The 136,354-nt window shown below is 42.3% G+C and overlaps 5 protein-coding genes across 6 annotated transcripts; 3 read left to right on the top strand and 2 right to left on the bottom strand.

The window, feature by feature from the left end:
* Positions 1-15,534: 15,534 nt before the first annotated feature.
* On the bottom strand, positions 15,535-24,838 carry dmap1 (DNA methyltransferase 1 associated protein 1). Of its 2 annotated transcripts, XM_070832295.1 has the most exons (11): positions 24,433-24,838; positions 24,137-24,228; positions 23,351-23,546; positions 23,022-23,180; positions 22,737-22,904; positions 22,373-22,558; positions 22,056-22,127; positions 20,821-20,856; positions 19,189-19,261; positions 17,802-18,142; positions 15,535-16,432 (listed from the first exon to the last, which is right to left on the bottom strand). In XM_070832295.1, the coding sequence occupies exons 1-11, from the start codon at positions 24,526-24,528 to the stop codon at positions 16,373-16,375; spliced, it is 1,479 nt and encodes a 492-aa protein (XP_070688396.1). In that variant the 5' UTR covers positions 24,529-24,838; the 3' UTR covers positions 15,535-16,372. The 2 variants fall into 2 exon arrangements, with proteins under 2 accessions (XP_070688396.1, XP_070688397.1); XM_070832296.1 differs by lacking the exon at positions 20,821-20,856.
* A 1,504-nt stretch (positions 24,839-26,342) lies between these two features.
* hnrnpm (heterogeneous nuclear ribonucleoprotein M) lies at positions 26,343-33,623 on the top strand. Its single transcript, XM_070831907.1, has 16 exons — positions 26,343-26,548; positions 27,407-27,588; positions 29,229-29,281; positions 30,004-30,011; positions 30,209-30,302; positions 30,393-30,638; positions 30,819-30,972; positions 31,089-31,138; positions 31,224-31,284; positions 31,381-31,497; positions 31,586-31,660; positions 31,946-32,014; positions 32,112-32,213; positions 32,354-32,940; positions 33,033-33,084; positions 33,174-33,623. The coding sequence occupies exons 1-16, from the start codon at positions 26,415-26,417 to the stop codon at positions 33,335-33,337; spliced, it is 2,148 nt and encodes a 715-aa protein (XP_070688008.1). The 5' UTR covers positions 26,343-26,414; the 3' UTR covers positions 33,338-33,623.
* A 318-nt stretch (positions 33,624-33,941) lies between these two features.
* timm44 (translocase of inner mitochondrial membrane 44 homolog (yeast)) lies at positions 33,942-42,441 on the top strand. The gene is made up of 13 exons (XM_070831999.1): positions 33,942-33,971; positions 34,321-34,425; positions 35,208-35,402; positions 35,504-35,584; positions 35,707-35,856; positions 36,329-36,465; positions 36,942-37,027; positions 38,371-38,463; positions 38,645-38,769; positions 39,057-39,107; positions 39,294-39,383; positions 39,764-39,874; positions 40,762-42,441. Exons 1-13 carry the CDS (start codon positions 33,942-33,944, stop codon positions 40,879-40,881), a joined length of 1,374 nt encoding a protein of 457 aa, XP_070688100.1. The 3' UTR covers positions 40,882-42,441.
* Positions 42,442-70,720: 28,279 nt separating this feature from the next.
* Positions 70,721-71,110, top strand: LOC139203186 (cortexin-1). The gene has a single exon (XM_070832863.1). The coding sequence runs from the start codon at positions 70,730-70,732 to the stop codon at positions 71,108-71,110; it is 381 nt and encodes a 126-aa protein (XP_070688964.1). The 5' UTR covers positions 70,721-70,729.
* A 1,297-nt stretch (positions 71,111-72,407) lies between these two features.
* On the bottom strand, positions 72,408-132,689 carry fbn2b (fibrillin 2b). The gene is made up of 64 exons (XM_070831988.1): positions 132,391-132,689; positions 123,295-123,377; positions 122,991-123,092; positions 117,034-117,129; positions 116,414-116,509; positions 108,358-108,555; positions 104,201-104,326; positions 100,134-100,259; positions 96,519-96,671; positions 95,172-95,420; positions 94,885-95,028; positions 94,538-94,657; positions 94,212-94,337; positions 94,000-94,122; positions 93,163-93,438; positions 93,004-93,057; positions 92,795-92,920; positions 92,312-92,437; positions 91,953-92,072; positions 90,741-90,878; positions 90,308-90,358; positions 89,993-90,118; positions 89,626-89,853; positions 89,217-89,342; positions 88,969-89,097; positions 88,630-88,755; positions 88,210-88,335; positions 87,966-88,088; positions 87,672-87,797; positions 87,308-87,433; positions 86,838-86,960; positions 86,549-86,671; positions 86,313-86,438; positions 86,094-86,216; positions 85,619-85,741; positions 84,867-85,028; positions 84,616-84,684; positions 84,369-84,494; positions 84,087-84,212; positions 83,777-83,926; positions 83,595-83,666; positions 83,364-83,489; positions 82,619-82,744; positions 81,769-81,894; positions 81,546-81,662; positions 81,039-81,167; positions 80,745-80,864; positions 80,469-80,594; positions 80,101-80,253; positions 79,923-79,988; positions 79,704-79,829; positions 79,224-79,343; positions 79,006-79,128; positions 78,704-78,835; positions 78,460-78,585; positions 78,057-78,263; positions 77,660-77,785; positions 77,430-77,552; positions 77,035-77,151; positions 76,804-76,932; positions 76,473-76,592; positions 75,928-76,159; positions 75,604-75,757; positions 72,408-75,424 (listed from the first exon to the last, which is right to left on the bottom strand). Exons 1-64 carry the CDS (start codon positions 132,567-132,569, stop codon positions 75,047-75,049), a joined length of 8,673 nt encoding a protein of 2,890 aa, XP_070688089.1. The 5' UTR covers positions 132,570-132,689; the 3' UTR covers positions 72,408-75,046.
* Positions 132,690-136,354: the final 3,665 nt, after the last annotated feature.

Here is a 136,354-nt window from a genome sequence, read left to right as displayed (position 1 = left end):
CACTGTGGCTTATTTGTGTTTTTGGACAGCGGTGGAGGTCTAAGGCACAGAGAAATAAGCTGTATCAGGCTTTGTATGCAAAGAGAACAAAAAATATTTTGGATTTTGGACTTTTGGGCTAACTTTAAGTATAGATTATCACACACGTTACACTTTTACACATTTCTGCATTCAAGGACATAAACGGGAGTGAAATACAGTACGAGAACTGTCCACCAATTCCTTTTCTTCTGCTCACTTACCACTTTAATCTTTGGCCTCATGTAGCCACGAGGCGAAGAGTAAAGTGCAGTGACAGCCTGCGTCCTCAACCCTCCATCACACACACATACACACGTAAACACAGCGTTGCCCGCCACCAAACATCACACCCTTTCCCCTCCCCTCCCTCTCTGCCTCACCCATCCAGCCAGCCAGGGCCCCCATCCGCTCTCCTCTCTCACCGCCAAGAGGCTGACACTAATGTGACACTCTGGAAAATAATTACCAACAAACGCACTGCTGACTGCAAACAGCTCGCTCCCCTCAGCGGACTGTCACTAGTCATTAGTCTGAACCCGGGGAGAGGACAGGACCACCGAGAGGGTTGTGGGGGGTTGTGGATGATGAGGAGGGATATACCACGTCTAGAAGGAGGAAATAAAGAGGAGGAAGAGAGACCTGACAGGTAAGATGGGAATAATCTGCTTTCCAGTTGTAAAACATGCAAAACAGTGTTTTGAGCTTACATGTCTCATTGAGTTGCAGCCAATTCTTCTGGCCCCGTCTTCATCATTGGCCCCCTCTGGTGGTTTACATTATATTAACTGTGGCACAGCAGCAGCACCTGGCCCACTTTGTTCAGGACTCTCAGTATATCACTCTGATTTCCATCTGAAGCAGCTTGGTTTGAGGGATTTGAAGGGGAAAAGGGCACCGGAGTGGGACCTGAAGAGGAAGTGAAATCCAACAGTTGGTGGTGAGAGACCCCAAAAAAAAAAAATCTATGGTCCAGGTAAGCAAAGTAAAATGAAGAAAGGGCGCTCAGCCAGAAAACTGTTCAAGGTGGCAGCAATTCCAACACAATTATCCAAATGCCACAGGGTACATCAATTCTTTGAACACCAACCCCCTTCCTGAATACCGTTATTTGAGTTGCCTTGGGGGGTAGCCATGCCAGTGAGAGATTAAAAATTTTTAGAGCTCCCACAATGGCCAATATTAAAATGTCTCAACACATCTGCCTGGCTATTTTGATTGGTAACTTAACCCCTGACTCCTGACAACCCCTGACAGAAAAAGGCCCGTTCTGTGAGCTATTGTCAGCGGGCTGGAGTCTAATTCTCATATGACTCAGGCTAATGAGCTGGTAATAGGTCCTGTGTGTGTGTGTGTGTATGTGTGTGTGTGTGTGGATGAGGAGGATATTACAGTGTCGCAGAGAGAGAAGGAGAAGGAGGGCAGGGGTGGAGGGTTCTCATTGTTCAATAATCAGAGGGTACAAGGTTTAATCTGTGAGCAAGAAACTGTTTCCTCTCTTCAAAATACAGCAGGGGTTTTCATTGATAGTCAGTTTCCACATAGACAGGCAGAATGGGTTGAAATAAGTGTTCACGCTTCTCATTCTCCGGTCAGGACAGTAACAGAGAGCAAGACAGGGAGTTAGAGAGAAAGTGAAAGTGTGTCTGTCTGTGTGTCATCCAGCCAATGGCTTTATCCAGCCTTATCCTGAACCATGAAACCATAGTGCATGACACCCTTCTATGCTCTGCACAGATATGGCTATTCACTGTTAGCACAGAGATTTGACAAGCCAGACTGCTCTCACTCAACAGCCTGGGTCAAATGGATGACTGTCACAATCTTTTTATCTTCCTCTCTCTTCCTCTCTATTCCACTCTGTGCACCCTCCTTTTACTCCCCACTTGCAGCCAATCTCCCAACTTTGCCTGTTCAAATTGACAAATTCAACCAACTACAAAAGAATAAATGAAAGAGAGGAAAGAGGCCTCTGAAGGGGATAATCTTTGCAGAGGGAAAGATCTGGTTGACTGGGAAATGGGCAGGTGAACACATTCATCTGCTATTCACATTGTAACCGTTTCATAAAACCATAAAAACTGTTTTAAAGTTAAAGCATCAAGAAATCATGAGGAAAAGATGCAAAGATCTTGTTATTAGAAAACGTTATTGTAAAGCTTGCAAAAGAACAGCTCAGTGTCCTCTCTATGTATGTTTTTTTGTTGAAGGCTTGTTTTTTGTTGAAGGCAAGTTTCAGGGTAGAAGAATTATTCAGACCCTCCTTTCTACAAGTCCTTTTGTGTTTGTGTAGTACACACACGAGCTTGAAGGCCTGGTGATAACAACCTGCTTTTGGTTTCACACTATGTTGCTGATTTACAGTTGTTGGCAGTAATGAAGAAAGAAGAGTAACATTCACCAACAGAGGCAGTGAAGACGAGGAGTGGGAGCTAGTTAACATGGATGTAAACTATATAGCATTTGAAACATTAAAAATATATATATATAATATATACAGTGGGTACGTAAAGTATTCAGACCCCTTCACTTTTTCCACATTTTGTTATGTTACAGCCTTATTCCAAAATAGATTAAATTATTTTTTTTCCTCATCAATCTACACACAATACCCCATAATGACAAAGTGAAAAAAGTTTTTTAGAAATGTTTGCAAATGTATTAAAAATAAGAAACTGAAATATCACATGTACATAAGTATTCACACCCTTTATTCAGTACTTTGTTGAGGCACCTTTGGCAGCGATTACAGCCTCAAGTCTTCTTGGGTATGATGCTACAAGCTTGGCACATCTGCATTTGGGGTGTTTTTCCCATTCTTCTCTGCAGATCCTCTCAAGCTCTGTCAGGTTAGATGGAGAGCGTCACTGCACAGCTATTTTCAGGTCTTTCCAGAGATGTTCAATGGGGTTCAAGTCTGGGCTCTGGCTGGGCCACTCAAGGACATTCACAGACTTGTCCCGAAGCCACTCCTTCATTATCTTGGCTGTGTGCTTCGGGTCGTTGTCCTGTTGGAAGGTGAACCGTCGCCCCAGTCTGAGATCCTGAGTGCTCTAGAGCAGGTTTTCATCCAGGATGTCTCTGTACTTTGCTGCATTCATCTTTCCCTCTATCCTGACTAGTCTCCCAGTTCCTGCCGCTGAAAAACATCCCCACAGCATGATGCTGCCACCACCATGCTTCACCGTAGGGATGGTATTTGCCAGGTGATGAGCGGTGTCTGGTTTCCTCCAGACGTGGCGCTTGGCATTCAGGCCAAATAGTTCTATCTTGGTTTCATCAGACCAGAGAATCTTGTTTCTCATGGTCTGAGAGTCGTTTAGGTGCCTTTTGGCAAACTCCAAGCGGGCTGTCATGTGCCTTTTACTGAGGAGAGGCTTCCGTCTGGCCACTCTACCATAAAGGCCTGATTGGTGGAGTGCTGCAGAGATGGTTGTCCTTCTGGAAGGTTCTCCCATTTCCTCAGAGTAACGCTGGAGCTCTGTCAGAGTGACCATCGGGTTCTTGGTCACCTCCCTGACCAAGGCCCTTCTCCCCCGATTGCTCAGTTTGGACAGGCGGCCAGCTCTAGGAAGAGTCCTGGTGGTTCTGAACTTCTTCCATTTACGAATGATGGAGGCCACTGTGCTCTTCAGGACCTTCAATGCTGCAGAAATCTTTCTGTACCCTTCCCCAGATCTGTGCCTCGATACAATCCTGTCTCAGAGGTGTACAGACAATTCCTTTGACTTCATGGCTTGGTTTCTGCTCTGACATGCACTGTCAGCTGTGGGACCTTATATAGACAGGTGTGTGCCTTTCCAAATCAAGTCCAATCAATTGAATTTACCACAGGTGGACTCCAGTCAAGTTGTAGAAACATCTGAAGGACGATCAGTGGAAACAGGATGCACCTGAGCTCAGTTTTGAGTGTCATAGCAAAGGGTGTGAATACTTATGTACATGTGATATTTCAGTTTTTTATTTTTAATACATTTGCAAAATTTCTAAAAAACTTTTTCACTTTGTCATTATGGGGTATTGTGTGTAGACTGATGAGGGAAAAAAAGAATTGAATCCATTTTGGAATAAGGCTGTAACATAACAAAATGTGGAAAAAGTGAAGGGGTCTGAATACTTTCTGTACCCACTGTATAAATGGTATTTTACAATTGAATCTGGTCACAGTGGAGCCAAATGTTTAATAATCTATCATGATTTATTATATTTCTATTTCTTTCTTTCTATTTATATATATTATAATTTTGTCATGTAAAATCTTAAACCTGAAAAGTAACTAGGCTCTCCAATCAATCTATGAAGTAGAGGTGTTATGTAGTATAAAATGTTAATACTTCAGTGCACATACCTTAGAACTTCAGTAAATGTATTTAGTTTCAACCACCTGAAAATGTATGTTTGTCTTTTTTGCTTTCCTCTGTGAATAGTGCACATAATGTCTTGTAAACCCATTGGGGTTTGTTGTCTGACTTAAAATAGGCATTCATTCACTCACTCTAAGTGGTATTTAACCACACCTTTATTCAAAAGCCCCACAAGCAAACCTTGTGCTATGTTTCCCTTGTCTCTGTTGTGTAGCGTGTCACCTTTGTGTATGTCTATCTACCTCTAAACCCCATGAGGCCCTTTCATGCAGCCTCTGGTTTTATGTGTGTCAAAATCCTAATCACCACACATTCCCCAGCGCGTTCACACACACACACACACACACACACACACACACACACACACACACACACACACACACACACACACACACACACACACACACACACACACACACACACACACACACACACACACACACACACACGGTCTATTGGTGTTCAGTCAGGTAAAGGTCTCTCAGTCGTGCTCTGTGAGTGGCCTCTGCTCAAACAGATCAATAGACACTGGCACGTCCCTCCACCAACCAAGAGAAAACAATTAAAAGCCATCGATCCTGTGCCAGGCTCCTCCATGAATATGCATGTGTCCTTGACCTTCCCTTGGAGAGGAGGAGAGAGAGACAGATAGACTGATAGACAGGTGTAACGGCACTCTCCTTTTTTTCCCCCTCAGTTATAATGTTAACTGGTTGGTGATTGTGTTCTGTGTGGGCCTGTGCTGCTCTTTTCTCTGTGAATCTGCTCACATCAAATCTGAAACATGCCTCCCGAGCTTACATGCGGCAAATCGTCGCATTAAAGCCTGTGAAACCAGTTGCTCTTTTATAAGCCTGTTTTAGGCGCAGATTGCTCTTTTCCGAGCCATGTCGGGAACAGAGATCAAGTGGTCCCACAACAACTGTCCCCTCCAGCTCTCCCACTGCTGGCCTTGTCTAATTACAGATGTGTGACATGCACATGGGGACATCTCCATGTTAGCACATCACTGTGCCTGTCCTGACACATCCTGTGGTCACAACAGCAGGGGCTGCAGGGGACAGCCGTGCCCTGTCCCCCGTCACTGGGGATTAGCATTAGCATGCTAACAGGACCCCCGGGGGAGCGCTGTGCTAAGGGTCACGCTGACAACTGTCAACAGCCTGCTTTAATTAGCTGAGCCTGGTCATCAAGGAGCTATGCTAAGACTGACTCTACATTCACAGTCTTGTTTACCAGGAACATATTCTGCACAGCGACAAAAGTATCACACTACCTTTTGATTGATGATAACTGGAGGGATTCAAGTTGGACAGGTGTTGGAGTTGTGTATGAAAATATGAGTGTTACCCCTGTATCTTCTCTAATCCATCATTCATCATCAATCCCCATTCCCCCAGACACAGCCTCCTTTTGCTTTAATATTGTACATCAGGAGTCAACTGTGTGAGCACTGACATGTCACACCGGCTGGCTCCCAACCTGACAGTATCAAGATGGCGTTGTCATAGGCCCAGAGACGAGGTGAGAAGCAGAGTGTCTGAGAGGTAGAGTGTAGCGTCAGTCAGACAGTGCATTATCCAGCTGTTCTGTGGCTGTCTACCTTTTTCTGTGGCGGGGTAATGGGAGTGTCACACACTAGCAGACAGTTGGAGTCTCACTATTCAGCTGAGAGGCCACATCCATATACACTGCCTGCTAACTGACTGCCGACGCTGCCTAGGCTGTCCTGTCTGCCCCACAATGACTGTCAGTGGCAACCTGGGGGCTGGCTGGCGTGACTGTCAGTGACTGGTCACAAAGCATTTACCTGCTGACAGAATTGCAATTAGTCCGGGGAATGTTGTTACTGGGAGAAAGAAAAAGAGAGACAGAGAGGAGCCAGAGAGGGGGAGGCAGGAGGGACAGGTATGGGAAGAGAGGCAGGGAAAGGGCGGATAGATGGAGAGTGAGAGGTGGGTAGATAAAGAGGAAAGAAGGTGTGTTTGGGGGTGGTGGGGGCGGGTGAGAAGAGATGCGGAGACAGCAGCAATAGAGAGTGAGAGGTGAATAGATAGAGGAAGGTAAAAGAGGATTGTGAGGAGTGGACAGGTATGATCTCCGAAGCATCCCTCATGTGTGTGTGTGTGTGTGTGTGTGTGCAGAATATTGGTTCGTATAAGGGGAGTGTGTCTGCCAGTGGCCCGGGTCAACACACATTTACGTAGTGACACAATAATGAATCTCACCAGTAACACACACACACAGACAGCGCCGATGACCTTCTGGAATAACTAACCTGTCTGGAATGAAGATGGAATGCTTGTCTTTTAATATTTAACATCTTTTCAGCACCATGGACAGCTCTGTATTTCTTGTCTGTCTGTCACTTGAATTTCAACACATCCTCATTTTCCCAGCCCACGGATTCACATCGAAGGAATCACTGGCGGCCAGTTCTCTGGAGTCCCATGGCTGCATAACACACTGCGACCTCGCACAAAGCCAGTGCCACTCTGCTTTCTCTCAAACTCTGTAACTCATCACCATCTACTAATGACCTCTCTCCCTTTCTCTGCAAGCCAGTAACGCTCCCCTCCCGCCTTTCATTCCCCATCTCTCCCCATCCCACACACTCTTTGTGTGTGTGCTCTCTGCCTGATAAGAGAGTGGCAGGGGCTCCTCCCTGGCCCCTAAGGGAGAGACGGAGCGTGACCGAAACTGTAGTCCCAAACCAAACACAAGTGGAAATTGGTCTATGGGGCAGGATCAATAGTGAATTAGCCAGTACGCTGGTTCTATGGAGGGCTGCTCAGCTCTGATCTGATGATCCATAGTAAAAGGCCGCAAGTGGAGACTTGAGATGAGCACAGAAGTAAAGAGGACTTCAGGGTTGTAACGGTGGCATCCAGTATCCATTGGTGACTTACTCAAATTGAAGCTTCTCCTCAAGAAACTTTGCATGTAGAAGAGAACAACTGCCCTCACAAGACCATTGACGGCAGCAGCTGTCCCAGCAAATCCCCGATGAAGACATATATTTAAATTCAAGTGACAAAGACCTCTAATGGCCATAGCAATTTGACTATTGTTGACTGGAAGCAAAGGAGGAAGTGGGGTGATGTCATTATAGATGATGTAATAATAGACACACAAAGTTCTTGTTGGGAGGGGCAAAACGCTGCTGTTTATGCCCCATTTTTTTACTCACTATTCCTTAAACCTAACCAAACCTTAAACACAGTGTTGGACACCATGATACGAATTTGGAAGGCACAGACAAAAAATGTTGTCTTGCTAATAGCAGCATTAGATCCAAAAATTTTGAAGTTTTATTTGGAGGACTTGTTGGAATCTGTTTGATGTAAGAAGTGTGTTTAAAAAGCAAGAACTTTTTGTATAGCATGTTATCATGGCTTAAGTCTCACATTACATGATAGTTACATTCCACAGCTTTAACCCTTAAAAATAGAACTGCCTTGATTTAGTTTGGCAGGCCTATAAAGTTTCCGGCATCAGGAGAATAATTTAAAAAGAACAATCAAAATCAATGCCGCAAATGGTGAGATTCTGACTCTAAGTCTCTGGCACAGGTCAAGCTCCAATAATGCTGGATCCTACCATTCTTTAGTTAAGCCATCCTTGCCCTAAATTTATGTTGATGTGTCAAATCAGTGGAGTTTTCTGTCAAAGAGACATGGAAATAGAAAAATAGAAGAAATAGAGGAAATGTCGATATTAAAAGGTTGCTGGAGGTTGTCTTGAAGAAGCCCTCTGAGGCCATGGTCATGTCTATGGATGTGTTGTGTCTCCTGGTGCCAACATGCTCTTTGTGGTGCAGGTGTGAGTGCTCCACTAAACTAACCCTACTGTTCATCACTGCCTGCCCTGATCCCAAATGTGTGTGTGCGCGTGTGTGTCTGTCTGGTGATTAATGAGCGGCAGGGCCTGATGGATTGTCCTGATCACAGAATGGACACCATGTTGAGGGGACACACACGCTCTAAGTAGGGATATAGGCTGCTGTCCAACACACACACATATGCAAATATATGCATACACACACACATACACACACACACACACACACACACACACACACGAACAAACATTCACAAAGACTGAAGCGCACACGCACATGCACGCGTACACGCTCACGCACACACACAGTTAACCTCTATCAGTCCATTACACTAGGAAGAGTTATCTCAAGCACATCTTTCCATCTGCTGCCTCATGAATGTGCGCGCACACACACACACACACACACACACACACACACACACAACCTCCTGCACCTGGTCCTGACAGAGTGGAGAAGTTTCCAGAGGTGAGTATGTGACCTGAGTGGGCAGACACCATCATCATCTCATCTCTGACTTCAAGTTTGTGATGTGATCATGAGATGAAAGGTATCTCAGCAGCTGCAGGTGAGACAAAAAAAATACACACACACACACACACACACACACACAATCAAGGTGGCCTCTTCCCTCAGGCCCCAACAGGGAACAGATGTAACAATGCGCCTCATGTTGCCACGCTGTCATGGGTGTTTCTTTGCCCAGTAAAGTGGGTTATTGTGATCTGAATCCACTTTGCGGCGCTTACCGTTTGGCTGAGTTCTTAAGGTGATTTACATCGATAGAGTGGGGCTTTCTTGGCTCCAATGAATTGCATTTGCAATATCCCATTTTGCAACACAAACATATGCAAAGGTGTGAACGCATACACACACATACACATTCTCCCCCAAGCAGCCTGATAAGGTTGTGTTATCAGAAAAGAAAGGGGTGGGAGGAGGAGGGGGGGTAGCTATGTGATAATGGCTTTCACCAAATCCCTCCTCTGTCACAGATTAAAATGCCTGCTTGGAGAGCATTAGCAATCTTTCTTTTCATCTGTCTCCTCTTTTTTTCCCCCCTGTCGGCGAGTGCCATCGGATTTCTGGGCCAATCTATTGTCACAGGCTTGCCACACATACAAGGAGAAGTCAACCTCAATCTGATAGGCCATTGTCTTATTCTCCCCATCGCTGATTCCTGCTCATGGTATTGATCGCAAAGCTGTCCCCCCTCACATCTCATCACATCGCTCTATGTGAGAGAGTGTGTTTGTGTGTGTGTGAGTATGTGTGTTTGCGCTTGTGTCAGTCAGTGTGATGGAAGATGCGGTCAGTGTCCCATTGGAGGAGTCTCCCCATTGGGGGAAAATGCCCAAATTAGAACTCTTTTCTGTAATTACACAGATCTATAGGTGGCTGGATTGCACACTGGAACTATGTAGAGTTGAACCCAGTGGACTTCCACCTAATCCGGTCACTCCAGGTATCAAGAGATCACAGGAGTGGAGAGGAGAAGCCACTCGAAACTAACTGTGACACTGCTCAGCCACCTTCCCAGTAACACCCCACTCCACCTTCGCCTCCCCCTTCCCCTCGCTCTCGCGCCTCCTCCACCATGCCTCACAGGCCCGTCTGTCACCCCTCTATAATTATGAGGAGTGAGAGTAATGTGTTGCAGTATGAATAGGATTGTCGGCCTGATTGTGATGTATAGGCTTTCATTACCATGTCCAGGCCTGTGCCCTTCGCCATGTAGGAAATCCTATTTAGGCCCTAATTTGGGAGCCTCCCCGACCGTCCCGCCTGATAGCAATCACACACAGTAATTGTGTGCTGGGGCAACTGACAAGAGTGGAGGCTCAGACATGGAGAGAGGGAAAGAAAGAAGGATAGGAGAAGGAGGAGGGAGGAGGTCCTGACAATGATATATCTGCATAGTTTGGTACATTATTCAAGTCATCCTCTGCAGAATATATATGTTTTTGTGTATATCTACTTATTCTTAGGTGGTTTGTTAGCATGAGAATAATACAGAGGCACTTATATTAAAACTGGAGATATTCATGTATAGGATTTGATGCGTTTTTATAATATACAATTTGAGGGCCCTTTCCCCTCTCTCATTCTACTTCAACAATGCTACATGGCTAATTGGGAGGGGAGATCATGCTAACTCGATAATTATGATTTATGAGACAATCTCCAGTAGATATCGCGCATTCTCCTCTGATTTGACAACAACATGTAACCAGCCCTCTAGCAATCAATATTTGTACATTTTCCATGTCGAAGTTGTTAACTTTTTTTAATATTTCATTAGTTCCTTTTTAGAGGGGGGTGATTCTCCGAACCAACATTTATGCAGATCTGACTCCACTTATAGGCTTGTAGATAATGAATGTCTAATTGACTCATTTAAATACTGTTTGCCTGCAGGAGGGCCTTTGCATTAAATGTTTGATTGCCCTCATATTAACTGTCATTAATCCCCTCTGCTCTTAATAAGGACTTTATGAGGCTTTCTTGAAACTTCTCATCTACCTCACTATCCCTTTGCATAATTAAGTAGAATATTCAAAAATATGGAAATGAAGGAGCTCTCTGAATTTGACTAATGGTCTTTGTGCCACAGAATTCTAATTATAGGCAAACCTTTGCATTTTCTCTTCCGCATTGGGTCATGGTTCATTAGCTCGGGTCAATGCGGGTCGATACAGTTAACTCTTCTGTTTAATGTCTAAACTTAAGCTTTTTACACCACACGCAGCGTTTGATTAAACTGATAGAAGTCCTTATACCTGTTGTGTTTGCTGACACAAGAGGTATGGCACATCCAGGCACTGCGGTTTCCTTTAAAGGAAGATGTACTGCACAGAGCGAACTTTTGACAGCCATTACAAACTGTCACTGCGCCAGAGTGGGTGAGAGACACAAACTTGTCTGTGTTTATAGCTTAACTGATCCTCTTATTCCTGCTACTCCTCCAGTCTCCCTGCTCTGCCCTAATCTCTCCGGGGGTCTTACTGGCCCAGGATGACAAATGGGAAGGAGAGGCCAGCCAAGCGTGGGCTCTGTGGAGAGGCTCAGGCCGAGGGTCTCACTAAGCCCCCTCAGCTCCGCCCTGGATCATCTCTGACATGGCCTGCACTAACCCCAAGATGGAGAGGCCACACACATCACACACAAAACCCAGGTATGTATACAGGACATGCAACGACACATACATGGTTCCACATGTGTAAGCATACACAGAGAAAAACAAGAAGAGATAAAGCTCTGATCAGTACGCTGCACTAGATTGATTTGTCACATAGACACTTCTGGCAGCTACATTGTATCTCCTGTGCACACACACATACACCTACAACCTCTCACACTTCTCAGTTGCTCCAACAATCCAGGGTATGTATGTGAATGTCAGCTCAGAGCTGGTGTCACCAGATAAAACCCAGCCAGCTCTATTTTAGAATACACAGTCCGGCTCAATAAGACCATCTACTAAATGACTGCAATGTAATGAGTGGCTGTGTGGCTGTACTCAGAGCTGTGACTCTGACAGCGCATGAGAATGTAATGCGCTGAAGCCTCCTTCTCTTCCCCCCTTCTCTCTTGCTCCATGCTCCTCTGCGCCCCACTGCCTCTCAGCCACGGGATCAGCTGCAGGCGCTAATGAAACGTCAGTCAGGTAATTGAGGCTCTGGTGGTGGCGGACCAGCCAGGCAAGCAGTCAGCCTGTGTGGGTGATGACACCAGGACGCTAGCAAGCTACAGGATATCAGCAACCCCCTATGAAGCATCACAGGAAACTGCTCCAGGACCCAGCGGGGTGGAAAGCATTGCATTTATGCTGACATTTCCCCATGTCTTCCTGTTTGTGTTAGGGTGAAATCTGAGTACTAAGGTGTGTACCGGTAAGTTGAGTCGTCAACTCAACCAGAGATTGTTAACCAGCTTGGTGAAAGCTGCTGTTGTTGAGGAGGATGTTCTGCCAGCAGCACTAGTGGAGGAGTCAGAGGTTAAAATCCTTTGTTATTGCACCCCAGAGTGATGTTACCATCCCTGCCATCCGCTGACCTGCTCAGCACCCCCAGTGAGTTATGGGTAATGTTTAATTCCCCTGCCTTGACAGCTGTGGATCCGCATGGTAAATTGGATTTTTTTTCTTTGTTAGAATTGTGCTTGTGCAGGTGAAAAGAGCGACATTCGCTGCAATGGTTTGCAGAAGTAACTCTGTCACATATTGTTGTGGGGCCTCTCTATCTCTCACTGACAAATCAAGTCAAACCGGTTTGTTTCTGAGGGCTGATGGGAGAACAGAGAAGAGCTGATCTGTCCAACCTGATCTTGTTTATAGTCAGCATGCAATCACAGCTCTGACCTGAACAGACCACACTCTACCTCTATGCGCCCTCCCCTTTCTTCATCATGTTAGTGAAGATAGACAATAAAATTAAGAAGGGACCAAACTGAGCACAGAAAACTCATACACACTCAGGCAGACATGTGGGAAAAGCAAGGAACTCTGCAGTTCCCCTAAGCTGTACAGAGCGTCTTAAAACCTTTTAGTGTGTCGTTTTGGTTGTATGTTGAGCAGCTTTACTGTTTTGGTTAATTCTCACCGCTCTCAAACTTTTTACCACCACGGCAGACAGCTGTCAGTGTAAAAGCTTTGATTAAGCCATTGTACGCTACCTGCTCAGCATCACACAGCAGACAGATGAAGTTGGTAACTCTGGAGTTCATGGAAACTATAACAGAGTTAAAAAGTAGTGAATTACATGTTAGTTATGGCCCAAAACCTAAACCGTACATACCTGTGTAAATACAGGTACATTTGAATCAAATCTTTCACATAAATTCAAATGATTAGTCTTTTGTATGGTCTCTCCTCCTAAAATGACTATTTCCATTTCATCCTTCCATCCTTCCCCTATTCCTTCTTTTGAAGGTAGGACACCTTGAAAGACAACACCACCAAACCGGAGATGTTCCCGGGAGCATCACAGTATCTGGGAATAGGAAGTCTAGATTTAGTCCCACTCTCTGCGCTCTACTCCACTCCACTCTCCTCTGCCTCCCCGGGGCTTTAATGTGGAGAGTGGACAGTGGGGTTAATGCTTAGCTGTAAGCACTGCTTAGCGCCAGTGATTGGGTTTGCATTGTAGCAGGCCTTCCCCCACCAGCAAAAAATCCAGTGGAAATGACTTCCACTGTGCAGCCCTGTGGGCGATAGTGATTTTCCGACCTGCGGTTTGGACTCCCCTCCCTTTTGTTGGAGCTCGGCGTCCCAGAGGGCACAGGTGAATTTGATGTGGAACAATGATTAAAAGTTTTCTCCCTGAAGGTGACCTAAATACTGGAGGTGAAAGTCAAAGTGAGAGACATGGAGATGAGAGAGGGGCACGGAGGTGAAGGTCTGTTTTGGACATTTGTTATGGCCCATATAATAAGTTCTAAATCCTGAGCTCAGAAGGGAAATTGTCTAGGCCCTGTCCTTATACTCCTATTGGAAAATGTCTGCCTCTTTCCCTTGTAGTAATCAGTGATTGTATGTGACATGATGGGTATAAAGCACTGTGCCACAGCAAGGAGGCATCGACAATCTAATCATTGTCACATCAGCGATTACCTCGAGGCGTAATGTATCTGAACAGTGTTCTATCACATCTGCTATTACCTGCCTCTTCCTGCCTTATGTCCCTCAGTACACATCTTTTCTCTTAACTGTGTGTTCAATCACCACCACCAGCATCGCCTGCCGGTGCGGCCAAGCGACCCCTCGACAGTGACGTATGCCAGCGATTAGCCTGGATACAGTTCAATTATGATAAACAGCCAGCGCACCTCTTAGGCCGTGATTAAAGCCTCAGTCTGGCCTTGATAAAGAGATCCCATCTCAATGCCATCACAACCACATTATAAGACACTCCACCGTGGTGTTCTGCCTCATGCTTTTCACATCAGCGTTGCAGAACGTACACTGTAGCCCGTATGGAGCTCATGGCAGATGGAGTAAGATAGGGGCTGCTGGGGGTCTTTATCATTCACACATGGCTGGTGATGCGTCCCTGCCCACCTATTTTCAATTTAGACTAGTATTTATTAATAACCTCCACTTTCTTGAAGCCTATCTTACAAGATACCTGCCATATAACTTAAGACAGGTTTAGATGTTGAGAGATAGAGAGGGAAAGAGAAAAGCTCAAGTTTTGATAAATGGATGAGCAGTGATGAAAAGAAGATATCAGAGGAGCATGAAAGGAGAGAGGGGAAGAGAGCAGAGCATTAATCCAACACCAGGCTGGTAGAGAGAGGGAGCTAGAATGAGAGACAGAGAAAAAAAAGGGGAGAGAGAGGGGAGGAGGAAGCAAAAGAAAGATAGCCTTTCGTCTGTGTTCTGTCAAGGGAGAAATTACACATTTACGGAGGTTTTTTCAAGCAGCGACGGGATCCATAGATCAAACCACTGGATTTATGAGCCAATTTTCAACATGAAATATAGACACTGAGAATCCATTTTACCCATGTTTACTTGCCTTCTCTCATTCTTTTTCTCTCTCTCTCTCTCAATCAAACAGCCTATACTGTGTGGATGAGTGTACTCCTGTATCTTTAGCAGCCGTTATTAAAGCCGTAAACAAAGATGTTTTGAAGGTGGTGATGATGCAGCATTGGGTGAATATTATAGTGTTTTCAACCACGACAGTTAACAAAAATGGCCTCTGAAGTTGGAGAGGATCCAAGCTGTAAATTATTTATTTTGCTGAAATAACAGTCAAATCAACAAAATATCTGTATTTTTAAACCTGACCATCGATCTATATTTAGTTTTAATTTAGTAATTATTATGTAGTTATATAGCACAACATGTGATTTTCGTATGCAGACTGCAGTACCTGAAATACGTGAATTTTAACAAACTATACATCTATGTGAATATATTAACACACACACACACACACACAGTAGGCCAGATCACAGTGCTCCCCTCTTCTGGGCAAGGGTATTCAAAATTTGCATAGAAATTAATGTCTAAGTAGGCTAAACGACATAATTGACACGCAATTAGCAATATTATAGAGAGGAGACCTAATGAAGTTTCAGTGGCTGTGCCAACCTAAGAATGATCACTGCTTAATTATCATATTAATGAAGTCATTAGTTGTCACTTAACTTAGATGACAGGTAAGGTAAGAAAGTCACGATCCTACAATTTCCCCAGCAAATATGTATTCAACACTAATTACCTCCAAGTTAAGATCTCATCTGAGAAAGAGCAACAGATGCTTGAAATGTGAAAGGGACCACGGTGGCATAAACACGCAGCAGGAAAAAAGAAAACAATGAGGTTTATTATATCATTGACTAAAGCATCTTCAAGGTCACCTGAGGACAAACAACACAAATCAGACCCACTAGTCCAACATAAAGCACAGGCAGCAGATGGAAACACCATCTATGAGAGAGTGATACGCACTCTGGGTGGAGAGGGAGCTACCAGGGGTACTAAAGGCTAACACAAAAACACATTTCCAGTAAACACTATGGCATGATTAGGCTACCAGAAAACCTCAGATGGGTCAAATGAGCATTGCAGCTCAGGTCCTCCCACTCACAGTCTCTTCTTTCATTTCAATTCATTTCAATTACTCAGTCATTCCCACCTTCTTCCCCATGTCCCGATTAGCTCAGCCTGGCAATTTACAGTTGATCTTGCCTCATCTAGGGCCGAGCAATGGTGGAAGCAGGGAGACGAGCAGTAATGGAATGAAATGTCACTCAGTTGTTGCCTTTGTCACAAAGATGCTGGGTAGGCCAGATGGGGAGGGGTTGGAGAGGTTGGTAGGTGAAAAGTTGTGTGTGTGTGTGTGTGTGTGTGTGTGTGTGTGTGTGTGTGTGTGTGTGTGTGTGTGTGTGTGTGTGTGTGTGTGTGTGTGTGTGTGTGTGTGTGTGTGTGTGTGTGTGTGTGTGTGTGTGTGTGTGTGTGTGTGTGTGTGTGTGTTTAGAGTCAGCAGTGTTTCAATAAGACATGGACAGTAACATGGTGTGCTGCTCCCCTGTGTCCCTCTTGTCCAACCATAAAACTTGCGGGCGTCTCCACTGTGACCAGAGTAACTAGCACGGTCCCTTGTCCTCCATTGTGTACCAGCCGGTGCTCTCGTCCTCATCAAGGCTTCTTTACCTTTTTCACGGAAGATGAGCTGGAGGCCGACTCTCTCCGTTTGCGCTGCAATGTGTGGCACAAAACATTGAGATCAGGGTCTGGTAGGGATTTCCTCCTCTTATAGCATATCTACTAGTCATGAAAGTATTTGACAATCAATGGCCATTTTTAGACCATGTTTACAAACTGCAGGCCACCAATATTGAATGCTGCATAATGAATGAGAGGATCACAGTGAACTTGTTTGAGAGCTATGTTGTTCCTTTATCTGCTCCTTTTTCTACCAATTTGAATTCACCAGTGCTCAATGCCGTGCTGTGCTCGACACTGGTGATCCCACTGCTGGCCTGGTGGGTGTGAAGACAGTCATGTCTGAGAGATCGGAGGACATATGCTACCATCTACTGTACAGGATGAAGTTGGCCAACAAGCTTTTTTTTTTTTTTCCATTTCCAAAATAAGTGATTTCAATGCTCCAGCCATGTTACAAATAATCCATCTAAAAAAACTTGCATTTGAAATGCATGTGTCATAAAGTGATTTAACATATGCACAAGGTGGATAGCAGAGCTGTAGACTTGAAACTTGGACTCATCTGCTGTGAGACTCAATTTGACTTGAGACTAGAGAGCAAAAAGCTGAGCAGACTTGACAACCTACAAATATTGAAAAGTCCAATACTATGAGTAGTTGTTTTTTCTTTTGACACTCACTTTGATTAACTTAGCAATGTCCACAACGCCTACATAATTTATTATCTATTATTGCACACTTTCAGTTGGAGCTGCTGGCCCAAAAATAAAAGAGAAAACTATAAACTCAGGTGAGAAAAATCAGCCTTTCATAATAAAACTCATTAGTTCGTACATGAGTAGCTCAGTTGCTTCCCTTCTTCATACCGTCTATTCTCTTCAGATGTGCAGCCGTAAAAAAAAGATTCTGACACACATATTACAAATTATTTGCTGGTTTCTTCTTTTAGCGATAAAAAGATCTCCCCTTATCAAATAGCCAAGATTATTATGAAATGTTTTCATTTGTCTATTGTATTAATCATTAGAAATAAACTATTTGTTATGCCATTCGTCTTGTTTTAAACAAGATATTGGAAGGGGCAGCCGCATACTGCATGAGGGATTTGTGATAAAAAATATCTAATAAAATGTTTTTGTATACATTTGTGCATTAGTTAAATAATTAATGTTACGAAAAACAATAAGTGGTAGTTAATCTGCACTTAGTTATTTTATTTATTTGTATATTTGTTTTTTGAGGAAAGCAGTTTAAAGTCTAATCGCTCATGCACTACTCTGCCTATTCATTATATCTATTTAGCTATAAGCTTAAACTCAATCAGCTCTGGTAGAAAGATATCTTCACCTGGTTTTTGGTGGTTTTGAGGAGAGTTTGGGTCTAAGCTGTGCGGACTTACAGAGTTGGGGGTAAGTGGTGCTCCTACAACATCAATGATCTGCTCCTTGGCCTCCACCTTGATGTCGTCTGCACTGGGCCAGGACTGAGCTTCACCTCCTGGGGTGGATGCTGTAGTGCTGTTTGTGGCATTGAGTTCTCCAACCTGCGTTGAGGCCATTGGTCCAGCCCCTGTAATACCACCACTGCCGGCCTTCAGAAGGGCCTCATAACGATGTCGCAGCATTTGTTGTTCATATTCACAATTGCTGTGGGCCTGCTTCAGCTCATACAGCAACACCAGGTCGCTTCGCAGCTCATTGAACATCTGAACAATCTCCTCTGTGGGCATGGGGTTCAGATCTGGATCCACAGAAAGACAAAGGCAAAGATAAATGAAAATGAGATTGCAGCTTTGATTAAAACACCTCAGAACTAACTTACAATTGTGAGGTTACATCAGTGAGTAAAAGATGATGGTGTAACTCATGAACATATTTTTCCAGCTGTTCGGTACAGGCCTTTTGTATCAGTGAGACACTTATGACGCGTTTCCACTAGTACCTACTTGGCTCTACTCGGCTCTACTCGGCTCGACTCGGTTTGGTTGCATTTCCATTACAGTAGTGTACCACCTCAAAGTGGACGGGGTCGTCATAGCAAGGCGGCCCGAAACTCCGGTGGCGTAATTTGTATACGGCACAAACAAAGACACAACTAAGGACATGGAGCATTTGGTTTGCGTGTATCCATTTACCTCGTTCACAGAAATAATAAAAACGCCCGGTCTCTGTTTCCAGGGTTTTAAAAACGGCAGGTTTGATTCTTGTGAACGAGTCGCTTTCGTGACTCATCAAGTGACGCCGCTCCCTGGCCAATCAGTGGTCTGCAGTCTGGTGACGTCGCATTTTCAGCTCGACTCAGCTCGCTTGGAACCCTGGCCGAGGAGGTACTAAAATGGTACCTGGTACTTGGTACTAGCGCTAGTGGAAACGCAACCAAACCGAGTCGAGCCGAGTAGGCACTAGTGGAAACGCCCCAATAGATAGTGTAGATAGCTGCATTATGCCTTGCTTATTAGTCTTGGCGCAAATGAAGAATGATATCTTCAAAACCTTCTCATGTCATGAGACAACTGACAACGTCAAAGTGACAACAGGTCCTTTGTGATGCTACCATTGCAGCCATTGCAACCTGGTGGTGTTTGCCAAGAAATAGCTCCCATGTGTAATCTCACTGCTGTTAAGCCGCCCTGTCCTCTTGTACACATTTCAAAAATGTTGGTTGTTACACCAAGCTAAGATCACTAAATACCCCATTTAGGACCTTAATATGGTAAATCTGTTGCAGAGGAGAGTTAAAAATGTGAAACTTTGAAATTTTGCAGATTGCTAATGTTTCACACTTACCCACTCCTTGGTCTATCAGGATTTGCTCAATGGCCTTGATCTTCTTCTGTCCTACAGAGCTTGGCAGCTTCATCTAAATCACACACACACACACAGACAATGATTAGGGGGACAAGATGGCCACTGAGGGCTGGTGTGGTTTGTTGGGCTCCATACTTTTCCTCATTTTTAACACTTTTCCCAGTTTCAGTCGTTGTTTTTCAACAAAAATGCTCCAACTCAAAGAAATGTCTGAATCCAAGTCAAGACTCAAACAACAGGTACAGAGAAAATTGATATGTTTGGACACTGTTACTCTGCATGTGGCCTCTGATTGCTCCACCTGTTCAAGGCCTTTGTTTAGCAAGTAATCAATCATCTCCTTTTGGACTCTCTACTCCACTGAATAACACACCAAGACTTAATTATTTTGGACATGGATATTTAGTTCCATCTTCTGGCAGAAAGAAAATTACAATGGAAAAGACAGCAAACAAATCACCAAGAGAAGCAAATGGAGGGCTTGCAGCACTACTGTTTTTGCTGCTACTTAGTGGGGATATACAACTGAACCCTGGTCCATTAAGACATTCAACCCCTGGTCAGATTGCGCAACTGGACACAGCAGAAACAACACTGGTTCGGCATGATTATACGGGAGGGACTGAACCAATGGACATGTTTCAAATGGAACCACCGTTTACTGAGTTGCAACAACCCATCTGTGATTCCTCTCTTCACCCAGATGAGTGTGGTCTACAGGATCAAAGAGGTGAACTGTCCAAGGGCCTTCTCCACCCCCCCCACCCCCCCACCCACCCCCCCAATGCTGATGCAGCATGTTTCCACCAGAGGGAGGCAACTTACAGACATGCTCCATCTGAAATTGCTGTCTGATCCTCAACAACTCACCTGTGATTCTACACTTTCCACAGGTGAATCTGGTCTACCAACAGAGTCAGAACTATCTCGCACGCATACACACACGCGCACACGCACACAGCGCGTGTTGGAAAATATGTCTCGTCAACCACCTGAAAAGCAGACAAAAATATCTCCTGCTCCGGGTCCAAGTACAGAAAAGATACTGAGCCCCTTATTTTTTAGTTTATATATTAATGATTTACCCGACAGCTGCAAAGGAGCTAAATGCCAAATGTATGCGGACGACACAATTGTATGTATGTATCTGCAAAAACTCCTCGGATAGCAGCGGAAATACTATCAAAAGAAATGTCTGGTGTTTCACAATGGCTTCAAAATAACCATTTGGCCTTGAATTATAAGAAGACAGTGTTTTTCGATTAAGAGGAAAGCCAATGAAAATTCTGGAGATTAATGAGATAGAGATAGATCAGGTAGATGGTTTTAGATTCTCAACTTAAGTTTGATTGACATGTGAAGAGGCTGTGCAAAACTGTCAAAACTCATTTAAACTGCTTCCGTCTGATTAGACAATATATACCCCTTAAGGCAGCACAACAGTTCATGCATGCCATGGTACTTTCCCATTTATCATATTGTATAAAATACTTGGGGCCAAGCTAACCAAACAACACTTGCAACCATTAGGTCATTATAGGTCCCAATTATCAAAAAAAATAATCTACTAAGTTTTGACAGTTTTGTAGGCTTCTTATTTCTAAAACTTACTTTCAAGTGTGTGAGCAACTTTGGCCCAGAAATAATCTGCCAATTGTTAAACAAACAAAACGGTAGAATTAGAACTATATAGGCATAATAGGCAATAATTGTAGAACAGCGAAATGCAGAACAACATTCGGACAGTCATCCTTCTCGGTAATAGGTACCAAACTCTGGAATACATTACCACCACCATCAAAACATTGACAGGGCTCAAGGTTTTAACACACAAGCAAAACAATGGTGAAACTGATACAAGCCTGTGAACATTAATTTTTTACATACTATTGTACTATGCTAGTTTCATGTCTTTATCTATCTAGTGTTTTTGCTTTATTTTGTCTTTGTTTTTTATATGTTCTGTGTTTTAACATTTTTGTACTGTTTCAACTATGCTCTTGAACTTTTGTTTTAACAGTAAAGGCCCAACCAGGGACAGGGGTTGCAAATAAGCCTTGGCTAGAAACTCGTATGCATGACATCTGTTTTGTATGAAATAATGTTTAATGCATTTGTCCCTGTTCAATAAAATAAAAGAAGAAGACGACAAACACACACAGCAACACACACAAGGGTGTGATTTAAAGGTGCCAAGCATATTAGGATAAACAGCTCCACCTCAGGGCTTTTAATTCGTATGAAATGCACTTCAACGGGCCAGATCAAAATGTCTTTATCCACTGAAGTCTGTCTGACTGATTAGCTAGAGGGGCACTCCACTCCTTTAGCTGTGCTAATGCATTTTCCATAGAGAGCGGCAGCTCCTCATCAGTCTTGAAGATGAATATGAGTCCCCTTGCTAGTTCTTACAGATATTAGCTAGTCACTAACAGAATTAATCATCTCAGTGCTAATGAGAGATAGCCAGCTCAAGTCAGACACTCTGGTTTCTCACATACATCAACTGCAGGGTAAAGCTTCACTAAAATCATTTTGACATTAAAAGTCGCTCACAGAAAACTTAGCTGATCTCCTAAAAAAAAAACTAAAAATCCCAACTATTTGACGTTTTTGCACAAACTCCAATTCTAAATGTATGCACAGGGAGGAGTTATAACTTCTATGCTATTATTTCTGACAAACCTGTAGTCTCATGTTTGTTTTTTGTTTCAGACTGATGTTTTAAGTTACTCACTTGTATTTGAGAGCCAAAGTGAAGTTTTAAGTTGAGGATATGTTTCAGAATTCTCTCTCTTTTTTTTTTTTTTTTGCTTTCATACCTTAATAGGCTTAGCTATACTCACCCTCTGACTGCGCAGTGTGACTCCTGCAGATTTGAAGTCAGGGAACTTGATGCCTGCTGTCTCCGGAACAGCCTTAGGAGGAAGAAATAACTAATGATAGACAGCATGTGACACCCCTTTGGATAGACCGAACAGTATTAAAATAATCATTGTTGGATAAATCAGGCCTTTACAGTGATTTGCAAGTTAAGACACAAAAGCCTTCTCAGTTTCTTCTCAATAATATAAAATGCTTAATAAAAAACACTCATCATCATCATCATCAATGATGTTTAAATTTGCTGGTAAACATTTCTTTTGTATGAGTGCTCACATACCGGTTTTTCTGTTTCTCTTTTTTGTGGGAGCTTCTTCTTGGAAACTCTCTTTTCAGCTCGCCTTAATTCTGTGGTTGTGTCAGCTGCTTTAATGAGTTTCTGCAGATCCTGGGTCTTCTTCTCACGCTCCTTCTTCCTGGTCTCAATCTTCCTTAGCTCCTGGATAAGATATTCTTCTTCTGCCACCTACAGGAAAAACAAGAGAAGTGCAATTTTATACCTGAAAGGCTGGAAACATCTTATAAGCACATTGCAATTGTTTTCAAATAAGGCATTACTGCATTGATTACTGCAGTTATAACTAGTTCATGTTCATGATGATGATGTTGATGATGAATCCAAGTCCAATTAGAAAGTTACTAACCTGTTCAGGTGTGCGATTGAAGAGCTTCTCGAGTTGCTCTTTGCGGCGCCTTTCATGGCCAGCATCAAAGATGTAGATCTTGGGCTCTGTCCCTGAAGCTGCGCGTACTTTGGTCAGCTTACCACAAATATTATAATACCGTTCTTTCAGGTCCTCCACAGAACGTTTCTGAACAGCATAAATAGAAGAATGTCACTAAAAATATGTGCTTTAAATAACAGCATTATGATTTTTGCAATAAATCCTCATTGAAAGGCAATGTGAGTGCTGTAGAGGAGTGATTACTCTGTATTGCTGGTGGTCGTAACGGTCGTGAACAACAACAAAGCGGAGGTCAAAGCGCTTGCACAAGTCAAACAGGTGGTCTGTCTCTGCTTTAGTCCAGCCATCGTCATGGAGATGCATCTGATACTCTTGCTCCGAGTACACTGGCACCTGCACTGTCTACAAGACAGGAGAATAGAAAGAATATATCAGGATGAAGAAGATAAAGAGTACATAAGTGTATATGAGTGAAAAGGAGGAAATAACAGAAGATGAACAGTTGTAAAAATCCTTCCTTTGTGTTTGTATTCCATAAGTGATTACGCTTAAGAGGAGGTAGTCATCCCTACCTTGTTGAAGCGGGCAAAAGGGTAGTCTTTGCCTTCCTCTGCCACACGTCTCCAGTGGTGGAATATAGCCCCATCCCTGCGAGCTGGATTAGTGAAGGGCATCCACTTCCAGGGACGCACCTTCTTACAGCCCAGCTTGGCTTTGACTGTCCTGTAGCCCTGAGTAGTATCACTAGGCAGCAAAGGGGGTGCATCTCTGGGGATTAAAAAGGAAAAACATGTCTTTGTTAAAGCATGGGTACAAAATATGTGGAAAATCTGCTTTTTCTATTTTGTATTCTAACCAGTGTAATTAGGATATAACCCTAACCCTAACCCAGCACATACAAATAAATGACACACAAAAAACATAAAAAAAGAGCAAACGGCTTTGCACTACGCAAGATCAGACAGCCTATTGGCTGGGAGATGCAGTGTGAGTTATGAGCCTTGATAACTCAACAGAGAGGCGTCATACAAAACATGCTGCAAAACAGACAAATAAGCTCTTTCTTTCTGTAAGGTTTTATTATTTAACCCTTCCACTGCTTGACTGGCTGAACATGCCACTCACAGGGCTGACATTGATCTCCATTTCTGATTTACACACTAGAAAGTAATAACAATTGTGGTCATCTTTTCTTCTTCAGTCATTACCAATGGAAGAGATAAAAAGCTTTCCATTTCTCATTGTTGCCCCAATCATGTCCACAGAAGTTAAAAACATTACGAAAGAATAGAGCATTATTATTACACACAAGTTTGAATCAAAGTCTTAGGGGGACAAACTCAAAACAGGTTACATACTTTTTATCCGAATAGAGCAGAGCATAAACCTCTCGGTGCATTCCCTCTGGTCTCTTGAAGGTCAGCGTTTCTGTTGCCTTCTTGGATTTTTTCTGAGATAGAAGATGGAGAAATTGGTTATCTATCTTCTAGTGATGCACTTAAGCACAGAATAGCGACATAATCTTCTGAATTTCTAGCAGTGTGAATGACATGAGTCCCACAGCCTGTGTAACTCTTTGACTAGAGTGTTAAATCAGGGGAAAATAACATGGTTTACTCATGAGTACAGGGACAGGTATCTTATCATCTCTCACCTTGTCGGAGTTGATGAGATCTTTCTTGCTGATGGGACCGTCATTTTCTCCCCCAGTCAACTCCAAAATATCCCTGACATCGGCACCAGTAGCCATGACTCAATATGTTGTTAATTAACACTTCTGTGAACCTGTCAAACGTAAATACTGCTCATTCATTCACAGGCGCCCATTCAGTAATATGGTGCTGTCCGACAAATACGCTCCTAGCTAAAGGCTAATGCTAACGTGGTCATTTCTACGCTACGTTAACTTCCCACAGAGACTCAAAGAGCAAAGTCACGGCTTAGTAACTTTTGTTATCGCAATAATAACGTGAAAGTTTCTACTATACGTGAAGGCTACAGAGACAGTTAATAAGAATATTCACAGGCTATTGTTAAGGCTAGCGACCATGGAGTCGACACTTCCGTCCCCGCTGATGTCGTTGTGTTTACTGATCTACTCAATAATTGAGTGGCGCCCCCCTCAGGTCTGGCGGTGCACTACAGACTCTTCTTTTTTATTTCAAATTATTAAAAAAGTCTCAACGATCTGCAGAGTTGATACATATGATATTAACATATGATATTATACTGAGTTATAACAAGAACTCAACTAACCTTTACAAGCTAAATCACACCTACAGTCACCTACAGCTCTCAGACCTTGTATTGTGTGCATGACAATAAAATGTGATTTCATTTGATTTGAAATCACTGGGTCAAAATTGATGACTAAGTCGCTATGTACTTTATATTACTCGTGGGTTATTTACCCAAACTAGAATATGGTTTAGATAAAGACAACCAGCTTAGTTTTTGTCTTTAAACACAGATGTATTGATAATTATACAAAAAATGTGCATATTGCTTTGAAAACAGTAAAAGTGATACAAATTTTATTAACAATCAGTAAATTGTGAATATGATAAAGGTCTATGTTTCAACGCTTTAGTGTTTTTTCTTTCTTTCTTTTAACCCTGCTTTAATTTAGTGAACTGCAAATAACAGAGAATATAAGAAAGATGAACAAACAAAATAAATGCAACATAGGGAATTTACGTAAAAATAGAAAAGGCAACAATTAAGAAAAAACACAATAAACCCACATGAGGAAGTGGAATCAAAACAACAGGAAAAGAGACACATCATCACAAAAACATATTGTAAATTTGGTCAAGTGCATTATTCTGAATAGGTAAAATAATTTAAAATCATTGATGAACCGAACAAAAGAGGGCTCACCATTTCTCCATTCTCTCTGCAATGAATATTGTATTTACCCATAAGAATGATTACATTAATCATGTTTGAAATTGATGAATTGAAATCATCCATAAAAGGTAAAATACGAGAAATGTTAAAATTTGGAATGTAATTTAATTTAAGTGACAGACAATTTTTAATACGTAACTAAAATCATTTGGACAGTGGGGATAAAGAAAATGTTGTATGGTTTCATCTGATACTCTGCAAAATCAACACGGGTCCACCTCAAATTTAAACCTCCTTTTAAGAAATTCTGCAGCCGGATCAACTTTGTTAATTGTTCTAAAATGAGTTTCCTTCATTTTTGGATGAATAGGTCACTTGATATATTTGGAATGCACCTTTTTCACGATATATAAGGTTTAAATTAGATATTTGTGTATATAATTTCCTATTGTAATCATGACAAATTTTGGGTTTCAGGCCAGCACTTTATTATTACATTTAATGCAATGTTTTAGTATGTTCATTCCGGGCACTTTTATTATGAAAATCCATTAATAACTTACTGTGAAAGTCTACACCGGATGTGAGAGCAGGCTTCCGTGGTTTTAAATTCCCAGCAGGCCTTGCTCACACTCACTCTGCTCTCTCCGCCATCTTTCGTAAGCTGTTGCAGCAGAGCTCGGCTACCCGCACGACCAGCGCCAACTACAGAACTCCTCAATATCAACCAAGATTATCTGCGTTGATACAGTTTTATTTTATTAAGACACTAAACTGCGCAAGAAGATGTCCAGTGAGCAGGCTGAAAATACTACCGAGAAAGCAGCCCAGCTGCAGCAGCAGCCGTCGCCGTCGCCGCCGCAGCAGCAGCAGCCGCAGCTTCAGCAGCAGCCGCCTCAACAGCCGCTGCAGCAGCAGGGGTGAGTCCATTCATCAAGGGTCCTTTGTTGGAGATTACTAGCTGGGTTAGCTAGCTAGCTAGCCGGGATGTTTCTGATCCACGGGGATGTCGCAACTCGACGAATCTTTAATGAAAAATGTTCCCAAAGTTGCAATCGTATTATGCAACTGTACAGTAATCCCACAATGGCTCTAATTTTCGTTTTAAGCGCTTTTATTCAGCGTCACGGTCGAGTGGTATGTGTTTGGGCCCCGTCTATTTACTGGAGAATCCATCCATTTTACGTAACAGTAACTAACGTTAGCAGTTCATGTAGCGTTAGCTGCTTGTTATTGGTAAATAGATTAGAGAGTTTCTTTTATAATTTTAGTTGTTTTCGATTTATTATGTAGACGCTGAGTTAATATCACTTGATTGTTGACTCCATTATGTACTACAGGCCTAAAGAGCGGCCTCGCCATGTGGCTCGAGTTTAATCGTCTGGATAGCAAACACTGGCAGACTATTGAACCACTGCAACTGCATGTAGCCTATTTGTCTGTTTATTAGTTGCAAAACAAACCGTACTGCTTTACACTTGAAATAAAATGCGGGGGTTTTTTTTTGGAGCACATTTAAGTAAAAACGTATGCGACCTGATCTGGGGGTGGGGATAATGGCCGGACACAAGTGAAGTCAAAATGGTGCAGCCCGCGCTTTATTTTAGAACTTGATTTAATGAATAACTTTACACTTTGCACAGTAATTGTATACTTATATCTCACATATTCCCCCTTTCTGCACATTTAGCTTTGAATTTCCCCTGTAAGAATCCAGCCATGTTTAACTTTGTATATTTCCAGACCCGTTTAACCCTCTGTTACCTGATCTCTTACAGAGAAATTAATGGGAAAGCTAAGCATGAGCCCAATTCAAGCAGGAAGGAGAGGCCCCAGAAGAGAGGTGGAGGTGGGCGCTACGAACCCTATGGAAACGTGAACAAAAGATACCGTGTCTTTGTCAGCAACATCCCCTATGATGTGAAATGGCAAGCCCTGAAAGACCTGATGAAAGAAAAAGGTAAGGTGTTTGGATATGGGATTGACTCAGTCACCCTTTGGACATGACAGAAAGCATCCAGGGGTCATTTTGTTTGACCACTGCAGCTTTGAAGGGCATTTGGGAATGGTTGCAGGGACTTAAGTTGTACAATGTTGCTTGAGTCTTTGTGGGAGTTACTTGGAACAAAGGCTTTGGATGAGGTCCCTCTTATTTGTCTGTCAACTGAGTTGCTGCAGACTTGAACAAGTGCTGTGAACTTGGATGTTAGACTGAACATTTTATTCTCCATTGAGATTACTAAAATCTTTTGTGGGTTTTGTGAAGTGGAAGTTGTACATGTGTAAACTGGTCCACTAATGTGAAAATCCAATGGCTTGGGATCATGAGTGGCATAATAAGATGCTTTTCTCTAAGAAACACATGAAAAAATTATCGTATGTAACTCTAATATAATGCTTCTTGCCCCGAACTTAGGAAGTGGTCGCTTTCAGTTGCAGCATGTATTTAATGGTAAAACCCTGAGCTCACATGATTTGTAAATAAGTCCAAATTTTGGAGATTTGATAAAAGAAATAATTTGATGCAGCAACTTTTCAGCAGCGTTCCACCCTAAGGTCTCTCTTAAATGTAATATGGATTTACATGTGACTTCACTCATGTGAAAGTACCTGTAGTTATGGGGTACTGGAAAGTGAGAGATGTATCACAAGTATTGCCCAGAACTGGCATTTACTTGAAGATAAAGAAAGCATGTGTTAAGAAGGGTACAATCCTTTCTCAAAAGGAGTGCCTGGTGTTCGTTATATGACAACTGACTGTGGAGTTAAATTGCATTTTCTTTTTTAGGTGTCTCCTTGACAAGCAAAAGTTTTCTCAGCAGATCTCCATGTTGTGCCAAACACAGCTGTGCGTTGGGGAGTTCTTTGGGGTACAGGTCTACAAAATGAAGCAACTTCTTATGCACTGTCCTTGCCTCTAGAGGTTTGGTCACTGATGTCCATTTGTTGAACAGACACGTGATCTGAAATGACGGCGTGGCTGTGGTCGACACTGAATCAAAATTCTGATATTGTGCGTTTCAGGAACAGGTCCATTTTGATAACATGTTTGCAGTTAGAGAAGTTTCTTTCCCCTGAGAGCTTGCCGTTAAGATTATGGTTAGTTTTCTAGCTGCAAGTTTCCTCTTAGGCTCAGCTGATGGGCGAATGTAGTGATGCATTAGCCTGAGGTGTACAATGGCAACATTTTACCAAGTATGCACAGGTTTGCAATGAAATGGGCTGAGGCATTGAATGGGTTTTGCCTACTTGAAATTATTTGGTCAATTATCTTAGAAGGTGGTGTTCACGGCATTATCTCCAAACAGGAAGGCTGATGGCCATTTCAACAGTTGTTGTCCTCAGTCTTTTGCTTTTGGTGCTTCGAGGGACTTCCAACAAGGACAGGCTAAGAAGCTTTTATTTTTTGAAAGACCCAAGCTTGCTTTTTGTAGACCTGTACCATATTGTGCTGCTGCTGAGGCGCTGGGGGATGGCTCAGGACTGGCAGTCTGAGCTCACTGTCATCGGCCGTCCTACTTGTGTTTCTGCTCTAAACCCCCATTGTTCTCTCGGCTTCTCTCCCCTTGGTGTGTGTCGTCTCTGGAATCTGATTTGTAGTGGGTGAGGTAACGTACGTGGAACACTTAATGGACGCAGAAGGCAAATCGAGGGTAAGTGCAAATACATACAAATAAAACATGAATAATTCTAGACAAACCTGTGTTTGTCAGCTTTGGTTTCTTTATTTTCATTGTTGGGAATTGTTCAGATTCAGAAACCTGGTGGAGTGTGTGAGATGGTGACACGCCGGAGGTGTGCTTCGTTTGGTGTCGTCTGTGGCACTGACTTGAGGTCATCCTGAGGGTTGATGCTCTTAAAATAGGACTTCAGGTTTCCTTGTAGCCAATCCTGTGGGATTGCAGTAGCTGACAATGTCCCTTTTGGTTGGTGGATTTGCTCCTCATGAACTAAAGGGGTTTAGTCTGCAAGAGGTTGTTACAAGGCTGTTAGATGGTGGTTAAATATAATCATTTCGTAGAACTGCTTCACTGGAAAGTTACCTCCAATATCTTAGTAGTGGGAAATACGATCTCACTGTGGATTTTCTGCCCTTTGGATGTTGGAAAAGTACTGTACTACCTACCAAATATTCACCTGCACTGTTTGAGTGACTGTGAAGAAAATGTGAGATCTTAACATTGTAATTGTATTCAGAAGCACAGAGTTGTGGCCAAGGCTGTAGAGTTGTGTGATGTTGAACTGTTTTATTGTGCATGAAATTCTCTTTTCTTAAATTGTCAACTTAAATGTCCCTTCAAATCCATTTCTCTTGCTAATTCAAATTATTCTTTACTCTTGGTGCGGCCTGTTCTGATGTCTTCAATCAACAAAGGGTTGTGCGTAAGTAGTCTCTGTCCATTTATTATAATTTCCAATTGTTTGTCAGTGCCTTTCAGATTGACAAAATGAAAATCTTAAGATCCTGTTGAAGTTAACCAAGTAGAAACATGTGGACCAGTGTCTATGTTCATTTAAAAAAAATATATGATTTTGTTTATCGATTGATCTCACTGCATCTACTGTATATTTCTCTTAAGTGTTGTTGAGTTTAGGACTGAAGAGCTAATGAAGAAAGCAGTGGAAAAGGTCAACAAGCACAACCTCAATGGACGACCCCTCAAAGTGAAAGAGGTAGACCAGAGAAACAAAGATCAGCATAGAGACCAAAGTGCCAGTTGTGGATTTTCCTGAGTCATATTTTTTCGCTCTTTGTTTTTTTAGGACCCTGATGGTGTGATTGCTCAGAGGGAAATCAACAAGGCTCAAGGTGGAGGCCCTCCCGGAGGCCATGGTGGGATGGGTGGAATGGGTGGAATGGATCGCATGAACATGGATCGCATGGGCCCTGGACCAAATGGCCCCATGGTCAACATCCCTCCTAGCCTGATGAACAACCCCAACATCCCCAATGAGATCATCCATGGTCTCCAGGCTGGCAGGATTGGCAGCACTGTCTTTGTGGCAAATGTGAGGCTTTTGACTGTTTTACCATCCAAAAAAATTTATGGAATTATTGTATTGTATTTTTACTTGATTAGATGACTTGTATTTAGCATTATTTATTAATGAAGAGCTGTTAATGGAACACTGTTAATGCTTGCATTAAAATGTTCCCACCATTTCTGAAATTGTCCGGTGTGCCCACAGCTTGACTACAAAGTGGGCTGGAAGAAGCTGAAAGAGGTATTCAGCATGGCGGGCATGGTGGTGAGGGCTGACATCCTGGAGGACAAGGATGGGAAAAGCAGAGGCATGGGCACAGTAACATTTGACATGCCCATTGAAGCTGTCCAAGCTGTCTGTATCCTTTTGAAATTGTCTGATTTTAATAACCTTTTTTACTGTCTGTAAAGAATGTTAATTCAGTAGACTCATGATTGCGAAATCTCCCTTATGTTTTCCTTAATGATTTCATAGCTATGTTCAATGGGCAGCTGTTATTCAACAGAGTCATGCACGTCAAACTGGTATGTTGCATAAACGTCACTGTACATTGGTTCACATTATGTTCGGAGAGCATACTCTGAAGGGTTTTATGTGGCTTCCTTTCAGGATGAGAAATCCCTGCCCAAAGATTTTGGACCACCCGACAGAGCTGCTGCTGCTCTTCCCCGTAAGTATACATGCACCTGTTTTATCCAGTTTATTTCTAGTCAGACATTTCCTGTAAAGATGACGCTGTAATGATGTGCCCATTTTCTCTGCCCAGGTGGCCTGAGTGGTATTGGTTTGGGCCTGGGACCTGGTGGCCAGCCGATTGATGCTACCCAACTCAACAGGGGAGGGGGAGGTGGAGGTGGTGGAATGGGCAACATGGGCCCTGGAGGTAACTAGCTCCTGTGTGTGCTTTATTGAACCCTTGTTGTAAGACACCAGTGGAATCAGTGGCTTATCATAACCTTTCTCACTCGTAGGAATGGATGGAATGGGCTTCGGCAACATGGGAGGTCGTATGGGAGGAGGAGGAGGAGGAGGAGGAGGGGGAGGAGGTACGTTTTAAAGATTCTCAAGTAGCTGGGCCAGCTACCTTATTTTCCCCAACTGCGGCATTTACCATTAAAGTAACACTCAGCACTTCATCAAACTTTATCACATTAAAAACTTTCCAACCGCTTCAAGTATAATCCCATTCATGTGCTGTAAATAACTATAAATTATTAGTTTCATATGCAAAGCTCCCAGACTCGAGTATAGCAGCATTAGATTTCCACACCGAGCCTGTCCATCTGTTTCTGGCTGTGCCCTTTGGCATCAAGACATCTTTTCTGTTCTAGGAATGGAGAACTTTGGAGGAATGAACAGCATGGAACGTTTTGGCTCTTCAGGGATGGGCAGAATGAACGGTAAGAAGTTGAGACGTGTTAAGCACTCCAAAGCAAGCGTGGAACACTTTCACGTTTTGCTCGATGTTTCTAATGGTTTCATCTCTTGCATTGTCAGAGATGGACCGTGGGATTGGTGGTGCTTTTGACAGGGAGTTTGGGCGAAATGAAATGGGAATGTCTCGCAATAATTTTGCAGACTCCTTTGAAAGAGGAATGGGTTAGTATATTCAGGATTTTGTTTGAAATTCCTCTGATAAGTACTCTCAGCCTCATCAGGTATAATGATCACTTCAGCTTAGGCAGTCAGTGTAACCTTTTCTTATTTTGCCTTTTCTTTTTGTTCGCTTGCTTTCATAGGAAACTCAATGGGTATGGACCGCATGAGCTCTGGAATGGACCGCTTGGGAGGCAGCATGGACCGCATGGGAGGAATGGAGCGCATGGGAGGAATGGAGCGGATGGACCGCGTGTCTGACCTGGACAGGATGGGTTCCGGGTTCGACCGGATGGGCTCGGGGATGGACCGGCTGGGGCCCAGTATGGACAGGCTCGGACCTGGCCTGGACCGTATGAGCTCCAGCATGGACCGCCTCGGCCCAGCTGGGTTTGACCGCTTGGGCCCATCTGGTCTGGATCGCATGGGTTCTGGCCTAGATTTTGGCTCCCCAATGGGTATGGATCGCATGGGCAACACCGGGCTTGACAGAATGGGCAGCAGCTTCGACCGCATTGGCTCCACTGGAGGACTCGATCGCTTCCCGTCTGGTGGCCTCGACCGCATGAGCTCTGGCATGGATCGGATGGGGTCTGGAGGTGTCGGTGGTCAGTTTGATCGCTCCACTGACTTGGATCGTGGATTTGGCGGCAATTCCTTTGGAGGCGCTGGAGGTCCTGGAACCGGGGGTGGCAATGTCAGAAAGGGATGCCAGATCTTTGTCAGAAATGTAAGCGTATATCTGCAGGGTAGTCACTTTATATTTAGCCAGCATCCTCTCACATGATCGTAATCATTTTTGAATGTTTTTTTGTGTTTCAGCTGCCATTTGACTTCACCTGGAAGATGCTGAAGGACACCTTTAATACATGCGGTAGGTAGTTGTTGTGTAAACACAAAATGAACAATGAATGTGTTATTCCATCAAGACCACCTCTTACATTGGTACCCTTCCCTCTGCAGGCATGGTTCAATACGCTGATATTAAAATGGAGAACGGCAAGTCCAAGGGCTGTGGCGTGGTTCGCTTCGACAACCCTGAAACTGCTGAGCGCGTCTGCCGGACGATGAACGGCTATCGGCTGAATGGAAGAGAGATTGATGTTAGGATTGATAGGAATGCATAAGTTATTCGTCTGTGTAACATCTGGCATTTATTTCATTTAGTCGCTAATGTCCAAACGCGCTGAATATGATCTCCAGCATATTCACATCATATTCATATTCACATGGTTTGTTAGATGTTTGTAACAGTGAAAACGTTATTTTAGTTAGGAATTTGTAACGGTGAATGTGTTTTAGTTCTTGCTTAAATTTTACTTTTTTAGAGACCAAACTTTTAATTTTTTTTTTCTGTCATGCTACACCTGTCATTGCCTTTGTTCTATAAGGTGTTTTGATAAATAAACCTCAATATTTGAAATTCTTTGTTGCTTTTTTTTTTGTCTTATAGCATTGCCTGTTAATATAGTCGACTCTGAGACTATAAACACGTGTACTTATGCTCAGTTAGTCTCTCCTAACATTTTCACATGTTAACGATACGGATGATGCTAGTGTAATAGAGAACGCTTTGGTGAATGCATTTATTTAAATGTCGATAGTCTTGAGTATTAATTGGAGGAGAAACACACGGGGGGGCTCTGAAACCATTGCACGAGCTCTCCCCACCCTCCCCTCGTGGATACGAAAGGTCACCACCGGAAGAAGGTCATACGTATTACATTCAAGATGGCGGCCCCCTTGTGCCAGTGTTACCAGGTGAGCGCGTTGGGACTTTTTCTGTTAAATATCAGCACATAAATAACAAAAACGAGAACTTAAAATGAACTTTTGAACTGCCATTTTTACCAGTGACTGCGAGTGTCACGACTATTGTTTCTGACCAGTGTGCTAATTTAGCATGAGCTAGCTAAGTTAGCGATTTGCTTACTGAGTCCAGCCGGTGTTAAATCTGAAGCGCATATCTTTTCTCACACTTTAGTCCGACGTTTCAGCTAATTGTTACGTGGTTTCTTGCAGTGGTGACTTATCAATGAACATGTCCAACTGCGTTTATCAGTCGCTACGTGGTCATATAAAGTTTGAGTGACTTCGTGTGTCTGTCCAGATATGTGTAAGAAGAGGCTTGGTGGCATTTCCTCCCTCTTACCTGCTGCTTCACAACAGACCCAATGTCTACAGGATACGTGGGCTCCTCGCGTGCTCCTCACAGGTACCTGGCAGGAGCTGTGCCACTGTTACATGTCACTATCTCTCAACTCCAACAAACCTCATTGCAAATGTGTGTGTAAAAACAGACTTGTAGCTGCTTCTTGTTTTCGGGCTACTTTTGTTGAAACCTCACACTCTCCATTTATTAGATATACTTAACTAAAACTAACGCAGGCTTGTAACAACAGTCGTGCAGTAAAGTCTATCACCAGGGAGCTAATAATGTTCAGTCTTTGAAACTGCTTTAGAGAGGTGTTGATTTAACTGGTCATTTTGGAAGATGTGTTTTCTTGTGCTGTTAAACTATTGCATCATGCAGAGAGGTCGTGTTGTCATTTAGCCGACCCTCACTCATCTAAACCTGTCGGTATAACGCAGTACATTTCAACAGCACCCCAAACTACTGCCTGAAATTAGACACTGAACATTATAGCCTTCGTGGACAGGTTGTATTGCAGGATTGTTGTGTCACATTCGTTTTAGCTAGGTGTTCCTAATAAACTAGCAAGTGAGCATACTTCAGGTAGAAACTTGCAAAGTTTGCAAAAAAGCAGGAACATTTTGAAATAGCAGATTCACTGTATAGGCATTAGTCTACCACACCTCACATCTGTCATTCTAAGGTGCTCTTGCTTTCTTTGCTTGTAGAGAAGCAGCTCATCCGCAGGTTCGAGTGCATTAGCAACACTATGACCATAGATTTAAGTTTAATTGAAGTGCCCCAAAGTTGGACTAATATAATTGTATATGCTGTTGCTTATTCATACCAACATGGTGCTTCAGTCACCCCCTCTGCAGGCAAGGTATTTGTCAGGGGAGAGAGGCGGTGGCAGAAAAGGCTTCCTGACGGAGTTTATGGACAACCTGAAGCAGGAGCTAAACAAGAACAAGGAAATGAAAGAAAACATAAAGAAGTTTCGGGAAGAGGCCAAAAAACTGGAGGAGTCGGACGCATTGAAACAAGCCCGAAGGAAATATGTTAGTATTTGGCCTCATGCATACAAACAGCATTTCTATCCATGCTAATATGAAAACTAATGTAAAGTTGTTTTTTAACAATGGCTCCGCCTCTTCCCCAGAAAACTATAGAGTCTGAAACAGCGAAGACCTCCGAGGTTCTCAAGAAGAAGTTGGGAAATTTGTCTGAGACAGTGAAAGAGGTACGTGTGATAGTTATTGCAATCAGATGCAGCCTCTATTTTGATGGTCGTATGATAGATATGTTATTCTAGTTGATCCATCCAGCTGTACAGGTTTTGTGTGTGCCTGTGTGTTTGGACAGGGGCTAGGAGAGGTCAGCCGTACAGAAATTGGAAAGAAAATCAAGGAGGGAATGGAGGAAGCAGCCAAAACAGCGAAGACCTCAGCAGAGACCGTTTCTAAGAGCGGAGAGAAGCTGGGGAAGACCGGTGCATTCAGGGCAATATCACAGGTATGGAGTCACTGTGCTCACTATGGTTCACATAAATTTCATTAGTCACAAAAGTTAAACTGCATTTGTTTGTTTCTGTTTCTCTCAAACAAAGTAAGGATACAGATATAGTGAAATACAAGCAAGTCAGGGCTCATTGAAATATTAGAGGTGAATCTTAAGATCTGCACTGGTGTTAATATTTTATGTACAGAGGTAAAACTGTCAACTGAAAATGAGCAGATCTTAATTTGTTATTTGTTATTCAACACACCATACTGGCACTCGTTATTGAATTACATTTCACTAAATTACCACTTTTGTGCACTGCTCACTCTTTTTGCACAAAAACAATTTGTTGTATTTGATTCATAGAAAGTGCTCAAGGTTGAATGTACCTTTTTAGAAATTAATTAGGAATAAAAACATTGAAATGATATGCCTGAATACTGGAACTTATTTTTAGTTTTTTTTGTCTACTACCTGTTCTCAGGGAATGGAGAGTGTGAAGAAGGAGATTGGTGACCTGGGTCACACTGGCCCTTATCGGCCTCCTGCCCGACTGAGGAAGAGGAGTGAGTTCTCCTCCAAAGGGGCAGGGGATGACGGGAAGGTCTTCGAAGCCGACGAGTACGTGAGTGCCCTCTGCTTTGCCCTGATACTGAGAGGATAATACCATACACATTCAGAGATAGCTAGTATCACTCATATGGTCTCACACAGTCTAATCATTCATTTAAAAAATGCAAAGAAAGAAACAGACTTAGTGGTGAAAAACTGTGAAAGCTGAGGATCACATCTGGTCAGGTGCCAAGAGACTACCCAGCTGTGTCTGAACTACTGTTAGGGAAACATAGAGGTTTACAGAGAATGTTCAATGTTTTTCAGAAACTGATGAGTGGTAATACTGTGTTTTGGAATAGGAATAACATTTCTCCCAATGCTTCCCTGACATTAAGTTTATTGTCCTTGCTGTAAATACTGCAGTGATTTCCTTTCTGGGTTATTAAGGCTAAATGTGATGGTCAGCAGGAGTGCAGCAAGTCAACAGGGACACTCATTTTTCTGTTCCAGCTGTTTAAAGTAGTACTATGTGTGTTCTTCAGGGAAGCTATGGGTGTTGTGCTCCACAAAGACTCAAAATGGTACCAGCAGTGGAAGGACTTCAAAGACAACAATGTGGTCTTCAACAGTAAGGACTAACTTACCTCTTTTTCTTTCTGGCTGTCTCTGCATCCTTTGGAGTTTACTTATAGTCTGCTTTTAATTCATGTACCAGCAATTTGATGTTTCATAGAAGTGATCTAGAGTCCAAGTCAGCTAGCATAAAATCAGAGTCTTGGTGGAACTGAGTAGAGATTAAGTTAATCAACAACGTGGGCTGAATGGAACATGATTCAGATTGCTATTGTTGGGGGTTTTACACAGCTCAGGTGAGATGAATTAATCTATAGAAAAATTGTCCAAGTGATTAAAGTCAGATAAGATGTATTTGTGTCTGGGTCTGGATGGGTTGGAACACTTTAGATCCAGGTAATAAAAGGTGTTGCTGTGGGATTACATGTAAAACGGGGCTTTAATACATTAATATCACTGTTCTGATTAAGTCGATAAGTATGCACATTAGTTAGGGAAACAATGTGAAGGGAACAATGTGAGGGAAATTATGATTAATAATGTTTGGACAGGTGAAAAAAATGCACAAAGGCGACAGATCTGCAGCTATGTAGATTAGCTGTTTCAGCATCAACACTTTTCACTTGACCCTAAACACTAGGGTTGGGCTGGGAGTACATCAGTTTGCAGTTGAGTTAAATCATAATAATTACCCTCTGTAGGTCCAGTGGAGCTTCATTCACTGATTACCTGTGCCTGCACAGCATAAAACAACCCACCTGCAGCACTCCACTGTGGGTTTTTATTGGCAGCACATGGTATATGTTCTGTTTAAAGGCTTTTTCTTGAATGCATTGGGAGAGAGAGGCACTTTCTAGATGTAAAATGCAGAGGGCTATGAAGCTCTGACACCCCACAGCATTTTGAACCCCAGTACATCGTACATTGCTTTTTGCAGGGGTAAAGGTGTCCAGTAGGAAGATTTTGCTCTATTGCCTAATTCTGCTAAATACATGTACATGTTGAGTTTGTCTGTGTGAGTGGAGCAAAGAGGTGTGAGTGTGTGTGTTTACATTTATTCATCAGGACATGTATTGGAATGAAAAAGTAATTCATCAATCACCCAGTAGAGATGCACGGCAGGCTTTTGCTGAGCCTCAGCTTTTATCCTTTTCATTCCTCACATTGTCTAACCAGCGAACCCCATGGGACTTTGCATCTTTGACAGGAAAAATGATGTCTATTCTCTGTATGAACTTACTATGCGTTTTCAAAGGATTTGCTGATCTGAGAGAATTATTTATTTATTTTTTTCCTCTTCACTTCATTTTGCATGCTTGCATGTGTGCGTACGTGTGTGTGAGAGTGAGTGTAGAGGACATAGACACTTAAAATCTGTCATTCTTACATTCACTGCAGGGTTCTTTGAGATGAAGATGAAGTATGATGAGAGCGACAATGCCCTCATCAGAGCGTCTCGTGCCGTCACAGACAAGATGACAGATCTCATAGGTGAGAAACGTCTGGTTGGATAGTCTCCATTAATCACACTGAGAGGTCTAATCGAGCTATAACAGAGAAGATAACAAAGGTTACGTGTACTTCAGAGTACGTAGACTTTCTGAAAAGTTTTTTTTGATGTATGCAGCTTAAAGATATTTCTTGGTCTGTCCGCGTGTTCCTGCGTGTTTAGGTGGGCTGTTTTCTAAGACGGAGATGTCTGAAGTCCTAACAGAGATTTTGAAGGTGGACCCATCCTTCGACAAAGATTCTTTCCTCAAGCAGTGTGAGCAAGACATCATCCCCAATGTACTGGAGGTATGTTGAACTGGAAACAACGCTGGTACCATGTTGTTTAAATACAAGTTAGGACAAACACCGCATGATGTTTCTGATTTTTATGCAACATTAAATTACAGTGGATGTAATCAGAAGTTTGTGACACTGATCAGAATCAGAAGTATTTTACTCTGAAAGTTATAATACATTTCTACAACTTGTGTACTAAAACATACGTTGACATGTGTGGTTAGGTGTTGATTTGCTCCCCTCAGATGTATACAGGAAGTTTTCTTTAAGCTGGTGTTTGCTCTGTCTCCATGCAGGCAATGATCAGAGGGGAGCTGGAGGTACTGAAGGACTGGTGTTATGAAGCGGTACGACCCCTCACTCACTGACTCTGACCTTAAAATGCTGTAACACAGACACCACTGGCTTCTTTTTTATCATTGACATGTAAAGACAGTAGTTACACTGGCCACAGTGCACATTGGAGACATTGGTCTCTTCATAAAATGCTTTGTCATCATGTTATCTTCTTTTTCTCCGTATTGGATGTGTAGACATACAGCCAGCTGGCACACCCTATTCAGCAAGCCAAGGCCATGGGACTACAGTTCCACTCTAAGATCCTTGACATCGACAATATTGATGTAAGTTACTCCAAACTACTAAGATTAACAATGATGCTGTGAGTACTGGCGCTCCACAGCACTCCAAGGTTGTTTTGCTTTGATTTGAAGAGCTTGTGGTAAGAGTGTATATGGCGGTCTGTAAGGAAGTACATTACCAAGTTGAGCAAATGTACATCTCATCAGACAAGAAACTACGAGGCAGCGTCGCTGATTTTTGAATTTTTTTGTCTGGCTGGTACTCAGACTGTGTTTCAGTCTTTATAGCAATGTTTTTCTCCATTATCCATAACTATTGTATTCTGAAATCTCTTGCCATGATAAACATTTTTAGCACTTGAATGCTTTCTAAAATCATGTTTGTTGGTTCAGTCAAAGTATACATGTATTCTCCTCTCCAGTTAGCAATGGGGAAGATGATGGACCAGGGTCCGGTCCTGATCATCACCTTCCAGGCTCAGTTAGTCATGGTGATCCGAAACACCAAAGGAGAGGTGGTCGAGGGAGACCCTGTAAGTTACACACACACAGACACACACATACACCACAAAGAAAACAATTTGCAAGAGTCTGTTAAAAGTAAAGAGCATCTTAAATCACAATGAATATAAATTATATAACATTTATGCAGCATAAAGTTATAGAAATAATACAGAGCTTCAGCTGGTATTTTGTCATAATTACACATGTAATAGAGCTTCTGATAAATGGGGCACCAACAGAATGTTATGAGAAAATGAAGCCACTTTTTATTATTTGGGAAGCATCTTTATTAATGTAGACCCATGACCTAGACTAAAGCTTTATTGATTGTAAATCGGGCGTTTTGTTCTCTCAAGGCCCATCACAGACACCAGAGATTGTTAGAGAGGTCAGGGTATCTCACTCAGTACCATGCAGCTGGCATCTGCCCAGTGCTCAGAATAAAAGACTCCTGTAAGAGGATTAATGTTGGATGTACTGTTCTTCCATGTTTTATCAGCTGAATCCAAATGTCTGGACATCAAATGACAGACTACAGCATTTACTTTCTCCTATGCCCAGCTTCTTACCATTACTCCTCATCTGGTCACAGACTTTAAATCGTTTTCCCCTTTCAAACGTTCTGGGTTTCAGAGACAAATGGGACATTTAGTTATTGACTGTGCACAGCTAACTCTAAAATAATGTGAACAATTACGCCGGGGAGCTATTGGAATAATTCTCGCTACTTCATCGTCTATAAATATTCTCAGACAAACAAATGTTTAAAACCCTACATGGCTTACATCAGGCTAACATAACCTCAGACTAGATGCTTATTTTTGGTCTAGAGTGTATCTGTCTTCCCTGTGGCACAGTGATTAAGAGGAATTGAACAGTTAAGTATAAGTGTACCCATCTGTTTTTGTCCCTCTAGGAAAAAGTACTCAGGATGATGTACGTGTGGGCTCTGTGTCGAGACCAGGAGGAGCTCAACCCAAATGCTGCCTGGAGACTACTTGACATCTCCGCCTCTAGCACCGAGCAGATCCTCTAAGACTCTTTGAGATGCACAAAACACTCTCACCGAGGGAGAGAACACACTGTACTTGAACAGGCCCTGGAGCTGGAAGAAAAGGGGTGGGGAGGAAGGCGCATGGAGATGAGAGACAGACAAGTGGGACGTGGGCTGAATCCACAACAGAAACATTATGTAGTAGGGTTGCTAAACACCAGGTGCTTCACTGTCTCTTTTTCACTACACCGACTTTCGGTTTAGTCACTGCAAGTTTTTTTTATAACCATTCCTCTGGTTCACACTAGGGGGCGGTAGAACACCAACAACTCTCATCCACTGAAATTTCTGCGGTGCCTCTGTGGCTGTCACAGTTGGTAACAGTTGTTGGCCTTTAAGACATAAATGAAGTTATTGAACACCAGGTTGGTGTCACAATATCAAAAATCTTAGATGTCTCTTCCACCTTCCTCTGTCCCATCAGTCCCTCATACTTCGTCTCTTCCTTTCTTAGATGTTGCTATCTTGGTGGTTGGTGGTGTTGTGGCCAATCAGTGCTCTCCTAGATCCTATTTTGTATGATAATTCACCAATGTAATTGTTTAACTGTGAGAATAATCTATATTTATTATGAAAAATAAAGATGACCCCTGTTTTTCACTCTAGCAGACATCTTTGAACATGCATTTCCATCAAATATTTTTTACCTTCTAACCTGCAAATGTTTAAGATTCTTTTCTGATCTGGAGGATATCATGTGGTTTCCTGTGGGGTAGTTGGTAATTATTTTTTTAAAATTAAATCCTCAAGTGGGATTTCAGTGTTTGCTGTAATATTTCCTCTGGGAAAATGCTACTTCTGAGTGAATTTCTACATTTGTATTTCCAGAGCAGAGCTAGAACACTCATTTGCTTTGAGTGAAATGTAGCTGCCTTTGTAAACCAGATTGTAGTGAATATAATCACTGCTCTTTTGGTCTTGGGGGGGGGGGGGACTAAAAGATCTTCTCTTACCCAGACCAAACTGAGTTAACAGCCAGGTGTATCTTTACCTCTGTCGTTCAGTTGTGACATTAACACTGTGTGCCATGGTACAGTTCCGTTCACTGTTTTGACCTTGAGTGTTGTCGAGGGCAATAAGTCACTGCTACATGTGTTCAATGTGCCATGTTGTCCTACACGCCAGAGCCATATGGCCTACAATCAACAACCCAAACCTCCTCACTTTGAAAAATAAAACAATGGAGGTTGGCATCTCAGATTTGTCAGATTTGTCATCACGTGTCCAGGATGATGGGAATAGTGGTCTCCTCTGCACCCTGTCTGCATGTCTTTGAAATCCCTCTGCTGGATGTATGGGCAAATATATTCCACTGCAACACCTTTAGTGTGAATAGCTCCACTGACAAGTCATTTATCATAACAAGGACAGCTGCACCTCATTACGAGTGTAACTTATATACTGATTTAATGGTGTTAATATTGTGTTGGTAACTTGTTTACTTCTGATTTGTTGCAGGCGAAGTTTATATAAGGTGAGAGAATGTAGATTGCAAACAAAGCTGCATCACATTAAGCCTTATTCTCTTGTCATCTATTGCTGCATTTTCCTTCACTGCATTTTGCCTGTTTCCCATCTGTACGATGTCACCACCTCAATTAAAATGTCTGGATTGCAATCACCCTGATAACTCTTTCTTTGTACACTTGTTTTGGTCTATTTTAAAATCTTATGACTTTCGTTCTAAAAAAAGCCAGTGAAATCTGTCACTCACAGGCCTGGATCCCACTGGGAAGTCTCTGCCTCATTCAGGACGTGTGCTTCACTTACAATGTGTCTGAGATGCTCTTGGTACAGGGTGCAGATAAGAGGGTGCGATCACACCACAGTAGCTGTTCATCGTCCGTGGCAGCTGTCGGACGGCTCAGTACAGATGGTGGGATGCAGAGCAGCATGCAGTGGTGCATTAATTTGGACTGGCCTGCTCTCCCACAGCAGGATTGATTGCAGCGGCCTTGGGTGAGAAGGTAGGGGGCGGCTTACAAACAAGCTTGCATGTTGTGTGCTGCTGCATGTGTGCTGTACTGTATGTCTGTCTGTACACATGGACCAGCAGCTCCACTGTTACAGGGCTGTCCGGGATGATGGATCCTCTCTGTCGCTGAGCTGTGCTGAGGTTGCGTCTCCTCATCCTAGTGCTCATCGCTCAGGATGCACTCCCGCAACTCACACACACACACACTTTTCAACACAGGTATTCAGAGGAGCCACCCTAGAGAATTCACTACTAGGGAATTTGGTCAGCTGTATCATTTCAGTCACCTACTGACCAAGAGAGGATCTTACTCATGCTGTTTGTGAGTTTGCACCACAAGCCTTTTTCATTGATTTGAGTTTAGATTTACATACCTCGCTAGCAGTGTGATAATCAGCTTGCAGGGTCTTAATGCAGTAATCCATCATAGTAAATATTCACCCTCCACTAGCTTTTGTTAAAGTTACAGTATATTGTTCCTGTTTGGTGCAGTAGCTGAGCTGAACAGTGTTTCTTACATACATTTATTTACATAATACATAAGATGCTGGATGCTTCAAGTCATTGCACATGGATATATTGTCAGAAAATGAAACATGTAACTACACCTGGATATTGTAAAAAGAATAATCATTTTGGTATTTTCTTGCCTCTAAGGCGGTGCTACTTAATGCTCAAGTAGATGTTGGTGCACCTAAGACACTTGACTGCCATACGAAAAAGTTAATCAAAATATTTCAAGCAAACAGGGCTACAACATAATGAAAGTGTCATGGATTGGTGTCATGAACTGCCACCATAAACTGAAAGTGGATGTCTGGAAGGCAGGGAATCACTGTAACTGTAAAGTCCTGGATTAGAGAATGGTTGGAGGAAATGTGAAGTGTATTTTGATGAGGTTAAATATAAAGAATAAACAAACAAGTATGGTCCTTTAAACTGCACCTTCCTAAAGAGAAGCTAGATTTAAACCAAACCGCAACCTTAAAACTAATTCTAATGGCCAGCCTCAGCTAAATGTATCTATAAACATACTCCTGTTCCAGCAATAAAACAACCCCAGAAACAACAACCACTTACATACTGTCCACTTACATATGTCCTCAGAGCAAAGAAGGTAATCATGTAGCCATGCAGCCCAAACCGGGGGGCTACTCTCACATCTCACATGAACTTGTCTTTCCCAGACACACACACACAAACACAGACACAGAAGTGGTGCTAGGTCAAGTCCCAAGGAAGTAGGGCAGAAGTGTCACATAGACTCTCTCACTTGACGGGTGAGTGCTGACACCCGACGTGGCCGGGGATCCAGGTTGGCAGCTGCAGCAAGACTAACAAGCTGAGTGACAACAGCTCAAGAAGAAAGAATTTGAAAAAGAAAAAAGATTTTTTTTTTAAATCACGTCATAATCATCACATGATCAATGCACTTGCAGCAACTTGCAAGAATTTAGCGAACATCTTTAAGTCTGCTAAACGACCTTAAAAGCATTCTCAGACTTCATTTTTTATAAACTAGAAAGCAAACAATGGTTGACAAAAAACGGTAAAAGAAACGAAATAGCACAATGACAAATGTCATAGACTGTAAAAGTTTCCAGGGTGACGCCATCAAAGTAATTGACTGTGGAGTTTAGTTCCCCACCACTTATGGTTAAGTCTGTTTTATTCCATTGTGGTTACATTTACAATTCATCTTCATATCACAAATGGAAACTTTCCAACACATGTCAAGCATGTCTCGCCTGTCAGCCGCCCTTTTATTCAACATCCGCTCCATTTCCTTTCTTCCCCGTCATCTGTCTGATGCCCCATTAACTATGCTGTCCTTGGGCTCCCCTGGAGTCTCCTTAAGGACAGTTAAACTAGCAGCGTCCATTTCTCTGGTCCTCCTTTCACCTAACCATCTATTTAAATAGATTTGCTGTTAAGGCAAAACTATACAGTGTAACCACATGCTTTTGTATATCTGGTTATATCAAGTGATAGAAGCAGTATGATGGCTGGCAACACCAACACCCATCTTCCCCTTTGAGCAGCAAAGAAACAATTGTATGCATCAGATGTTTTCAGATGGGCTTAATGCAACATGACATTGTTCTTACTTTATCTGAGGCAGAGCTGTGGCTGCTACAACAACTCTCTTACTTACGCACAGTAAGTCTTTTGGAAAGAACTATAATGAAGGTCAACGAAGTCTGTCAGTGTGTATGCATGTATGGGCACTCACTCTGACCCAGATTCGGCAGCGCAATGGGGCACTGTGCCAACAGAAGAAAGAGCATGCACGCTCACATTCATACAGACGGTCAGACAACAGAGCGGGGAAAGGTCAGGAGGGTGTCCCGGTGAGAGAGGGATTATGCAGGACAGTTGTGTGACAGGGAGCTCACTGGAGCACAGCTCGGACTGAAGACAGGTGGAATACTTACTCTTGTGTAGAGACTGGAAATGAGGGCTTTAGGGGCTTCATTATTAGAAAAAGAAAACATTCTGTTTTCTGCACGAGACACACATATTTCTCCTTTGTCTTTGTTTCTTGTTTCATTTTCTGTGTGCGTAACGAACGCAGGTACAAGCAGGTAGCCATTTGCTGCCCATTCTCGGCTGGCGGCTGAGGTGATCTACTGGACCAATTCCAAATGGCTCTGTACCTATAAGTCATTTCAAACCCAAAATATGTTAAAGTAGGGCCCAGGTTTAAAATACTAGACTTAAAACTTTCAGGGCCTTTAATGGGTGAAAGTACTTTAAGTAGGGAGAAAATGAGAAAAGAGTGTTTTTATTTAACAGATTTATCTGGTCTTATTAATCCTCTTGTGATGCCCTGTTTTGATTTTATTTCCCCCTGGTTTTGAGTATTTCTGACTCCACCACAGTTCAGTGGAGGTATTTTGAATTGTGTGGTTTTCTTAACCACTACTAAAAAAGTAGTCTCTATAAAAACTGTTGACTGCAAGGTCTGTGAAGTATCCTTACTAATAGGGATACTGATTCTGGAAAAAATCTGTTTGGTTGGAGGCCAAAATCTCAGATACACAAATAAAACCAAAGCCATCTGCATGGCCGGATACCACAACAGCTAAATCAGTGAAATGTTCTTTGTACTTTGGGTGAACCTACTGGACTTAGCCTTTCTGTGATGACTGAACACAATGTTTTTATGTTTTCACCAACACTGCAATTTCTTGTTTTTTATCAAACATAATATGACAAAGACGGCAGCATAGCTTATGCACCTTTGGCTGAGGACAGTTCAATAATAGATCTTTGAGGCTTTTGTTTGGGGATATTGCCTCACATTAAAATTACATTTTTCTTTTAAAGGTTATCCCCTTCATCTTTTCATAAAGCTGTCCTTGTTATTGCAACTCTAACCGTGTTCAGGATCTAATATTGAGGGGCTTTCTCTCTTCCTATGAAAGTCAGTGGTCAATATATCCTTATCTCATTTTCATATATTGCTCCAGTCCCATAAGATAAGGCAGCAATATCAAACGGAGAGGGAGCGACAACTTTGGACATGTGTTATGAGAAAATACCTTTAATAAAAAATGACAAGGAAGAGAGAGACAGACAGGGAGGTGAACTAGAAGGACTGACAGACAGATGGACAGTACTTATTTAGCATTGTAAATGAGTGGCAAAGCAGGCGGCAAATTTATGGAGGGTCAGGTGTGCCTGTTCAGCAGTATTAGCAGTGAGAGTGCTCTAACCAGTCCCCTGTCTCACCCAACCATGCACGTCCAGAGGCCAGCACGACGTGGCAGACGTGCTGGAACTCCAAGACCCAAAATTACAGCTGAAACGTGGGATGATGGCTCTTACAGCATGCCTGTGTCAGACACGGCTGTGTGCATCTGCATGCGTTGGTGCTGATAAATACTCAGGATCACAATCAGGCGGCATAGGTCACCCCAGGTCATAAACCAGACTCCTATTTCTCACATTTCCTCTTCAGTTCTCTGGATGAACAATGCTTCTTCCTTTCTGCCATTTTGTCTCTGTCACTTTAAATCAATTTTCAATTAAAGGGGGACTGTGCAGATTTATACAATTCAGTGTCTCTTTACAGTTCTTATGGAGTACTACTGCATATGTGAAAACGGTTGTATGAAGCCAACGTTGAGTCAGTGTCGACTGGAGCTGAAGGCTACAAGAAAATGTCAAAAATCTGGAGTTGTGGAGTATGAAGATAAGGATGATTAAGAGACCTCTGATGCCCGCTCATTATATCTTCCTGAGGCTGAAGGCTACATTAGCCACTAATAGCATAACACACCTGAATCTCCAACTAAATTTTCATCAGTCGAGTTGTATTGTGGTTAATGTAGATGCCAGGTTTTGACAAAGAAGGAGAATGTATGGAATAAAAAACAAGATATCTCTGGTTCTGCTGTATTTATTTATTTACTTTTTTTCCTTTTTAGGTAAAATTGTCCACCACAAGCCAATGTTGTAGGAGCACACATGCTAATTTCCTGTTCATTCGGATAATTACCAAATGAGCAGATTCTGCAAATGTCAATGATGCAAACGATGTAATACTAAGGCACATTAGCACAAACAAATTACACACGCTCTCTTTCTTTCTCTCTTACTCAGTTGAAATCAAAGTTCAAGTGTACTCCTCACATGAAACTGTAGAAACGAAATGCGTTTACCTAAACCTCCCCTGTCCTTCACAGCATGTTCTTTATTAACCAAGTTAACTGTGTATATGGTGCACTGAATGCTGCCTACAATTCAACTGAATTTGTTTAATTGACTGTCATCCCTGTGTGTAGGAGTGCACATGTGTGTTTAGAGAGAGGCACTATATACAGAACACATACATATAGTACAGCATATGTACTGTACATTGTGTATTGTGCATACTGTGTTATGTATTATGTTGTATTATGTACAGTAACAGAACATCAAAGAAATGCGCAAATATAAGCTTTGTCAATGTGTACATGTCCTCCATTTAAATGAATTTGCCTCTTTCTCTGTATATATTTCTTTACCACCCACTAATACCTGAATCTTTACTGTCTGATAATTTTTTATGCTCTCCCATTCTGTTGAATCTCCTGCATTAGCCGGTTTCTAACTATTTCAATTCCATTATCACCCCTCTCTCTCCCCCTCACCCTCTTTTTCTAAATCCAATCCCCTGTCCACCTTAGACACCATCAGCAGCACACCCTAATTGCAGGGAGCAGATTCTTTATGAGAATGGCGATTCTGCTGAGAGGAGGAAAAACAATGGAAGCAAATGCTGTTTCTATTGATCAGCCAGTGTCTGTGTCCTTTCTCCAGTCGGCTGTGTTTACTGTTTCTGTTCAGAGGTCTGATATGTCATAAGATTTAGTGGCCCTGGTGCCCATATTAGCCACTGCAGGCAGAATTTCCGTAGACTAGCAGAGGAAAGCATGGCTGTAAATACAGGCTGCTCTCTTAACCAGACACACACAGCTTCGTAAGTTGTCTGGAGGAGCGTCAAACATGGCAATTAACTTCTGGCCCATACAGTGCAGGCAACACAGTGGGCTGTATATCATAGTGTGTATCATCATGTGTGGTGGCAAAGGACATATCAACAAGTAGAGAGGAAATATGTTAGCAAGCGTTCACAAGAAATGTAAAATGACACATTTTCAGAGAGTATACCATGACTCACATGTGACTCCTTAATGAGGCAAACCTCCCTTTTCATGGGACCTGTAGGTAGACATGCTGACAGATCACCTCACCTCCAGCGACAGCTAATCCATAAGAGTAAATCCGAATGGGGCTGAGGCCAAAGGGCAGCTGGAGTGGGCTACAGGTACCATTCTGTCTGTCTGCTTGCCCTCACTACTCTCCACAGCCTATCAATAAGTCTAATGATGATGGAGGCCTGGTTAGATTAACTTTCCACACTGTTACCATGTCCTATCAGTCATGGAGGCCTGTGGACTGGGAAAACGGATGTTAGTTTGTCAAAGGTTTGCATTTGCATAGAGGACTGTCTTAAGAGAAATCAGAGGTCAATCCAGGACACAAAGCCCTAATCCACAGGAGTGACCGTAGAAGTTATAGATAGTGTCTGTGCGTGTGTCTTTTCCTTCACTCTCTGCCTCTCAATGTGTGTGTGTCCGCACACTATGACTGGTTTGCTCTTTTCTTTCCATCAGCGTGACAGCTAGATGAGGTTGTGAATAAAGAGTTCCGTCATCTCATCAATAGTTATCAAGGTCAGGGTCAGAGAGACAGACAGGTGAGGTGATTTATTACTGGAGGCAGAAGGTGGAGCGTGAAAGAGAGAAAGTGGGGAAAGGTGAGTGCATATAGCAAGGAAGAATAAAAAGCCTGAAGAGGAACATTAGAGATCAAACAATGCAACTGACCCAAGGACAAGCACGTAAAGACACCAAAAATGGGAAATGTTATAGTAGTTAAAATGATATGGTGTAGGCCAGATCTGTACATGCACTTTGATGTTAGATGTTCATACAGAGAGAGGTCACATGTTTTGATGGTTTTGACTCTGCTAATAAAGTATGTTCTACGTGTCCACAAATTATCAGCAATCTTTACAAAGCATAAATCTTCTCATTAAGGATTAGTGATGTTAGATTATGCGAGGATTTGGGATTTAGATGACCTGTGATAAGTTACAGGTCAGCACCGCTAATTAGACCAAAGGTCTGTTCTCTTTCGTACGGCTTTCTTAATTGCGTGACTGTTTGTGATTAACTTTAATCACTCAATTTATTGATTGAAGATCTATCATCAGCCAGCAGAGACTCACAGCAAAAGTCACATTAATACCATCAACTCGCATGTGTTTCCTGGCAATCCCCTGTCAAATTACACAAGTGTCAGGCTGACACAGTTAATCCACCACACTGTTCTCATGAGAATCCTCCACAGGCTAATCGTGCTTCCAAGAATAATTGCAGTCATTTAAAAGCAATGCGTGAATGGTATTTGATAATGTGAGTTCATTTTCCCCACAGACTCATATTTCCCTGTGATCCTCCACACCCTACTTTTTGCTAGTGGCAAGGACTTTGTGGGGTCTGCTGATGGCTTGTGAATGTTCATAATATATATATTTTTTTATCTTTGTAGGCACCAGAAAGTAATATTGAGAATGTGTTTTTTTAACTCGAACATCAAATTTTCACAATCTCGCTATCTTGAATTTTTATGTTGAGAAAGATATGAATGTCTATTCCAAATTTCATGGCAATCCATTCGATAGATCGGATAGGATGATATATTTATATTTCTGACCGATATTGCCATCCTTAGAGCCATGCTGCGAGCGTGGCTAAAGAATTGTTAGCTCACTCCTGAAAGTTTTTTCTTTTTTGCATCTATTTCCCTTTTCCTGACTTTTTCTTCTTCCACAGTTTTCCTATCTATCTTGCTATCATGCTCCTGTTTCTCCGACTCTCTCTCACAGCAATGCATCATTCATCTACCCATCCATCTCGCCTCACAAAGGCCAATCAGGTGACTACAGGGCTGTTTACTAAGGAGTAGCTAGTGGCTCCATAAAAGGCGTGACACAGAGTCAGGGTTGTTGGGCCCAGAGTGACGGATTGTACCAGACCTGCCTGGCGGAATAAATAGAGGCATTAGCAGCTCTACAGCTGGTCCATGCTACTGCTGAGGCTTACTGGCCTATGAAATGTGCAGCATGGCAGTGTCCTGGGCCTCACCACAGTGTGATGAATGACTTATATTCCTCTGTAAAACATATTAAAGTCAGATTGCATGATGGATAGCAAGCAAAGGACAGCAGGAGAGAAGGAGAGGAAAGTAGAAGGAGGAGAATTGAGGAAGTAGAGGAGAGAACTTTTGATAAAATATGTAAAGGGAGGAAATTAAATCCCAGACAAAAATATCAAAACTGTCCCCCCTCCTTTCTACCTTCCATTCCTGGTGACTGATGAAGAGAGCAGAGGCAATTTTGAATTTTTAATGAGTCCCCTTTAGGCCCCAGTACAATGTCTGGCCTTTGTATGCCCGTTAGCCTCCTTAGAAAGATTCTTGTGCACTTTCTTCACTTCATACAGCTTGGGTGGGCTCCCAATGGCCTTATTCAGATTTTACCAATGAGCCATAAGTCTCTCAATTACTGTCTCTCCTTCACAGTTTTTCTCAGATTACCACGCACTGTTTTCCCTTTGATTTAAGTGTCCTTTGAGAATTCAACTAAACTTGAACTAGCTGCCACTGAAATGATTCTATATGCATTCAAACTACAGTTATTGTCTTTCTGTCTAGGAAAAGAGTAGATTTTACAAAAAACAGCTAGATGAAAAAAAATAATAAATTCTATCATGTAAATACTATAATGTTCAATTGTTTGAAGGATTGTTTTGAAATGTTGGGAAACACCTTGGTTCACAGATCATCTTTATGTTTATGATCTCTATATTGGTAGAACATGTTCCTGAATGCACATTAGAACAGCACTTAAAAACTTTTGCCCATACTTTATCTTGAGTTAATGGAGAAGGTGGGATTAATGCTCTGATTTTGCCCTCGTCTCACTGTAAATCATTTAAAGATGTCACATTGGAACTAAATACCACTGGGTGCCAACCAGACCTTTTCAATGCTTAGCCGAGGCTTTCCTCATCTTGTGTGCGAAGCAGAGCTCCCTTGGTGACATGAATCACTGCAGGTACAGCTGAGTCAGGCTACACACACACAGAGGTAGAAACTAGAAAAGTTGGTTGGGAGGTTCTTTCAAACTCAAAGTACTATAAAACGGTCTGAAATAAAATTACATTTAGTTAAAAACTATTTGTAAAGATTATTAATTTATTAATATGAAAGAACCATGAATAAATGAATTTTGCAGTTCCATAATTAGGATAGGACAAAAAACTATTAATAAGTTATTTTGTCATTATTCTTGTTCTCAACTCTACCATTACTTCATTTATGAAAATGGTCATAATTACAAGGAAATTTTCATTTTCATTAGATTGCTGTCATCGCAAGCTCAGCCCAGTAATTGCTTTTTCAGTGTACTGATGTGATGTCAATGTGACGAGTGGCTAGGCTAGACGCAAAGCAGTACTGACAGCGATGCGATGCCGAAGCAGATTTCCTGGCTAGTCGCTCTCTGTATGGCTGGGGAATATACACTCCACTCAAGTGTCAGTGAGCATCCATTGACCGACTGGCAGAAGCGCTCAATGAGTCAATCAGTCAGATGATCAAAACCTGATATCTTCATTGGTGTAGGAGTAACCCCAAAAGGTGATTTACCTTCAATTTCTCAGTGTCTCATGGATCAGAGAAGACTGATTGCTGGCCTCATCTATTTAATCACATGTAGAGTAATGGTATTGATTTATTGGCCATGAAGTGGAGAAGTGAGGTGTTAAACAGCACAACACAATGACTCTGATGTTTTGAGCGTGTCTCCATGAGAAAATACAGTGCTAACAGTCATAAGTATACATGCTTGTGTTTGTGTCATACCTTGGACCAGCATATCTTGTAAAAAATGCAAATGACACATTTAAAAGTGATGCATCGCAGCAGTGTGGCTGGTTGCTTCTTTGGCAAGGCTTATCCCTCATTTGTTATTAATGTATTTATTATTTGTTTCATTAATTTATAGAAATGATCAATCACGTTAAATGTAGCCAGAATTAATCCTCTGGCGATGCTAATCGTGTGGAGAAAATTTGAAACGGTGCATCATCAGTCAACTGGCTCCATCAGACTCTGCTATCTGAACCAAGTGTCCTCTCATTTTAATTTAATTCAGCCCCCCCCCCACCCCCCCACCCCTCTCTCTCCCTCTCACTTGCTCTCTCTTGTTCTCAGTGAAGGAAAATTAGACTGTGAGTTCAAAATGATTTTGGCAGGCTCGTCTGACAAACTCCTCCAATCACTGTCTGTTTCTCCGGCTTGATCAAACCTTTACAGCTTTACACTTAATTTCCAAAGCTGATATCAAACAGTCATCAATCCTTTTGCTTTAAGTTTTGGAGTAATAAATGTTCCCAGGCTCAGAATCACATCAAGCTGTTAAAGAGCCTGTCACCAGGAACTTATTTTCTCACTCTACACAGGGATTGTTTACTACCGTTCAATATGCATGAATAATTAATGCTTTTATGAATTACTAAGACCATGCATTTAACCAGGCTCTCCCTGGGGATGGGATGAATTCTCAGAATGCTCTTACCAAGGTCAGGGGTTGAGCTAATTTTTCATAAAAAACTAATTTTACCATCATGGGTAAACTTGGATCAAGGTATTGATGGACGATTATTACTCTCCACCCATTTTACACACTGAAGTATGTTCACAGATGTTGGGGAGCTTGACTGCATCTGTGAAAAAAGTTGAATAAGCCTATTGTGGCCTCAAGTGATGTCACTAGGGGCAATTTTGTGGGTGACACAAGTTTGAAAAGAAGTGAGCTTACCAGACCTCTACAGCCCGGCCCTCATCTCTGCTTGAGGCAAGTGACTCGAAGCTACACTAGCTATTGCTAACATAAAACACCTGAATTCCCAACTGAACTGTCTGTGCTCAAGATGTATTATGGGTAATGTAGGTGCCAGGTTTTGACGAGGAGAAAGAATGCATAAATAAAAAAGATTATATCTCTGGCTGTGCTGCACTGATTTTGACCCCTTTTATTATAAAAAAAAAAAAAAACTGTTCATTGACAGTCTGACAGTGTTATAGGAGAGCAAAGCTAAATCAGTGGAGTACACTTTTAAAAACAATCGAGTAAATGGACATCGGTGGACCTCATGCGGTGCACAAAATTAAAGCACACACTCGCAGCAATAGTGTGTTTTTAGCCACACTTCCTTCAATGACTGCACAAAAAAACTGCCATGCTCACATCTTAGTTGCTTAGTTATTCTGAGCCACAAGGTTTGACCTGCTGTGGACTACACACACACACACACACACACACACACACAGCATGCTAAGACCTTGGACTTACCTGGCCAGACACTTTAGAGTAATTAAACAAAAATAGAATATCAAATGGACCGTGAAGCATGGATCAGCAAGGAGGAGCTGGCTGGGGACAGATAGGTGAATGTGTCTGACTGAGTTTGTGTGTGTGTATATGTGTGTGTCAGGGACTGGGTGTGTGAGTTGGCACATTGGTGGCACTGGGACAATCCAGGGTGAGGAAACTGTATGATGAATGTTACTCCATAACCAGGACTGAGGGGAAACGAGTAAACCCTTTTCACCGATCACCTCCCCTGCAGCCTGTTTGAAATCATTGGGGAAATGTGGACTCTGCTCTCAGCAGCCCCAACAGCAGAGGACACACAAAGACACACACATATACACACACACACACACGCACTTGCAAACTTGCAATTCATTCATTTTTCCAACTACTGACTCTTGTTGATTTAAACTTCAAACACAACAAATATCAGTGAACCAAATGAGCACAGGGCATGGAATTATTCTGCAAATTGTGTGTGGGAAAGTGTTTGAATTTCTGGGCTGATAGCTACATGTAATTAGACGTCTAATCCTCTGCTTGTTTAGAGTACGTGTCCATGCATGCTGGGAAAATGTGCTGATCCAGCACTGTGTTTCAGCCAGTAAAGCATATTTGTGGAATTTCATTTACATTTGCGCATTTAGCTGTTGTTCTCGTTCAAGAGCTCAGGATGGATAAACATGAAGCTGCTAAACGTCTTTAGCACGACACATGGCTGCTGAATCACCCACAGTAATTCTTTTAGGGGGCCAAACGTGTGTCCTTCTGGTTTCAGGACAGTCCCTCTACGCTCAGTTTAGCAAGGTTCCTCTGCACTCCTCAGTCAGACAACCCCTACAGTAAAGTGCACACACACACACACACACACACACACACACACACACACACACACACACATACTCGTATTAACACGCCACAGGGGAACTGGCATGGCTCTGAAGGTCACTGGCTACAAAACAGCTCTGATTCCCAGAGGTTTTAATGCCTTTCAGACACCCTGTACACTTTTCCACTTTCACTTTGAAAACAGCGGCTGCTGGTTTTCCTGCACATTATTGTGATAATCCATGTGCTGGTGTTCAACATGGGAAGGATTACAGCCACGAGGGACAGCTGGCTTCAGGGAGGAGAAAATGTTCACGCTTGGCATAAAACCCCCTCTCAAACATACTTCTGCATCGCAGCAGCAGTTTGCAAAATGTATCTATATATTATGTAATGCCTACTTGAGTTTCTACTGCAAATATAATCATTAAGGCATTATATAAGGTTTTGATGAGATGGTAGGTTAGAATTGAGTTAGTGTGGGATATTTTCAGAAAGTAATTTCCACTGCTGTCAATCACAAAATGCCACACGCTGTCTGAAGTTTAATTTTGAAATCATTATTATTAGATTATTTGCTAACATTAACAGATACTTTGGTAGAGAGGATTTTCCACTTTGAACTGATGGATAAGTAAATGCTGCAGCTGAAATCACATTATACACTTTGGTTTATTCTTCTTCAAAACATTTTATACAGCACAAAGTTGAGGAAACTAAACCTTCAACCTTATGAAAAACCACCAAACTGCTGCTGAGAGTCTTCACAGAAACAGATGGCTTAACTTTCTAGACAATTTGAGAAATTATGGCATATGTTCCATCGAGAGATAAAAGGTTTATTTGCCTAATAATGAAAGCCGACGACCAAACATGTTGGGGGAAAGTAAATGGCGTCTGGTCGGTGTTGTGTTGGCTCAAAAGGTTAATGAGGTGCGTGTTCGCTCGGAGGAGAGGAGACAACAATGCTCTTTACGGAAGAGGAGGCGTTGTACGCCCGAGGGGCCACCATAATGACACCCCTCAGATCTCATTATCAGGCTTATTGATTGGTCATGGCCACCTGCTCCTCCACCCACACCAGACCCAGACACATACTAACACACGCACAATCACAGACACAAAACCAGAGAATATGATTTTTTTTTTTACTTGCATACAGGAGCATTATGCATGCACAGACACACTTATTTATACACTTATCCCTTTCAGGTTAACAAGTCATGGAGATTTTAGTCAACATGCCAGATATGGGCTCTCTAGCTCCATTCACATCCTCCTACACACACACACATACGGACCACATCCGTAATGTACTTGCACACACCCACACAGCCACTCCACAGGGGATGAACACACACTTATACACACTTTAAAATACATGGACATTTTCAGCCCCTAATGTGAAACTGCCATTTTGTTCCAAGAGAAAATTGCTTTAATTAGAATTAGCACAGCGATAATAGATGTACGTCCAGCTGGGCTGTCAAAGGTTTGAACACTCACCATCACTGTATCACTCGCTCTCACCTTCATGAGATGAACCAGCAGGGATGTGTTCAGGAGCATGTCCATCCTGCACTTTGTTGGCTTATATTGGAGAATACAAAAAGTCATCAAACCTCAGCTTGAGTTGGTTTGCTTCTATTAATTTCTAACTGGACACTGGAAAGTTTTCAGATCCTGCCTATTGCTGATGTACCACAGTTGGAAAACTCACCTCAGAGTCATACATTAGTTGTACTGGTTTGGTTAGTTAAGAAGAGAAGCAGCATTAATCTGCTCTGAACAAATATTTCGAAATGGAACACTTGTTTCTCGGCAAAAATTAGTTCCAGGAAGCAGGTTTGCAGAATTCCCTCATCAATTACATAACTACTGTGGAGGTGAGTCTCTGAGGACCAAAAGAACTACAGCAATAAATCTAATTAAGGCCTCTCCGCACGTAGGACCCGTCTGCCAATGCTCCCATGTCCCACCTGCCCCGACGCTCAAGCGCTGACCCGTACTACTAGGGCCACAGGTGAGGTGACTGGCACCAGTAGCACCTGGCAGTGGGATCAGGGACGGCAGCAGGTGACACAGATTGCACAGATGCCACTGGTTCCCCCACATGGACGCTGCATGGACTGGAAGAGCAGGAAGAGGACGTGGCATGCTGGTGTGGATTGGACAGCTTAAGAAATGGAGGGAGGAAGGAAGGAAGGGTGTATAGCTGAGAAAGAATGAGTTGAGGAGAGGGATGAAGAGATGGAGTGGACCAGTATGGTGGAATTTTGAGTTCTGTTTGCTGTTTGTTTGTCATTTAATTACTTCACCCAGTAGCTGAAAATAGAGGTGTGAGTTCACTTCCTCCTGGAGTTCACCTGAGTTTTAACGAACCTGCATATTATGTAGCCTGTGCAAACAAAGAAAGAAAATCTGGGACTCATGTGTCTTTCAACTGATCTTTTCCATCCAATATTAATCAAGAAGTTTGAGAAAAGTTTCCTAGTTCATAAGCAGCATACACACCAACAGTTTTAAGGTGCACCAAGCTATTTGGATTGCTTCTTAAAAAGAGGGACTTTGAAGGAAGCAGCCAAGGAGGATGTGCCTAATCAAGCTGCTTTCAAGAACAAAGTGGCTGAGGACAGGAAGAGAATAGCAGCCATTTGTGTGAAGTCACCTGTGAGGTGTTGGGCTAATTCTGCATTACAAGCTTTGTGTGACAGGATTGCACATAAAATGGTGGTTTATTGTTTATTATAGTCATCAGATGTCACACAGGCACAGATAAATTGCCTCGTATCTCCCTTCAGTACAGAGCAGTGCAGTAGACATTTTGAACAAGGACACAAGACATAAGATGTGTCAATAGCTAAAAAAATATATATAAGGTCAATTAACTGTCACTTAGTGATACCCTAAAGAGTACAATAATGAGTTTACAGGCATGGCAATATTCACAGGCAGTAATATGGTATTTGTTTATTATCTTGCCCATAATTTCTGGTGTTGTGTGTTACTGTTGTTTTGGTGACTACGGGCAGTTGTGTTATGTACCATTCATTTCTGTATTATTGAGTTGAGGGCACCTTTGTGATTGGCTGTGCGCCCTGGGGGAGGCCGGAGTGGGTGGGGAGCTTTAAGAGCCTCTGCCTGGTTCCAGTCGTGTCTCCCAGCAAAGCGACGCTCAGCGGCAGCAGCATCATCATCAGCGGAGGAGCAGCAGGAGGAGGAGGAGGAGGAGAGACGAGCGCATCACAAAGTTTGAAGCTGCAGTGGACACACGTACAGGACTCCCTGACAGGTTTGTGCAATAATCTGGCAAATATTTGCATTACACGCCACGTTTGATGCATGCGTTTTTTTTTAAGGCACGTCAGTCAGTATCGGATGTGGATTTTTAAGAGATAGCGATGCGAAATACTGTAGAGAATGACTTGCATCTCTTTTAGTGCTGTTTGAGATACCGTGTTGTAAGTTTAAAGCTTCGTCGTATTATCCATGTCAAACTTGAGAAGTTATCCTCCGCCGCAGATGCTTTGTGCTCTTTCAGTCCAGTTTAACTTAATGTCCAGCTGATCACAAGAGTCCTACTGTCATAGAGTTGCAGTAAATGCTTATGGTTCTGGTTTGGAGATAATAATAAAAAAGAGATTGAGGGGCTTGATGACTTAAACTTTACCTTGAAATAGAAAATAAAAATAACAGAACACTTCGGATTTTTTACCCAGAAGGAAAAAATAGGCAACTGACTGACGACTGTATTTATGTTACCTTATTTGTCTTGATTTAAGGAGATTAAAGGTCAGAAATAGAAAATATTACCATCTAACAAGGCTACTGGGAGTCCAAACCAGCTTAATTTGATTTATTTTAAACCACAAAACCATCACATCATGGGCCAATGTGCCATGAAATTACAATGACAATGCTTGTGTGGCAAGACAGAATTCCTTCTCCCCCTTTAGCCCGAAGCAAGGCACCCTCCACAAATGTTGACTGAATTATCATGCTGAGATATTGTGTATGAACCCCCCCACATGTCACTCGGATAGCACAGATGCATACATCCTAAACAGCTAGCAGCAGAACGCAAGTGAATTTAATTTAAAACTGTCACTCAGAATAAAAATCTAATTTTCCCTCGGAATGTATTTTGAGTTTCATTTACTCTTTCAGGTTTGCAATTGATGCTGATAGAAAAAAAAAACCCTTTATGTGCACTGTGTCGTCAGAGCGTTACACTCCATCTGTGACAGACTCTTGTCAGTTATTGTGTTATTCGATCTGGTTTCTGGCCATCGAGGTGTGCGCTTTGGCCCATCCTACACCTTATCATTTACCCACCAGGACTCTGAAATCTGTGCCAGGCGTTGGATGCACCGCAGCTTTCCCGGCTTCTTCCATCCGTGTCGTCTCACGTTATAGTGGCAACTGCTGAATAATTAACCACGTCTTATTAACAGTAATGAGTAATCTGAGTTTTTGGTATCTGAAATCTGATTGAGGTCGTTGAGCAGAGGACAGATGTCCAGTGCTGTTCTTTGGACAGTTTGAGCTTTCAGATTAAAATGTAAGCGATACCCAGAGTGGAGAGCTGGACAACTCACTCAAATGAAAAGTAAGAGGAATGCTCACCCAAGTATATACACTGCACTGCTGAAGGCAAAATTTCAATAAAATTAAGAGGCTGCACACTATGTTCTTTTTTACAACTCTGCAAAAGACAGACTTCATTGGGTTGTTTGATGAATTCTGTCTCTAGCCTTTATTGTGGCCTGATGAAGTCTGTTTGCTGAAGTGTTGGTGTGTTACTGTTATACCCCATAACAAGCAGGGACCCCCTGGAGGTCCACTCATTACTAGTGCATGCTGTACATTGTAACATTGTTCAAACCCCCCAGAACTGAACTCTAAAAACCCAAAGTTTAGAATATGTTTACCAGATATCCAAATATGCCAGGCCGAAGTTTGAGGAAATATAAATGAAATGAGACAAAATGAGACATGTAGTATATTTCCAGTTAAGGCCTTGGGTTTTGAGCTTGAATGAAGAGTTGAAGCAAGCTGATACAAAACATACTATGTAAGTGGCACTCAGAAGATGATTAAGGGGTTGATAGATAATCATGAAAATGAGAGGATACAGCAGTCTGTGGCTACTTTGCTTTATTGACCACTCTCAACTTACCACTTCTGATAAATACACGGCACGCAACGGTAACGCTGATCGGCAGGAAGCTGTCAGTGTCATCATCTAATGACCTGTAATGAAAGGAGAGATGGAAAGGAAAAAGAAACCCTGAGTGGGTTTACCAACAAAGCCCTCCTAACACCCCTGTCAGGATATACAGTATTACATGGAGCGCATTAGTGAATCAGGTTCTCCACCACACAGCTGTCTCACCGTGCCCCTGCCATTCTACATTATTAGGTTTGATATCTTATATGTACTCTATTGCTCACTTACATGACTGCTTATTTCATTGTTCAGGCCTTGTTCAAAGGCACCTGAGTTATAAACTATAGTCACTTCATCATTCTGACAATTTAAATTTCATGCTGGTTGAGAACCAGAAATCACATGTACATTTTATGGTGCTTCAGTGAATTGCCCCTGAAATAATAGCGATGTCATGCTGAGCGTGATTCAATTTGGCTGTATATAATGTGGCAACGTGGCACATGGGGTCATAAACATCCTATTTGCTGCCCCATGTAGAGCCGCCTCCTGCTCACATGAGCACACAATCAGCAGGGAGGTGGAACAGTTTCTGTGGAAAATGACTTGGGTCTTCGTACAGAGGAGAGAGAGGAGACATCGTGGAGTCATCATGTGTCTTGACAAGTAATAGTGAGGCGATCCTCTGAGATGTAGCGGTTTTGATTTCCTGCCGAAGACCGACCATCAAATATTCATCAACCGCATAATCTATAGCCCTCTGATAACTGACACAGGGTCCAGGATTTATTGTCTCTGCTCCATCTCAGCTAGGAGATAGCCCCCTAGACCCCAGAGCAGCTCCAAGCACGAGTCTATTAGCTCGTCTGGAAATACTAGAAGAGGGCCAACTCACTTATTGGAATGAAATCTGCTGATGGACCATGAAGTAAAGTGTGCAGATAAGCTTTCTTCTCTTTTGTCCTAGATGTGTTTGGCCTTCCATTTTCTGGTCTGCAAGGCTTAAAGACTCTCTCTCTCTCTGTCTCTCTCTCTCCACGCCACTATAGGCTCAGTAATCAAATCAGCTGAACAGACTACCTTCACTTCAGCAAGGTGATATGTTCGTGTCTTTGTGATGACTTTTCTTCTGTGTTTAATCCGTGCTTAGGAGTCCAACTGGTGGCTTCAATTGTCAGTTGGGATCAGAGCACTCAGCAGCACCCTGCTGAGCAAAGTTATTTCAGCTTCACTGTTTGAATCAGCACTTTGCCATTGTTGAGTACTTAAAGCTTCTATTTTTCTTAAAAGGTGGACCGGATTTGCTGGGCACTGAACCCTGATATTGTATTTTGACATTCATGGGCGTGGGTCATCTGTGCTTTTGCATCGCTGACTGAAAAGCATTGTTTTACATCCTGGCTTGCGGTTGCTCTGACGTCTCAGGTCATTTCTTTTTACCGTCTACAAACAAAGTTCTTGACATTTTTTTAATGCTGACTCCGAGCCCTGCCACCTTGGTTTTGAGCAAGTGTTGTGTGGGCAGGGCATGTAATATATATGGCCTTCACCGTGGACCGGTTGACTGGCTGGCACAAGCCCTGCTCTGTCCCCATGGACTTGACAGAATGGCTGCTTGATGGAAGGAAAGTGCTGTCCTCTGACTTAAAGAGTGCTGACATCTCCATATTGCCTCACGCACACACACGCACACACACGCACACACACCTCCCTGAATCTCATCTCTTTTTTTCTCTCACCCCCTCTTTTTTTCTCTTCATCTTACCTCCAGATGCATCTGATTGATGCCACCCGACCCCCTCTGCTCCCCGGGTAGCCGCAGACCTCTGCTCTGTCTGAATGCAGACGTGAATCATAGGGATTACCATTCTGCTCTCCCTCTTTCTCTCGCTCTGTCTGCACTTCCCCTCTGCCTGTTCTCTCTCTTCTCTTGCCTCATTTTTTTATCTGACATTCTCTTACCTCATCGCCAGGTCTTTCCCGTGGTGTGTTGCACTGTTAGCCATCGTGACAGCGGCGGGGGGTCTTCTCAAGGTGAATTATAGGGTTAGACTGGCCATGTCAGCTGCTCTCATGCTCATTTACACCCTCTTTCTGTCCCTTCTATTGCCTTTTTTAAAGATCTAATACAGAATAATCCTTTCCATAAAACTTTTCCTTCTTTTTTCTAACACTTTCTGATTCGCTCATCCACACATTCATCCACTCACTGCAGATCTGCCACCACTTGTGGACTGAACTGAATATTTCATGTCTGTGATTTATAAATTAAATGTATGATGTAGGCTGATATGATTGGCCTGACATCTATTCTAGCTGACTGGTGGGACGGAGGGACTTTTTGGAGGAAGACGGACAAGAGGAGGGTGTTGGTGCTGTGTGTGTTGGGGGGGGGGGGGGGCACAATTTCAGAAAGGGAGGCAAGTGATGGCAGGGTGTTGCAGGGAATTGATGGAGATGATGGTAAGATATGACAGAGTTGATTAAGGTGCTGGTGGTGAACAGACGAGAAAGGTGGTTTCTTTTGCTGCCTGTCATCATGCCAGCATCAGTGAGTTAGATGGGTGGAGGCGACAAATACGTTTCAGGACTCTCTTGCCGATGAGTCAGCCCCTGGGGAACACAGAGAGTCCTGACTGGGTGAAATAAAATTCACAATATTGCCATTATTATTTTTTATGACATGCCCACTTTATTGAGCAGGGCACAGCAGAACCAGTGAACACTACACATGGCATTCTTAGGTCTCAAATAAAGGGTGTCCAGGGGAAATTTTAGACCTGTGGTAATTATGTCACTTTTTGTGAGCCTGTGAATCATAGAAATGTTCCAACATAACACAACATAAATTGAGAAATTGAAGCAGTTTTTTTTGTGTCTTAGAATTTTTTTTTATTTTTGAGCGCATAGATTTCAACCTCACATCTTTGTTTTAGTTCTCTATAGCAAATAACCTTTTGGATATACTTAGCCATGCTTGTCATATTCCATTATGCACTAGTTTGTAGAATTTGGCATTTACAGAACATGCACATTTAAATCCTGTGTAACTGTTCTGGTCCGCATGCTATCCATCATTGTCAAATATAAAACTAATGAGGCTGTAATGAATGATTGGAGAGACACACATCATTTGAAGGACAGGATGCTACTGAACGCATTTTGTTGGCCATATTAGGACTCACCATATTATGAGTCAGCGGTGTGCACCTCAGACTATTAGGACTCTCGTTCATTACATTTATGACTGCATGACTGGTCACAGGATGCGTGTTGGGTCTTTCTGTGGACAATATGTGTGTGCCAGCAAAGGCTTTCTGTGTCCATATACAGTATTTGGCTGTTCACCCAGGAGTTTTGACAAAATTTGAAAAATGCATTTACAAGTTTTCAATAGCCCCGATCAAGAGCAGGACGTCAAGCATTCAGTCCACATTCCTCCACAGAGATACAAAATTGACTCCCTCAGAGCGTTCCCTAGTGGCAGTGAGACACATCAGTGCTTCAGGCTGTCAGGAAGAGTGACACGAGCAACCAGGAGAGAGGACGGACCAGATTGGAGACTAAAAAGAGGGGAGCTCGACCTCCGGCCCCCTTCTTCTCCCTCATGTATGTGATCCTGCTTGGCGTTTTAAGAAGAGAGGTGCACTCGGCCCCTATCAGAGGAGACTCTCTGTCTCATGTTGTTTAGGTAAAACAGAAAGCTCATCTTGAACAAAATGAAAACTGATCCAGAATCCTGAATACCTTGAGTATTGATGCAGGAGTGACCTTGAAAACCCTAAATATGCTGAAAGAGAAAATAGACTGGATGTTCATCTGGGCTGGTGATAAAATGATAGATTGTAGGCAGCTTCGAAGATGGAATTGCTCAGCTGCATTGAAAATCACAAAGGGGTTGTTTTTCTCCCTTTGCTCCTTCATCTGTGTACAACTCCATTTGTCTTTCTCTCTATATCTCCATCCCTTGTTCATTTGTCCTGGTTCACTACAATATAAGTTTCTATGTGAGCTGATGTGAACAGTTTTTTCGTGGGATACTTTTTCTCTTTAGAAATGCCTGGCAGTAAGATCCATACTTCAAACTGATGAGGAGTGAGCAGTGAGAAAGTACATGTGTTTATGACGCTGGACAGGTTCTTGAAGAATATATCGATATAAAGTGTATTGCCCCCTCTGTTGTGTTGCTGAACCTTTTTTGTTTTAAAAGGTCAGCAGTCTTGAGTGCTTTCCAGTCTCACAGATCTGCCTTCTCATTTGCATGTACAAAGAACAGGGTGCTCTCTCAATGTGTCTTTATATCTGCCTCTCACACACAAATACACAACTTTTCGTACGTAAGCAAGTGTGTACGGAGAGTCGAATGGCTGGCTGTGTTGGAACAGCAGAATATTTAATTGCTCAACTTTATCACCATTACTGTAGCTACTGAGTGTCTGCCAGCCTAATTATGACGGGGGCTATCTGAGGAGCTGGCTGGTCGTGAGCTGAGCTGCTGGCCAAGTGTAAAGAGAAATGACATTTTGTCTCTTTCAGGTGCTAAAAATATGTGTAAGACAGTCAAGTTTTGGTCTGTGAATTTGAGTGTGCATGTGTGCAAATGAATGAACTTTTCCTTCTGAAGCTGCATTTAAAAAAGGTTAAGCTGCACATGTGAAAGTCAGATAAAGTTGGTCTGTTTTTGTACACACCTCAAGGTGACCCTGTCCCCATCGACCTTATTAGCCACAGACACACAGCAAGGGTCTCCTCCCTGAGGTGACAAATGAACTCAGACAAACACCCACAAATCATAGCAGAAAGACATTCAAAAATATCAATAAAGCTTGATGATGGGTGTTATCAATACATTCTCACTGTGCTCCCATCCCCCACTATTTGACACAATGTGAATATGTTACTTTTGTAGGGATGCGAACAGAGATATCCACCTGAGCTTGTGGGTTTCATGCAGCTCCCCTAAACCTTTTCTTCAGGTCCACTTTATCTTTATAAGCACCAAATTGAAAAGGGTTAATTCGATTCCCAGCAGGCTCTGGCTGAGACTGGGAACATTTACCATTTCTCTCCGTTGCTTTTGCTCTTACCATTTACTCTCTCTCTCTCTCTCTCTCTCTCTCTCTCTCTCTCACTCTTCTCCCTTTCTCGTTGTTTCTAAAGTCTAATTACTTTTAGAGAGTGGCTTTACTCAGGCTATAAATAATGACAAATCAAGGCTGTCTCTGCACTAAACTCTATAGAGGCTGGCTTGGTTGGCTATCTGTGCGCTTGAAGTGGTGGCATGTGTTTTTCCTGTTGAAAAGATCATGCTTGTCCTTGTTTTGATGTGAAAATTTGTGTGAATCTTGTTATTTGCCTAGGTGCATGAGAGACGAGAGACCAAGCAGACACCCAAGTAGAGTTTAACAGCAAGCAAAACAAGTAGTGAGGCCACATTGCAAAGATAATGTCATATTGTTGTGGATTTGTTCCAAAGTCTGCATTTTTTTCCCTCTACAATTGCTTTAAAATTATAACTTGGGACAGCAACAGAAGAGAAAGCCTTCCATCCAACACAAATTGCTTGATGTGGCACCACAGATTTAGCCTTTTTGCCCAAATGCAGCTCTGTCATCCTTTACTTGGCTTCAAAATTCAGCATTCGAGCACTTGCATCTCACTACAATTTGGAGCACCAGAAGAAAGATTAGGTAACACTTTACATTAGGTCCCTCTATTTAGCATTTGTAAGTTGTAAGCAGTGTATATATGTGTCATTAATGTTTATAGCACACTATAATATAGTTGTAAGCACATATAGGCAATTATAAATGTATTCATTAACAGCTATCACAATAGCTGTCTTCATAGGTGAAGTTATAATTAAAAATGTTTGTATACCTGCTACAGTGAGTTTTCAGTCATTTATTCAATGTTTAAATAGTGCTTATAAATGCTAAATAAAGTAGGGAAGTAAAGTTTTCCCAGGTTTTGAACCCTGATCTGTATGGTATTTGAACTTGAATGCGTGTATTATGTATGTGTGTGTGTGTGTGTGTGTGTGTGTGTGCGTGTGTGTGTGTGTGAGTGTGAGAGAGAAAGAAGAGGAGATGTGAATAGAGGAGGGAAAAGTTGACACCCTGGTCACCTGAGAGGTAGCTAAATTATTTTCAGCTCTCTTCATTTCATTTATCTTGATGAGTTCTGCCAACGTTAGTTTGACCAATGGCTCTGTGAGGAAGTGATGACAGTGGTGCAGTTTGTGTGTGCGTGTGTGTGTGTGTGCGTGTTTAAGTGAATCTCTCTTTATCTATATACTATATACAAATATATGAGCGTCAGTATACCCACTTCAAAGTCTGTGTGTCCATTGCATTGTGTGCGCTTGTGTGTTTTTGTCTGTAAATGAGTTCCCTCAGGTGCACTTGTGTGTGTGTGTGTGTGTGTGTGTGTGCACGTGTGTGTGTGTGTGTGCGTGCATGTGTGAGAAAGGTCTCCATTAGAGGACTTTTCGATGAAGACTGACGAGTGTCCGCTTCGCTTCCCTTCATCTCAGGGGTCTCGCCGCTGCTTTGAGGAAGTGTCCTGGAGGAGAAATCGAGTGGGCGAGAACTATTACGAGTCGATGGATGACGGTGTGTGCGTGTGTGTGCGTGTACGGTTGTGTGTGTGTGAGCGTGTGTGTGTGTGTGGCCATTCGAGGGTGATAGTGGCAGTGAGACTTAACGAGGAGGAAAATAAGCTGAGCAATCTCTGTCTGTCCTCCCCTCTACCTCCCAATGACTTATTCACACACGCACACTCTCTCTCACGCGCACACACACACACACACACACACACACACACACACCTTGGAAGCCCATGACTGAACTTTCTGACCACTGACTCTACAAATGCTTGTTGCAAAGGCAGGAAATACATTATCTTTACATTTTTTTAATGAAATCGACCATTCTTTCTACAATATATTTTACTCTCATAGCTGTTCTTCAATAAATCGATACACTATATGTAGGAGTAATTGTACACCTGTTATTGTATCATATGATAGATTTCACAATTTCAAAGGGAACAGATGCTTTCTCTCTCTCAGCTTCAAGTCCATTCTCCCCCTCCCTGAGCCAATTTATCATCCTTTCTCTCTCAGTGATGAGTTAGTGAGAGATAATGGAGAAACGCTGCCACTAAATAATTACAGGGTGGATAGGATCAGATGAGGAGGTTATGTTTGTACCTTTTACCCGCTCCTTCCACTTTCAAAATGGAAATCATCCCAGTGTGTGGGTTTCAGCAGCAATGTTCTTTTTTGTACGTGTTTTTGCACACACTTGTATTTCAAGTGTGTGTGTGACTGTGTGTGTGTTTAATGCGTCTGTGTGTGTATGTGCTAGCGTGTAGCTGACAGTCTCAGAACTAGTCTGTCTGCATCTCTGTGTGTTTACATGTTATAGTAGAGTTTTTTCCTGTGCAATGACCATCTGTCCAGGGCAGACTTTGGTACTGAACCTTAAATTAAGTATAAAAGTTTTAATTTGCCACATCTGTGTGGGTGTGCAAGGTCTTAAACTGCATTTTATTTCAGCAGATATTTTGTATGGCTGCTTTAATGTGTAAGCTGCATTAAATACTGAAGGTTAGAACATTTTGTTAAAAACTTTCTTTAGAAAACCATTTATATTCCTCAAAGATATTGATAAATGTGTTGTTTGCAGTGATGCATAGCCCTGCCTCTGCTGGTATTGCCCAGACGTGAAGCCCAACCACTGAATTACACTCTGGCATTTCCATTATTGATTAGTATTACAAAGGCCTGGCTTATCTTAAACAAACCCCATGACAGTTTAGCAATTAGGAGATCACTCTTACTGCCATTGGCAACTTTTCAAGTAACAACCTAAAAGAACAGCGTTACAGTAATTGCTTCCAATTAAGCCGAAAAATTGGTGAAAGCTAGGAGTGGATTCAAAACTATCAATATGTAAAAAGCAGTTCATTGCAGTTGGACAACATTTCTGAAGTGGTGCTGCAGATGTAGATGTGACGGTGTCCGTCGTCATAATGTCCTTGAAAACAGTTTCAAGGTTTTCTCACCTATTTTTAGGTTTTGCTACTCACATCAGTCAACGGCAGTAGAAGAGACGGGGACACAGAGACAGTCACACACACACACACACACACAAACACACATACACACACACACACACACACACACACACACACACACACACACACTCACTCACATACACACACACACAAACACACATACACACACACACACACACACACTCACTCACATACACACACACACACACAAACACACACACACACATACACACAGCCAGACGGTCTGTTTGAACACTCACAGAAATGCACATTCATTCACAGTGTGAGTGCCACCTCCCAGGTGTGTCATCCTGCTGCCAGCCTGAGTCTGGTGCACCAGCCACCCCAGAGACGCTGACTGATGAAGTAGCAGATAGAAAACCTTTGAACCGAAAGCAACAGAAAGAGAGAGAGAGAGAGAGAGAGAGAGAGAGAGAGAGGGAGAGAATATGGCAAAGGCATTTTGCCATGGTCATGCAGAGGAAAGTCAGACCAGTTTGTGCCAGCAAACCTTTCCTCTCTCCTCTGTACTGCTGCCGGTTCACTACAGGAACTTTTGCTCTATTCATCCTCCTCTATCAATCCTCCTAATTTGTTTCTCACCTTCCTCTGCTTTCTGTCCATCCTGCATTCCTATTTTATCTTGATAGATCGAGTCACTCATCTGTCTTTTTATCTCTTGTTGTCCTATAAAGCTCCCTCTATCTGGACAACAACTAAGTCATTGTAATTTTTTTCCCCACTTTTTGCTCCTTAATACATTAACCTAAGATTTAAAAGCCTGTCCCTGTTTCCTGCCATCTCTCTCTTTCTCTCCTCCCCTTTGCCTTTGCCTTCGTCTCTGTTAAGCATCTCTCCACACACACGTAGGGCTCTGCATATCTCTTGGTATCACATTTGTCTAAGCAAATAGCCCAGTCGCCGCTCTATTCAGATGGGTGAGCAGGTAAAAATGGTTTACGTATCACATTTCCTCAATAATTTGAAACCTGGTACGCTGCAGGAGATGTGATTTTAGATTATTAATGAGGCTCTGCTACACTTTGTCTTTCCCTCCATCATGTGAGCAAATGAATGAAGGGGGTCAACAAGTGAACAAATGGCCTACTGTAACAGTGCACTGACAAATGAGGATGATGTAATGCGGTATCAGTGTTTATAATTGTGCATTCATTACTGCTAATGTGGCTGTAATGACACCATAATCATCTTACTAATTGAGTGTCATTACAGGGGATGCTGGTCCTGTGTTCTCCCCACAGATGGCTAATGTCACTGTCACCGTTACTTATTGAACAAAGGGTGGTAATAATCACATTGTATGATGAAATGAGGAAGGAATGACTAAATCTTCCCCTTATGGTTCACATTAAATGGTCACAATGGAAAAGTTGTGCAATGCAGTTGTAGCAATGTAATGTAGTTTTATTGTAAGGGATTTGACTACATTATGGTGTTATATTGTTAAGATTATCTGCCCTCATTAGGACATTAGCTGTATTAGTGATATTCTTTGACAATTATCTGAATTCTTTCCTAACTGCATCCCTCTTATTCTTTCAGGCGGTGAGTTAAAAGGAGCTGCAGTCACTCACTGTTGCTCGGCCGAACCAGGAACACCTGATGAAACCACGTGTGGCAACAACCTTCATGCCACGTCTGCTGAGGACTGCTGGAACAGCCCCATAAACAGATTCTACATTTACTAGACTGATGATCAAACTGGATGAAGCCACTTCTCATTTAACAAACACGAACTCATCTTCTCAGAACCATATAACAAATTTTCTACCTCTCGGTGCTGCTCTACTTATCAGGAGAGGCAGCTTTTGAAGACATCATCTCACCTTATTTGAACACTTGACAGCTCTGACCCGCTTATCAAGCTCCAGCTAGTCTGGCGGAAGGCAAAACATTGACTTTAGCGGGAAACATCAGCAAGGTGATGTGCTGTTTTATTATTATCTTTCAGGGCCATTGATCCATTGAACTCCTAATCTAATTAACACACAAACAGTCACCCATGTGTGCACACAGACACACACCTTGTGTTGCTGGCTTCTGCAGATGCTTTAAATAGACTTTGTTACACCTGGGTGCTGCTATCAGTTCAGTGACACAACACCCAGATACACACTCATAGAAGTATATAGAAGTCCATCTGCACACTATTAGCTCCCATAGTGAACACTGACCTTGACTGTGATCAGACACATGTTTGTGTGTTTGCATAGGCAGTGTCACGTCCTGTCTGCTCCGATTGAGAGTGAGAATGAGAACTGATGTGGCAGAGCAGCCCTGATATAATAATAACGCCTGAGGGATCGGCCCTTAAATAAGAAAGTTATAGAGCTTCATTACACTGTTTAGTCAGTTCCTCAAAATACGTGACACTAAAAAGTAGTCCATATTAATTGAAAAGTGTGTGCGTATGCATGCGTGTCTGTCACATTGTCAGAGCAGATTAGAGCCCAGCCTTTCTGGGTCACGTCACTTTGACTGACCTAGATTTGACTAAATAAACTGTCCAGCAGAGGAAGATGTGTGTGCACGTCCTGCCGTGATCAGAATACACACATTTTAAACAGATACATCACTGTCTCGGATTTGGAGATTGCTCTGCAGTCTTCTTACTTGTTAACTACCTGCTAACTGAGGCTGCTTAACTTCTTACACAAAACAAGCAGGGTCTACACTGTAAAACTTGTAAGCCATCTTCATATTAAGCCTTGTAATCAAACTCCTTATCCCCAGTTTGGCCTTTCTTTCTGCACCACCGCTCATGAACACCTTCCCGTCCTTCTCCGCACCTCCCCCCAATACACCAACCATCCAGTCAGTGTGTAAGCCCTGCCTTCGGGCCCCGTGGAGGATGAACGATGTGCCCACACTTGACTACGAGTTGCTGCTGTCCCCGGCCAGCTCCTCCCTCCCTGGCAGTCCTGGCGGTGGCAGCAGCAGCCCCCCCCTGGCCTTGGTTGGGGTCGACACTGAGCAGCGCACCGCCTTGGCCTTTGTAGGTCTCCTCATGCTCTTCCTGGTCTTCCTGCTGGTCAGGTGCTTCAGGATCCTGCTGGACCCCTACAGCCGCATGCCTGCATCATCCTGGACTGACCACAAGGAGGGGCTGGAGAGGGGTCAGTTTGATTATGCACTGGTGTAGGGTGTTGTATGAAGAGGGGGTGGAGAGGGGTATATTTCACTGCACATAGACAGAATCTGTAAGAGCATTGAATAATTTTAGATGTGGGAATGGACTGTACCAATACATAATATGGTGACTACACTCTAAGAGGGGGATTTACCTGATATGAGTATACCTGGTGTATATTACTGTATTGCAGCCTTTTTCATGGTGTAAATATGAGGCTGCAAGATCCTGTGTAACCATGTTAAGTCTGATTCAACAACACAGACAACTGGAAATCCTGTGACCCAGATGTTGGCCCATGAAAGACAGAAATATTGAGCTGCACAGCTGCCTTAACTTGACCTACTGTACTAGTCAAACACGCTACCACATCAAAACATCACTTTAGGGCTAGATTTTCCAAACTCCAGAGCTTGTTAGTATTAGAACACAATTAAATTTTGGAAAGACCACCTTCATCCACATGGGTCCATTACATCGAAGCTACATTTGGGGGAACACTCTACATGCAGAACACAAGCAGAACTTAAATGGAGGAGTTTACACTTAAGCAGATGCCCCTTTAAAGAACCAGTGTCCATTGTAAAGCATCCAAGTGCTGATCAAGGAGCACAAATCCTCACTTTTTTTTTTCTTTTGGACACTGATCCTCGAGCAGCACTGCAGTTTCAGATGCTTTTTAAGGTCTGAGCAGGTAGTTTGCGCTCCCATAAAAGTTTGTCTGTGTATGTTCTGTGTGTTATTGTGTCTATAACTGAGAAGCCATAACGAAACTATATAATCTCTTATTACTGCAAGTAGAGTTTATGTTCACTGGTTGTACCCTTTGCTTTAGTCAGCCTGCCAAGTGTGGTGATGAGGCAAACAGCAACCTTTAGGCAAGAGAAAGCTTTATTTTTCTATTCTTGACTCAAGTTTGGGAGTCTCCTTTTTGCTATCTTTCTGTCCTCTTCCTCTTACTGTATCAATATTTAGACTGTGGATTTTTGAGATAGCCATGCAGCCAGATCTTAGATGGAGGCAAAGCAGGTAGCTTTGCTTTTTTGTGTTTTGTAATTACATATTTTTCTGACTATCTGCTTTGTTTTTGATACACTGGGATGAATCAGTGAAAATAAAAAAGAATTTACTTCTTCAATTACTAAGATAATTTCCACTGATTGCTGGACTGTGTGGAAGGTCCACATTGCTCATGTTGGAGATTAAATAAAATGATTACTAATTATTTGTCACCTTGTGTAACGTTTGTTAGTCATATTATACACACACACACACACACTAAGAGAAAAGAAAACCTCAGACAAACCACTTAAAAATATAACCCACAATACTTTATTGCCATTAATGTCACTGGACAAAAGTTTACAATATTATGTGAATCACTCTAATTTTACAGTCTGCCATTTGGTGTCATGAATCTTTGGTTTTTGTCTTTGCACAAAGATGATGATCAGTCAGGATATTAAAACTTTTTCCACCATGGCTGACTGATTTATTGATCCTCAGCTGGTAGACGTGGTGTGACTGGATGATTGTCATTTCAGCTTTCAGCTGGACTCTGGTATCAGCAATTGTTAGGGTTAATGTGACCGATTGAAACAGGCTCCTCATTTCCTAAAGTACAAAATATAAAGCACATATTTCAATGCAAGCAGATGATGATGACAGTATTGTTTCAAGTTTGACTCTGAAGCTGAGATACAGTAAGCCCACGCAACATACTGCCTTTTTTAAAACATAGTGGCAAATAAAAGAAAAATTACAAACTGACAATAAAGATACAAAGTATACAAAGGTTCCCAGGTTAGAAAATGATTATGTATTATAAACATTGCCCAGGCTGTGGGACAGTGCTGTTAAGAGAAAAAGAATACCGTTGAGCACCATAGATCCAAGCTGGAGATGGTCAAGTTTGCATTGATCCTTATGTCATTACAGACAGTGTAAGCTTGTATGAGATAATAGATGATGGGAATGTTCATTATCTTTAAGTCTGACATGTTTTGATGTCATTTTGCTAATGGCTGATTTGACTGGTGACAGTGGTTTCAAACAATACAGTCAGTGATCAACAAATACAATGGTGCATTTGTTTTTGTTTTTTTGGTTTTGCTTCTTTTTTTCCTCAACAAAACAAAGTCAACAGCACTAAAGGCCTTCAATCTTGGGTTTACTGTGAGTATTTGTTTTGGCAGCCTTGACATTTAAAAAACAATCTAAAGTTCACTTAAAAATATACAATTTAATTTTCAAGAAGCAAGTTTGATAATATTGGTTTTTCAGCACTGAGACAATACAAAAGACAGACATACAACAAACAACAATAAATCCTAGCAAAAAAAACCCCCAAAAAAAACATTTGCAATCCAGATTCAAGACTGCACTATCTTTGTACAGCGTAAGAGATGGTATTATCTAGCACCTTTTTTTTCTCTTTGAGAGAAAAAGAAATCGTGAGAAATGAAAGATGACCTGACAGATATTTGTTTTTTTGTGAGGTTTCGTGTTCACCTGTGCGTGCCCTTACACTGTAAAGCACTACCTTTAGTTACAGCTTAGGTAATGTTAACATGTCATGTACCTTTGAGACTGTGACTGTATTCAGCTGTGTGTCTCATTATGTTGTAAACAAGGCTCAGACCTCAGACATCAAGCTCACGGTGAAGTCCAATAAGTCAGGTAAAGTCAGCTTATTGTCAAGTTCAGCCTCCCAACACTGGCTGTCAGCTACAGCTCTATTGTCCTGAAGTATTTCATTTAGCTGTAAAAACTCAGAACCAGGAGAAGCTACAAGCCTCTGACAGTCAACAAGGGAAAAAGACTTTGGACTTAATGAAAAAGCTGGCTCTCAGGTCCAGAATCAGTGCACCTGAAGTCTTAATCCCTACAAGGATAAATACAAACGTGACCTGATCTATTGTCTTTTAGGTCTACGAGCTACTAGCTGGTGTATTCCCTGCTCATGATGGATGCTGAGCGACACTAGCACCCTCTTTTGTTTTAAAGTCAGCATCACAGCATGGCGTCCATACTCGGTGAGAAGTACTGAGGTAACCAAACATGACAGCACACACACGCAAACACGCTAATCCCTGCTTGCCTCTGTCCGCAGACAGGGCAAAAGTCAGTCACAGAGAAGAACATATGAAAATTGATTGGCGTCCAGCTACAAAACAGACCACTATGGACTAAAGAACCTGAAATGCTGTGTAAATGTTGCAGTCCTTCGTGTTAACATTGTTCAAACAGCACAAATACATTAAATGACACACTACAATACTGAGAGGGGCGGACGTGACCTTGTTCCCCAGTGTTGTGATTTTCATTAAGACCACAGAGAGGTGAGAGAGTCCTTGGACCACCATGATGGCACTCAGCTTCTTAACTTTACCCTTACTTCCTTATAACACTAAACAAATAGAGATCACTTTAGATCCTGTGATTTAAATACAACCATACATGTAACATAAAGACAGCTGTGGCCACTCTCAGCACTTAATTTCTTATAAAAACCTCTGTTTTCTGTAATTTCTTGGTTTGCTTGTCTATGAAAGTGCTTCATGGACTTGTGAACCATCTGTCTGTCATTTTGTCTTTATTAAAGGGCTACGGTCCAAGCACTAGGGCACCTCTCTGCCATCTCCTCCACTGGCTCTCTCCGTGGAGAATGAGTGCTGGGTCGGGTACAAGTGGCGCAAGAGGAAGTTTAGTCAGGGTAAAAAAAACAAAAACAAGACAAAACATGAACATATAATTACATAAACAGTAACAAAGTGGTGGTAGAGTTGGGCTGATTGACTCAGTCTTTCTTAGCCCTTGATTACCCCCTGTTGGTGGGATGGTCCTGCAGTGGGATCTGGAAGGGAGGAGTTACTGGATAAAAGGGCAGGTTAAAACTCAAAGGCTTTAGGAATCAGTCCAGGACAAGATTGCAAGCGCACTCTGAGCTCAGTGCAGATGGATGTGGAGTTTGATGCGAAGGGCGTCTCCTATTTCGCCTTGTAGGTAGTCACTGTCGTGCTGCTCCTCCAGCTGGTGTAGTCTTCGGGGCCCAAACAGTCGCAGGCTGGCGATCTCTAGCCGGTAGGTTCCCGGTGAAGGCATCTTCTTGCCGAGCCGGAGCACGCTCTTTCCGTCGCGGCGTTCCAGCAGGCGGAAGTGTTCATTGGCATTGCCGTGGGTGATGACATAGCGTACATGGTGCTCTAGGGGCTGCAGGGCAGGCAGAAGCTCCAGTAGAGGCTCCTTGTTGAGGAGCGAGGACAGAGAAAGGTTCATGGGGATGGAGGTCTGGGTGTCCACGCTGGCCATACTCACTGCTGGATCCTGTAGTGTGGATAAGAACAGGGGGAAGGAGGTGAAACATGGAAGCAGAAACTTCACGCACTCAGATATAGATCTCAACAGATTAATTTTCTTACAGAAAATCAAAAGTGACCCAGTTATAACCCTGAAACTGATGGGATCAAGACAAGCATTGTGCAGCAGTTTGTCAGCACATGTACCTGGTTGAGCTCATTTTCATCAGCATTGCGTTTGTGTCGCCCGTTCTTTCCTCCTCCGTTGATCTTACACTCGTAGCAGGCCTCAGGAGACAGACTGTCATCCTCCTCGCCCTCCACAAACTGGTTGGGGAACCCTGAGCCTGATAAACAGTGACTGGATGGAAACAACAACAGAGTTTATTAGCTTACTGAGTAAGAGTGAAGAAAAAATAATGGTCAATCCTCCCAACGCATGAAACACAGTCAAATGTTTGCCTCCTGACACCACATTTCACTCGAGAAATACCAGTTCTTTAAAAGAACTTTTATTTTGCTGTCCCTCACCCCTGCCCGGCTCTGTAGAAACCTCCAGGACAGCCACACAGGTAGCCTCCATCCGTGTTGGAGCAGCCGTAGATACAGGGGTTGGTGCCCGAGACACATTCATTCACGTCTTGGCAGCCACCAGCGCCCTGCTCAAAGTCAAAACCAGAGGGACAAACACACTTGAAGCTGCCCAGTGTGTTGTAGCAGGAGGCAGAGCCGCACACAGTTCCTCCCTGACACTCGTTTTCATCTGCAGGGAAAGGAGACAGAAAACGAGAAGGTGAGTGTTCGAAGATGATACAGAACATAACAATTCTGTAAAACTGTAAACTTATATGGCCATTCTAATGTCAAATAAAATCAAGAAAATATATTTATTATTATAATGATTTCTGCTTATACGAATCCAAGATTTTTATATAAAATGATACTATAGATTAACATATTGTTGCTTATAATGAACCTAAAACTACACATACAATTTCACAGGTCGTCTATACCACTTTGTTCCTTCGATGTTCATTTCTGTCATCTGTGCAACACACTGATTCAGTGTAACTCACCCACGCACTGGTTCCACTGGTAATGCTGCACGTAGCCCTGAGGACAGCCACAGCGGAAACCTCCCAGCATGTTCTGACAGCCGTGCTGACAGCGGTGGTTACTGCTACACTCATCCACATCTGAGGAAAATAAAAATAAAGATTTTAAAATTCTCCTTTTCAGCAGCGACACTCGTGCAACCACCATGCTCTGCCTCCTTCAAATCACCTCCTAAATCACGAAACCTTTCCCCGTTTCCATGATTTCAGAATTTCAAAGTAGCCTGTGTGAGAAGGTCTTACTTCTGCACACTATATTTAATTGAATGTAGAGGTTACTGTGCCTGCTCACCCTCACACTCGATGCCGGTGGTGTCCAAGGAGAAACCTTTAGAGCATTCGCAGTTGAAGCTACCAGGTGTGTTGACACAAGACGCCCGGGAACCACACACGCTGTTCTGAGCAGAACACTCATTATTGTCTGCAAGGAGAGGAGAGCAGAATTCATTTGAATTTGTTCTGATTTAAGACAAACTGTTTTCCCAGGTGCAGTAACGTGGTTCTTCTCCCGTCTTGTGCTCACCGACACATGCAGTCTGGTGCTGTGTGAAGCCAGGAGGGCATTTGCAGGTGAAGCCTCCAATGGTGTTGACACAGAGGAACTGGCAGTTATGCTGCTTGGTCGAACATTCATCCAGATCTTAGAGGGAGACAGGAAAGCACTTAACATCCTTCAAAACAATATTACATAGAGGGAGGAAGCCTGAAAGCCATAATCTTGTTTGTAAAAATGATATGAGCAATATTTAATTTGTAACATACAGTACAATTAATAAAAGGAACTCAAACTACCAGTGTGTTGAGGGCCACAACACTACTAATAAAGTTAACCAATAAAAAAAAAAAATCATTAAACAACATCTTACAGTTTTTATGAAGCTGTGAAATAACCTACAAACAAATCAATAGTCCACCTACCTTTGCAAGTCTTTCCATCTGGCTGGAGGCTGTATCCTCTTGGGCAGGAGCAGAGGTAGCTGCCCTCGGTGTTTTTACACAGGAAGTTACAGGGCTTCGGAGACAGGGCGCACTCATCCATATCTGGAGCGTGCAGACAGGGAAAATCAGATAAATCGGCAATATCTAAGAAATCAAATATCTTTGTAACCAAACTTAATGATAACAAGAGAGACAAAAATCAGCCATACCAATACAGGAGGTTGCAGTGAAGTCAGTTTTGTAGCCCACATTACAGTGACAGCGGAAGGATCCGATGGTGTTGATGCATTGACCGTTCCGGCACATATCTGGCATCACTTGGCACTCGTTGATGTCTGGAAGTGCAGAGACATTTCAGAAAGTGATGCGGATTAGACAAGTGCTCACACTGCCAAGCAATAATTCAACAAAGAGCTCACTGTCTTATTAAGCTTATTTATGACAGTAGCTACATTTAACTTGAATTACCTCAGCTCGCTTGGTGTCCTTCCCAGATTGAAATTTTAATTCTATTTATTTCATTTTTGGAACTACTTTAAAAGATTGTGGTGATTAAATTAAATAATACTTTCTAATATCACTCTGCATTATTGCAGTGCTGCTCACCTCTACCGTCTGTGGTGTAGCCAGGGCCGAGTGGGCACATCTTCTTGTACTGTACAGTGCCAGGCAGCGGGCAGAGCTCACACTGTGACCCCCAGCCTCGGCCGGTGTTGCAGCAGCACTCTGACTTGGTCACACTCATCCTGCTGGTGGATGACTGCTGGCACATTGTCTGCAGAACCTCTGTGTAACAGTAGCCCTTTCGGTTATCTGAAGGAAGGATGACAGGAGGACATGAGGAGAGTTTGGGGTTACAGATGGAGGAAAAAATGGAGGACTTTTGGTTGCTAAAGTAGTGTGCAATTCTTGAGCTGAATTTAAAACAAGACTGTAGACACAATTTCAATCATGACATCTTCACCCCCACAGTGTGCAACAACATGTTCCTCTGCAGTAGTGATCTTACCGATACATTCAGTTCCAGTGGAGCTCGGCTCGAAACCGTCATTGCACTCGCAGCGGTAGCTTCCCACTGTGTTGACACAGCGCCCGTTCTTACAGATGCCAGGCTTGGCGCGGCACTCGTTTAGGTCTGCCAGAGTAAAGAGCAAAGGATGGATGGATGAAGAGAGTGAAAAGGCAGATGAATCTACTAACAACAGCAAATACTGAGGCAAACCTCTCACATTGGCTGAAACATTTTTACTCACCCATACATCCCTCTCCATCTGGTCTGCGCTGCATCCCAGGAGGGCAGATACACATGAAGGTACCAATCAGGTTCTTACAGGTCATTCCCTTGGAGTCACAGTCATCCAGACCCTCGGCGCACTCGTCGTGGTCTGGAAATGGACAGGGAGAGATGGCCAATAGGTAAAACTACAGCCAGCTAAAATGAAAACTGCACACAATTGCAACGGCACACAGAGGAAGAGTGAAAACCCAGAGATAAAAGGAGTCAAGCAGATAAAAGTGACACTTGGCAAACAGGAAATCTGCTGTGCCCTCTCACCTCTGCACATGCGTTGGTCATCTCGCAGTACGTAGCCAGCAGGACACATACACTCATAGGAACCAAAGGTGTTAACACACCTGAAGGCACACAGCAGAGGATTCTGGGAGCACTCGTTGATGTCTGGAGTCAAGAGCAGAGACAGCTTAGTTTAATTTACTGTCAGTTTGAATAATGTGGAAAATAAGAGTATGAGTGTTACTGTGTGAATGACTGACCTTCACAGGTCATCATGGGTCCAGGTTCAAAACCCTCCTGACACGAACACTCAAAACCTCCCACCACATTGGTGCAGGTTCCATTTCCACATGGGTTTCCTATGGAGCACTCATCGGTATCTGAAGAAAACAGAGAACAGGGACAGATAGAGGAGGCAATTAAAACCAATGAAACATTTATCCTGTACCTGAGATTTTCTCATTAGCAGTTTAAATGTGAGTCCAAAAATAGATCATGTCGCAATGCAGGAAAAACCTGAGCTTGGTAGGACCTGGGTAATAATACTGCTTTTGGTAATATATTCTGAGACATGGCAATAAATTCCCCAGAAGTCATAGTTCCTAAAGAGAAGCCTTGCGGGAATTGATTTTTTTTCATCTGTAATTGTGGGGCTAGTATCACTGATAGATTACATCATTTAGCATTAATTATAAGAAAATGTTGCAGACTGATAAATTCAATTTCAGAAACCGTCTCACCAATGCAGTTGACTCCAGTGTAATCCAGGTTGTATCCGAAGGGGCATTCACAGCGGAAGGAACCGTCTGTGTTGATGCAGATACCATTCTGGCAGATGCCTGGGTTATCCAGGCACTCATTCATGTCTAGAGAGAGCAAAAGAAAATTAAGATTTTTAAACATATGCAAGACGACTGGTCACTAAATACAAGGGATTAGATCTACGCTGTAGCGCTCACCTTCACGTTCTACGCCCAGTCCAGGCAGCGCTCCGTGGCCGTAGGGACATAGAGTGTCAAAAGCAGCTGGAGTCACAGCAAAAAAAGGTCAGCTTCATTATTTTGCAGATGTGACTGTGGATTAAACCTCAATGTGGATGTGTGTGGATGTATGTGTGTGTGTGTCTGTGTTACACACCTTCGCTCCCTCGTGGGCACAGCTCACAGGGGAGTCCCCAGCCCTCGCCAGGCATCTTGCTGCAGCAGCACTTGGCCTTGGTGGTGTTTGAAGCTTTGGGGATGGAGCATTTTCCTGCCTCGAATTTGGTGAAACAGAAACTTTCTCTGGTATCTGTCAGGAGAAAAAAACAAAGATCAGTAAATCCATAATTCTGCTATGGACAGAGAGTAGCTCATCTGTTATCTATAGGACAAAAATAAAAGCCTCCTCCATCCACTTAGTAAGATATAATATATTTTCCCCTTAAATATATCAAATTACCAAATTCATGCTAAATCATCAACACTATCTGCTGTGGCCTACTGTTCACTAACAGCTTCTCTCACCATAGCAGCGGCGTTTGTTGTCAGAGAGTATGAAGCCCGGCTGGCAGGTGCACTGGAAGCTGCCGGGAGTGTTGGTGCAGGTGCCAAACTGGCAGATGTTGGGCTCCACCTCACACTCGTTGATATCTGGGAAGGGAGTGCAAAAGAGGGCAGGGAGGAGGAAGGGGGGTGAGAGGATAGGTGGTATCTGTGAGTGTGTGTTAAAGCAGGTTGCTAGGTCGCTCCTGTCTCTTTTGTGTGTATGTGTGTGTGTTTGTGTTTGTGTTTGTGTCTTACCTATACATTGGTCATTTTGCACCTCATAGCCAGGAGGGCAGATACATCTGAAAGATCCGTCCAAATTCTGACAAGTTCCAGGAGAGCAAGTGCCGGGCAGACTCACACACTCATTGATATCTGTGAGAAATCAAACAATGTATAAGTACATAGATAGATAGATAGATAGATAGATAGACAGATAGATAGATAGATAGATAGACAGATAGATAGATAGACAGATAGATAGATAGATAGACTGATACTGTGTGAAATTTGTGCTCTTACTTCTCTAGTATATTTAAAGTCCCTTACCAACACAGTTCTTTCCATCCGGAGTGTTCTCATAACCCTCATGGCAGAGACACTGGAAAGAGCCGAGTCCATTGATACACTGTCCGTTCCTGCACACTTGTCCCTGGAGGGCACTGCACTCATCAATGTCTGTAAGATAAACATTGAGAGGATCAGGACTCTGTTTGGTTATCTTTTAAGAAACTCATGTTTCTGAAAAAACTTGGCTCGTGTATAATTTTCTTTACTACACCACAAAAGTTCAGACACAACGTTAAATCCAGTCTAACACATTTCCCCAAAAAGCCAAATAAAAGTCAAAACACAGTCAAATTTTATGTCTTTATTTTATTTCATGTCTGCCCAGATATAATACTGCCAAAGAAAAGGGCAGCGTATTTTTATTGGAATTTTTAGGTGTGATCTTTAACAATGTGACATCTAAACCTGTGTCAAGGCTTTGACCTTTAAAAGAAAACAATAAGTGCTGTTTGACCTTTATAGAGCCGAACACTAAATAATCCTTACCCATGCAGTCGTTGTTGTGTGTGAGCTCAAAGCCAGGGAAGCAGAGGCAGTTGTAGGATCCCACTGTGTTCTTACAGGTACCGTTACCACATGGCTGTCTGTCACACTCATCGATGTCTAAAATAAGAGACAGTAAAAACATTCAAATGTAAAAAATGGCGTCATTATTGGGACTGCATGCTATGCAGTGTTGTGTGTATTAGTTTTAGATTGTGCTCCTCACCCATGCACATGGTCTGGTCAGCAGTAGCCTTGAAGCCGTTGTGGCAGAGACAGCGATAGCTTCCCTGTGTGTCAATACACTCTCCGTGGCTGCACACATTAGGAATCTCCTGGCACTCATTACGGTCTGGAAAAGAAACGGAAATGAAAGATATTAATGTATTGTAAAGGGCTGCACTTGAATTATGATTAGCAAAGGATTAGCTAAAAAAATATAAGATTCTAAAAGGATATTTTTAGCTTATTACATTTCATAAAATGTTGAATCATGATTTATCAGAGCCTTTCAAGTTATTAATGTCGTCCAAAATCAATAGATATTAATTTTAAATGATAGAACACACGCAGAAGCAACATCCTCTAACACCTGAGACACTGGGTCCATCCTTTGTTCTATAGTTATCGACTTATACAAGTATCACAGTGACAGTGACAGTCACTGTCAGAACTATTGGAGATAAATATCCTGTCCATCATCAGAATCGATTATTTATTGCAGGATTAATACTTCATTGCTCTTTATATGCAGTGTCATGCTTTGATTTTATGCAAAACACACTATGTGTCTGTTGTAAGGTATTTACAGTATGTTTTCTTTTTTTTCTGCGTGTTCATGACCCATGCCGGTCCTTAATGACCAAACCAAACCAGTCAAAGCTGGTGTAAATGAACATATCTCAGTAGATTTTCCACTATGCAGTAAATGCAAATTTTAACAGTTTTCTTTTAACAAATGATGTCCATGTCTTACAATATCCCTACAGTATCACCACAATCACTTTTTCTGTCCAACCTCCTTGTATTTTAAAATGGGAAACCCCAGTTAGGCCTGTAAGACAGGCTGGACTTACCCACACAGGCCCCGCTGGGGGACAGTTTGAAGCCTGGCGAGCACTCGCAGCGGTAGCTGCCTGGAATGTTGATACAGTTGGCATTGCGCTGGCACAGGTTGTCCCCACTGTTACACTCATCAATATCTACGCAGGGGGAAGAAAGAAAGAAACAGTGGACATCAATCACACACTCCATAACTGTCTGGTCAGAGCAGGCAGTCAGCTTTGGGACAGCAGGAGAGAAAACACAACGGCTCCATTTTTGGCTCTGGTGGCAGGTTCTGGATGATTGAAGGTCCAGGCAGGTGCTCCCATTCGGAGTCACTCCACTTGTCTTTACAAGGGCATAATTCATGTAGGGAGAGGGTCGCATTAACTCTACTGAGTGGACTGCTAGTAAAAGTGTCTTTGGGTGAGTGTAACTGTATTTGTGTGTGTGTGTGTGTGTGTGTGTGTGTGTGTGTGTGTGTGTGTGTGTGCCTGTTTGCATATGGGTGTGCTGATGTGATTTAGTAACACAATAGTGGTAAGTCTTTGTGCCAGCAGTAAGTATACACTCTAAGCAATGATTCAGTGTGAGGAAGTGAAGGTGTGTATGTGTGAGTGTCTATTTCTGTGTGTGTAGAGACTGAAATGTAGTTATAATATTAATTATTATTATTATTATTATTATTATTATTATGATTGTCGCAAAACCCACAGTAAGAGGAACAAAAAGAAAGAGTGAGACTGAAGGAGACATTGTGTAAGCCTTGAGTACAACCTTCACAAATGAGCAGTATGTTGTTGTAGCTGAAGCCCATTGGACATTCACAGCGGAAGCTCCCGATCTGATTGATACACACTCCATTGGCACAGATACCCGGGATCTCCCTGCACTCATCAATATCTGCAGACAACAACACCACAGAATGTTATAATGCAGTCTGTAATTTATACCAGTGCTAATTTTCTACTTTCTGTTTGTACAGCTTTGCTCTTGTAATGATCTTACCAATTGGCTTGCCAGTGTGGATGTCAATGATAAAGCCAGGAGCCTGGTTACCACACAGTAATTGGTACTCAGCTGAAACAGACAGCGCACGAGACACTCAGTGACAATGATAAAACGTGCTCACACAGCAGTGTTTTCACAGGTGCTTCAGAGGATTTTTCATCGTATTCAGTGACACTCACAGGTAGCAGGAGTTGGGCAGGCTTCGCAGGGCTTGTTCCAGGCTTTCCCCACGTTGTAGGCACAGCAGCACATCTTCTTGGTCATGTTGAAAGACAGCTCGTTCTCACACGTGTCGTTAAAGTTACGGTAGCACACGCTCTTCCTCATGTCTGCATTACAAGAAGGAAAACATTTGATCCTTTAAATCAAAAAGCTGAAAGCCGGCACCTAAAAATGTTTGCCTTTGCAAAACTGTGAGTACTTCATTTATTTTCTGAGGACACGTAGACAGTAAATATTTTCAGTCTAAGAGAAATCTCTCCTACTCACCCATGCAGTTGTTTCCTCCATTGACTTGCATGTATTCCGGGGGACACACACAGGTGTAGTTGCCCAGAGTGTTATAGCAGGTACCAGGTCCACAGATTCCAATGTGGGTGGTGCACTCATCGATATCTGCACGTAAAGATAGATGATAAAAAAATGACAAATTATATAAAATATGAAATGAGAGCATGTTGCTAATTTTTCCCTCATAAGTGATCTAGTTGTGTTCTTTTTCAGTGAATACAGTTTGAGTCAGTGAACTAAGTGTCATTTGTCGATTCTTACCCTCACAGATGCGAGTCTCCTCATTGAGATAGTAGCCTGCTGGACACTCACACTGGAAACTACCAAAGGTGTTAACACAGTTTCCACCCTGGCAGAGACCTGGCAGCTCCTGGCACTCATCAATATCTGGAGAATAATTCAAATTGTTAGACTCATAGATGTTACAAATGTATGAAAGTTTAGTGTTTGGCTGCATAGTTGTTAATTCAGTACAGGCCTGGACAACAGGGGAAGCTGGGCGGTTTACCTTCCAGGATAACAGTGATGGGGTTGGGTCTGAATCCTTCTCCTCCTGGACAAAGAGTCTTGTATTCCGCTACAAAATAGACAAACACATGCAGCAAGTCAGTGTGAGTTTCCATTTCATAGTGGGAAAACCAGTCTGTCATAAATAACTTTTGCTAAGACAAATCTAAGCATTTTAACTATGACATGTGGATGTGCATTTTGCAGTAAACTTATTAAGTAATTGATCAATCGATCTTCTGTGGTGCATACTGGAGTTGGGGGCGGGGCACAGTTCACAGGGGTTTCCCCAGGCTCCTCCCAGGGAGCAGCAACAGGACGCTCGGGTCACGCCCACTCCGATCTCCGCACTGCAGGAGATTCCTCCGTCACCACGTGGAAGGATATCCAGGAAGCAGTTGCCAACACGGGTATCTAAGAAAGGCACATATTCACTATGAATACATGGAGTCCTCACTTTCGTGTAACAGGCATGAACAGTGTATGAATAAAATAAAAGTGTGGTTAGGCTGTGATTTGTTATCTGTCATCACTGATTCAATTTTGTAGGGATGCTGCATCTTGTCTCTATGTTCTCCTGTTTTAGAAATACTGATGTAATGCACTGATTTTATACTTTAGATACATTTTGTCCCTATTTGTTAATTGCACTGTTAAAAGGGATGTTAACTAAAGGGAAAAAAATCTGTAAAATAAAAAAATGTACTAATTTGCCTGATGGTGGTGCTTTAAGTAAATATCTACTATAATTCACATCTGAAAGATGCAGGACCTGCTCCTTGTTATGTTTAATTTCTAAATGTATTTGTGCATTTTGTGTATTTATTCATTTGCTTTTTATTATCTTAATTGTTTCTTTTTCTCAACATATAATCCTTTATAAAAGATCGCCTAATGAAGAACAATGTGTCCTCTTCATTAAAAGCTGCTAATTTTCAAAGTCATCATTTGTCTTATTTCAGCCTGCACTAGATTTAAACCTGCCAGCTTTAAGTGTGACTCACCCACACAGCCCACGCCAGTGGGGTTGAGCTCAAAGTCAGCTGGGCAGTTACACAGGTAGCTCCCTGGAGTGTTCACACACAGCCCGTTGATGCAGTTCACAGGGTCCGCACACTCGTTGATGTCTGCAGTATACAGTGAATCACACAAGCTCAGCGACACACACAGCTCTTCTGAAATACATGACCCTATTACTTTATATGCTGCTTTAAATACAGAAACCATTTTTTCTACGTTCAATTATTTACAATCTTGTTTATGTAACATATGTAGAGGTATGCTGGACAAAGAAACACATGGCTTAAGTAGATACATCTTTGGTGTTTGCATATCTTAAATATCATAGAATTTTGAATTGGAATAGGATGCATGCATGAAGGCTGTTATTATCAAGGAAACTCAGCCAAACTACTGGAGTCTGTTCTGTGTCTGAACTCAGCGATTTTAGAGCTACAGTTACAGAAATGCTACACTGACCAGTGCAGTTTCCTCCGCTGCGGTCCAGCTCATAACCATCATCACACACACAGCGGAACATCCCTGGAAGGTTCTGGCACGATCCAAACACACAGATGTTCTGGAAATTACACTCATCAATGTCTGTGGCAAAGGTGACAGACAGAGAAAGAACATGTTAGTTACTTAAAAAAAAGACCAGCAAAAAAGAGAGAAGAAACTGTGCAGAAAGTGCAGCACCTTGACAGGCCTTGCTGTCTTCTGTAGGAGTGAAGCCCATCTCGCACTCGCAGCGGTAGCCTCCTGGAGCATTCAGACACTGGCCGTTCTCACACAGGTTCACATTGTCTGCACACTCATCCATGTCTGAAAAAGAACAGACCAATGCATCATAGACTTACTGCGCATGAAGCTCACAGCGAACACAATAGCTAATATTCAACTGGGATTTATTTAGAAAGTTTCAGCAACCTTACCAGAGCAGGAAAATCCGTCTCCGTTGAAGCCCTCCTTGCATGTACACCTGTAGGATCCAGGTGTGTTGACGCAGTCTGCATTGGGGTTGCAATTATGGTCCTCTGCAGAGCACTCATCCTGATCTGAAAAGAGAAAAAAAGAGTGAGGAAAAAAATAGTAAAATAGTAAAAAAAGGGTATATGGGTATAGAAGACAATTTTGCATTTTTTTTCTCTTAAAAACTCTTGTTGCAATATAACACTATCTGGTCAACAAACCACCTTGCAGCATATTAGAGCACGTACTCACCCACACACTTGATGCCGTCTCCCACCCAGCCGTCTCGACAGCGACATTTAAAGCTTCCAGGCACGTTGATGCAGGCTGCATGCATGTCGCAGTTATGAGCCCCAATCTCACACTCGTCAACATCTGGAAAGATATGGAGATCAATTAGCCAACAGACAGGCAGCAACACTCATTTTTGTACGGGCTATTTCCCTTTGAACAAGAATAATGCAGTTTGAATTTTTTTTAATGAAATGCTCCTGTGGTAATGTTGTGCAAAGACAGGACACCTTGCTTTTTGCTTAGCAGGGTTTTTAATTCTATAAGTAGTGAGTCATGAATAAATTACCATTTTAAAAATTGTAGACCTCGAACTACTGTATGCATGGGTGAACTATCTCAACACTTGACTCAGATATGGACACACAGAGGCCCAGAACTCTCAGCGACAGCTCAGCCCCTGATGTTTGCATCTGTGTGTGTGTGTGTACCTGTGCAGCCTGTGGATCCCTTCTTGACAAAATATCCCAGCTGACAGTGGCAGATGAAGGAGCCTTTGGTGTTCTCACAGTCGCCGTGGAGACAGATGTTTGGGTTCAAGTCACACTCGTTCACATCTGGGCAGACAGGGATGCATGGACACTGATGAAATGTGAATGCTCTGGTCTTATGAGATCAGAGTGACATAAAATAAGACTGACAGAGAAAATGTCCCGTAGACCAGGTCAGAGAGGCTGAATTAATAAATCAATGTGGTAGACAGAGAAAGTTAAAAATACAAGGGAGAGGAAGAGATTTTAAGATAAACGTTTAAAATGAGAGAAATTGCAGCTGGAGTATTGCTTTTCCTCTCACCGATACACGTCCTCATGTCCATGGAAGCCATGAAGCCATCATAACAGAGACAGCGGTATTCCCCAGGAATGTTGGTACACTGGCCTCCGTCACAGATGTCTGGAGTCTCCTCACACTCATCAATATCTAATAGAAACAGCAGATTATTTTTCAATGTGCTATAGGTGGCAACACCGTGTAGAAATACCAGATAGGAAAACATAAGTCTTTTTTATTTTCACGGGGGAACTTTTGTTTCTGGAGATAGAGTTGCCTGGAATACAAGTATACTGCACACGTCCTGTGTTTTATTACCTGCACAGGTCCTGAGGTCAGGCATGAGAGCGTAGCCCTCACTACAGCTGCACTCATAGCTGCCCTCTGAGTTGGTACAGTGGGTTTCACAGCCTCCGTTCATAATGGTACATTCATCAATATCTGCAAAGAAAGGTCGCAATTACAGTTTAGGCATCTTGGTCACATTAGTTTTTAAGTAGATGAGTTAAGTGTGTGCAAATGAGTAGGTACACAAAAAGATCGATTCATTCGTTCCACTCACCAACGCAGCCCTGTCGGTCTGGTGTTGCCTGGTAACCAGTGTCACAGGTGCACTGGTACGTTCCCGGCATGTTGACACACTGGCCATTCTTGCACAAGTTGTCACTCAGCTGGCACTCATTCACATCTGACAGGACCAGCAAACAGGTTGAGAGATTTAGACGTTATTTACAATGTAGTGTATTGTAGCTCAGGGTGATACTGGACAATAATCATAACACTAGTTCATAAAAATTAAAAGATCCAGAAGAGAGAACATCAACAACAAAAATAAGTTTTACTTTGCGAAAAGTAGGTGGACTGAGGTTTTTGGTGCACTAGCTTTATGATATATAACAACTAGTGAGCCTGTGTATGAATGCATATATGTGTGTGTGTGTGTGTGTGTACATGTGTGTGTGCTGTATGATGTATGATCCACCTTCACAGGCAGATCCATCGGTGCTGAGCGAGTGTCCGGTTGGGCATTCACACTCATAACTCCCTTCTGTGTTCAGGCATGTTCCTCCACGACATAACAGGGGGTTTCTCTCACACTCATCAATATCTGTCAGCAGAGAGCAGGAGAGGGAAGGAGAGATGAGGAGGGAAGAAAGGAGGAAAAGATGAATAACAAGAGGGGAAAAGAAAGAATATGGGAACAATAGAGAGATAAGGTGATTTGTCAAACCGGGCTGTGATTTCACGTTGTGGACATGTATTCGAACAGAGTATCATTTCAACTTGTGTAATTATGCGAGGGACTTTGTTCCCAACTTACCCATGCAGTTCTTCATCATCATAAAGCCGCTCTCATAGCCCTCGAAACATTCACACTCAAAGCTGCCAGGTGTGTTGACACAGGTACCATGACCACACAAGTCCGGCGAGATACGGCACTCATCAATGTCTGAAACGCAAAGACATTAAAAAAGGAACCCTCAATAACTGCTTACTAACAGGACAGGTGTGACAGAAATGGTTCATTTGAGATAAATAAATGTTACTTCCTCTGCTGCTCTCTCATACCTGTGCAGTTCCTCTCTTCTGCAGTCAGAGCGAAGCCATTGTTGCAGCGGCACTTGAAACTGCCGATGGTGTTCCGGCAATTTCCATGAGTACAGAGACCTTGGAACACCTTACACTCATTTACATCTGGGGAGAAAGAGTTTAAATTTTACAGAGACCCTATTACAAGTAACCACGTATATGCACTTTATAGATCCTCTAATCCTCTAATTTCAAAAATACAGTGACAAGTATGACCATTACAGAATGAACTTTATTCTCTGACCAGCTTTCGCCTCTGAAGAGCATCCAGTCTGACATGGCCACTTTGATGACACACAGTTCCACCAACAAAAGTACACACTCATGGTGCCACAAAGCACTTTGGATAAAAAAAGTCCACATTCAGTTAGTTTAAAAACACTGGTACCTTTGTAGAACGGTCTGCCGGTCAGAATATCTCCTCTGTTGGCGAAGCCGAGCCCTCTGGGACAGATGGTTCTGTATTCAGGTGTGCCTGGTTTGGGACACTCCTCACAGTCGATACCCCAGGCAGCACCCACTGAACAGCAACACATGTCCACACGGTATCTTCCTTGCAGTGGCTGGCCACACTCATCCTCGTGCCATTTCATGTAGCATTGCTCACTACGCATATCTAGAAAAGACAGAAAGTTAGAAAATCAAAAACAAAGTCACCTCTGTTTCTGAGTTTCGGCCTAACAGTGTAGTGACATGATAGCTACTCGAAATAACCGTGTCATTAAATGTGATGTCTGATTTCTTTGTCCTCTTACCCACACATGTGCGTCCAGTACTGTCCAAGGTGAGACCCTCAGCACACTCGCAGCGGAACGAGCCCTGGGTGTTCACGCACCGGCCATTTGTGCACACTCCAGGGAACACCTCACACTCATTAATGTCTACAGGGACGAGGACATCATGGTTACAAGGTGAAACCCACACAAACGTGCACACATTTGTTGTTAAAAGAAATCTACAGGGAAAACATTGAAGCACATTACAAGGACAAAAGGCTAAAAAACATTTCCTGGGCGTTGATGTTGAATGAATGGAGCGCTACCGTTCATTAACTTATCAAATGTTCTTACCTTCACACACAAGACCCTTCATACGAGCAAACCCTCGAGAGCAGGCGGTGTCTGAGGAGACATGAGGGGATTGAGAGATGTAATAAACACATTTTATGTATGAACGCTGTGTGTAGAATACGTACTAAAATTCAATATTGCTCCAGGTATAGAGTTCACAATATGGTACCCGTTATGACCCAAGCAGCTAAAACCATGTAGTCTAGTCTGCAATATCATTTTATTTGTTCCTTTATTCTTTTGATCCTGTATTAATAATGTACTTAAATAGCATGTGTCAAAGTTCTTTCATATTAGAACTCAGTGGTGAATTGGTTGTTAAACACTGATCTAAATGCTTGAGTGTTTTCTACAATACCAAGACCTAAAGTTCGGAGGACTACTGAAACTGGCACAAATAATTTCCAGCATTTGCTGCTGCATATGAACTGACCGATCTCGCAGGGGTCACAGGGGCTGCCCCAGGCGGCCCCCAGTGTGGAGCAGCACTCAGACTTCAGGGTGGCTCCGTTGATGTTGACCTCGCAGCGGTTGTCTTGTATGGTCAGCCAGCAAGTACTCTTCATACTGTCTGTGGAGCAACAACAATGGAGACTTGATTATACATACCAGCTGTGGTTTTATTGTGCACACAGTTAACATTCAATATGTCTCATCAAAACACATTGTTTGTATCCTTCAGGCCTAAGAAATGGGTTGAGTGCAGCTCCTTCTTTATGAAACATTGCTCATCAAAACATGACTCCACAGCACCACTAGTGGTCAAAATCAAATGTCAACATATCCCCAGGGTATCTTTAACTATGGCAACAAAATACACCACAAAAACAATTATCGTGTCACCCTCAACTCTCCCTACTGCCATAAAACTTGTGTCTTCGGCTGCACACTGAGCAGAGTAAAGCCCATGGATCATTACATTTAATCCTATGCTATTGCATTCCTAATGAACTGAAATGGTGTACAGTCATAACAGTGACACCTTTTCTCCAAAACCACAAGGCCACCCAAACACAAAACCGCAATTTACTTTCCCTCTCTTCCCCCGCTGAGTGATGGGCTCTAAAACATAAAACAGAAATGAACCAAGCCAGAGGAATTTGCAGACCTCTGACAGGGGCAGTTCATGCAATATGCATGAGTATTTATTCAATGACTCATTCTTCCATCGAGTTACAATAACATCTGTATTCTGTATTAGCATGTAACTTTCTTAGAATGATTTCCCAAAAGTAACAAACCTCCAAACAAGGGGAATATGTAACCTCAGCAGAGAGTCTTACATACCACATGTCATTCTGAATCTGCGGCAGATCTCTATGAAGTAAAGCAATCTCCATGTGAACCAAGGCCATGCATGCAAGTATTTATCCAATAAATAATCTGTGTGTGCCATTTTGCCCAACATCTGAGGATGATAATGCCTCTGGATGGCTCCTGGTAACCTGAACCACCTCGGCGTTTGTTTACAAAAGTGGAGAGTAAAGCTTGATTAGACTGATTAGACAAAAAGACTCTTGCACCAATTATCTCCAACTGACACTCCTGTCTCAGTGTGTAATCATTATCCCATACAAGCTGTGTCTAGGACCCTGCAGTGCTGCTCTAATTTGCGTCAGGCCTTTGGGGAGGATGGATGTCTTACCGACGCAGATGGTGTTGGTGGAGTCCAGCTTGCTGCCGTGTGTACACTCACAGTTGAAGGACCCGGCCACGTTGCGGCACGCTCCATTGATGCACGGACTCGAGTCGCATTCATTGATATCTGAAACACGTGCAAACACACACCTGAGGTCAGGGATGAGAGGCTGATTCAAATGGCTCATCATCACCACTTGGCAGCTGCAGGCACAATGTGTGTGTCTTCTTTCCATGAGCCGCATGTTTACTGGAAACTAAATGCAACACATCTGGTAATAATGTCACCTCATAATGATCTTGATCGTTGGTAAAAACGGACACATGTGGTTGTGAGACGGAGAGAATGTTTGTGTGTGCGCGCACCTTCGCAGGTCTCTGATTCGGGTTTGAAGACAAATCCTTTAGGACAGGAGCAGGTGTAGGAGCCAGGAGTGTTTCTGCACAGACCGTTGTCACAAAGCAGACGGTTCACCAGACACTCATTGATGTCTGCAGGCAGGCGACAGAAGGCATTGGTTAGTAAATAGAAGGCAGTAATGTACGGTTTCTGACATGTCAAATTGGTTTGTCTTGTATGACTACACTTTTGACTTAAACAAACTTAAGAAAGATACTGCCGTACAATTTGATGAGTCTTCTCTGCTTGTGCTGCCGTTATACTGCGACATAACTTTTGACTTAATTCTTATTCTTATTCTTGTTAACTTATGGCCACAATGGCCACTATTAACAGAAAGACACAGTTTTAATTTCAGATAGATACATAGCTTACTTTGCTTTGGACTGTTTCGTTTGAATCAGACCATTAGGAGAAACATGAAAACAATCCACTAAACTCTGACTCACCAACACAGTTTTTGCCACTGGTATCAGACTCATAACCGATGTTACAGATGCAGCGGTAGCTTCCTCTCAGGTTCTCACATATGCCGTTCTGACAAATGTCTGGGTCCAGGGCACACTCATTGATGTCTGGGAGATGATAGGTATTATGTAGATAAATACTAAAATAACAGCACTGTGGGAACATTCACATTCATGAACAACATACTCACCTCTGCCATCAGCTGTAATCCCAATACCACTGCTGCATACAGCCTGGAACTCAGCTGGAAAAAAACACACATCAGATGAGCCAGATATTCTTTTCCTTTATTTGCTATTAAAACTACAAGAATTGAAACAAACACTATGAAGCAAATCAAAGTTTGTACCTGAGTTTCTGGAGGGGCAGGGTTGGCAGGGCTCCCCAAAGCCATGTTCAGGATTGGCGCAGCAGCACTCAGACTTGGTCACTGCACCAGGGAACGGCCGTGAGCATGTGCCCATTTTTATGGCACCGTAGCAGGTGGTCCTCATGTGTGTGTCCACACACACTCTCCCATCTACATCGATAGCCAGACCTGGAGGGCACTCACAGCGGAAGGAGCCCTCGGAGTTGATGCAGCGGCCATTCATACAAATGCCAGGTGTCTGACACTCATCAATATCTGATGAAAAGAGGGCACATAATGTATATGTCAGCTTCAGTTTAAGAGCAAAAGCAGGTGTGTGCACAAAGTGGCCTATTAGTAAATGACTTACAGTAAATATGACTTAGGGTAAATATACAAAGCAAAAAATAAATCTAGTGATGAATTTTTACTATTATTCTAGATGTTTAGCATTCAACAGGCAAAACTGAAAAGATGCCATAGAAATCCAGACAGCTTGATGAACAGTCAGGTCACGGGGAGTTAACATTCACGGGGAGTTAACATTATCTAGATTGATAAGTGTATTTGGGACGAGCACCTGTGCTGTCCGTGTTATGGTGTTACTGCAATGGAATGACAGCTTCTCTTGAAGCTATCTATGTATTTCTGGACTGTGCATAATAGCACATTGGGCATGTTTCAAAAGTATGACTTCTAAGACATAACTGTGCACACATTGGTCCAAGAGGAATCTGCAGGATTTCAAAGAACACAACATCAGTCAACACTGTTTTGAAGCGACCTATTTGGCCCAAGACCTGAGGTATCTGTTTGTACTTAATAAATCATACATACCAGTGCAGTAACGTCCATTAGGTGCTAAAGCAAAGCCAGGCTTGCAGATACACTTAAAGCTGCCATCCTCATTGATACACATGCCATTCAGACACATATTGGTGGTGGCACACTCATCGTGGTCTGAAAGGAAACAAGAGGAGAATTCCAGTCAAGTTTATAGAGGTGAGGGTTCATGTGAAGTTCGACCTGTTCCTGTGTTAACTCCTTACCAATGCAGTTCTTTCCATCTGGAGTGAGCTCAAAGCCAGCATTGCAGATACACTGAAAGCTTCCCTCTGTGTTGACACAGCGGCCGTTGCGACACATCACTCCATTCACAAAACACTCATCGATATCTGAAGAGAGTGGGAAGAAGGAAGATGGATGAGGCTTAGTTTATTGTATTTCATCCACCTGCCATATTAATCTGATCTCCAAAGCTTTAGGGATTGTGTTTAAACTACTCCAGTGATATATTTATACAAAATTTATGTTCAAATAAAATATCTTGACGAATTGTTACAGTAATATGGTTTGACAGCGCAGTCAGACATACCAATGCAAGCTTGTTTGGTAGGGGTTCCCTGGTAGCCTTCGTGGCACTTGCAGTGGTACGATCCAGGTGTGTTGACACAGTCTCCATTAATACATGGATTGCTCACACACTCATCCACATCTGGAGAGAAAAAAATAAAGCACACAAAAACCCATGACCTATCCTCAACACGATTCGCGCGCAGATCTCCTCTACAAGCATCAACCTACACTTGTATTAAGTTCCTTAAATCGGCAGAAGATGGCAGTGCAGGGCAGCCCCTGTGGGGCTGTCGGCAAGTCACTGTGCCTGTGAATAACATTGCATTAACATTTACACAGTATACAGTGTGTGAGCATGTTTCTTACCAATACACTCCCCACGAACGTCCTGTCTGTAGCCCATGTTGCATTCGCAGCGGTAGCTCGTGGGTGTGGGTATACATCGTCCATTCAAACATAGGTTGGTGAAATGTTTGCAGACGTCGATGGTGTCATTCACAGAAACCGTGCCTGTGAGCACACAGTGGTCACATTAAAAAAACAAAGTGGACAAACAAAAAAACAACTTATTCAGATTATTTTGCAATTCTAGAAAACAGCACTGTTATCTAGTACCATTTCATGGACTTATACAGATCCACAGAGTGACTCACCTATATGTTGGTGGGTCACAAGTCCTCCTCCGTTACTTCCAAAGCCCCCACCGTTCCCTCCAAAACCTCCTCCTCCACCTCCTCCGTTGCCACCAATGCCTCCATTACCATTTCCATTAGGTACACTGGGGATCTTGTATCCATAGTTGAACCCGTTGCCATTGTTGTTGGGAAAGTGTCCGTTGGGGTAGCCATGAGGGAGACCGTGTCCTTGGGGAACACCCACAATACACAGACGCCTGAACTCGTCTACAAGAGAAACAGAGATCGCAGGGAACAAGTCAGGGGATGCATTCCACTGCAGGTTATGTTTCATTTGTTACCACAAATGTGCCAACAAAGATTAGATCTTTAAACAGTCCATGCATATCATAGTAATGCAGACTCAAAAGCATTTTGGATCACCATGACCTAAAGTCCTACAGTGTATACACTTGAAATGTACTCACTGTTTCCTGGAATTGAAGAATTCAAAAAGGCTGTTTCATGTCACAATAAATTTTGGATGTTCTTTTGTTGAAGTTTGTTATTAAGTTGACCATGTAAGTTTTACTAGTTTCAAATATGTTTTCATTGGAGCAAAGCTTGAACAAGTAATAAGAGAAAAATATGCACACATAATGATTTACTCTACTCTTCTTTGACATGTAGTTACAGTATGTTTGTATGTATGAATGCATGTATGCAGGTATGTGTACATCTATATGTCTACATCTGTACAGTATACATGTACGGTATTGTATGTTTGCATGTTCTTCTCTTAGTTTGACAGTCACAATAAATCAAACACAGACACACACACACGCACATCTTATTTTGGCGGTGCCAGTGAAAGAAGATCAGCAACAGATCAGTTATGGATCATACAGTCTCACGCAGAGGAGGAGTTTTCTGAATTCCAGCTTTACTGAGGAGATGATGGATCATTATCTTCACACAAATCTTTTCCATCTTTTTCTGTTTGTGCTCATGACATCATGCTCATCATCCTCTTGCCTCTCTAACACACACACACACGCACTCAAAGCTCTTTTTAACGGCGTCACCCATGTCTAGTTTAACATTACTGCGTTTAACTCATTTGGCTTGTGAAACATTTATGCTGTCATGGCTTATTTTATTGCCTGCACTCATGCCAAGTTATAGAAAATCTCTTGTGAAGACAGCCAGTTTTTTGTCAGCAGAATAGGAAGGTGATGGACGTTCTGTCCTGTTTTCAAACTCATATCCATCATTTTGTTTGGGATCAGCTAACACAGATGTTGTGAGAAACATTTATGGTTGTCAACAACTGGAAAGAGGGATTTGCATGTATCCTCTGTTCTTAGTGTTTACATGTGTACTCACCAGACCCCCTGACAGGGCACATCTCGGGGATCTGTCCCAAAGCCCAGCAGCGTCCTGTGTCACAACAACACTGCATCTTTGTGTACTGACCACTCAGCTCCGCAGCACAGCGGCCGTTAGCAAGAGCAGAGAAACAGGTGCCCACACGCTGATCTGTAGGAAGAGGAGACGCATTAACAAAATACAACCACCAACATAAGTTTAAGCTAAAAAAGTCATCATAACTGAGCTGATATCAAAAAGGTAAAAATGGCTGGTGTATTTTTCATGTATCACCTTCACTTATCTTCAGGCTTTTGTGAGTTCTATATTTCCCCTGGCTGTGAGAGATACATTTCCCTTTAAGGACAGTCTCCCTAACCATAACTTTTTCTGTAGCGCTGTAGCAGCGTACTCCATGGTGGGTCTGTACACTGTGACATCACCGTTAGCTATAGCCACAGGTGCAACAGAGCACACTAAACAACTGCCATCAGTGATGCAGGGTATAGTCAGAGGTACAGATTTTCAACCAGAGAGGGCAGTAAAAGACTGCTTTACAGCCTGGTATCAAGTGACTCTTTAAATACAGGAATCCAGGTAACAAATTAAGTACCTTTTCCACCAGTGACACTGCATTATATGTGGTAAAAGGTTACAAATAATCGCTGCTGTCAGAGCAGCAGAGTTGTAAGTCAAAGTGCTGGCCTGGCCTTTCCATGGTGGCTGGGGAGGAAGCTTCTTTATGGGCTGGCAGTGGGAAAGGTTGCCTGGGGTCTTGACAAACTGCAGGAATCTGAAGGGCCTCCAAAAGGGGGTCTTATTTGTTACAGTTTTCCAGGTCAGGGTCAATGGGGCAGCAGAGGGGGCTGGGGTTCAAAGAGTGTGTGTAAGGAGTAAATGGAGAGGAAGACAGGGAATTTAAAGAAAAATACCAAGAGAAGAAAAAGGGTAGACTGAGCAGGAGCGAACCCATGTGTATTATTTTAGAAAGTGAACAACATATGTGAAAGAGAATTTTGTGCATCTATGAAAAAAAGGAGGAGAAAAAGGAAAAGCAGACTGAAGAGAGGGAGGAGGGAGGAGCACAAGTCGATTAACTCACTAATGAGCCAGCAGTCTGGAATTAATCAGTTCCATGTGGAGCAATTCTTGCCAATTAGATAGAACATGAGGGGCTGCGCTGTGTCTGAGAGCACATACAGTACAGTACACACACATTTACATGCAATTACACATAGAGATATGCATTCCCATACACATCCACGGGCACATACACAAAGCATGCAACAATATGCACACATATTTATGTACAAATATGTATATACACGCATAAATGTACACAAATAAACACAAACGCAAGCTAAAAAAAAAACGTCCCGTAGGAATGAGCTGGAGGCCGAGTGGAGGAGTGGGGGAGCTGGGAAAGAGAGAGAGGGGTGGGGGAGGGATCGGGGGTTTGCTGATGAGGATGATGATGACTTAAATTGGATCCAGACCGTGGTTTGCTCGCTAGTGTTGCTCCACTACACAAGCATATGCTTTCATTTGGTGAGGTGTTTTTACAGACTGACTGACTGACTGGACAGGTCTTCTGTTTTTTTCAAACTTCCCCCGTGTGACAGGGCATTAGGCTCTGATTACTGTCAGGCCCCCTAACAGCTCCCACTGGCCTACTTCACCATGGTACAGTACATCCCAGAAAACACAGGCCAACACACCTAGAGCCACATAGTACAACCGCTTGATAAAAACAACTTAATCTCTCTTTCATTTACAACCAAAAACTGACAGTATGGGAAATTTGGTCAAAGTGTGTCAATCATGTGAAGAGGAGTATCTGAACAAGCAGAGTTTATGATATCTGTGTGAGTTTGGATCACTGGTTTGGAATATTCAAAAGATGGGCCGGACCTCATTCAGTCTAGTTTGGTTTTGTTTGGGTTTACTTATCTCTCCCTCTGTCTCTTCCCAAAGTAGCCTTGTCCATTTTGGAAGTGGGACAGAGTCTGAGGAAGGATATATGGGGGTTGTGTCTGGCACCTGTTTTATTTGCTCTCTTTTTTCTCTTTCCTTTCAGCAGACTGCAGACGAGCAACTGGAAACCACAACTGAAAGAAGTGAGGTGCAGGATCCAGATGTCAGAGGATGGGAGGAAAGAAAAGGTCCAAGGGGAAATGGTAAGACTGATAAGGAGGTTGAGAGTGCGAGAATGCTTCAGTTTCGGAGATAAAGAGTTAAAAAAGAAGAAAAGCACAACATCCAGCGGAACAACAGAGGGGATCCAAACGGAGATGGAAACGTGCACAGTTCCAGAGTAAACAGAGAGACTTTTTACTGTCAATCACTGAACTGTTAGCTGAGAGAATGAGTACAACACACTGAGGAGAAAGAGAGAAATATGTAGTGAGAGAGAATAGCATATCTCTTCAGGGCAAAGAAGAAGAAAGGGGAAGGAAAAGAAAATGGACACGCATGAAAGCAGACAGATGAAGAGATTTTGGGTGATTGGAGCACTGTGTCAATGTGCGATTCACTTTCTCCCACACACACACACACACACACACAGACAGACAGACACACAGACACCGGCTCACCAGGCTTCACCAGCTCGTACTTTTTATCTTTCAATCCTCCCTTTGTTTAGAAAAATACAACCTATCTTCACCTATTTTCTCTCTTGAAATGAGATGTTGAACAATGACACAGAGGTGTAGTATTGGCCTTATACTCTAGAGTGTAGTGGTTCTGGTACTGGCTAATGCTACTGGTACCATTATCTGCTTTCCTCTTTCCTCTATTTCCTTATTGCTTTCCTGAAGCTTAACAACCCACCACATGACACTATCTGACACACTACCCGTGAGATCAGCTCCCACTCTGTTTATGCATGTGAGACTCTGAGCATTGTTCTGCTTAGTATTTTCAAATAATTTCCTCTCAAACTGTTTCCAAAATAAAAACAGTCAGGCTCAATATTTTCCACAGATGATGGAGAATGGATTCCACGAAAAATAGAAAATAACTTAAGTAGCGAGAATGAATAAATAAATGAAAGATGGAGCTGAGAGGAAACACATATTTTCAATTAATGAAATTTTACTTTGCTTTTATTGGAGGAGAGTTGAGCTGGGTCTGTGATGCTGATAGGGTGAAACAGGCCCACACTGAGCTGTCCATTTTAGGGCTGAATCTTGAACTAATATATTAACACCTGGTTGTGTTTCACTGTGGCTGCCATGAGGGGTGAGGATTGCAGGAATACATTAACACCTGGTAGTGTTTCATGGGACATGTCAGTGAAGTATGCACTGTATGTGTGTCAGGGTGTGTGTGAATGAGTCAGTGGGGCACTAACATTAAAGTAGATTAATGCTGTCAAGGCCAAATAGTGCGTGCAAGTGTGTTTGTCTGCACATGGTGACCATAGGTCTGCAAGCCAGCTTTAGTCATCAGAAGTCCACTCACAGGAAGCAGTGATGGAGGGAGGGAAGTTACTGGCCAGATGTGAAGCTTTTAGCATGCCAGGGGGTGAGGAAACACACAAATGAGAGAGTGAATCGTGTGTGTATACGTGTGTGCGCACAATGTGTGTGTGTGTGTGTGTGTGTGTGGGCACACGTGCGTGAAACTCACCCACACATCTGGAACCATCTGTGCTGGAGATGTAGCCTCGTGGACAGGTGCAGACGTAGCTGCCAGCAGTGTTGGTGCATTCTCCTCCATCACACACACCGGGAATGGTGCTGCACTCATCAATATCTGAAATGCACACACAAACACATCATATAAAAATTTGTCAGTTCACCACATCAGTTCGCCACATCATCTGTTGCGTGCATCTCACGCCAGCTCAGCGACTTTTCTCAATATTCAAAATTTATTTGTTTGGGGAGGTGCAGTAGCATGCTGCAGTAAAAGTTTATTGCACTGGAGCAACAGCTTGTCCCTGAGGAAAAATTAAGAAAACCAAATGGATCAGCAGTCTACCAGAGGAATTACTTCACTTCTGGTATGTTCTGTTCAGGCTAAAACTCAAGCTTGTGAGTCGCTGTGTGTAAATGACACAATCAATAGAGCCATAAAACCTGCAGTCAAGTACTGAAATCTGACATGTATTCATTGTCCAATTTGTGGTCTTTTTTACTTGATATGTCATCAAATATCTAGTGATTTTACTATAACTCAGCAATTTTTACCTTGTGATTAGGTGACATTTAACATCTGACAAGTTTGGTTTCTTTTGTTTATATTCCTTAAAGCACGGTATCATAAAGGATTATTTTGGTATGGACAATGGAGTATTTGGTATTGAAACATTTTAAATGAAACCTGCCTTATCGACGGGCACTTATTCCAGTCACAAGGAACCCTGCAATGTTATAAGGCAAAACATATGTACCAGTGTATATACGGCTCAGCATTTGACTTGATTGTTTGTGTAAATCAGATATCTACAACTGTTCCCAATCTACAAATTGAAAAAATGGCCATACTAAAAGAAAGGAAACTCCCCAGGTTAAAGACAATAAGCTTACCTAACTTAAAAATGCCATGGAAATGTGAATGCCTAAGATAGGCATGGTGCTTGGCACAGCCCACCTTGGTGTGGTACACTTTATGACGGCATTAAGTTGTATTATTCAGGGAGAGGGGGCCTCTTTGCTCCATGATAGGGGTACCCAAAGTGAAGTTCCAGAAGGTATTGGGTTTTTATGATGTGTCACGCTTATTTATACGCATTCGTAATTACTGCACCACTGCGAGGCATAATTACAGCATTAGTACAGATGTAGTGCGCGCGGTAATGTGTGTGTGCCCTATGCGTTCAGCTGGAAAAGTGAAGGGTGTGTTAGTGTTTGTCTTTCTAGGAGTAAAGAGAATGTAACTTATATCCATGTGTGTTTTTCTGTGTGTATGTGTCTGCGACTGTATGTGCGTAGTAACGCCTGCCGTGGGAAGCTAAGAGGCTGTTCTTCCCCTGCTGACTCCTGTCTGACAGCAGTGGCAGAAGGCCTGGGTGAGGCTGTAAAAGCCCAGCCAAATAAACCTTGTGTCAGCAGCAACAACAGCACGCCAGACATTACGCTCCACACAGACTTAGCGCTGTGGGACTGACTGTGTGTGTGTGTGGACAGAAATGTGTGTCACCTGAATAAATGTCTACAATCTGAGGCATCAAATCTGCCATGCGTAACTGTGTGTAAATACCTAGAGCACTCATCAATATGGGAAAACCCTGGAGTGTGTGTGTAATTTAGCCAGTTTCCATTGATTCATCTAATCTAAACACTGATGTGTGAAATTGTCTGTTTGTGTCTATGCGTGTGTATTTACAAAGCGTGAGTGCGTGAGAATCCGCGAGTGTCAAAGCAACGGGGAGGTCCATGTGTGCAATGAGAACGTCTCCCAGATGCCGTAAGTGTTTCTTTGTTCAGCACTAACAGCTGGTTTTAAGCCAAAGGACTGTATTTATGGAAGGAAAATGGAAGGAGAAGCAGAAAAAGCAGAAAGAGGAGGAGGAGGGGGAAAAAGGAGAGACTGTTAAGCAGAGTCTGAACTAAAAGCAGGTCATAAAACCAGGTGCCTTGTTGTGCCCAAAACGATCAGACACACATGACATCTTAACTGCAGTTCATCTTAACTGCCCCAGAACCTCACTAATTTCACTGTGAAAGCTCTCAGTGAGGTGAGTGTTAGTGCATTAGCGAGAAGGGCATTTCAATAAAAACCTTCCCCAAAGGAGCTGCTCTGATTGTTTGTTAGATTTCTCTAAACATGGGTTTCCTGTTGATGCATGACTTAACATACACGTCACGACTGTTCTCTTGTTCTTACAAGCTTTACAAACACTGAACTCTTTCTCTTCTCACTCTGCATGGGTCAAATGAATGAACTGCAAGATAAATAAACAAATGACCCACCAGACCTCACATCAGTTCATTTTTCAACTACAATCTTTCAAACAATACTGAATGTGCAGTATCTGATATAACAAACTCATTAATAAAAAAGATTTGCATAATTCCGAAGATCTATTCATTAAACTGTGTAAATGGAGCCCTTTATTTGGCAGCTGGACAATAACAAAGCTAAAAAACCCCTCTTCGTCATGCCGAAATGTATTATTTGTATGGCGATACTTATCAGTGAAGAAAATAATGCTAACACTGTAAATAGAGTGCTGGAAAGAGGCAAAGTGTGCGTAATCTAAGGTACAAATCTCTCACCCCTGAGCAGCCCTTAGGGTCTCTAAGAACAAGCTGTTTTCTCTCCCACTCGCTTAATCTATCTCGTCAATCACCACACAATCATCAGTAGCAATTTTTGTAAAAAATCACTGGTGAGCATGAATGGGGTAGAAATGTTACAAGATTCTCTAATCCTGAGCTCTTGATGTGTTTCTACTTTGTCTCAGAGCGTCTTTGAGCTGTGTGCAGGATAACTGCTCAGCCCTCTCTGTGCTGAGTGGCACCAGTGGAAATGTGTCTGCAACATCCACACCCAAAAGTGCCTGAGCAGTGCTCAGCATCCCTCTGGAAGCTCTCTTTCTCTCCTTACTGTAAGTCCTGAACCATTGGTGGCGTTCACCCAAAACCACAACTTAAACTAGGATTGGTGAATTTACTGAAGTCATCCTCCCTGTTTCCTCTTTCATTCACTGCGACATAAATCATTTTTTGTGTTTGTCATGGTAATTGCTTCACATGAATCTGAAGGTGGAAACACCTTTTTTTCAGCAACTGTTGTATTATAACTGTACCTGGTGAAGCTCTTAGCCATGATACAAGTTGATAAAAGGAGAATTTGGATAATAATTCATAAACTGATGCACCACAATAGCTTGTTGAGCCTCTGCCTTGCTCAGTAGAGAAGATGTCATCTGGCTGGAACAGTTTAAGAGCTTTCTGTAATCCTACAAAAAGACTAAGAACACATCGGCTTCAGTCCAAAAGACACAACCCCTGTCTGGCTAAGTATCAGACTGTTTAGCCTGAGCATTGTTTAAATTCCACCCAATCAACACATTGTAATGTGAATCCACTCTGCATGTGTGCGTTTGTGTTTCCATGTGTATGTGTGTGTTCATGTGCACACATCCAAACTTCTTAAACTCCAAACATGTCGTCACTTTTTAAACACCCGTAGAGATTTGCTAACTGATCCCAGCAAACCCACAGTTACCATAAAGTGCACAGACCATGGCCGTCTCATCATCAACTTAACATCTACTTAATCTAATCTAAATTAAAATCTAATTTAAGATCATCATTTAAGAATCCTTGTGGATCGGCAATAAGATAGTATGTTAAAATCGTCTGCATTCAAGTAAAGTTGGTATATTTTACGATGCTTTGTCACTTATATGACTTTATTAGTCTTCAATATTTAAGTGATGACTGAGGAATATGTGTGAGGCAACACTACATGATTTCTACAAGTTCTCATTTCTCTTTTCCTCCTCTATAAAGAAGTATCAGCTACAGATCATCAACCATGTCTGGCTCAAGGCTACTTCAGCATGTGGCTGATTCCTGCTTTCTTCAACACTCTTCTTTCTTCTAGGAAGTGTGTTTTAAATCCAGCTCACACTGCACTGCTTTGTCTACCTTATAAGGTCACTCATCATCTGGCAATTTAGATAATAGGCTAGTCCCCATGTTCTGTTTATTGGGGTTATACCGATCTCTTCTCAGACTCACCTTCACATTTGTGGCTGGTTTCACTCTGACGATGGCCGGCGGGACATTTACACTCATAGGATCCCACAGTGTTGATGCAGTTACCTCCAGCACAAAGACCAGGCACTGCCTGACACTCATCCACATCTAAGAGATGAAAAAGGGAGGAAAGACAGAGAAGCTGGTGAGAAGAGGCACATAAGGACAAAGGTTCTAATGATTACTGGCATCTGCAGAGCATTGGATTAACAGATGCAGCATCCCATGTTTGTAATACACCAAAAACTGCTAGTTCAAACAACGTGCATTCAATAAAAATATGAAGTTTACATCAGTTAACCATAGTTTATGTTTTAGAGCATGATTCTGCCACACTGTCTGTCGCTGAAACACTGTTCTTAGTGATTCTGCTCTACTTTCTTGCGAAACGAATGAGGCAAAAACGAATGGTAACTTGGCGCAAGCTCTGATGTCTAAGACCTCTTCCAGAAAGACCCACTCCAGCATTTGTTTGAACAGGAAATGACTTTTTAAATGTACGTTTTTCCCAGCATTCAGTGTGAGTCACTTTTACCAGTATCGGGGATATATCGCTGGGCGGGTTCTTGTGAACACTCACACATGTACACACACAGTCCTGTTCACCTCAGTGTAAGGGCACCAAGCAAGAATGTGCAGCTATACTTAAAATAGAATTAGTTAGTTTTGGATGCCTTGATCCATATCTGTCCAGACTCAAGATTAGTGTCAGCTACCCAGTATCCAACCAAATGTGAAATATGGCCACAATTCCCCTTCTGTTCCCCTTCAGTTATGGTGTTGAATAATGGGCAGAAAAGTGTTTTTGCAGCATAAAAAAGTCACAGTGAAGATGACCTTTAACCTTTTGGATACAAAATGTCATAACTCAATCATTTTGTCCTATGAGGAGTTATAAACAAAAAAAGTGTTTTGTGAGATCACAGTGACCTTGACCGTCAGTTTATCCTTCAGTCAAAGTGGAAGTTTATGCCAAATGAGAAGAAATTCCCTCAAGACGTTCCTGAGGTATCAGATTCATGAGAATGGGACTGACGTGCATACAGATGGATGGACAATCTAAAAACACAACATACATACCTCCACACAATATACTGATTGAATGTTTTTCTACTAATTAGAATACTTTCAATCTCTTTTCTTTTTAAGAAAGGCCAAAAATACTGTGTAGTGCAGAGGAGCTCTCTGCCAAAGGCTGAGGGAGAAAGAAAGAAAGCATCTAGCAGCCAACATCCTGATGTGGAGCCTGGACTACAATCCTTACATTTGGATTCATGGTCAGGTGTGCTTTGTACTGCTGCCAGCAAGACATTGCTCTGGGCTCTCTGGCGATTAGGTGTCTTTGCTGTGTGTGTGTATGTTTAAGAGAGAGAGAGAGAGAGAGAGAGTGAGTGGAAAGACAGAGGGTGGGTAGTTAGAAAGAGAGAGGAAAAGACAGAAACAGATTTAGGGAGAGGGGATGTAGGGGCAGACTGAAAGAGTAAGAGAGGAGGTATGTGAGTCACAGAGAGATGACTGATTGTCTCACGCGGGCATTCCTCTAACATATGAGCAGCCTGGCAGCCACGTCCACAAGAAAGGAAGTTGTGGAGCTAAATACAAAGCAGTGACCGATTCCAGATGTATCACCTTTTTGAATTGCCCTCATAACTAATGTTTTACAGGCTTATACATTTAGCTGTGTGCACTGAAGTATTACTATATCTTATGGACTGTGCTACATACCTTTGATATGTTTTAACATGTCTCTTTGCCAGGTGTATGTACATTAATAGTTGTTGGTACACAGTATATTTTCCAGGTAGCCATTGTTACAGTTGTCAATTTCCAATAAATAAATACAGATAAATTTAATTTGTATAAAGTTTCCCAGAACAAAGGTTTAGACATTGAAATGTTTCTGATATTTTGTCCATCAAATTCAATTTGCAAATGTTCCCAATATAATGCACAAATAAGCATCCTGGAGCAGTTGATGCAAAAGGTTAAAGTGATTTAGATTTGTCTTCACCTTCGTTGCAGCTAAAGCAATGAAAATTGCTTGTTTGCACAACTTCATGCTAAAATAACCCCCAACATCTGATCGCACTACTTGACATGCACAAACACAGATAGGCCATTAAAGCCAATTCTGAACTAGTGGGTTTGCAGTGACATTACCAAACACAAATTTGGACTTGCTCCTCACAAAAAAACTACAATGTGATTGTATGTTAACTACCAGTAACTTTGTGCCTGAACAAAAACAGAACCAGATAATCTGACAGGCTAGCCCGATAAATAGATTGAATGGCCATTTTGTCTCACTTCATAAAACTACCAAGGAAACTTATAGAGTGTCTGCCTGTATGTGACCATGTATACATGTGTGCGTGCGTGTGTTCTTTGATTTTCTTGGCGGTTGTATTGATGACTCAAGTGGGTGCAGTGTCAAGTTTGAAGTTATCTCGATCATCGGTTCTGTAGAAAACTGTGAAAACCTGGTCAAGCCAGCTGGAGTTTGGTGTGTGTCTGACCCGTGCAGATACTGTACCAGTGTAGCGGCCAAAAAGTGCGAGAGCACGCCGCTTCAGTGGATGACCACTATCACTATGTATATTAAAACTATAGTGATAAAAGTCTGTTAGCTGCAATGCTATTTAGTGCCATGTGAATCCAATTTGATTATGAATCTGTAATGTGTTTAACATTAGCTATTAAGCTAATTGCTGTAGTGAACATTATCTGCTGGCTAAGATGTAGTTTGTGAGTCTCACTGATCGCAATTAATTTTATATCTTAGAAGGAATAAAGCATTTTAGTTTATCCTTTTGTGTTCTTTGCTTTTCTCAACAATAGTTCGATTGATTGACAATAGAATCGATGAACAGTTCTCTACAACACAATACCATGAACCAAGCACTCACCTGTTAGTGAAGAGAAACTCTAAATGGCCACACCATGAATAGTCACTGCACCACTTATTTGAATTGATGGAAGAAACAGAAAATGCCTGGAAACAGGCTTTTTACAAGCACTCAATATATAAAAATATGTTGTTCAAGGACAGATCTGTCCTTGTGTGCATGAGCAAGTAATTTACGGTGAGCTATTGACATCCAATGAAGTCTATGCTATGTGTAAATATATGTAAATAGAAACAACACTTAAGTTTGCTATAACTTCCCAACATAAACACATGAATTTATAATGTTCTTAGCTCTGATGCCGTTGAAGTGTGACCAGGTGCAATGAATATCAGTACAAAAATACAAAGATTAAAACACAATCTCACTCAGTGATGGTTTCATCTAGTCATCAACCATCATAATCTACCCGGTGGTGCTGGGTGTGCCATGTGAGAAGGGCTGGGTTGAGCCAACAAAGAGCCTATCAGGGCTTCTTTCACAAGGGACATGACCTCCACATGTGTCATATATTGATGCAGTCTTATTGCTTAGTCTGGTCATGGCCATAGGTTATTAGAGAGGCATGCAGAGAGTCTGGTCTGGTCTGAGGGGATTCTAGGGCACCAGCAGCAAGAATGTTGATGAAAGAAGGTCAATCTTAGTTCACATTTCCCTCAGTTTCTCTCTTATAATCTCCATATCTCACTCTGAACCCTTAGCCAGAGCTGCTGGGTTCTGTTATGTCTGTACTATATCTGTTAAAGGATGATTAAGCGTTATATAGAGTTTGGATATAATTTTGCGACAGGCTGCACTATATATGCACCAGGTGAGAGTAACCTTACATTTTAACTTCAAGACAGACAGACAATATAACAGCTGTACGCTGTTGATGATCGCTGAGATAGTGACAAAAAAAAACAAAAACGCCCAAAGCTGATCTCTGTTTACAGGAATATGGAGATGTATGTACGCAGCTCAACTGAATAAGACCTTAACAGGAAAGCACTAGTAAGTATCCAGCCTACTGTGTACATGTAAACACTCACTCAAGGATGTTGTGAGCAGGAATTGCAGCTGAGATGATGACAGATAAAGTGATGGTTACAGTGTTTATAGTGGTGATCGTGTGTGGCTGTGCATGTGCATTCAAGTTTGTATGTGTGTGTCATGAGCGCCCTCCTTCATCACTGTTAAAAAGAAGTTGTGCCAGGTGTGTGTGCAAGAAAGGAGAAGGAGCTCCTCGCTGACCTTGGCAGGCTCCAGTACGTATGTTGGGGATGAAGCCTCGTCTGCAGGGGTGTGGCTGGGCAGGGCATTGCTCACAAGGGTGGCCCCACGCACGACCGATGGTGGCGCAGCAGAGGGTTTTGGTGCAGACAATTCCACTGAGTTGACCCTGACACATCTGGTTGTTCACCTGGGTGAAACATGGCCCAGTCCTGTAGTCTGTTGAAGGAAAGAGGCAAGAATTCTTTGTTAGTTAGTGACTTATTTAACATTAGAGTGATTAGATGCTAAAACAGTGATTCATTTCCTCAACACACATCTGGTGCAGCATTAAATGAAACCAGATTAGGTCTCATCACATAGATGAGACATTTCTTTTTTATAGAGAAGGCATAGTTCCTGTAATGCTCTAACTAACTGAGTCAGTGAGCTTTTGTTTCCTTCTTAATTTCATCTGAAATGCATGTGGAAAACAAGTTGGAACGGCATTAGAGGACAATTTTAGAGCGATGACTCACTGGACCTTTAAACACATCCTCACAGTTTAATTATTTCAAGTGTTTAGTCTTTGGATCAACAATCAGCTTACAAAGAGGAGCATTTACAAGTAGCAGGTTTCACTGTGACTTAAGCAGAACAAGATGAGAGTTGGTAGCAACATAATGGATAATGTCAAAGCACGTGATTTCAGGCATTTTCTTAGTAAATCTGTTCAGATTAAACTGCAAAACACATCCACACTGTTTCTTTCAGCAGGAACTTAGCAATAGGAATGGAATGACTGCTATGTATTTAATCTCCATGATAATAAGTTAACCCACTGGACTGCCATACTATGGCAAATTCCTGCACTTTAACTGTGAGTCGGAGGTGAGCTGAACAGTGGTGGTTTCAGTTTCCATCTCTATGACAGTAGACCCAGCTAATGGCAGTGTGGTCGTCAATAACAATCACCCCATGACGACCATTCACTCTAAAAATGAATAAGACATTTTAACTCATCTGTACGTCATCTTTGGGACAATGTCCTTTTGTGAGACTTGGCAAAAACAAAAAACAAACAGTGTCACCCAACATATGATACCAATATCAGAGAAGTAACTCAAATGTCTCAGACAGATGTGTTCAAATTAAAACCATGGGAGGAAAAAACCATCCTATCTTTTGGGAAAGGATGGTAACAACAGTTGAGATAAAGTAAATACACACTGTCATTCAGACACATGTTGCTAGCAAACACATTATGAGAACAAGATGTTCCCATCTTCAGAGAGCACCTTGCCTCCTTGCTGCACTGCTGTTTGCTAGTGAAACCGTGGCATAATCTCGTTAAATGCACTTCACAAATCAGCCACAATGACCTCATGCTGAAACCATTTCAGCAATACAGTGTTCGTCTTTTCAATCACATACAGCCTAATGATGGCTTCCCTTGTGGGAGAAACCCTTATTAAGTTCTCTGCAGTGGCGCCAAACGTAATATAGCCTGCATTAAAAAAGTTGATTGTTAGATTGTCACAGTGGAGATGAAAGACAAACTGCATGGTTGGCTAGCCAAGGCTGTGACAGTGAGATGTGGAGAGAGAGAGAGAGCGGCCTGCTCAGCTCTGAAGGACAGAATGAGATGGAAAGATAGGAATCAGTGGTGGGGTCTGGTGGAGTCCTTCTTTAGACTTATTGGTTCCTTGTGCTACATGAAAGGGGATCACAGAGAATGGGGCAAAGAAAGGGAGACGCACAAAGAAAGAAAAGAGAGAAAGAGAGAGGAAAGCAAAGTAGGTCAAACTGAGCATGCAGAGTGCAGGTTAGGGCTCATGCCAATTCTCCCTCTCATCCATCTGTCTTCATTTCTCTTTGCCCACTTTAGGTCTTCCTGTCTGTCTGCCTTTTACTGTCTCCTTGCCTGCATATCAGGCACATCTTCCATCTTAATGTGGTCCATTTGAAACAGTGGTTACTTATACACCACGTGTTTGCTCATGTTCTGAACATAAACACCTGTACGCAAGATTTTCCCCGCTCACTCTGCTATAAATTTACACTACATTAAGCCTATAGGATACGGCTGCCGTTACAATCTTTTTTAAATGTCAAAAAATCCCATAAAAAAGCTCCATACCAAAGTCTGTGTCTCAATACTTTTCAACTTCACTACCCTGTGACACTCCCCATTCCCCTAATGAAGATATAAACCATTCAAAGTAAACACAAAAACAGTTTCAATTTTTAAAAACTACCATTTTTTTTCCTAAAACAGCTGGGTACTACAGTTTTTAGTAGGCATTACTCTCTACACTCGTAAATATTACCTTTGTGTGGGACTATTTTGTGCTGCAAATTAATATACTTTTGGTGTGAGCCCTTACAGATCACACCAAAAGTGTGAGGTGTAGTTTAGTGCTCGTGTTCAAAGTAATGAAGAAGCATGTCAGCCAGTGCAACAATGTGGCTCACTGATGTGTTTTAAGAGCTTTAGTCATGACAGTTGGTGTCTTATTGATTAGTAAATTAAACTAAAAACAGTTCAAATAGTCAGTAAGGAAGAAAAAGTTTAAATAATCAAAGCAAAGGTCAAAAATTGTATGCCAATTCCAGCCCTTCAGTCTTTGATTTTAAGAAAACAGTTAGTTAGAAGAGACTGGACTCTTTCTCTTCTATATATATATATATATATATGTTTTCTCAAACACTGCTCCACTCTCTCTGTGTCACACACATGGATACACAAGAATGCTCATACTTGTGTAAATGCCTTAAGTAAAACACAGCATCTGTCCGAGCTGCAGTGTCGAGCCAAACAAAAGACTGGAGCAGCAATAACAGCTTTCTTTAAAAGCACAAAATAACAAGCAATGAGGAAAGGCTGCCTGTCTCGCAGAGTCCCAGTCAACGTATGTTCTCCATGTGTTCAGGCTTTGGTTTGTCTTGTGCATAAATTTGGGTCTGGTATGCACATCTGTACGTTATGCATGTAAATTCAGACCCAGCAAGCATGAGCTCGGGCAGGTTAGGACAAGGGAGCGATCCAACATCTTGACTCGGTCCTGCAGACAACATTCGGAAGTAATTTTCTCTAATTAGTGTTCAAATTGCTCAATAGATCAAAACATTCACCAGATCCTCTCTTCTATCCACTATCCACCCCTTTCTCTTAAATCCACTGTTAGCAACCTCTGTCTCTCATTCAGACATCTTCATAACCTCTATGCTCAGAATACATCATAATGACTTAAGTCCTTTTCCTTCCATGAGAATGTGTCCACTTTATGTTAGACTCATTGGAGTCTTCTCATTCTTAAAAAAATGGTAATGCTTTTATTTTATTAACATCAGCACAACTAATAAGAGTTTCCAGGAGTCGCTCCCAATTGTAACCCAGCCCAGAGTTTGCTTAAGCAACAAATGCACTTTCACCTAGATCAGTCCACATAGATTAGCCAGTCAGTTAATAAGAGGCAATGTTAATGGGATCTGATCCTTCACATATGATGATGTTTTTATAGTGAAGCCAACCACATAAGAGTCTGGTATTGCAAAAAAAAAAACGTGATCACTCATCAAAGACTATCACTCTTTGCTCTGATTAAAGTTGGATTAAAGGAAGATGAAATACTGTAAAGGCTGAAGTGAGAAAATATTTAATCCTGTCTGGAACTCAAAGCCTTCTGGGAAAACGTTTTCCCATCTACCCTGTCCAGCTGTGGGATTGGGGATATGGGATGAGGCGCTGACCTTAGCACTAGACAGGGAAAAGACAGGGAAAGAGAAATGGCAAAAGACTAAAGGAAAAATTCCATTTCAGATTCATTAATAACTGTTGAAGTATTTATAAAACTCCCAGGAGGGAAGGTCTGGGAAGATAAGACACATGAAATATGAGGTTGATCACATGGAAATGGAAATCATCATTTATACACACTGTCTTCTGGGAGCAAGTCAACAAGTCAAATGAATAAAAGAAGGTATGTATGTATATATACATACACAAACACATGTGTGTATGTGCTTGTAGGTGTGTGTGTCTGTGTGTGCGTGTGTGTGTGTGTGTGTGTGTGTGTGTGTGTGTGTGTGTGTGTGTGTGTGTGTGCGTGCGTGCGTGCGTGTGTGTGTGTGTGTGTAAGCATGCATGTGTTTTAAAACCGGATGTCCTCTCTAGACTTTATACAGCTGGAAAATTTACTCTGAGCCTAAACGTCATGCTTTTACTCACCTGTTGGAAATCGAGAAATTTTCTAATTATCCTCTGTACTCTGTGTGTGTGTGTGTGTGTGTGTGTGTGTTCAGGTTTGGTTGGTGTGTGCAAACTGAGCACATGTCTGGCGGATCTTGTGGAATTTCTGATTACACCGCATTGTTTGTGTCCATGTGTCCTTCTGCTGATGTGGATATAAATAAATGATTCAAATGTGTGGGCTTGTTTGTTTGTGCATGTGTGTGTTGGTGTGTGTCTTTGGGAGGTTTATCCTTATAGCCAACCATAGCAGTCTCTGTAAGTCTTATCAGCGCCATTATCAACAAGCTTGAAATCACTCTTTTCCTTTATCCCTTATCATTCCTCAAGGAGTCTGGCCCTTTCATTTCTTCCACACCAAAAGCAGTCACCCAAACGTGACTAAATGTTTAACACAGCACAAACATACACACACATAAATAGAATGATAACTGTGGGAAAATAGCAATGGCAGATTTTAGCCTTCAACAATCTGCCCGATCTGAAAGTCTGAAGCCTCTAGCTAACTGCTGTGTGTGAGGGCAACTACACTGTACAGAATACACATGACTACATGGAAAAACTCTACACAAAACAGTTTTCAAAAATAGTAATTCCTAAGAATATTCATTATAATATCTTTGCCAATCTATACTTGTTGGAACTGTGATGTCATATCATGTGGCATCAAGTCGTTCCTCTGTCATTGTTTGTATATCTTGCCCATTGTACCATAAGATCTATCTTGACTTCTACGGCTATTTTTGTCACAATACTGTCCAGCAGTGAAACAATAATGTAGACTCTGTTGAATGTAGACACCGCCGGGCAAAAACACTCGGGTTGGGCGAGTCGGCTCCAGACTCCATCAACAACTACCACTCATGGGATATGTCACTTATTCAGTCAGGGGGAAGTCTTTGTAGTGCTTTCTTAACTGCACTGAGAGAAAATCTGCCCATTTTTCATTCACGCCAGATCAAAGGCAGTCTTCATCGCCATCCCGTGAGGCTACTTAAATATTGATTTGAACAGACCAGGGCCTCTAAATTTGGCCTGGACACTCGTGAATAATTTCCTTAATTTTTTGTTTATGAGATGGATCATCAAAGTTTAGTGCCCCTATGGAAGCAGACACTAAAAACAGCTTGTGAAATGTGATGTTCCTAATTACACTTAATGCATAACATGATGATTTAATCCAGAGCATAAAATCATACATAGTATCTGGATGAAGCACAGGGCTCATTAAGTTAGACACATTTCCAGACATGGATTAAGACATAGCGCTGTAGAATTCTCAGCCAGTTCTTATGACTCTAACTTGATGTTTTCTCCGCTGTGGCTTGATCGAGTTCATTGTGTGTCTTGCAAGAGAAATTTCTGCATATGGAAAATACACATATGGGGTCTACATTATGAGGCAACATCGTGCTGGATTCGTATATAATTCATAGACTTGCTGTAAATCAAATTTAGCTTGGCTCCAAACTGGCTGACTCAAACTAAATTGTCATTGGGAATATTTTCCACAGACTGACCTGTGCCTGCCCGAGTCCCACCCATCCACCAGCACAGCCATCCTGTCCAGCCATGTTCTGTCCACTCTTATCCAGAGTCAATAGAGCAGAAATAGCACAACTTCCTCCACTTCCAGCACCTCAAAATGCCCTTTACGTCACCGCCTGCTGGGGGGTAAAATTGCTCCTATGTGATCATTGATTTATTTGCTCTGGACTTGTCTAAAGTCTGGGAGTCCACTGAGACAAACTTTACTGTGCAGTGCTGGAGCAGAGACGATTACTGGGCCAAAGCACTGTGGACACACAGGCTACTCCCTCTCGGTGTGCATGGAGGTGAAATAATGTGCAAACATACATTACCACAAAAGCATATACAGGTGCATCAACCTGTGGCACTTTGGTGCTTTGAGCTGAATGCTAACATCAATGTTTACACAGGTATTCATGCATAGGGGATATTTTTTTGATTTAAGGAGGAATGACTAACTGGAACTCTATCTCGTGCTAACCCTAACCAGAGTCAGCAAGCCTCAGGCACACGCGCACACAAGCTGTACACACACCACCGCACATGCACACAAACCCCAGACACACCAACACACTGGGGTTTCCCACGACTCCGTCCTGCACACCCAGTTCACGCATACTGGTTGACTTTCACTGCCTTCATAATCACAGTTCATCAGCAGTCTTCTCACTGAATCACACAATAAATCTACTGACTCATGGACTCAATTCCACAAACGCTTAAACCACAAAACACAGCAAAGCCCCAACAATATGAAATGTACTGGTCATTTATCAAAATTACTGAATATCTCTGAGGATATTAAGTCTAAATTCAAGAAGTGAAAGTAAGTGAAAGTAAATATGTTGTATATGATTAAATTCTAATGGCTGGGGTCCATTTTCATACCCAACACACAGTGGAAGGATAAAAATTATGTCTATTATATCATCATTAATATGATTACTTTCGATTTATGTAGTTCTTTTGACAAGTTTAGCGCATCTCTTGTATTTCTCTCGAGGATATTTGGCTCCAAAAACACACACACAAACAAAGAAGTGTTTTCCCTGTGACTACCTGTAGGTGCAGGAGTCATTCCTCCAACATGGAGGGTGTTTGAACTCTCCTCCACCAGGCTTTGTGTACACAGCTGGGGAGTCCATTTTCATTTTCACCCTGCTCCCTTCCCCCCCTTCTCTCTCTCTCTGCCTCTCTCTGTCTCTCTCTATCTCCCTACCATGCGCTGCTCCTCATAGAGGAAATGTCCACGATCACTTCACAAAGAAAGTCTATTCTGTAAGTCCTGTGGGGGATTTGGGGGGAAGGGGGCGTTTATTGCCAGATGTCCTAAGGCTCCTTATGACAAACCCCCGAAATGCTGTATTTTTCAAAAAAAGAGTTTCATGGACAAACAAGTTGAGGGGACGGAGAGTAGGAGGAAGGCTAGAAAAGTTAGACAATTTGATGAAGTGACATCCCCAGTTAAAAACATGGGGAGGAAAAGAAAACAAGCAAACAGAACAAAAGAGGAGTAGAGAGGGGAAGATTAGGTGGGGAGGATGTTGTTTGACAAAAACAGAAGATCTGTGTTTTTGGCTGTTTTTTTACACATATACAGGATATAGGTAGGGAAAGGGAATGCAGAAGAAAGGCTGAAGAGTGAAATTACAGGCCAAGAACTTTCTGCTACTTCAGAGGAGGTAATAGCAGGGGCAAGAGGAAGTAGGTGGGAGGTGGAGGTCAAAGAAAGGTGAGTTTGGTGAATATCTGAAGCAGTACAGGTTCCTCTCCTTTTCTAAAAAGGTGATCTAAGGTGAACAGAAATTAAACAGAGCCATCAATTCGGGTTTTTCATCTGCTATTGGACTGTACCACCTAGTTCCAACACGCTGCCATCACCTCCCACCGCACACATACCTCAGGCTTCTGTTCAAAGCCCGGAAGACGAACACCCACTGCCTGTCTGAGCTAACTGTATGAAGTCATCCACGTTAGAGGAGGCCGAATGCTCACCGAGCACTGAAGCAAACAGAGTATATCTGAACTGATAGGTACAGCACTCATGACTGCACAACCACATCAAAGCCTTCCAGGTTCAGTATCTTCCTTAACATCAGAGTGTGTGTGTGGGTAGTGAGTGTATTGATAAAAGGCTTCCCCTCCTATATGACTGCTTGGCTTCTATCTCCTGGCAGATCCTGGATTGACTCCAAGGGTTGATAAGGCTATTTTAGTCAAGGTATTCACTCTATCATATCTATAGAAACAGGAAAAGGAAAACAGCGGTGAGTCATAACACACTGTATCAACAGAGAAACGAGGATGAGCTCTCACCTCTCTCGCACTGCGGGCCAGTGAAACCATAGACACAGGCACATCTGTTGGGCCCGATGCAGCGCCCACCGTTCTGGCAGCCATTCTCACACACAGCTACAGGAGACAGAAGGGAAACAGTGATTTACAGAGAATGACATACTTCTATCTCACTCTATCTCACACACATGCACTTCTTTGAAAAAGCTTTAAATGACTTTTTTATCACACACATTAAAAACAAATAAATACAAACCATATTTATATTACAAACCAATATGAAGGGTTTCACTGATCAGTTATCTAGCCAATAACTCCAAATCTCTAAAGTACTTTTTACCATCATATCCTTTGACCATGAATTTGATAAAATAACTTGGGTTTACTGGGTTTTTGAGTATAGCCTGGACCAACAGCGACCAATTGGCTAAGCTTACAAAAGTTGGAATAGTATTTAAAAATTCCTGAACCTAAAACTTTCTATCAAAAAGTGGAAATCTTTCTGACTTTCTATCACATTTTTACCTTTCTAAATACATTTGGTAATTAGAACTATATCCTCTAGCGGGTGTAACAGTGTAACTACCCCTAAACACACAACTGCACACAGGTGTGCTGACTGTGCAGGAGCTTTGACTCACGCTGTCCACAGTGGCTTCCTGTGTAGCCTTTCGGGCAGTTGCACGAGTCCTCTGCGCAGCTGCCTCCATTCATACACCTGACGTTACATGACTGAACTGTAGGAGAGAGGGAGGAAAGAAGGGGTGTGAAAAGTGTGAGCAGATTTGCTTCAAAAATGATCACAGTCCTTGTTTTATCAAATAACACCAAATAAACATTACTACAAAGAAAATAAGAACAGGAATTTGGAATTTGGAGTTTGAATGTGCTTTGAGTCAATTAGTGCTTTATCAAAAATGTTTTATTCAAAAGCTGGTACTGTCAACCAAATCTAGACTTTCAAGAAATGAAATAGGAGGATTAAACGCTCGACTGGTTAGATTGCTCCATTATATTATTACCCAATCAAAAAGCACATTAGGAGTTGTTTCCAAACACCTGACAGTTAAATAACCATGGTCACTTTAACACATTAAGGGGCTTTTTCCACCTCAGTTGAGTTTGCACAATGGTGGTGTTTCGTTGGCAGCTTTAGATGAACAGCCAAGGCTCAAAGGCCCCCAGGCAACAAAACCAAAGCTAATCAAGCAGACTGTGGGTAGGCAATAAGTCGAGCCAGCTGTATGCTACAGTCAGTCAGTCAGTCAGTCAGTCAGTTAGGAATTTGCTGAGAGGAGAGAGAAATTGGGTGAGGGGGCTGAGAGAACTAACTAAAATCATTGTAATAGAGAAATAAAGGGAGTAACTCTGAATAGTGGGTGAACCAACCAGAAGTGCTGTAGTGATACAAGTATTATGATGTGAAGCAGGAGGCCTCTGGCTGGCAGACTGCTTTACCAGACTGTGAGAGGGCCAATCTGACAGTTTCAAACACATAGCAGCAGCTTTCATAAGGAAAGCTAATTGGTCTTCCTGGCAGACAGGCAGCTCTCTGCTGAGCCAGCGTTTTACCGAACACAAGTGGAGAGAAGACACCTACAGTGCTGGATGTTACAGAACTGCATCCTCTAAATGTTTCCTTGCATGCTCTTTTGTCTTTCATCCAGGCTCAAGAGGATATTTTATTGTCTTTTAGTCTCCCTTAGTTTTCTTCCTTCCTCCACTTTTGCTTATGCCCTCAATGCTCTCATGCTCTTCTGTCTATTTCTTAATCACAAGTTCAACATTAATTTCCTTTCTCTCTCTCTCTCCCGTTCTGCCTGTTTATGTGTCTTTCTCTCTTTAAAATTTCTGGCATGCAGAGCTGTGGAGCAGAGGGGAAATGACTGAGCTTCCCCGTAGTTGAGTTTGTCTAATGAGACTTTCTGAGTTTGCACACTTGCCAACAGGAGACATTTTAGCCACTATAATCCACCCACTTATTCTGACTGTTCCCAAACACACTAAATATGACTTGTGTGAGTCATGATGAGTGAATATACTCTTAGGTAGCTTTTCATTGTGAACACCCACATCTGCCTCACTGGCAGCTTACGCAGGACAGACTTCAGTTACATGAGTCAATGCACAAATCTTGAATGTGAAGCTTCTGTGGGTCAGTGAATTCACTGAAATTGTCAACAGGGCTTTCACACACTTCATACATTTAATGCACTTAAAGTCTAGAGAGAATTCCAGTTAACTTTCTCCTGCGTAACACTTGGCAGACTCTGTGAACAGATTTGGCAGAAACAGCTTTTTGTCTAGCGTGTGTCTCATGGCAACATGTGGTGATAAATTAAGGCAAATACTTTGGAACTCTGGGGCATTCCGGGTTTATAGGTCAGTGTACTAGTGTGCTGTCTCTTTCTTTTTTCGCTTCTTCTCATTCAATCTCACAGGAGATGGGTCAGGTCTTCCTCTCAGGTTTCAACCTCAGCCCGTCTCAAGGCATTCAGTGCCAACAATCGGAGCAGAAATGTGAAACATGAATAATGATTGCACTGAGTGATTTCAGTTTTCCTTGCCATGGAACAAACTGTGGAGAAAACTGTTCCAGCATAATTCAATGGAGGCTTCCCCAAAGTTGAGGGCAACTTGGGTAAATTCTTCCAGTCCCCCCACCTCACAAAAAGTGTTTCTAAATAGGTCAGAAACACATGGGGAAACATTTTGGCTTGGGTTGTTGGGACAGTAAACGTTGCAGTAAGTGTGGGACAGGTGCTTGAGAGGTGGAGGTATGAGTCGCACAGATTCTATTAGTTATTAGTGTCATATGTTTTTTCTGTAACAGGAGCAGGAGGAGGCGCGTGAAGAAAACAAGCACATTTGGAGACAGAAGGAGATGATCTCACTGGTTAACTTCGCCTCTCGCTCCCCCTCCTCATGGCACTTCAACCCCCGCAGGTGGAGAGAGATGGTTTGCCCCAAAGGCCGTGGCTGGAAAACTGCACGTGTAGAGCAACAGGGTGGGGGGATATGCGTTTGCATATGTGTGTGTGTGTCTGTGTGAGTCTTCCAGACGTTGAGCTAAAGGAGTTGGGTGTAGCTTTGCGGCACCACAATGCACCTCTGTATTCTGGTTGTGTCGTCGGTGAGCTGCTCACATCTGGGTGTTTTTTACGAGAGGCTGCGAAACACAGGAAGTCCAGGCTTGTGTGTTGAGTGTGTGAGCTTGTGTGCTCGGGTACGTGTGTGTCTGATGGAAAACCGAGGAGCTTTATGGCTGTGTTTTGTCCTGATTTACACACATCCCAAGGAGCACTGACAAGGCAGCTTCAGTTTCAGCATAGATGGGTGATGTAGTGAAACAGAAAGCTGCATGAGATGCTGTCAAAGCAGGTCGAGAGTCAAATGCAAAGATTTCATTCCATTCTAGGAAACTCTTAGTAACTGAATTAACTCTGCACTTCACACACTTCATCAATTTTCTGAGTAAATTAGACCAATTTATTTGCTTACATGCCTCATACCTAACAGGAGGGAGCATGACTTTGCAGTCAAGATGGACTAGGAGCGACATGGCTTCTAATTAAAAGGCCTCTCTGTGCTTTCCCAGGACTCACTAGTGCTCCTAGTCAATAGCCAGTGGAAGCCTGTCAGTGTAAAGACAGCTGTTTCTCAGTATTAGGGCAAGAACGTCCGTGGTAATGATTTCGTAATTATGGTTATGGGAAGACAAGGTTCTAAAGATGACCTTATACGATCCTCAGCACAGCTGCTTTGTCAGTGGGTTTATTACAAGGGTGACTTACGGCGTGAACCCTTATTGTCTGAGAACTGACATGTAGCTCAGTAAATAGGACTTATGTAGTTGCAAAACCACCTCTGCATCGCAAAGATCTCACTTTTCTAATTCTGAAAATGTGTAGATCTCTACAGGCTATCCACAGAACCACATGCTTGTTTTGCTCATTGGCAAACAGCAAAGATTCCAGGAAGAGTCATAAAAGAAATCACAGACCATCATCTGTGTGGACACAACAATAATCACAGACATGTGGATGACATGTACAAAATCTCAAATGTGTTGTTGATTTATTTAAACCTCTGCATTCCACAGGCACGATGTGAGACATAAAGATGCTATCTATAATCCCGTGAACCAGGGTGTTAGAATAAGGCTGTATAATTAAGGCAGAGGAAATTGGTGTTTCCAAACGGATCTCCATAAAGCTACAATTTGTTTCCAACTGCACTGAATTATCCTATTAAATGGTGGACTCCCTCCAAAAGCTGAATTTGGGAGTTAGCACATTTGAGGAGTGCTTGCCTTATCTTGGCAGGGCCTTACGCCTCCCAGACAGATAATGTTGTGAAAACAATTTTCAACTTAGTCATATTATCAACACACCTACAACAGCTAGTATGGCTCGGTGGGAATTCAAATAAAAAAAAAGCTTTTTTTCACCAAATATCAGTGAAGCAAAGAAAATTGGAAAAATCTCACCCAAATATAACAATCATTAGGACATCGTAGAGTTTTTGAGCAGTACAGTCAGTACATTAACAATTAGATTTCATAGTTGAGTAGATTCATTGCGTCATTGACAGAAAGACCATTGGTAGAAATAAAGTGACCTCCATGGTTTCTCAGAATGATTCCACAGCATTCACTGACGGCTGTATGTTTATCTCAGGCCATAAAGCTGTTTGACCTCCGACCTTCATGAAAGCTTCCGGAGAGGCCAGAGGAAGGTATTTCGCAGTAATACACTCTCAAGAGTGCACTAAAACATATTTCCCATTTACTAATCATTAAACCATAAAGCTGTCTATTCTTATTCAGATCACACAGTATCTTAGGAGCTTTCTTTCCTCTGCCTCTCCGCTGCCTTTAAACCTGTAGAAAACCCACCGTAAATCCCTGCTGAGGAAAGCTGAGAAACACAGAGTTTGACACTCAGTTCGGTCCGGCTCTGCTAAGCTCCTACTCTAATTTATCACTTCACTTTCTCGCACCGTTCCTGCCCTTAAGGAACATGACTTCATAGCTCTTGCCAAAGCACTGACTCTGCAGGAGATCTGTGAGTGTCTTGCCATGCAGGTCAGAAGCTGTTTTTCTCCACCCCACCCTCCGTGCCTTTCCTCTAAGGGTCATCCTTACTTATGGCTGGAACAGATCCTGTTTTACACCTCTGGGTCGCAGCCAACTGATGCTGACTGTGTGTGCGAGTAGGTTTTTTTTTAATCAGAATAAAAGAGTATGAGTGTCAGTGTATATCTGTGTCTGTCAGTGTGTGCAGTTGTGCAAGAAAGCTCGCTGTGTGTGTTAGCGAGCTTAATGGAATGTGAGCATGTGTAAAGGGTCTGGCAGGGGCCATGCGTGACTGACGAGCTGACTTTGGCCGACTAGAGCGGTGAAGCTGAACACACTGCATGCTACTTTATACACACATCGATAAATGCTTTGCATGCTTAACGACAATGTTCTCTGCATGTCCGTCACATATAAACTTCATATTCAATCCCTGCACACACTGCACTAATCTCACTAAGACAAACGTGATTTCACACACTCTGCCTGTGCAGTAAAACACCTCGCTCTACTCCAAACACACACACACACACACACACACACATCCTGTTAAATAAGCCTAGCAGACTGAGCTGGGGCAGCCAGACTCTCTTCTTTAATCCTGACAAACCCTGTGACCTGCAGGCTGCAGCGCAGGCCTGGGACTCTATACACTACTATTATACTGGCTACAGTACTGTCCTGGCTCCCATAAGAGAAGGGTGGAACCATTACATTTGGCAAATAGCCGGGCAATTGGATGAGTAGGAGCTGAAGCTGCTCAGTGTAACAGGCAGTATCATTTCATCGGTTATTTGGACTACTTAGCAGGATCACACAGTAAAGTGAGTCATCATGCTCAAGGTCATTTAGAGGAATAATGGGAATATAGTATTGCTTCACTCCCCCTTACAACAATGATCTACTGGATTATAATGCCAATCCTCTGGTGAAGTAAGGAATTAGATAAGGTGGTTGATGAGCCAAATACTTTCCAGCAAAAGGCTTCAGTCTGAGATAACAGTTCTCTGCTGCTTGGGTTGTCTACACAGGATTCAAAAAGTGGACTTGTATTGATGGAGAAAGGAGTCTTGTGTTTTAGAATTTGTCATCTGTCTGAATTTTAAATGGCTAATGGTTATCTGCTGCAGCTCTGGTGTTAGAGACGGTTGTCTTTTAATGTAACAGTTTTTTGGGGGAACATGCTTGCCCCCTCTTTTCAGTCTTTATGCTAAGCTAAGCTAACAGGCAGCTCATTGTAACCTTATATCTAACTGGCCGTACTGAGACTGGTATTGAGCTTCTAGTCTGACTCTCCTTCAGGAAGTGAATGAGCAAATTTCCCAGGTATCATTATTATATCACCTTACACTTAAAAACTTTGGTTATCTAAATAGTTGCTGTCGATCAGTGCCCTTGAGTCACCATGGATAATACTGTCAGATGAATGTACTGTAATTAAATGCAGCTAAATGAAATTTCTCCTGCTTTGATTCTGTCTGTTAGCTTCAGTTGCTGTGCATGTGTGACGATGTTACTGACCTCCTGCTCCTGCTCCACAGCTGGGAGAGAGCTGGCCACTTGAACAGGTACACATGTTGGGTCTGGAGCAGAAGCCATCACCACATGAATTCCTGCAAATTGCTGGAGAGAGGAAGAGGAAGAGGAGAGGAGAGGAGAGGAGAGGAGAGGAGAGGAGAGGAGAGGAGAGGAGAGTCATTGGTTCATTCATGTATTCAGCCATACATGGTTCCATAAACAAAATTATCCCATATCTCATTTGTTATCTTCTCCACTGGTCTTTGTGGTATCGCATTAAAGAGGATTTAAGGATGGAGGAACTTACGAACAATACACTGGTTCCCCCCCGGCAGAGTCTTCCAGCCCGGACAGCAGTATGAATGGAAGCGAGAGCCACACACATTGGGTCTGACAGAGACAAGAAAGAAAGAACAAACAAACTCACTACTCACCCAGACCTCCCAAACATATTTTAGTAAAACCCTTAAACAAATACACACAGTTAAGAGTTATTTTCTGAGCTGCCCAAGACCTGCATGGCCTCTGCGTTCAAAATAAACAAAACAAACTTTGATACAAAGCCTCCACAAGTGATGGATGGAGGTATTTTCAGAGAGGGGAGGAGGGGCAGGAAATGCGAGTGGCCTACAACATGTGAAGTTGCATTTTGTTTTCATTCAAGGCTGAATTTAAACTTGGAAGGACAGGATGTATAAAGTCCTTGTTTCTCCCAAATTCCACGCCTGGCTGTCCTGTTCTCGGGCTGATATCCAGAGCTGCTCCCTTTTGCTCAGCGAACTTTGACCCGATGTGACAGATGTAGGAGTCATCACAGCTTTTGGAGCACTTGATTGGGCTGACAGGTTAGCCACAAAGTTTTCCTCTGAGGAAATGGCTAAACCACATCTAGAAATGACTAGCCTCTGCTCGCACGCGCGCAAACACTCACATAAAAACATGCAGTGGGACTGAGGTCTGCAGCTGCCTCACAAGCTAATGCTAGGAACACTTCAGTTTTTATCTTCCGTGAATAATTACACACCTACTTATAACTCAGTTTATTTAGAAACGGAGTAAAAATCTCAACATGCATCAATCAGAAAACCCAAATCCATGTACTATACGGAAGTGTGCGTGACTCAGTATATGCACTCAAGTGAAATGCCCCAAGACGCTGCATAAAGCTCTTTAACAAGCTGAAGGGATCCAACAATGTGGTACTAATGATATCCTTGGTGACCTTTCAAAGCGTATAATGACGGGTATATCTGCGGTCATCTGTGTTGGTGATTAGTTGCTTGCATTTGCGGATGGCATGACTATGAATTGAGGGACCACAGCTTGGTAAATTGGGATAAAGCCTGATCCAGATGCTCATGGTAAAGTAATTTGCCACAGCCTAGGGATCACATCTCTTTAGTCTGGACAATATCTGCCCCCAGGACATTATTTATGACTGTTTAACGTAATTTATGACTGTTTAAAGTAACGCTAGATTACCCAGTGTTTTTAGACTGTGACCAAGGGCTAGTAAAATTAGACAACCACTCATCAAGCCTTTAACAGGATACCCCATGGGTTTAGTATTGCACTTCCATAAAGCTGAGGGACATGCTAGTGACATATATAAAGAAAGCAGGTCAAAAATGAGTAGCTGTTAAGATATTCTCACTTTTAGTACAGAGTGTGACATTTAAAATGATGAAACTTTTTCCCTCCATGTTAAATGTCCTCATCTTTCAAACTCGATTCATAATTCATGATGCGCATATTCTATCAAAACTTCAAAGTCTCAATCATCAAACTGAAGTTAATCCAGATGATCACATTGACGTCATCAGGGTTATTTTTTCAGTTTTTAAAACTTCTGCAGATGACATTTTATGACCTGTTTTCACAGGCTGAAGTTTACGACTCATGTTACGTAAACTGACTATTATGTATAAAATCAGTTGATTGCTGCTTAAATGAAAAGCTTTTACTTTTCTTAAAAGATGCCACTGTAGACAAAAAAAATGTCCACAGCTTTAACTGAATTTCTCTAAAACTGCTTATTCTTAGTCTAGTAAGAAAGTGAAGTAAGTTAAGACAAGTAATGCAACTTGCTTCCATATTACACACTCAGTGGAAATAGTGATAAATAATAAGTAGTGGGAGAAGTTCTCATCACAGTTTTTCAGAGCTCAGAGTGGCGTCTTTATATTGCTTACTTTGTCAAATCAACACTCCAAAAGCTAAAGTTAATCATTTACAAAAAATATATAACTGAGAAAGGCAGGAAATCCACTGCTTTGGCAAACAATAGCCAGGGACAGTTTCATATTTTTGCTTGTTGAATGACTTAAAGGAATAGTTTGACATTTTGGAAATTATGTCTCATTTTCTTGTAGAGTTTGATGAGAAGATTTATACCAGTCTCTGTCTGCAAAATAGGGATGTAATGTGAAGCAGACAGTTAGCTTAGCTTGGCATAATCTAATCAATCAGTGTGGGTATAAAACAGACAATTTGGCATTTTGCAGGGATTTATGTGCCAGATTATTTCTTGCTCCCCTTACCAGCCAACCAGTAGAGACTCCAGGGTGTTACCAGTCTGGAGTCTGGAGTATTTCCCAAAAATTTTAACTATTCCTTTAAACAATTGACCTATTATCAAAAGTTTTGTCAATTTAGATTAGATACCTGATGAACTGATTAATCGGGGGCTGCAGTGAAACCAAAAGACGTGCTTAACGCTTAACACACTGCAATAGAAATGTGCAGCTTTTAGTCAGATGATATACAGTCTAAACAAAGGGAGTGGACAACTGGAGCTAAAGTGGGAAAGGAAGTGTTAGCGCTGATGAACTTCTCAAGTTCTTCCTGCGTGAAACCGATGACCTTCCTCTCCTCCTCACCAGACGGTATCCGTAGTAACCCCAGGCTGTCACCAGGGAGATGACAGCTGGGGTTTGAATCTCTGATGGATGGAGAGCAGAGCACACCTCCAAACACATTACCAGATGGCACAGGGAGACACAGACACAGACAAACAGGTGGGCAGGCAGACGAGAGATATTTGCGAAAGTTTACATAGGTAGAATTAGTGGTCAGAAGGAAGATAAAAATAAAACAGGAAGGGGGAGAAAAGACTAGAGCAGTGGATTTTTTTGGGGAGATTCACAGAGACTTAGGTGTGAGGGTTGGTTTTAGAAAGACAGTGTGAAGAGAGTGAGAGGAATTTAGGTTAGGAAGAGAGAAGACAGGATGGTGGGAAAGGAACAGGGGATCAGTGGGAGGGAAAGCAAAACAAGTTTATGTTGAGAAGAGGAGGAAGCAGAAGGAGGAGTGGGAGCGGAAAACAGAGATATGGAAACAAAGGAGAAAGCAGCATAAGCAAGAAGAGGCCAGACCCTTGGTGGGGGTTGAATTTCTGGGGCAAACACACAAACCAAAAAGAGCTTCGAAAAAACTTGAGAAATGCATAAAGCGAGACATCAGCATTCCGACACTTAATAAGCAGTGAACCCAACTTCTTCCCTGATCTGTTTCTCCACAAAGCGTTGAAAACTTTCCACTGTTACAGACCTAGGGGATGTCAATATATGAAGGATTATAGGGGTCTGACCCTAAGGTGCTTTAGTTTGTTATTCTTCCTCTCTCTCTCTCTTTCTCTCTCTCTCTCTCTCTCTCTGTCTTTCCTCCAGGTCAATGCCTGGCCTCCTATCACAGAGAGGAGGCTTTAGAGGATGAACTGAAGTAAAACAGAATGAAAGACAGCCATAAAAAAGGGAGTTTAAGCCCCAGGGGTTTTCCTCAATATTGAAATGTCCTACTGTTCTCAGGGCTCAATCTAAAGGAGATTAACTCTTCTGTGGCCATGTCGCTGCCTTTGAAGTTGCCTCCTGGGCCGTGGATCGCTCGTTAACTGCCATTAATAGTAATAAAAGGAAAATGGCTGCCACCTCATCCAAGGGGAAATGTGAAGAATGAAGGATATTGTAATGAGAGTTAAGTTAAAGGGGGAAGCAGTCTCATAGAGATTTTCAGACACAGGGTAGCAGTTTGGGTTTGGAGTCGAAAAAATGTGTTGATTTATGTATGTATCAATGTATCTAGAAGAAATAGATCATTTTAGTCATCATTTAAGTGAATATCTCAAGATTTCAGCTTTTCAAATGTGATTTTCTTTGTCATATAATATAGTTAACTAAATATCTTTAGGTTTTATACTGTTTGTGAACTAAAACAAGCAATATGAATAAGCCCTGTCCTCTGGGACAACATATTTCACTATTTTCTGACATTTTATGGACAAAACACCCCACTAATCGTAGAAAAAAAATAAACAGATTAATCAGTTATGAAGTTGAGCATTAGTTTGAGCTCTGATTGATTTTCTTCTATTAAGTGTTGATTTTGTAGAGTTTTGGGGGGGGGGTTAAGACAGAGGTGTAAAATTAGAAACTGCAAAATCAACAAGTTATGTGGCTGTAGCCTGAGGGTTGTCTTCTCATGAAGGAATCCACAGGGTCAAAGGTTAAGGCAGTTCAGAGCAGCCGGCCTCCACTGACCTACAAGGAAGGGCAACACCGGGCATGGAAAATGACCACAGACAGTCTGTTTCCATAAAGACACAGACCAGAAGTTCACAGTTGCTAGGGCCGCAGGTCAGGTGTCTGTGTCCGTGTATATGTGTGTCTGTGTACTGGTCATAGGTCGTAGGTCATCTGCCTGGTATCTGATCCCCCTCAGCAACACTCTTCCGTATTGCTGCCTCTAGCAACACCTGGGCCTGTTGCTCTCCTATCAGATCTTGGGGTGGGGAGGATAAAGGAATGTAGAAAATTTCCCCCTATGGGGGATAAAATAAATAAAGAAGTCTAAAGAAGTCTAAAGTCAAGAATAGAAAATGACCCAACTACTGATGGTGATAAGGCAAATGGATGATAGTCAGTGGTGGAGGATTTACTGCAAACAATTAGAAATACTTTAAAGTTGTTTTTGAATTTTATTTAGGTTAAAGTAAAGAAGCTTTTGTGATATAAAAGTATCAAAGGTATGTGAAAAACAGGAAAATTTAGTTTCAATGTAATGTCTCCAGTGTGGAAAATTGGCAAAGAATGAACAGCAGCAACTATACGAAGGAGGGAAAGATGAAAAGAAACTGGGAAAGATGTGAGATGATTAACTGAGTAGAAAATTGCTACTACATAAATTTGTATTTGTAGCCTCTCAAATTTTTTGGTGACATATTGGAGAATTTTACCTCTTTGCACTTTGAGCAGTTATTCAAATGAAACCATCTGTGTTTAGAGGTCAAACACTCTTTGGTGGAACTGCTTAAAGACATCTAAAATAAGACAAGGGACCCCCATGTAGACGCAATTTTTTTCGTAGGACATTAAAAGCCGATAAAGTTAAGATCTGAAAAGTAATGCGTAATTATAGCTTCACAATAAATTCAGTGCAGTACAAATGCAGCATTCCACTCAGATGTTAAGTCAAATAGAAATATAAAGTAACAGAAAACTACTCAAGTAAAGTGCAAGAACCTCAAAATTGCACTTAATCGTACTCAAGTAAACGTACTTTTAAGTTTTGACAAGTGAAAAAAGGGAGAGAGACAAGAGAAACAGTGGATAAACTTGGAAGTATCGTCTTGCTAAACTCATGCCATTAAAAAAATGAAACTGAATTGAGGAGACCCAGAGATAAAGAGGGAATGAGTGAGATCATTGGCAGTGTAACACAGACAGGCACTTAGAAAACCCACAATAAATCACAGAATACTATAGTGTTTTGTGTTGTGATGAGGAGATGCAGCTGTATAGCCCAATAACTTTAACTGTGGTTTACCACACACAGCCCAGAGGGGATATTTGTTTATTGTTCTGTTTAAATAAAAACGCCATTACGCAAGATCATTCCTGAATAAAATGATTTGGAGCAAAGCTGATATTGTTTGTGGTCAGCTATAATGCCGTGTCTTGTAGCAGAGGTAATTGTTAACCGAATAAAGCAACACCTTAATGTGTGTGAATGCAAATGTGTGTATGTTTTTTTTTCAGTGTGTGCAGAGATGTCAAATGTAAGAAGTAAACTGATGGCTGGATTTTTTCATACAGTCTGACATTATGGACAAATCACTTCATTAACAAACCACATGCCAATCAGCTGTCCCAGATAATTTTGCCTTTATATACCTCAGTCTTAGACTGCACTAACAGTAACCATAAAATAAAGACACATAAAAACCTAAAATGGAACTTTTTGCACATAAATCAAAAGGGGAAACTGGCAGTTGTTCACTCATCCCAAATATAAATTCTTCTTGCTCCTTTTTTGTGGGTCTTTCTTTCCTTCCTCTGTCTTCAGATACTGTAGGTCTGAGGTAAAGAGGTTTGCCCTGTAATATTGCAAGTGGGGAAATTCTTTTATTCTCTTTCAAATTAGGCATATGCCATGGCAGACAGTAAACAGAGGACCCCATCCAGGCCATTGGGGTGGTATTGACATTATCCTGGAAGAGACTTGAGTGGCTGAATGTTCTCTGCTTTGGAGCTGACTGTCTGCCAAGTCTACCAAGGTCTCCTCAGCAGAGCTGGGTAAAGCTGGGCCAAGCTGGGCTAACTTAATAAGGTGGGCGGCTATAAAAAAAAAAAAAAGAACTTGGCAGGATTCTTCAAACCTAACGTACAAGAGATTTTACTCAACTATAAATATTCAACTCAACTCAACTTTTAGCTGGTAGGGTATTTGAAAGCAAGATAGACAAAGCAAAAGTAAAAACTCTCAGTCTGCGCCTCACACTTTCCTTCTCTCGTTCTACCAACCAAGGTCGATCATCAATCCAGTAAAGCGGGCCTGTCTGCCAGCCAGCCTAAGGTCTGATCAGATACCGCCCTTGAGTGGACTGATGCCAGGCTGCACTGGGAGCCAATAAATCAGAGTCAGTCTGCATCAGACCCAGTGCTACCAGAAACAGACCAGGGGATACAGAGTTCTAGCCAGCAAATAAACACTGTACCCCAGCCCAAGGCCAGCATAATGACCATCATTAAACTAACCTCCCTCCATCTCCCACACAGAGAATCTGTGAAACCCATACGGAGTTACTGACAGTCCACTGTGGTTGCTGCAACTCTAACATGAAAACATTACGGTACGACAGAAGCCTGGGTTTGCATGGATTGTAGTTAGCTGGGGTGAATGAGCAGTAGGATAATTCAACAACTCCTGTGTCAGAAACATTTGGCCCTCACTTCACAAAGCCTTATCGACAGCCAAAGCAATTACTCGCTCTTCACCCTCCGGCCTCTGTCCAGAGGTGGTCAGATGAAACACGCACACATGTAGATGACTAATTTTACCCGATTTCAGATTAACAGTGATTGTCTTCAGCCGACGACACTCGAACAGTTACTGAAAATGAATTCAACACATTAGGCCTGTTTGCTTTGGCCAGCCTCCTGCAGCACACTGGAGGTGCTTTAAAGTTTCTGAATAATTCAAGTGACAGTTACCAGGCAACACCTAGAAATCCAATGAAAATAATCAAAAAGATGTTGAACATTTTGTCAAATAACCCTGGTTCGTGGTACTCACGCTGGCCTGAAGCCCAGCGTGCAAACAGAGCTTTTTAGCCTTAACATAACCTGGGTTTCAAAGATGCCATGTAATCTCATTACCTATTTATTTTGGTGCACAATTTTCACTACACAAACATTACGTTCCTAAAACAGTAGTGTTTCCAGAACCTAACAATGTAATGGAAAAAGTCTGCAGGCTTTTGTTACACTTTCTCATGAAATCACACACTACTTGATGGGAATAATATGCTATTGTGCAACAAATCTTTGTTTCATGCCTCTCCCCTCTGGCTGCTCACTGTCTGTTGGACAAACTGTGAATGTGAATTATTGTTCACTTGGATCATATGTTTACTGCTTTGAGCTCAATGACAACTGTCTCACCCTTGGTTCACTAAACACTTGATGTGTCAGACAACGATATCTGTCACGGCATTTGTGAACGGCATAATGGACATTTGAATGGCAATGTTAAAGGACTCCCATGCTTTCTCAAACCTCATTCAAAATTTGTCTAAATGGAGAGGGAGGGCAGTTTTCTTTACCTAACATAGACAAAAGCCTTCTATATTATCAAAAATGAGTGACAAGGCAGACAAATCTATTTCTATCACGCAGCGGAAGCCGCGACCAAATATGTTTTTAGAGAAAACACTACTTCGATGACTAAGTGAGCTTTACCAACAATAAGCCACAGCTGAATACAATTCACTGAGTTTAGTTCCTTCTATCTCTCTCACCATCGCCCCCAATTTCTCCTTCCTGCGCTCTCTTTCTTTCAAACTTTTCCTGCCCTCTGTTATGCCTTCTGCTGCTTTGTCACCTACAGCAGTGAAACAAATGCCCCTTTTCATACCCCCCTCGGGTGATACGAATACCTCATTTCCTGTGGCTTGGCACTGGGGGAACCATAAGCTGGGACAGATGGGAGTCTGATTGGAATAACTGATGCAGACACCGAAAACGGGCTCCAACAAAACATCCTTTGTTTTTCAAGAAGTGGCGAAATATACAGTGAAAACTCTTTGCTGCACTGACATATATCCAACACTCAGATTCGTGGTGTTTAAGTAACAAAGTGAAGGAGTTGGACTGCAGGAAAGAGAAGGGACGGAGGAAGGAGAGGCGGGGGGGGGTACTGCAGCTGGTGAGAGGTGATGTGATCCCTGTAGTTTATTGCACTGGATACCCCCCACACACAGACACTCAAATGAACAACACCTTTAAAAACACACACATGCATACATGTATGTTCACATGTACCCACACACACAATTTTCCCCTATTGGCTGCCTCAACTTAAAACACTGGGGCCAGCAATCTCCCTGCAGCGGTCCTGAACTACTTTCTCCAGCTTAACTAAAACACTCTGGGGAATTTGGGTCATGTTTTTCACTCATCATCCCCTCATGAGATGTATAGAAAGCTGCTTTTTCTTCCCTTTCCCATGAAAATATCAATTTGCTGTAAATACACTGGGAGATTTCAGTGTGGCGAGCGGCCTGTTAAGGTCGAACATGTGCTGTTTTTGAGCAAACAATGTGGTAGTATTCAGCAGCATAATTTGGTATAAGGCGAGCTTGGCCTCAACCCAGAGAGCACAGCAGTTGAGAGAAAGCTGCCAGGAAAGCACAGAGAGGAAAGACATTTATATTTTAAACCTTCTCCAGCTACAAAAGTCGACTTTGTGTATGCAAAACCAAACTTAATGTGATTTTCTTTGTTTCAGCACTCTTATGGAAGCTTCTGCAGTATGAGATGATTGACATCAATACCACACTGTATAATGCATTGCTGCTCATTTTTGATTTATCAAAGACAGTGACACACACACAGATTATCATCCCTACCCTCTCAGCGTCTCTTGGCCGCGGCGTCGAACCCGCTGCACCTCCCTCTGGTCCACAGTGCCGGTGAATCGGCTAGCTTGGTACGGTCCATCCCCAGTTTGACCACAAACCACATGGACCATCGAAAGATACAGCGCTGACCATCCCAGCAGCACCTGAGCCAGCTTCCCCGCTCCCATTGGTCCGTCTGGCTATCCCTCCAATCGTTGCACTTCCGTTTTACCACTCACTCTCTGACTCTCTGTTCACTGTGTGGACCCAGGCTGAGTAGAGGGATCTAGACCTGGATCCAAACCAAGACCTGGTGTGCACTCCAGAGTCGGGGGCTGGACAGAGGAAGAAAGAAGATGAAAGCTAAGAAACACTTTAAACAAAGAGGGGCTTTTCAAACTTACACTGAGGATGAAAGTGGATCTGTTCATCTAACAGGCCCCCCCACGGCTCTATCAGCTCATGTACCCCTTCATCAGCACGGCTCGTCATGTTTTCATTGAGTTCATTCAAATAGATTACAAACTGGGAGTTATTTAGCACTATTATTAATGTGAGAGTCATGTATTCAGAAATCATCAGTGTGTAGGCTGTGCAAGTTAGCATCTATATGTCACTACTTGGAGTGGCAGAGGTTTTTCTTTACAACCATTTATTGATTACTTTTATTTTCACTTTCAGTATTTACAACGAACTATTTCAATGTTCATTTAATTATTATTTTTAGGTACATATGGTTTTTCAGCTGCTTAGGCATTTTTTTAAACTATTTCAGCCATCCATGCATTACTTTTAGGTTAGTATTTTTATTTACTTTTAATCTAGTTTTCATGCATCCAGTTTACAACATGTGATGTTAATGTGCGACAGATGACTCAAGTTGATGGGCCACTTTCTGGTTAAGTTGAACTTTCCACATCCCCCCTGTACCCTGGAGTACAAGTACCCCTGACTGGGGATCATTGATCTAACAGACCAAATCAATTTACCCTTGTGATACAAATCAGCCTCACACATTTTCCAACCTTAAAAACTAAAAACTGAACAAGACACTTTGCAATTCTCCAGCAAAATGGTTTGCAATGGAGTTATCCACAGATTAGATTTTTTTTTTGTTTTGTGGCATGCTTGGTGGTTACACAGAGAAAAGAGAAAACATATGAGTTGGGGATGAATAAAGAAGAACATGCAAGGAAATAGAAAGAACACTTAAATCCTGTCTTCCAGCAATCTGTTTTCACTATGCTGCACTTCAAAGCAGTCTCATAAGTGCTTTATCACTCCAGACACCAAATACTGTATGTACTGACTACAAACTACAAAGAGAAAAGTCATAAACTGATTAGAAAGACACGCTCAGTGTCAAAGGCCCAGTGCTGTTGAATATTGGGTGTTTCTTGTTAATCAGGATTTTAAAGATATGATATCAAAGATGTTATGAATCGAAACATGTCTAAATAATGAGATTTCCCTGTGAACCACTGCACAACAAAGACATATCTACATTTCTATAGAACAACACAACTTTTGTGTATTTTATGTATTACAGCTGTGCATCTGGTTTCTTATTTTAAAGCCTCTGTCCATCCATCCATCGATCTATCCATCCATCCACCCCAAACTGAGAACAGGACTGTCACATAATTCTGAGGAATTGCGAGATGACCGAAAAACTTTAAAATGAGAAAATTTGCTGCACAAATTGTCTTCATTTTGTCTGACTTTTCTCTTACCTTTGCTTTTTATCATGCAAAACCTCTTTAAGCCTCTGAAAACAGTTTACATAAGAAACGCCAAAGAGCAGAACATCGCTCTCATGTCATATATGCAAACTGTGACAAGGGGTCATAAATAAACATTGCCTCAATGTAAAGGGTCACAAGCAAAAAGATTAGGAGCCACTACCCTAAATCAGAGCCCTGTGCCTAGAGGGAGCCAGAGAAACAGACTAGAAGTAAAAAGGGAAGGGTACGGGTTAAACGGTGAGGTTAAGATGATCCATCAACTCAAAATGTTCTCTCCACATCACATATAGCACAATCAGAGAGAAGAGTGGATTATTTAATTGCTAACAAAGACCAATTTCTTATCCATATAAAGGCACAAAATTAAATTACACCCATTATTGCTCATTAGTCTGTATTTCTAAATTGAATTATTTTGGATTTGCTAACCCCATACATAACCTATAGTCTTACAAGCCTGTCCTAACTGCATTAGGGTATATTAAATTGAAAAGCATTCAGAGTCCAACTGAATTGGACAGCCATGAGGTTTATTTTCTCTTCTCCACCTCATTATAGACCACAGGTTTAAGAGTGAACTGTGGGCCCCTGGTGATATATAACCTCAGCAGGCCCAGCCTTCAGCCCTCCAGCCGTGGGTCCAACCACATTACATATCTTAGCTGGACAAAGAGAGGAAAATAAATATGGCCCCACATCCCACTGACTCAGATACAGGACAATTTAATGGAAGATGAGAGATAGATGAGCAGTGAACTCACTCAAGCATGCAAAGAAAAAGCCAGAAAGAAAAGTGGTTGGCAAGTCAGGGACTAGACAGGAACAGATGGAAATTAAAAGACACTAATGTTAACATAATTGTCTGTAATTATTCAATTTTTCTTTTTGGAGGCAGCACAATTAAAAACATTAAAATATGTTGATCTATAACTACTTTGTGTTGGCTTATAATAACCCCAGTGGTAAACTAATAGTGAGATACAATCAGTCATTGAAAAACAAAAGATTTTTCCACTCAAATACGACAGAAAAAAGTTGGCTTCAGCTGCTTGCGGTATGAGACGAATGGAGGCGGGATCAATGCGGAACAAAAGAAATGCCTGATCAATTACAGAGTATGAGCTCTGCAGAGCACTTCTGCAAGCGTGCTGTCAAAATACCGCAGGTAAAGCCTGCGTCCTGAATTAGCAGTGAATCATCTCATCATCGGAGCGTTTCCTTTAAATCTGACTTCAGGTGATAAATATGATGATATTTTTGTAATCGAATTAATAAGCAAACCATTAAAACATTAACTTTGCATTCCAAGAGGAATATTTTTTTTTTAAAAAGCAAACATATACAATTAAATGAAATAATTGAAAGTGCCGCACATTTCAAGTCTATAAAGGATTTACAGAAAGTTCAGGCTCCTTGTGCAAAACTATAAAGCAGCCAGTGAAATAAGTCTGTGGCCAGTTGACAGAAAGACAAATGTGGTTTTTCACAATTTCGCAGCCCTGAGACGAGCTCTGCATGTCACCGCAACTTTATGAATGAAGAAAAACGCAACATCGGCTCCTGCTTGCTGAAACACAACTTAATCCCAGATGGGGAAAATAGGATACAGACCCACTTTATTTCCCAGGACAACTTATCCCAAAGTATGAAGACTCAAAAAGGACGAGCAATCAAACCGTAAAACGTGACTCGCCTGTTGGGGGTGTTTTTTTTTTTTCTCCATGCACTTTCTTAAAAAGCCGGTAAAAAGTGCAACTTCATCCGGCTAAGCATAAACTTTTCATCCACATTTCTGCACCTTAATGTTGCGTTTTGACCAACCATCTGTCTAGCAGACACGCATAAAGAGATCATGCAACGGGCTTCTGAAACAATAGTCACAATCAAAGCCATTGATAACTTCATTGTTGTGCAATGTAGAAATCACTAATTCATACAATACCTTGCAACAATTGGAGTGCCTCGGCGTCGAGGAGCCCAGAGTCGGAATTTGAGACAGGATATGTACCCCAGAGTGGAATATTGAACTATAGCCTTGTGAGAAAAAGAGAAAAGTTAGGGAAATGCCTTGTTTGGGAGAGGGGAGGGGACATAGAGTGAGGCAGAGGCAGAGAGAGAGAGAGAGGGGGGGGGGGGTAGTAACGGACTTCAGGACAAACCCACATTCCTCAAGACTGCAAGAGTTCTTATAACAGGAGCCAAGCAGCGAAATCTTCACACTGTGGACT

The sequence above is a fragment of the Pempheris klunzingeri genome, chromosome 6, assembly GCF_042242105.1.
Source record: "Pempheris klunzingeri isolate RE-2024b chromosome 6, fPemKlu1.hap1, whole genome shotgun sequence".
Classification (NCBI taxonomy): domain Eukaryota; kingdom Metazoa; phylum Chordata; class Actinopteri; order Acropomatiformes; family Pempheridae; genus Pempheris; species Pempheris klunzingeri.
The sequence above is the reverse complement of the archived record's forward strand: the minus strand, read 5'-3'. Positions and strand labels throughout refer to the sequence as shown.

Coding starts and splice junctions, on each gene's coding strand:
- dmap1 (XM_070832295.1), bottom strand. CDS start 24,528: ATGGCTACTGGTGCCGATGTCAGGGATATTTTGGAGTTGACTGGGGGA. Junction 24,229..24,432: donor ATCTCATCAACTCCGACAAG/GTGAGAGATGAT, acceptor CTTCTATCTCAG/AAAAAATCCAAGAAGGCAAC. Junction 16,433..17,801: donor CACCACTTACCCCCAACTCT/GTAAGTCCGCAC, acceptor CACACATTGCAG/CGCAAACGGAGAGAGTCGGC.
- hnrnpm (XM_070831907.1), top strand. CDS start 26,415: ATGTCCAGTGAGCAGGCTGAAAATACTACCGAGAAAGCAGCCCAGCTG. Junction 32,214..32,353: donor CTCCTTTGAAAGAGGAATGG/GTTAGTATATTC, acceptor TTGCTTTCATAG/GAAACTCAATGGGTATGGAC. Junction 33,085..33,173: donor GGACACCTTTAATACATGCG/GTAGGTAGTTGT, acceptor TTCCCTCTGCAG/GCATGGTTCAATACGCTGAT.
- timm44 (XM_070831999.1), top strand. CDS start 33,942: ATGGCGGCCCCCTTGTGCCAGTGTTACCAG. Junction 35,585..35,706: donor TGTCTGAGACAGTGAAAGAG/GTACGTGTGATA, acceptor GTGTTTGGACAG/GGGCTAGGAGAGGTCAGCCG. Junction 35,857..36,328: donor CATTCAGGGCAATATCACAG/GTATGGAGTCAC, acceptor ACCTGTTCTCAG/GGAATGGAGAGTGTGAAGAA.
- LOC139203186 (XM_070832863.1), top strand. CDS start 70,730: ATGAACACCTTCCCGTCCTTCTCCGCACCTCCCCCCAATACACCAACC.
- fbn2b (XM_070831988.1), bottom strand. CDS start 132,569: ATGGGAGCGGGGAAGCTGGCTCAGGTGCTGCTGGGATGGTCAGCGCTG. Junction 77,553..77,659: donor CACTGCAACCTCCTGTATTG/GTATGGCTGATT, acceptor TGCACGCTCCAG/ATATGGATGAGTGCGCCCTG. Junction 77,152..77,429: donor AGATGGAAAGACTTGCAAAG/GTAGGTGGACTA, acceptor TCTCCCTCTAAG/ATCTGGATGAATGTTCGACC.